The following is a 134,048-nucleotide window of genomic DNA, read 5'->3' as shown; positions in this document are numbered from 1 at the left end:
TTTGTTCTATATTTAGCAAAGCACATCTGTTCTCAACTCAGATGTGGCCTCATGGTGAGGAATGTAATCTCCTGGGATGTTAAATTTCTTTGAATTGCCTTCAGTGATCTCTCAGGAAAATCAGAGTAAAAGTAATGATGCCTCCGAAGTGAGACAAGCCTGTGGACCCTTCCTTTGTTCCCCTCCCCCACCCCCACCCCCACCCCACACATATGCAAAGCGATTCCGTGTGACAACACTGCCCCCTGGTGGAAAACCTGAGGAGGGGAGGCAACTCCATAACTTGCCCAGAAGATTCTTGCAATAAGAAATGGTAATTAGGGCTCAGAAGAAATGAAAGATCTCCAGGGAACTTAAGCCGGTATAGGGAGAAATCCTAATTTTTTTTTACAAAATAGGAAATTCCTTTTGATGGGTTATTCTATGAGATACTGTATTTTCTTGAGGTTGTGAATTCTTATTTTTTTTTCTCCCCTAAATGTCATGAATACAAATGTACATTGTATTAAATATAAATCTAGCATTGCCATGTGGAAGTTGTGGGGTTGATTTTCATAAATCACAGATCAAAAACTACAAGGTGAGACCATAAGAGTTATTTCAATTTTTTTTTTCCATTTTACTTTCCTGTTGATCAAAATTGCAGACCAATTCCAATCTTCCCCCAACCCGGAAGATAGTGGAGGGGATGGCAGGTCGAGGCATCCCTGGGTGGGGAGGGGGTGGCAGCAGGACCTGCCAGGCAGCGACCAAAGGCTGGAAGAGAGTCCAATCTCAGCAGACCCAGGAGGCTTCTGGAAGAGGATCACTGCAATTCCCAAAGTTTTGGTTTCTTGACTCCACAGTTGTTCCCTTGACCACGTTCTTTGGAAGAAATCAAAATTAAGTCAATGCAGACCAAGCATTAAGGCCCAATTAATAGGTCACAGATCAATTTTACATACACATCCAAGTCTCAAAGTTGGAATATAAATCTTTGGAAGCCTGTATAATGTTTCTTAATGTTTTGGTTTTTAATTCAGCAGCCGTACTGATTACAAATATTGGGAGGTTTTTGGGTTGCCATTTTTATGGTCTTCTTATCTGTTTTTAACTGCCCAGAGTTGATTCATACTAAGACTCAAAAAAACTTACTCTCCTACACTTATTCCATGGACTGAGAAACAAAAAGAAATGACTTTTCATTTTTCAAACAATTCAGTTTGTTCTATATTTAGCAAAGCACATCTGTTCTCAACTCAGATGTGGCTTCATGGTGAGGAATGTAATCTCTTGGGATGTTAAATGTCTTTGATTTGCCTTCAGTGGTCTCTTAGGAAAATGAGAGTAAATATAATGATGCCTCCGAAGTGAGGCAAGGCCTGCAGACCCTTCCTTTGGTTCCCTCCCCCACCCCCACCCCATACATATGCAAAGCGATTCCGTGTGGCAACACTGCCCCCTGGTGAAAAACGTGAGGAGGGGAGGCATCTACTTAACTTTCCAAAGAGATTCTTGCGTTAAGAAATGGTAAAATCAAAAACTACAAGGTGAGACCATAAGTGTTATTTCAATATTTTTTCCATTTAACTTTCCTGTTGAGCAAAGAGGCTGAGCAATTCCACTCTTCCCCCCACCCGGAAGTTAGTGGAGGGGATGGCAGGTCGAAGCATCCCTGGGTGGGGAGGGGGAGGCAGCAGGAACTGCCAGGGAGCTTACAGAGGCTGGAAGAGAGTCCAATCTCAACAGACCCAGGAGGCTTCTGGGAGAGGATCACTGCAATTCCCAAAGTTTTGGTTTCTTGACTCTACCCGGCATTATGGAGGGAGTGTCAGGATTAAGGGAATTTCATATATATTAACATAGAAGGAATGGGAAATGAGCATCAGGTAGAAAATAATTTAACTGAGGAGTTAGGGCAGTATTCACAGAAACAAATGGGAATGAACTGAAGTGTTCATCAAGGAAGAAATATAGGTACTGAATCCCTATTTGTTCCTCTCATGAAATTTAAACTTTCTTTTTCTTATTTTTAAACTTCCTAGTATATTATCCTGCCCCAATATTTCCTTTTTTTCTTGTCATGGTTCCATTTAATTTAAACCCAATTTGATTGCCTCAGGCTCAAAAGACCAGCCCAAAGCAGCAGACCCCAAGACAACTGGAGTTTTCATATCTCCCTAGGAGGGTTGGGGAGATGTTTTCTTTTAAACAAAGAAAATATATATATCTACAGTAGAAATGTGAAAGTGCCCCAGACAGTTGCTCCTCATGGGAAGGCCACAACACAGTGGTCACCACCAGGTTGAGCCCTCTGGGAGACGAGGGAGTAGCCATCTTTTTGTTCACGCCACAGATGGCACCTTTGAAAGGACACCCAGTGCCCCCTCGTGTAACATTGGTGATCGTCACAGGTGGTCTAAGGGTCCAGATGCTTCTGAAATAAGAGTTTGGAATTAATTATCAGAACCCTCCCCATCAGAAAATGTTATTAATCTATTTATATAGTTATTTGTTTGTCTATCAAATTATCATTTCAACTTTATCAAGTGACTCTGGGCAGCATAGAACACAGCGTAAGAATACTTAATAAATGCTAAGGAATTATTTTAATTATTAGAAACATTTAAAACTCTAGAAAACTAAAAAAAAAGGAATATTAGGCAAAAATATATTAATAAGATTGGAGCCATAAAATGCCTTTGTTTTGAATTCTTCTTAAAAATGACAGGATGAGTCTTTGAAGGTTGAGCACTAGAGGGAACTCGGAGGAACTCAGGATTACAACGAAGGAATATGAAGTGTAGGTGTGTGGAAGCAAAGGAATGAACTTACCGATTCAACACAAATGCAGTACATTAAAAGAGACATCAGGAGATACCTGCGAAATTTACATTTTCAGAAATTTTCAGGAAAAAAAATGGCAGATTGAAATCCAAAAGAGGGGAGGGACTGTCCTCCCTCAAGATCTTGGCACCCCTCCTTGGAGCTCACTGCAACTTCGAAATGTGGAACAAGTGATTAATCCTTATGAATGACCAAAGGTGCCTTTTCTTCAGGTCAAATAAAGCTGTGCACGGCAGGTCTCTGCCAATTCAGAACACTGTTTCTAGACAAAACCTCACTTTTGTTAATTGACAGGAAATACCTTTCGATGGGTTATTCTATGAGATACTATATTTTCCTGAGGTCGTGTATTCTTATTTTTTCTCCGAAATATCATGAAATCCTATAAAAATGAGTTGGGAAGGACCATCTCGGTCATCTAGTACAAACCATCCCTAGCTGGTGGGGAGCCAGACCCCCTCTGCAGACTTCCAACCAAAAGAGACTGTTCCAGCCAGATTGAAGCAGCTCCCCCTTGTTCTTCCCTCGCCCTCATTTTACTCTAGGCAGACCGGGTTGGAACGGCTTATCATTGGTCAAAATCTTCTCTATACCAGTTTTGTAATTGTATAGAAAAATTTGTATAGCAAAATTGTATAGAAAAATTGGAGCCTGCACAGATGGTGAAATTAACAATTTTAATAAAAGAAAAACATATTATGAGATTTAAAGAAATATGGCAAACAATATTAGATTACCTGTATACAATTGAAAAAAGTGAAGAGACTGATAATGGGATTTATATATTAAAGAAGTAAAGAAATAGAAATAATAGTAACTTAAGGGAAAATAACAATAAGAGAGTTACAAAGATAGCTATTTGTATATCTATAGCTACGAAAGTCGGAAACCATGTTTTAGTCTGTTGTAATTGTTATTGTCTTACTTGTTTATACGTGTATACGTGGTGTTAGGTGTATTCTAGAATGTTACGTCTGTCGACAATGTTTTATGATTTTGTATTCTATTTTAACGAACAAAAAGTTTACTCCCAAAAAAAAAGAGATTAAAGGTCAAGATTGTTAAATATAAAGGGAAGGAATATAAAGTTGGTTTATTTGATCAATGTCAAAGTATGTATGTGGTTATTTCTGCTAACTCTTAATGGACTTTTGCTAATTAGGACTGAATGATGAGGCTTTAAGAATTTGTTTATAGATAAGAGATGAGATATGGGAAGAAGAGACCTTCTGTGGAAGTATCAGAGACGGTGAAAAGTTACTGCAATTGTTCAAATGTGCGATGAAGGGGGAGGTCATTTCTTCATATACCTCTTTTCTTGTTTCATATATATATATATATATAATTCTATTTTTTCTCTCCACTTTTTATTTTTTATTCTTTTTTTTTTTCTTAGTTTGTGTTAGTTTTTTTATGTTTGAACTTTGATAAAAATTATTGGCATTAGTTATTCCCAAACCTCTTTCAACAGTAAATACTTTCATTTCTGCAGTGCTTTCGGACTAAGATACCAACGTTCTTTTAAAAAGAGTGAACACACGTGTAGGTGGTGTTAGAAAGGGAGTGGAAAAGGAGAGTCATTTGTGAAAGCCAATGCAGACTGAGACAGTAGAGATTCTCTGGAATTGTGGTGTGCTCCATCTACTACACTTCACTCTTCTGGCACTGGTCCTCATAGATTCGTATCCACTGACCTGATTTCACAGATAGCGACAATACTTGAGTTGCATATTTGGCTTGCATTTCAGCCTCAGCACAACAGCATTTGATCAGATTCAGAAAGTGATAGGCCTGTTGTATGTCATGGAGAGAATATTGGCCATGGCGTAGGAGGCTGCAATGAAGAACAGAAGTACCTGTCAAGCAATCAAACTTGGGCTCATGACCAAAGGCAAATAGAGGTTCAAACAGGGGTTGTGTGAGCGAATTTAACCTGGAGATGAAAAAGCTAAGCAAATCCATGACCATGAGGGTCCCGCCCATAAGCAAAATAGTCAAGCAAGCGGACTCTTGCAAGGCTGTAAAGAGGACCTTGAGTGGAGAGGAACACTTACAGAGGTTTTATCTCCTGAATGAGTGGGTAGGGAGAAGTTAGAGACTGATTTGTATTATTCAGAAGACATCAGGTGGTTCCTCAACTATGTTAAGGTAATTTAATATATCATAAACTATAGGGGTTATTTTTTGTATCATGTATTTTTTACAATTTTGATTTTCATTCCTATTGCATACTGCATACTAGTTGTTGCCTGAATAATTATTCATACTGTAACAGCATGTATTTAGAGACTGAGGCTTCTGAAATAAGCAAGGCTCTCGGCTGAAAAAACAACAACAAATAATTAGGGCTGTGAAGGCTGTTCTTGGTCGGAGGTTGGGAGGAAATATTCCTAATCCTTTTAGAACTTGACTTTCCCTGGAATTGACTTGAGAACCCTGATCTACATTCCTTTGCTATTAGAAGTAGCAACTTATGATAAGTAGAACGCGGCGGACGCTTGGGGCGGCTGTTCTCTGGCCTTGACGCCTGCAGCCGGCATTGGAGGCAGCGGGAGCAACCCTGAGTTCTCAGCTCAGATGTGGCTGCATGCTGAGGAATGTAATCTCCTGGGATGTTAAATTTCTCTGAATTGCCTTCAGTGGTCTCTCAGGAAAATGAGAGTAAAAGTAATGATGCCTCCGAAGTTAGACAAGGCCTGCAGACCCTTCCTTTGCCCCCCTCCCCCTGCCCCACCCCACACATATGCAAAGCCATTCCGTGTGGCAACACTGCCCCCTGGTGGAAAACCTGAGGAGGTCAGGCATCTACTTAACTTTCCTTGGAGATTCTTGCATTAAGAAATGGTAATTAGGGCTCAAAAGAAATGAAAGAGCTCCAGGAAAGTTAAGCTGGTCTAGGGAGTAATCAAAAAACTCACTTTTGTTATATGACAGGAAATTCCTTTTGATGGGTTTTTCTATGAGATACTGTATTTTCTTTAGGTCATGTATTCTTATTTTTTCTCCTAAATATCATGAAATCATGTAAAAATGAGTTGGGAAGGACCATATCGGTCATCTACTACAAACCATCCCTCACTGGTGGGGAGCCAGACCCTCCCTGCAGACCTCAAACAAAAAGAGGCTGTTCTAGCCAGGTTGAAGCAGGTCCCCCTCGTTCTTCCCTCGGCCTCGTTTTACTCCAGGCAGACCGGGTTGGAAGGGCGTATCATTGGTCAAAATCTGCTCTATACCAGTTCTGTATCCTCTCTGAGAGGAGAATAATTCTTAGCACCTCTTGTCCTTCTTCTACCATTCATTTGCAAAAGATTTTGCTAAATATGAGACTTAGAGGCAAACATAATTCTATCCTCTTTTTAGTTTTCTTCATTTCTTCAAACTGTATCCCACTTTTTTTTACATAAACTCCATCTCTACATTCACAGGACCCCTTTTGGCCATTTCCTATCCTTCAATTAAAGCAGAAGCTGTCACTGAATATACAGTCCTCAGGATAAAAGAGGCACTCAGTGCATTGACCATCCACCTTTCCTTGAAGGTATATTACAGAGAGGAGAGGAGAGCAGAGGAGAATATTCCCTTAATTTACAAATGTCCTCAGAGAAAGTACTCGCTCTCTCCATTCACATGAGTTATTTCTTTGAAACTGTTTTCAGATTATGGGCCAGTTCTTATAGGAGCCAGGACATTGGAGGAAATAAAACGCATATTTTTTTTTATATGTCAAATCATATCAATAAGATTGCCTAGCACTGACCCAGAATTATTTAGTAGCTACTTAAGAGACAGAGTGGGAAGTCATAGGTGATTTCAAAAGAAAAAAGTAGGAGGGATTTTTCTATAAATATGGAGTGTCAATGAAACTAGACATTTTATTCATTTATATTTCAGTTTTCATCATCACCCATCTCACTTGAATTGCATCTCTGGACATTTTGCCAGAAAGATCATATGATGTAGACTAAGCTATTGAGAATGATATGCGTAGCACATTCATTGAAGGTCCGCACGTCGCAAACTCAAGAAATCTGTTTATAAGAAACCTTTTCCCAAATGGCTGAGAAAGATAATCAATCACTTTGCCTTCTCCCAGTTGGAATGTAAGAAATGCATGAAAACTAAGGGACAATCTTCTATCATCCCTAAATTTATATATAATTTTGGATAAAGGAGATACACTATCCATAAAAATAATATGCATTTTTTAATAGAATTTTGAGATTTTGGGCAAGTTCTTATAGGAGCCAAGACAGGCCTACTGAATAATTCGTAACTAGGATAAAGAGCAGAGCTACATTCCATTAAATAAAAACTTAGCATTGCCATGTGGAAGTTGTGATTTTCATTTTCAAAAATCACAGATCAAAAACTTCAAGGTGAGACCATAGGAGTTTTTATTATTATTATTATTATTATTTATTTAGTTTTCCTGTTGTGTAAAGAGGCTAAGCGATTCCAATCTTCCCCACACCCAGAAGTTAGTGGAGGGGATGGCAGGTCGAGGCATCCCTGGGTGGGGATTGGGTGGCAGCAGGAACTGCCAGGCAGCGACCAAGCAGGAAGAGAGTCCAATCTCAACAGACCCAGGAGTCCTCTGGAAAAAAAGAGGCACTCAGTGCATTGACCTTCCATTTTCCTTGAAGATATATCCCACTGAGGAGAGGAGATGAGAATTGTCATCTCCTCATTTAATGTAGGGGTTTTAAGGCGACAGAAAGTAATCAGGCATTGAAATTTCCTCAAATAGCCATTTTACAGTCCGCAAATAAAGAGGATGGCACATCGGAGTTCAAAATGGTTGCTCCACAGTTGTTCCCTTGACCACGTTCTTTGGAAGAAACCAAAATTAAGTCAATGCAGACCAAGCCATAAGGCCCAATTAATAGGCCACAGATCGGTTTTACATACACATCCAAGTCTCAAAGTTGGAATATAAATCAATGGAAGCCTGTATAATGTTTCTTAATGGTTTGGTTTTTAACTCAGCAGCCATACTGATTACAAATATTGCGACGTTTTTGGGTTGCCATTTGTATGGTCTTCTTATCTGTTTTGAACTGCCCAGAGTTAATTCATACTAAGACTCAAAAACTCGCTCTCCTACACTTATTCCATGGACTGAGAAACAGAAATAAATCTCTTTTCATTTTCCAAACAATTCAGTCTGTTCTATATTTAGCAAAGCACATCTGTTCTCAACTCGGATGTGGCTTCATGGTGAGGAATGTAATCTCTTGGGATGTTAAATTTCTCTGAATTGCCTTAAGTGGTCTCTCAGGAAAATGGGAGTAAAAGTAATGATGGCTCCGAAGTGAGACAAGGCCTGTAGACCCTTCCTTTGTTCCCCTCCCCTCCCCTCCCCCCCCCACCCCACACAGATGCAAAGCCATTCCGTGTGGCAACACTGCCCCCTGGTGGAAAACCTGAGGAGGGGAGGCATCTCCATAACTTTCCAGAGAGATTCTTGCATTCAGAAATGGTAATTAGGGCTCAAAAGAAATGAAAGAGCTCCAGGAAAGTTAAGCTGGTATAGGGAATAATCAAAAATCGCACTTATGTTATATGACAGGAAATTCCTTTTGATGGGTTATTCTATGAGATACTGTATTTTCTTTAGGTCATGTATTCTTATTTTTTCTCCTAAATATCATGAAATCATGTAAAAATGAGTTGGGAAGGACCATCTCGATCGTCTTTAACAAACCATCCCTCACTGGTGAGGAGCCAGACCCTCTCTGAAGAACTCCAACCAAAAGAGGCTGTTCCAGCCAGATTAAAGCATCTCCCCCTCGTTCTTCCCTCAACCTCGTTTTACGCCAGGCAGACCGGGTCGGAAGGGCTTATCATTGGTCCAAATCTTCTCTATACCAGTTCTGTATCCTCTCTGAGAGGAAAATCATTCTTAGCACCTATTGTGCTTCTTCTACCATTCATTTGCAAAAGATTTTGCTAAAGATGAGACTTAGAGGAAAATATATTTTTATCCTCTTTTTATTTTTATTTTTTTCTTCAAACTGTATCCCACTTTTTTTTACATAAACTCCGTCTCTACATTCACCGGACCCCTTTTGGCCATTTTCTATCCTTCAATTAAAGCAGAAGCTGTCACTGAATATACAGTCCTCAGGATAAAAGAGGCACTCAGTGCATTGACCATCCACCTTTCCTTGAAGGTATATTTCACACAAGAGAGAGGGGAGAGGTGGGGAGGGCAGGGGAGGGGAGGGGAGGGGAGAAATATCCCTTAATTTACAAATGTATTCATGGAAAATACTCACTCTCTCCATTCACATGAGAGATTTCTTTGAAACTGTTTTGAAATTATGGGCCAGTTGTTCTAGCAGTCAGGACGTTGGAAGAAATAAAACACATTTTTTTTTATATGTCAAATCATGTCACTAAGATTGGCTAGTACTGACCAAGAATTATTTAGTAGCTACTGAAGAGACAGAGTGGGAAGTCATAGGTGATTTCAAAAGAAAAAAGTATGAGGGATTTTTTCTATAAATATGGAGTGTCTATGAAAATAGACATTTTAATCATTTATATTTCAGTTTTCATCATCACCGATCTCACTTGAAGAGCATCTCTGGACATTTTACAATAAAAGATCATATGATGTAGACTAAGCTATTGAGAATTTTATGCGTAGCACAATCATTGAAGGTCCGCTCGTCGCAAAGTCAAGAAATCTGTTTATAACAAACCTTTTCCCAAATGGCTGAGAAAGATAATCAATCACTTTGCCTTCTCCCAGTTGAAATGAAAGAAATGCATGAAAACTAAGGGACAATCTTCTATCATCCCTAAATTTATATATAATTTTGGATAAAGGAGATACACTATCCATTCACATAATATGGATTTTCTTAAAATAATTTTGAAATTTTGAGCAATTTCTTATAGGAATCAAGACAGGCCTGTTGAATAATTAATAGCTAGGAAAAAGAGCAGGGCCACATTTGATTAAATATAATCCTAGCATTGCCATGTGGAAGTTGAGGGGGTGATTTTCCTTCATCACAGAACGAAAACTACAAGGTGAGACCATAGGAGTTATTTCAATATTTATTTTCCATTTAATTTTCCTGTTGAGCAAAGAGGCTGAGCAATTCCAATCTTTCTCCCACCCGGAAGTTACTGGGAAAAACGGCAGCTGGGAAGGAAATTTTCCTGAACCGCCTAGAACATGACTTTCCCTGGAACTGACTTGAAACCACCGATCTACGTTCCTTTGCGATTCTAAGTATTATAACACGACCGCAATTAGACTACCTTTGGCCTGATGTTCTTAGGCCTTATTTTCTGACTTCTGCCCCCTTCCTTGGTGTCAGACCACACCACACTCTGGCAGGCCTTGCAGCATCCTGAATTTATTACTACATTTTGACTGCTAGCAGAGGGAAATGATTGTAAATGCATTTAAACTTTGAAAAGCCTATATGGGTGTGCATGTGTTCATGTGTGTGTGTCTTTTTGTGTGTACATATATGTAGTACATCTATGGATAGAGGGAGAGAGGATATATAGACACAGAAACAAATGCACATAAAGAGGGAGAGGGGAAGATCTGCGTCTCAAGAAAGAGGAAATGAGGGTTGAACTTCAAGACCAATAAAAGAATGAAGAGTTCTAATTACTGAATCAATTCTGTATTTCCTGATACTTTTTGAGAGCAGAACTTGAGAGCAATTTCCCTTTGCTGTCTTTCAGGAGGGTACTGAGATTTGCCATTTTCTTCCTATCCAAAAGGAGAACAGATCCCTGAATGCCCAGGCCAAGATCAGCTCTTCCTTCCTCTTGGCACTCAGGCAGCTTTCTCAGGTCCCTCTCAAGTCTCCTGGGAAAATCCAGCCTTCTGGGGCTGAGCTGACTTGCAGAGCAGCTGTGACCAAGGGAAGGTTTCTGCCTGGCTTCAGACTCACTTCCTCCCACTGTGTCTCCCGCACAGTAATAGACTGCCGAGTCCTCCAGTTTCAGGCTGTTCATTTGCAGGTAGAGTTGGCTTTTGGAGTTGTCCCTGGAGATGGTGAAGCGTCCCTTGACTTTGACCGAGTAGTAAGTGTCAGATGTACCCATTGTTGCAACCCATTCCAGCCCTTTTCCAGGGGCCTGTCTCACCCAGCTCATCCAATAACCCCCGAAGTTGAAACCAGAGGCTTGACAGGAGAGACGGAGGGACTCTCCAGGCCTTCTCAAGTCCCCTCCAGACTCCACCAACTGGGCCTCTGACAGGACACCTAAAATAAAAGTTGTTTTAATGAGCTCTCCTTTATGCAAGAATTAAAATGGAAAGAACCTGAATAGGAGGGAAACAATTACCTCTGAGGACTGCTAGGAAGGAAACCAAATTCAGCCACAGGATCATTTTTGCTCCCGTTAAAGAATAGAGGGGACTTGACAGGAAAGGATTCAGGGGAGGGCACAAACTTTGTGTTGGTGGGAGTAGCCTGAAAAGAGAAACCCACCTTTAAAGGGGAAATTGTGGCCCAATTTGCATATTGCTCTGCATAAAGGAGCCCCTCGGGGCTTTGGGGTATAGATTTAGTTCAACACACCTTTCACACATGGGACATAGAAGAAAGGGCAGCTTTACACTGGAATAATTAAAGCTTCTGACAGAAGGTCCTCATTTTAGGAAGGGTTTTAAGGTGACAGAAAGAAATCAGGCATTGAAATATCCTCAAATAGCCATGCTACAGTCTGAAAACAAAGAGGATGTCACATCTGAGTTCAAAATGGTTGCTCCACAGTTGTTCCCTTGACCACGTTCTTTGGAAGAAACCAAAATTAAGTCAATGCAGACCGAGCCATAAGGGCCAATTAATAGGCCACAGATCAATTTTACATACACAACCAAGTCTCAAAGTTGGAATAGAAATCATTGGAAGCCTGTATAATGTTTCTTAATGGTTTGGTTTTTAACTCAGCAGCCGTACTGATTACAAATATTGGGGGGGGGGGGGTTGGGTTGCCATTTTTAGGGTCTTCTTATCTGTTTTTAACTGCCCAGAGTTAATTCATAGTAAGACTCAAAAAACGCGCTCTCCTACACTTATTCCATGGACTGAGAAACAAAAAGAAATGACTTTTCATTTTCCAAACAATTCAGTTTGTTCTATATTTAGATAAGCACATCTGTTCTCAACTCAGATATGGCCTCATGGTGAGGAATGTAATCTCTTGGGATGTTAAATTTCCCTGAATTGCCTTCAGTGGTCTCTCAGGAAAATGAGAGTAAATGTAATGAAGCCTCCGAAGTGAGACAAGGCCTGTAGACCCTTCTTTTATTCCCCTCCCCCACGTCACCCCACCCATATGCAAAGCGATTCCATATGGCAACACTGCCCTCTGGTGTATAACCTGAGGAGGGGAGGCATCTCCATAACTTTCCCAGGAGATTATTGCATTTAGAAATGGTAATTAGGGCTCTGAAGTAATGAAAGAGCTCCACGGAACTTAAGCCAGTCTAGGGAGAAATCCAAAGCTGCTCTTTTGTTTATATGATAGGATATTCCTTTTGATGGGTTATTCTATGATATATTGTATTTTCTGGAGATGTTGTATTCTTATTTTTTCTCCTAAGTATCATGAAATCGTGTAAAAATGAGTTGGGAAGGACCATCTCGGTCATCTGGTACAAACCATACCTAACTGGTGGGGAGCCAGACCCCCTCTGCAGACCCCCAACCAGAAGAGTCTGTTCCAGCCAGATTGAAGCAGGTCCCCCTCGTTCTTCCCTCGGCCTCATTTTACTCCAGGCAGACTGGGTTGGAAGGGCTTAGCATTGGTCAAAATCTGCTCTATACCAGTTCTGTATTCTCTCTGAGAGGAGAATAATTCTTAGCACCTCTTGTCCTTCTTCTACCATTCATTTGCAAAAGATTTTGCTAAATATGAGTCTTAGAGGGAAGCATAATTTTATCCTCTTTTTATTTTTCTTTATTTCTTCAAACCTTTTTCCACTTTTTTTACATAAATTCCATTCCCAGGACCCCTTTTGGCCATATCGTATGGTTCAATTAAAGCAGAAGCAGTAACTCATTATACAGTCCTCTAGAAAAAAATGAGGCACTCAGTGCAAATCCAACCTTCTTTCCTCAACGTGGAGAGCTGTTCTGAGTAGCAGAAGGTATCTGCTTGGCTTCAACCTGCATTCTTGGCACTGTGTCATGCACAGTAATAGGCTGCCGTGTCCTCTGGCTTCAGGCCGTTCATTTCCATATACAGTTGGCTTTTGGAGTAGTCCCTGGAGATGGTGAAGCATCCATTCACTTTCTCCAGATTATACCTGGGAGTTGAGGAGGTACCTATGTAGGCAACCCATTCAAGTCTTAGGCAACCCGAGGAGGAGGAGGAGGAGGAGGAGGAGGAGGAGGAGGAGGAGGAGGAGGAGGAGGAGGCAACATAATCTTCCTGTGTTGAGAAAGTACACTTGAGAAAGGGATCCTCAGATTAGCATCGCTAGCTCTTATTCTCTGAGGTTCAAACCCTCTTCCAATAATTGAACTCACAGATGCTTGCACTTCACCTTTGTTATTTCTACAAATACTTCTCTACAGATTAGCAACTCTGAAAAGTGTATTTCTGCAATTAAGGCTGCGTAGGCAGATATGCAGGATTGTAAGAGGAGAAACAACGGAAGGATCAAAGGAGGGTCAGAGAAATGGGAGCAATGAATTAGACTCCTTCTCTCATCCTTAAAACTGAGGACTTGAGCTCTGAGCCCTATTTTCTATGGGCTGATCTTGATGAACATGGAGCAAAACAAACTGCCTGGTTTGCAGTGGCTTCAAGGCAGATCTGAAAGCAGATGTGGGCAATTCAATTGATTTTATTACGGTCACTGACCAGTACAAGATACAATTCTATAAAAATATGCGCATTAGCATTTAGCCATAAAATATGAGCCATCTAAGTTAAAATAATTTTAAATTTGAGTTTACAAGTTCATCCTCCTCTTTCTTCTATGAACTTGAACATCCTGATTGTAGCTTGCAAAAAAGGCTAATCTTTCTGTGCTCCTTGTTGCTTTCCATCTGTTGTATCTATGACATTACATTATGTATTTATTGTTATTATTTTTTACGATTATCAATCCACCAAAGAGGACCGAGCATGTTTTCGCCAGTGAGGCAAGGCTGCCCCATTTCTCATCCATCCTGGCTTTCCTCATAGAAAACAGGATTCACAGTCCTTTCCTCTCCTCTCCTCTCCTTTTGATGTTTGTGGTGTGTTGCAGGGGAATATTTTTTTTTACCTTGTCTTCTTTATCATCTCCCTTCAACTTCACTGACTAAGTATGGTTTTTACTGGTATGAGTTGCTGTTTGTTCGTTTAGTCGCTTCCGACTCTTCGTGACTTCATGGACCAGCCCACGCCAGAGCTTCCTGTCGGTCGTCAACACCCCCAGCTCCCCCAGGGACGAGTCCGTCACCTCTAGAATATCATCCATCCATCTTGCCCTTGCTTGGCCCCTCTTCTCTTTGCCCTCCACTCTCCCCAGCATCAGCATCTTCTCCAGGGTGTCCTGTCTTCAAATTATGTGGCCAAAGTACTTGAGTTTTAATATCATTCCCTCAAGTGAGCAGTCTGGCTTTATTTCCTGGAGGATGGACTGGTTGGATCTTCTTGCAGTCCAAGGCACTCTCAAGATTTTCCTCCAGCACCACAGTTCCAAAGGATCTATCTTCCTTCGCTCACATAGCATAAAATATTATCCATTTTTATAATGCTATATATTAAATTACTATTTAGATAACTGTTTCTATGTTTTTAAGATCCTCTTTATCATGTCCAGCCTTATGCCCTTTTCTCATTTTCTACCCCCCAAATTCTTTCACTGAGTTGAAGCCACACAAGTGTAGGACAAAAAGAAACAAAGAAACAAAAACAATATATATCCATTTATTTAACAAATGCAAAATTCCTATTTGTGACAAAAAAAAAAGGGGGGGGGAGGAACACTATTTCATCCTTTCCAATTCTTCTTCTATTCCCTTCCTTGATTTTCTTTGAGAATACAGGAAAAGAAAAGAAAAGGTAAAATATTGAGAATAACCTTTTCGTTTTGTTTTCTTTATAACTAAAATTTATCTATTCATTTTTATTAAGCATTCTAAACATGCAGAATGAAAAAGGAACTCTTCAAATGTTAAAAAAAAACAACTTTAAAGTGTTTAGAAAAGGGACCATACAAGCAGACTAGAAAACAAACTAAGAAAGAAAAAGGAAAGAGAATAAAATCTACCTTTCAGCTTATACCGATCAATAGTTAACTCTCTGCTAATAAATACACGGCTGTAATATAGTCAGGACAATATATTATTATCGGACATCATGAAATTGCCAATATGTGTGACTGACACAATCTACAAAACAGCTCCGAGCAACAGAATCTTTGCTCGGATATCAGATTGGCCTCCTCTCAGCTCGTTCTGCTCATGGAAAACACCTGGGGAAGTCAAGCAAGGGTTTCCCTCTTCTGTTGCCTCCATGACCAGCACTATTTAATCTCTGCTTTAGCCTCATGGAAGCAGCAGGAGGAGGCGGCAAGTTCACACAGTCGCAGGCCTTATTTCAGCCATTGGCAGACCTCACAGTGGGCTCTCTCTGGACCATTCCTGCCTCCTTCTGACTGCAGATGGAGAGGGTCCTACACCTTCAGTTCAAGGAGGGAGCATCTCTCGGGGGCTCTAATTTCCCTCAGGAATATTTTGGATAACATTCATCCCTGACTCATTCTCCTCTTCCCCTGCTCTATTTTTGATTCAGGATTTCTTGGTGTGTCCTATGACTGATCTTGGGTCATGAGTTGTGACATTCGCAGAAGGAATGGGTCATGCTTTACCCTCCCTTACCCCCAAACAGTTTCTTCATGTCCCAAAGCCCCACAAACCTTTGAAAAGCCCAGGGAGACCAGTGAAATCGCATAGAAGGATTGAGCCTCCCTCCCAGTCTTTCTGCCCAGAGGGAAAACTCATACCGACACAGGGTGCCCGCACAAACAGAGACTGGGTCAGCGCTGATCACTGCCTTTCCACAGGTTGAATATTAGTGGCTTTTCCACTTCATCAGTGGGGGAAATGAAAGGGCTTTGGATCTACTCATCTGCACGAAGAGCTAAATTCCATTGTTTTTAATTCAGGGCAGGGAAGCCAACTCAGTGTGGACAGCAGCCACTCTCCAGTCCTGATTCTGTCAGGATTCAGCATAACTTCCTCTCACTGTGAGCCTCAAGCACAGCAATACACGGTGGTGTCCTCTGGTTTCAAGCTGTTCATTTGAAGGTAACGCATACTGGAGGCATCTTGCTGGGAGACGGTGAAAGGGCCTTTCACTGAATTGGCATAGGGTTGGCTGCTCCCATCTCTGTCCTCATTAATCCATGCAACCCATTCAAGTCCCTTCTTGGAGCCTGTCTCACCCAGCTCATCTCATCGCGGCTGGAGGTGAAACCCGAAGCTTGGCAGGAGAGACGGAGGGATTCTCCAGGCCTTTTTATACCCCCTCCAGATTCCACCACCTGGACCTCCATTTGGACAGCTGGAAAGGAAATATTGATATGTAGAATTGAACTATTCAGCTTACTCCATTCCATTAACCTCAAATATGTAAAAGCCTTTTAGCTTCCATCTTTGGTTGGAAAAAACATTACCTTGGAAGGCTGCTGAAATGGACATGGTTTGGAGCGAAAGCATCATTTTTCTTTCTCAATGTGTCATGGCTCCAGTCCTGAACCCAACGAATCAGCACTCTTGACACAAGCCGTTTAGGAATGGGAAAGAGTCTTTATTGGACTAGTGATTAAAGATTCGAATAACTCAGTGATCCTCAAGTGACAGTATAAGTACATTTGTCCCCCCTCCCACCAAAAGTCTGGCACCCTGCTTCCTTCTCCATCTTGCACCTCTTTGTGCAAATCTATTGACAACATGATCGTGTGCTTTCGTCTGTCCCAGGTGCTGAATCAACATGTCTGAGTGCTGGTGAACTCACAAAGGCTGGTCTGCCGTGTTCTGCACATCTGCCCCTTCCTGCTGTTGCTTCCTGTCAGTGGGCTGACTGGTGCCTCTCTTTCAGTGCCATGCTGGGGTGGCCTGGCAGCAGGCACTTTATGTCAGGATGGCCCCCTGAGGTGGGGGGCATCCGGACACAGTGCGTCAGAGAAGAAGTTCCAGGCAGTCTGGCTTTGGACCTCCAGATAAAGTCTGAGGAGGGCAGGAGATGGTGTCATATAAAGAGGAAGGGTGTCTCTGCGTTTACATACACTTCAGGATAAAAGAGAGACAGAGCTGCTTGGTAGCTGGCCTTCCGAATCTGGACACTTCGATGAATCCCTGCCTTTCAGGCAGATATTTCCTCCATATATCGAATGTGTATTTCACGGTATAGATGTTCAGATGATTATACAAAAAGATTGATTTCCTACCTGCTGTCATGATATTGAATGATGATATCCCATTCCAGGATTTTATCTGAGTCCAGGCTCACCCACATCACACTGCAAACAGTGAAGGTGAAATTGGAACCTTCAGGCCATATTAATATTTTTTTGTTTGTTTCCTTCCAGCAAACTCTCTCATTGGATACCTGAAAGAGAAGAATCCCACAGTACTCAAGAGATGGGTGATTTCTTCTTCTCAAGTATTTATACAGAAGTCCCTCTGTGTTCTGGTTAGACTCAGACAACCAGTGGAATTCAATTAGAAAGCTTTATTTACAAGGAACTATTTATAGTAGTATTTATAGTAGCAATGTCCTTTATTAATTGTTAGTTCAAACCCAAGTGGGCAGTGGTGGAGCTCTGGGCAAGACAATGTTGCCGGGATCAACTTGAGACTGTGGCTCTCTTGGCTCTGCCTGGCTGAGGGGAGAGCGGTTCAGGATTAAGGAGACTGAACATATATCAATGTGGAAGGAAGGAGAAGGGAGCAACATGTAGTAAAGAGTTAGACTGGGGAGACTTGGCAATACTGACAACCAACGGGGACTGAACTGTAAAATAGATCAGGGAAGAATTGGAGGTAATCATCTCTCTACCTCAAATTAAATTTTAACTTTTTAAAAACTGTCCAGTTTATTCTACTGCCCTGAATTTTCCTTGGTCTCCCCTACAAAATAGTTAACCAGGTTCCACACTGATAACTCCAGGTTACTTATTCCCATTGGCCATGATGGACAGGAATATGCTGCTTCTCAGTCCTAATACACACATTCAACCTTGTGTGGCTGAATCAACATGCAGAGTGGCTCTGAGGAATAGAAGGTTTTTGCCAGGCTTCAGACTCACTTCCTCTCACTGTGTCTCGCACAGTAATAGACCGCCGTGTCCAGGGGCTCACTTCCATACTAGTGGTGGTGGAACTTTTCACTAAAATGGCACATTTTATTCCTTGCAAGGACCTCGATCTGCACAAGCCACAGCACAGTTGTTTATGGATCATGTTTTTAGGTATAGAGGCATGGTGAATCACTTGGTGTGTGACAGAGGCCCTCAGTTGACTTCCAGTTTCTGGAGGGCCCTTTTCCAGTCATTACAGGTCCATATCCACCTATCATCATTGCATCATCCAGCTAGTAACGGGCAAGCTGAGAAAATTAAGCAATGGTTACAGCAGTATCGCAGGTGTTACACCACTTATCAGCAAGACAATTGGCCAGCCCTGTTCCCCATGGCAGAATTTACTTATAACAGCTCTGTGCCATCCTCTACCAAGATGTCTCCTTTCCAAGCACTCTACGGGGTTAACCCTCGGGTCTTGCCCACCTCCTCCCAGCAGGGAACTGTTCCAGCCACAGCAGATTTTCTTAAAGAGCAACAAGCCGCACAGGAGTTGTTAAAGGAGCAGCTGAACAGGGCAAAGAGTGCTTACAAGAGAGCTGAAGATGCTCACAGACAAGAGGGGCCAGTGATTGCGGTAGGAGTCAAAGTGTGGCTCTCTACCAAGTTTCTGACCTCTACCAGGCCCTCCTTGAAGTTGGACACTAAGTTTGTGGGCCCTTTCACTGTGGTACAGCAGATAAATACAGTGGCTTATTGCTTAAAGCTGCCAGCATCCATGAAAATCCATTGAGGCTTTCACAGAGCCTTGCTAGCCAAGGACCCTCCCCCAAGTACCTTACAATCGCAAATGCCCCCCCCACTCCAGTAATTGTGGAGGGGAAGGAGGGATATGATGTCGAGGAAATTCTGGACTCTAGCAGGAGTGGAAGGGACATCCATTATTTAATACACTGGAAAGGGTACCCTGAGGAAGAGCGCACATGGGAAAATGCCAGAGTTGTGTATGCACCAGCGCTGGTTCAACGATTCCATCAGCTTTTCCCTCACAAAACCAACCCTCACACTCTACCAGAGATTCCTCACTCGTCTGGGCAAGCAGAGGAATCCCAAGCAGAGGAGTTCCTAAGTTGGCAACCTCCACCCCCGCCAGAGGCTCTGAGGCCAGGGAGAGAGGAGGAGGGGGAGCTGCAGCCCTCCACCTCCGGCTTGCATTTCCCAAGGGGGAGGGGGGAAGAATCTTCTAATTATCTAGCTATTTTCCAGCAGCAGCCACCTGGGCCAGAAGCGTTATCAGACCTGGAGAGCAGCACTGATTCGTCCTTGGAGGAGTTTTCCTTTGAGGAACTTCCATCGTTGCCCAGTTCCCATGGGAGCTTGGAGGGGGAGATGGACTCTCATGAGACCCTGGAGGGAGGAAGGAACTCTGGAAGGGAGGGGCTGAAATGGAATGTGAGTCTGGAGGGGAGGGTGATGTCATGAGGACTGATGGCGAGCAGGAGGGGGCCCCTATCCAGGGGGGGAAACGCATGCGTAGTACTGAGGAATTAAGCAGCCATTCAAAGAGACACAGATCAGACCCGCCTTAACTTCTGGGGGTTTTCTGTCTGGGTTTTTCCCACGCTTCTTCAGTTTGTTAGGATTTTCTGTCTAATGTAGCAGTAATAAAACACTAGAGACCTATTCCTTGTCTAAGCGTGGTTCGTGACTCTTACGACAGGAATTGGCAGGAAAGGATTCAGGAAAGTGCACAAACTTTGTGTTGGTGGGTGTAGCCTGACAAGGGAAACCATGGCGCTCCTTTAAAGGGGAAATTGTGTGTTGATTTGCATATCTGTTGGGGTAAAAGAGCCCCTCATGGCACTGATCTCATAGATCTCTATGCACACACCTTACAGGGGTGATTTTCACATAGTTTTCTAGTACTAGGAAAAGTTCAGGAAAACTGTTGTTCTTCTTCTTTTACTGTGAGGACGTAGGAGAAAGGGGAGGTTTACCTCAGAGTAATTGAAACAAAGACTTGAAAGATTTCACCACTTTTCAAAGCGATTCAAGGTAAGAGAGAATGAACATGCACCAAGAATTTTTGATAGAGAAATGAACAGAGACGCAATTCGGAGTTCAGGAAACTTTTTACATTTCGCCTTAACAATACTGTTTTGTAGAAACCCAAAAGGACTGAACAGAGACCAAGCCACAAGGCACAATTTGTATGTCAGAGTTTAATCAGAGAAATCAGAGGAAGAAAAGAACCAGATCGAGCCAATGGGGTGTTCTTTCTTTATTAGATCGCTTGCAACCTTCCCTGCCAGCTTCCCCATTGACTTTCTGGGGATCCGAGAAGATTGCGGAAGGTGATCACGTGATTGCAGCACCCTAGCAACAATATGTAAATGCGAGCTGGTTGCCAAGAGCCAAAAATGTGGTCACATGATCATGGGGGGTGGGGGGGCGTTCCTGCAACGTTTCACGATGGCCAGAAGTACTTTACTGGCCATAAAGTACCCATTCGAAGGCCGTCATTTCTTTCAAAAGTCATTAAGCAACTAGTCGTTAAGTGAGGACTTCCTGTATATTAATGTGGAGGGAACAAGAAAAGAGCAACAAGTAGAAAAGAACTAAACTTGGGAGCGGTGGCGATATTGAGAACCAAAGGGGACTGAACTGCAAAATATCTCAAGGAACAATTGTCGGTAAGGAATCCATATTCCTACCTCAGCTTAAATTTTAGCTTTTTAAAAACAGCCCAGTTTATTCCACTGCCCTGAGATTCCCTTCATCTCCCCTTCCGAAGTTCTAACCACTGTTGGAAGGAAATCTCGTCATCTTCATTCAGAGCTGGGAATAAAAAATGCTCAGGCCGTTGTGTGAACAGGTTGAAAGTTGATTTTCGAAGAGCTGGTACAACAACGGCAGTGGCCACAGTCTGGAATTTCCTACCAGCCCTTTATGTGGACAAGCTTTGCGAGTGTTATGGGAAAGTGTTTCCGCCCTCTAGCAATGTCCGTGCAAGCGCACTTAGCCGGTGGATGGAAAGGGGGCGCTCTCTAGGAACTCTGGGAAGGAGCAATTCCCCGGGGTTCAGAGGGGGGGCACTCTGTGGTGGGGCCCCTGCTGGGTCGGGGTTCCCTTTGCTTGGGGTAGTTTGGCTTCCTGCCGAGCTGGGACCTCTTCATGTTTGGCGCTGCTAGATCGGAAGGTTAACGTTCGGGAGAAGGAATCTTTTGTGGAGATCTCTTCAGCCTAGGAAAAATGTTGACCTGAATGGGTCATTTTATTTGAAAGATATCTGGCTAAATCTGAAAGGGATCTTTTGTCAAAACAGCTGGGTGCTTCCTGTTCCCTTTTCACCTTTTGCCTTGCTTGAGGAGGGAAATCTGTATGGCGGGAAAAGCAGCATTTGGGGAAGAAAGTAAGGAGGAAGACAGAGATCTTGACTCCTTCTGACACCGCATTACCCACAGCGTCTTCAAAGATCAGCTATGGGCTCTCACTTCATACTGTGGAGATTTATTTGCTGCTTCTCACTCCAATTACACAAACTCAACCTTCTGTGACTTAATCAACTTGGAGAGCTGCTCTGAGGAAGGGAAGGTTTTTGCCAGGCTTCAGACTCACTTCCTCCCACTGTGTCTCTTGCACAGTAATAGACTGCCGAGTCCTCCAGCTTCAGGCTGTTCATTTGCAGATACACTTGGCTTTTGGCGTTGTCCCTGGAGATGGTGAAGCGTCCCTTGACTTTGTCTGAGTAGAATTTTCCACTGGAATCGGTATATATTAATGCAACCCATTCCAGGCCTTTCCCAGGGGCCTGTCTCACCCAGCCCATGTGGTAGCCCCCAAAGTTGAACCCAGAGGCTTGGCAGGAGAGGCGGAGGGACTCTCCAGGCCTTCTCACATCCCCTCCGGACTCTACCAACTGGGCTGCAGATTGGACACCTACAAAGAAAGGTGTTTTGGTGAAATCTCCTGTATACATTATTTAAGATGGAAAGGACCTGAATAGGGAGGAAACAATTACCTCTGAGGACTGCTAGGAAGGACACCAAGTTCAGCCACAGGATCATTTTTGCTCCCGTTAAAGGATAGAGGGGACTTGACAGGAAAGGATTGAGGAAAGGGCACAAACTTTGTGTTGGTGGCTGTAGCCTGAAAAGAGACACCCTGGGGCTCCTTTAAAGGGGAAATTGTGGCCTGATTTACATATTGCTCAGCATAAAAGATCCCTTCCTGGCATTGAGGTATAGATGTCTTTCAACACAAATTTCACATACAGGACATAGGAGAAAGGGCAGTTTAGACTGGAATAATCAACGCAAATCTGAGAGAACCTCCTCAATTCAGCTAAGGGTTTGAAGGTGACAGGAAGAAATCATGCCCTGAAATTTCCTTAAATAGCCACGTTAGAGCCCAGACATGGAAAGGATGGCAGATCGGAGATCAGGATGGTTGCTCCACAGTTGTTCCCTTGACCACGTTCTTTGGAAGACACCCAAAATAAGTGAATGCAGACCAAGCCGTAAGGCCCAATTTGTAAGCCACATTTGAATTTTACATAAACATCGAAGTCTGAAAGTTGGAATTAAAAAAAAAATGTATTGGAAGCCTGTTGGGTGTTCCTGATTAGTTTGGTTTTTTACTCAGCAACTCTATAGATTACATACTGGTTTTTTTTTTGGTGGGGGGGAGTTGGTTCCCATTTTGTATGTTCTTTTTATGGGTTATTAGCTGCCCAGAGTTGATTCATACAAATAATAATAAAAATGCCTCTCCTACACTTAGTCTGTTGACTGAGAGACACAAATAATTGACTTAGCATTTTCCAAACAATTCAGTTTGTTCAATATTAACCAAAGCACATCTGTTCTCAACTCAGATGTGGCTTCATGGTGAGGAATGTAATCTCCTGGGATGTCAAATTTCTCTGAATTGCCTTCTGTGGTCTCTCAGGAAAATGAGAGTAAATGTAATGATGCCTCCGAAATGAGACAAGACCTGTAGACCCTTCCTTTGTTCCCCTCCCTGACCCCCACCCCCACCCCACACACATGCAAAGCGATTCCATGTGGCAACACTGCCCCCTGGTGTGCAACCTGAGGAGGGGAGGCATCTAATTTACTTTCCCAGGAGATTCTTGCATTAAGAAATGGTAATTAGGGCTCTGAAGAAATGAAAGAGCTCGAGGGAACTGAAGCCGGTCTAGGGAGTAACCCAAAGCTGCTCTTTTGTTATGTGATAGGAAATTCCTTTTGATGGGTATTCTATGAGATACTGTATTTTCATGAGGTCCTGTATTCTTATTTTTTCTCCTATATATCATGAAATCGTGTAAAAATGAGTTGAGAAGGACCATCTCGGTCGTCTAGTACAAACCATCCCTAACTGGTTGGGAGCCAGACCCTCTCTGCAGACCTCCAACAAAAAGAGGCTGTTCCAACCAGATTAAAGCAGGTCCCCCTCGTTCTTCCCTCGCCCTCCTTTTACCCCAGGCAGACCGGGTTGGAAGGGCTTAGCATTGGTCAAAATCTGCTCTATACCAGTTCTGTATTCTCTCTGAGAGGAGAATAATTCTTAGAACCCCTTTTCCTTTTCTACCATTCATTTGCAAAAGATTTTGCTAAATATGAGACTCAGAGGAAAACATAATTTTATCCTCTTTTTAGTTTTCTTTATTTCTTCAAAATTTATTCCATTTTTCCTAGGTAAATTCCATCTCTACATACACTGGACCATTTCTGGCCATTTTGTATGGTTCACTTAAAGCAGAAGCAGTAACCGAATATAGAGTCCTCCGGAAAAAAAAGAGGCACTCAGTGCTTTGACCTTCCACTTTTCCTTGAAGGTGTATTCCAGAGAGGAGAGGAGAGGAGAGGAGAGGAGAGGGGAATTGTTCCTTAGTTTGCAAATGTCTTTGGATAAAGAGTCTCTTTCTCCATTCACATGACAGATTTCTTTGAAACTATTTTGAAATTATGTGAGCGCTCTCTAGGGGTATTAATTAATATCCTATCTTATATCCTATATTACTAAAGAGACAATGTCATAGAGTATTACCTATTATTATTTTGCTATACTCTATAATATTACTTTTACGCTATACTATTGACTGAATGAATTTGGAGAGTGGCTCTACAGAAGGGACGGTTTTTGCCAGGCTTCCGATTCACTTCCTTTCACTTTGTCTCCTGCAAAGTAATAGACCGCCGAGTCCTCTGGCTTCAGGCTGCTCATTTGCAGATACAGCTGGCTGCGGGAATCATCCCTGGAGGTGGTGAGCCGTCACTTGACTTTGTCTAAATAGGAAGTGGTAGAGCCAAGCATCTCTGGAAATATGCTGGCCAACCTTTCCAGCCCTTTTCCAGGAGCCTGTCTCACCCTGTTCATTTCATAGCTGCTGAAGGAGAATCCGGAGGCTTGGCAGGAGAGACAGAGGGACTCTCCAGGCCTCCTCACGTCCCCACCAGACTCCACCAACTGGCCCTCAGACTGGACCCCTACAAAGAAAGGTCTTTCAGTGAAATCTCCTGTATACAAGCAGAAGACATGGAAAGAACCTGAATAGGCAGGAAACAATTACCTCTGAGGACTGCTAGTAAGGACACCAAGTTCAGCCACAGGATCATGTTTGCTCCCGTTAATGAAAGGAGGGGAATTGATAAGGAAGGATTTGGGAAAGTGCACAAACTTTGGGTTGATGGGTGCGGCCTCAAAAAGGGAAACTGTGGGGCTCCTTTAAAGAGGAAATGGTGCCCTGATTTACATCATGCTTGGGATAAAAGAGCCCCTCAGGGCATCAACTTGCCGGTTTCTTTGCATACATCTTACAGAGGAGATAGATAGGTAGGTAGCTAGATTTATTTGTTTTTTTTCTATTTTTATGATGGTTTTATAATTCTCATTTCTGAGCTGCCCAAAGTCACTTTTACAGTGAGATGGGTGGTATATAAATCTAATACATTTATGTACCACCCGTCTCACTGTGAAAGTGACTCTGGGCAGCTCAGAAATAAGAATTATAAGTCCATCATAAAAATAGAAAAAATACAAAAGAGAGAAGAAGAGAAAAGAGGGAAAATAAAAAGTGGAGAGAGCATTTAAGCCAGCAAGCGTCCCCAGGGCTGCCTATCCCTTTTGGACCCCTGAGGTAGTTGGCACAGCCATGTCTTGACGCTCCTCCCGAAGGCCAGAAAGGTGGGGGCCAGCCTCATCTCGGGTGGGGGGGGCAAGAGGTTCTACTGGGCGGGGCAACAGCAGTGAAGGCGGTCCTCTTCCACCCCACCAGTTGGCATTCGTTAGGCAAGGAGGTCCCCAGCGTGCCCTTTCTGCCAGACCAATTATAGATCATTTATATATACAATTGTTATTATATTTATTTATTAATGTTTATTATATATTAATTACATTGATAAATATGAATTATATTTATTTATTATTTGTTGATAATATTTACTAATATTATGTATGCTAATAATTTTATATTGCTATTAAATTAATATTATGTATGTTAATTCTCATGAAGAATTTTGTTTATAATAGTAAAATCTTATACAGCGTAAACTTAGAGAAAGAAAGGAGGATAGGGAGAAGGAGTAAACAGTGGAAGGAGAAAAAAAGAAATAAAAGAGAAGAAAAAGAGAGGAACCTTATAAAGAAAGAGAAATATATAAAGAAGTGACTTCCAACCTTCATCTCAACGAATCAACAAGTTTAGTGACTCTTCACCCTCACTAAAGTAAACCAATGTTCCTTCTTCATCCCACATCCCATCCCTTATGGATAAACCAATCCATAAAGCACCATCTTTTCAGTCCTGGTGTCAGCAAAAAGTCCACAGAGGGTAGCCAGAAGTCACAAGATACCTTCTTTTAACCTGGATCCAATAAATCAATTTTATATCCCTTCTTTTTATGTCTACCAGTCTTAAGCTTTAGTTCATACAAGTATTGTTGTAAGGTTTGATTTCTCTTCATTTCTTCTTTGTCCCATCACATAGAGTTCTTCAAGGCTTTAAGAAGCCTCTTTTGTAGATCCAGTGAAACATCCTTTTCTAAATCATTCTCTTGGCCTGTCAGTTGTAAATCCACTTTTGATACCATCTCTATCTTGTCCGATCTAATTTGTTCTACATCTGACATTTCTTTTGGACATAGTCGATCCATAGAAGCAGACATCATTACTGACATTGTTGATATAATGGCTATTATTTTCTGATTCCATTCTTCAAAAGTCTCCTTCAGTATTCTTATTGGTAGAACATTTTGCACCATCTTGCAGGCCTGTATATTTAATTTTATCTATCTATCTGTCTGTCTGTCTGTCTGTCCGTCCGTCTGTCTGTCTGTCTCTCTGTCTGTCTATCATCTATCTATCATATTTTGTCACTGCCCTTCTCCCCCCAAAGGGGATAGTCCGGGTGGTTTACAACCAGGATAAAACATTAAAATACCATAAAAAGTATAAATACAAATATAATATTAAAATATCTTTCCTCTGCCTAAAAACTTTAGTCCCCTCTAGTGTCCAGTTTTTGAAATCATGAAGTTGTTTTTCTATGCTCTGTCTTGGAAAAAAACAAAACAGGATCTATTTTCCACGAAAAGCTGTTTGTACTTTATGACTAATTCACAAATCATAATGTGGAAGTTTCAACATTTCCATTTTATCTCTCCGTTTATAACTTTCTAGAATAAAAATCATGTTTAGCTTTTTTTCCCCCAAGATTTTTTATGCTTTTATCATTTTAGGAATAATTCAGAGCCGTGAACATACCTAATAGTCCTTCCTCCTCCCCGTTTGCCGAGAACAGCGACCCTGTGGGCTGAGTTGGGCTGAGAGAGGTTACTGCCCAGAGTTACTGGCCCAGAGTTACCCAGCGGGCTTTAATTCCTAACTCACAGCTTTCTCTTCCTTAGTTCAGATTCTTTAAATCCTGAAGTTTATGATTAACAGTTTCTTTTGTTCAGGATTAAAGGCAGACTGACCTGGCATTTTCAAGCTTGTCATTCTGAAGGTCTCTAACATGGCTGTTGAAATTAACAGATAATAAGTAATATCCAGAAGTGACGAGAAAGTGAGGTTTCCACACTGTAAAAGTCTCCGCTGTGGTTGAGAGGAACACGGCCAATCCCGTCGTTTGCCAGGGTTCAGGCCAGCAGAAACCCCCCCGTCCAGTGGTCTCCACATGGGGAGCAGCCATCTGGAGCACATCTGGGAAATGTTCCATCCTCTCCTTATCTGGAGGGGTTCCCAGGGACCGGTCTGCTTGCTGGTTCCTTGGTCCTTGGTTCCTTGGTCCTCAGATCTGCTTTCTCAAAGCCATCTGCAGTTCACTCTCCCTATCCTGGAAGTACCTTACGGGTGTGATTTTCAAATAACATTCCGGGACAAACAAAAGGGAGGGCAGGTGTGTTTTTGTCTGTTTCTCTGTTGACTGTGAGTTTTTAGGAGACAGAGCAGGTCAACTTTAGAACAAGTAAAACAAACACATCCAAATTTTCATCACTTCCCAAAACTGATTCAAGGTAACAGAGAATAAAGCAAATTGCTTATAGAAACCCGTTAGAGACAGGATATAAAAAAGGCAGGCACATCTTACTCAGGAAATTTGGTACACTACGGATTATTTTACCTTTCTTGTTTGTTTACTTATCTATTGGAAAACCCCAAATATATTAAGAGGCAACAAGCCTTGAGGGAACGATGTGTAGATTTCTTGGAAACAATTTTGATATTATGACCAAATCCTTGTAAGAGTCAAGATGGGAATTTTTAATTCTTACTAGAGAGGACAAAAGATAGTGTTACATTTGAGAAAATAAAAATCTTGCTTTGCCATGTACGATTGACCGGTTTGATTTTCCTTAGTAATGTAACGACAACTACAGGTCTAGAAGATGAGAACATAGGATTTATTTATTTATGTACCTTTAATTCTATGGTTTAGCAAAGAGGATGTGGGATCCCAGTCCATCCCACACCCCGAGGTCTTCGGTTTGTTTGACTGAACTCCTAAAAAAAAGGTGTTTCAATAAAATCTCCTGTATAAAACAAAACAAAACATGGAAGGAAATTCTGGAGAATGGGAAGAATTACCTGGGAGGACTACAGATGAGGATACCAAGGTCAGCCACAGGATCATTCTTGGACCCTCTAATGAATGGAGGGGAATTGACAGGAAAGGATTCAGGAATGCGCACAAACTTTCTGTTGGTGGCTCTGGCCTGACAAGGGAAACCATGGGGCTCCTTTCAAGGGGAAACTGTGCCCTGATTTTCATATCACCTGAGATAAAAGGGCCCCTCAGGGCATTGATCTCATGCATTTCCTTGCACACACCTTACAAGGGTGATTTTCACATAACTTTCCAGTCCCAACAATAGACAAGTCAGGCTTTCCTTTCCTTTCCTTTCCTTTCCTTTCCTTTCCTTTCCTTTCCTTTCCTTTCCTTTCCTTTCCTTTCCTTTCCTTTCCTTCAGTGAGTTTATAGGAGAAAGGGTTAGTAATTCAAAAAAAGGCTTGCAAAAAATCACCACCTCTCAAAAATGGTTCAAGGATGAACTTGCCCTCAGAATTTTTGAAAGAGACATGTTGGAGATAGAACATGAGAAGAACAGGACATGTCAGTTCAGGAAAAAAAAATTCCCCCTTTCCCTACTAAATATGCCCTTTGGAAGACACCCAAAAGATCTGACGCCATGAGATGGAATTTGTCAGTCAGTCTGAATCAGAGACATCAGAGGGAGAGAAGAAATACATTGAGCCCACAGGGTGTTCTTGGCCTATTAGATTGGCTTTAACTGGGCAGTTGTATGGATTTAATATATTGCTTGTTTCAGGTTGGCATTTTGTGTGGTGTTTTTATCAGTTGTTAATTACCCAGAGTTGATTCAGCAAGATGGGCAGCCATACAAATTGAAAAACTAATGATGGTGACCATAATACTAATGCCAATACTAATAAAATTGCCACCAAATTCTGTCTCTGAGATTGGAACTTAGATTTTTCAGTTTCCTTACATCCAAATGGAAAACAGATCCCACAATGCCCAGGCCTAGATCAGCAATTTGTCCCTCTTGGCACTCAGGCAGCTTTCTCAGGTCCCCCTCAAGTCTCCTGGGAAAATCCATCCTTCTGGGGCTGATGTGAATTTCAGAGCGGCTCTGAGCAATGGCAGGATATTGCCAGGCTTCAGACTCACTTCCTCTCACTGTGTTTCCCGCACAGTAATAGACTGCCGAGTCCTCTGGCTTCAGGCTGTTCATTTGCAGATAGAGTTGGCTTTTCGAGTTGTCCTTGGAGATGGTGAAGCGTCCCTTGACTTTGTCCGAGTAGGAAGTACCGGAACCAGAGGTTATGTAAGCCACCCATTCCAGCCCTTTGCCAGGGGCCTGCCTCACCCAGCTCATCCAGGAGCTCCCGAAGTCGAAACCAGAGGCTTGGCAGGAGAGACTGAGGGACTCTCCAGGCCTCCTCAAGTCCCCTCCAGACTCCACCAGCTGGGCCTCTGACAGGACACCTAAAATAAAAGTTGTTTTAATGAGCTCTCCTTTATGCAAGAATTAAAATGGAAAGAACCAGAATAGGAGGGAACCAATTACCTCTGAGGACTGCTAGTAAGGAAACCAAATTCAGCCACAGGATCATTTTTGCTCCCGTTCGAGAATAGAGGGGACTTGACAGGAAAGGATTCAGGAAGGGGCACAAACTTTGTTTTGGTGGGGGTAGCCTGAAGAGAGACACCCTTTGGCTCCTTTAAAGGGGAAATGGTGGCCCAATTTACATATCGCTCAGCATAAAGGAGCCCCTCGGGGCTTTGAGGTATAGATTTAGTTCAACACACCTTCCGCACATGGGACATAGAAGAAAGGGCAGCTTTACACTGGAATAATTAAAGCTTCTGACAGAAGCTCCTCTTTTCAAGTAAGGGTTTTAAGGTGACAGAAAGAAATCAGGCATTGAAATTTCCTTAAATAGCGACGTTAGAGCCGGACATGGCAAGGATGGCAGATCGGAGATCAGGATGGTGGATCCACAGTGGTTCCCTTGACTACGTTCTTTGGAAGACACCAAAATAAGTGAATGCAGACCAAGCCATAAGGCCCAATTTGTAAGCCACATTTGACTTTTACATAAACATCCAAGTCTCAAAGGTAGAATATAAATAACTGGAAGCCTGTAGAATGTTTCTTCTTCGTTTGGTTTTTAACTCAGCAGCCGTACTGATTACAAATACTGGGGTTTTTTTGGGTTGCCATTTTTATGTTCTTCTTATGTGTTATTAGCTGCCCAGAGTTAATTCATACTAAGACTCATAAAACTCCCTGTCCTACACTTATTCCATGGACTGAGAAACACAAATAAATGACATTGCATTTTCCAAACCATTCAGTTTGTTCTATATTAAGCGAAGCACATCGGTTCTCAACTCAGATGTGGCTTCATGGTGAGGGATGTAGTCTCTTGGGATATTAAACTTTCTGGAGGTCTTTTCAGTGAACTCTTAGGAAAATAAGAGTAAATGTAATGATGCCTCCGAAGTGAGACAAGGCCTGCAGACCCTTCCTTGGTTCCCCTCCCCCACTCCCACCTCACACATAGAGAAAGCCATTCAGTGTGACAACACTGCCCCCTGGTGTACAATGTGAGGAGGGGAGACAACCACTTAATTTTCCCAGGAGATTCTTGCCTTCAAAAATAGGAATTATGGCGAAGAGGAAATAAAGGATCTCCAGGAGATCTAAGCAGGTTTAGGGAGAAATCCAAAGCTGATCTTCCATTATATTATAGGAAATTGCTTTCGATGGGTTTCCTTCTGCGAGATTGTATTTTCTGGAGATCGGGGGGGGGGTCTTTTCTTTTCTCTTAAATCTCATAAATTTATAGAATGAATTAGTTAGGAAAAACCGTTTCGCTCATCTCATAGAAACCGTCCTTAAGGGGTGGCCATCCAGGTCCTGCCTGCAGACCTGCCACCAAAAGAGACTGCTCTACCTCCTCACGGCCCCTCCAGACTCCACCAATTGGACCTCGGACCGAACTCCTAAAAAAAAATAAAGGTGTTTCAATAAAGGTGTTTCAATAAATGTGAGCCTCTTTCATATTTCACAAAGAGGTTGCTGCTATGTGGGCAAGAGAGAAGTCATGGAGAGGCTGAGCAATTTAGCCTGCTGGAGAAAAAGGAACAACGGACCAGCACTCTTTTCATCTCAGATGTTTATTATAATTTCTATTTTATCCTCATGGAAGCTGCTGGAGAAGTATGGAAGTTCAAAGGCACAACCACAGGTATTATTTCAGTGATCGTCAGATACGGTATTGTGTGCAAGGGCTCCCAATACCAGGTACCATTACTAGTCTTTTCTAATTGTAGAGGCAGAGGTTCCCTTCATCTTCAATTCAAGAAGAGAATATCTTGTCAGGCTTCAAATTTCTTCCAGCAATCCAGAGGCTTGGCAGGGAGACTCTCCAGGCCTCCTCACGGCCCCTCCAGACTCCACCAACTGGACCTCTGCCTGGACACCTACAAAGAAAGGTGTTTCGGTAAAATCTCCTTTATACAAGAACAGCAAATTGAAGCAAATTCTATAGAGAGGTCAGAATTACCTCTGAGGACTACTAGTAAGGACACCAGGTTTAGCCACAGGATCATTTTTGCTCCTCCTAATGAACAAAGGGAAAATACAGGAAAGGATTCAGGAAAGTGCACAAACTTTGTGTTGGTGGGGGTAGCATGAAGGGGAAACCGTGGATCTCTTTTAAAGAGGAAATTGTGTCCTGATTTACATATTGCTAGGGATAAAAGAGCCCCTCAGGGCATTGGGGTATAGATTTCTTTGCACACAGCTTTCACATATGAATTTGAATTGATGGAAACATCTCAGAACAATCAAGCAAGACTTTTTTATTGTTATTATCAGTAGATAAGAAAAAGGAGAGGTTTAGATGAGAATAAGTAAAGCAAGATCTGATTAAATCTCATCTGTTGGGGAAAGCGTTTAAAGATAAGAAAAATAAAGCATGTGCCGAAAATAATTTAAACAGCCCAGTTAGAGACTGAACAGGAAAAGAAGGTCATATCTGAGTCCAGGATCTTTGCTCCACAGTTCCTCCCTTGACCATGTTCTTTGAAGAACCCTAAAACAACAGAATGTAGACCAAGCCATAAGGAATAATTTGCAAGGCAGAGTGGAAGTGCACTTATATGTCCAAGTCACAAAATCAGAATCAAAGAAATCACAGGCAAATTAGAAATAGCTGGACCCTGTCGAGTCTTTTTTGTCTTCGTCCAGCAATCCAGAGGCTGGGCAGGAGAGGTGGAGGGACTCTCCAGGCCTTGTCACATCCGCTCCAGACTTTACCAATTGGACCTCGGACTGAACTCCTAAAAAAAATAAAGGTGTTTCAATAAACTCTCCTGTATTAAAGAATTAAACCGGAAAGAAACTCTGTATAGAGTGAAGAATTACCTCTGCGGACTTCCAAAAAGGACACCAAGTTTAGCTACAGGCTCATTTCACGTCCCTTGAATGAATGGAGGGAAATTGACAGGAAGGGATTCAGGAGAGTGCAAGAACTTTGTGTTGGTGGGTGTAGCCTGGAATGGAAACCAGGGGGCTCCTTTAAAGAGGGAATTGAGTCTTGATTTCATATCGCTTCTGAGAAAAGAGCCCCTCAGTGCATCCACATAAAGATTTCTTTGCAAACACCTTTCACACATGATTTTGAATTGATGCAAATATCTAGGAGCAATCAAGCCAGACTTTAGTATTACTATTGTTGTTATTGTTGTTGTTGCTGTTGTTGTCAGTACATACAGAAAAGGTTTTCATGTGAGTAAGTAAAGCAGGATCTCATAAAACCACAGTCTTTCAGTGAAGCATTTTAAGTTAAGAGAAGGTTCAATTAAAGCAGAAGCTGTCACTGAATATACAGTCCTCAGGATAAAAGGCACTCAGTGCATTGACCTTCCACTTTTCCTTGAAGGTATATTACAGAGAGGAGAGGAGAGGAGAGGAGAGGAGAGGAGAGGAGAGGAGGGGAGGGGAGGGGAGAGGAGAGGAGAGGAGAGGAGAGGAGAGGAGAGGAGAGGAGAATTGTCCCTTAATTTACAAATGTCTTTGGATAAAAGAATTATTATTTCTGTTAACTTTAGAGATTTCTTTGAAACTATTTTGAGATCATGAGGAAGTCCTTATAAGAGTCAGACAGTAGAGGAAATAAAGCAAGTACCTGTTTTTGTGCTATTTCAAATGTTGAAAGTTCAATCGTCAAACACCCACCCAGAATTATTTAACAGTTACATTAGAGACAGGAGGGGATGGCGTAGATTATTTAAAAAAAACTCTGTGTGTTTGTGTGCTGTGTATGTTGTGTCCGTGTGTTTGAGTGGTTTTTCGTTATGTGTGGTAAATCAGTTTCTTCTGTATGTAAGAAATCACCTCTGCTTTAAACTCAGACATGGCTTCATGTCTGATGATTTAGTCTCTTGAGAAGTTAAATTATCCTGAGATTCTCTGAGGGAACCCTCGAAGCAACTATCAGAAGATACAATCAACCTCAGAAATGCGATTATATTTGTGCCCACTATTCTTATTTCCCTGCCCAAACCATCCCTCATGGCCACCCGGACTAAGTGTGCAAGTGCTACTCCCTTGTGGAAGTGATGAGGAAGAGAAGGAGTCATCAAACTCCCCAGGAAGATTCTTCTGTTCCAGGAGGGGAAGTGAAACTCAGAAAAGATGAAGGATCTCTCGGGGATTTAGAAGGTCTAGTAAGAAATCCAAAGCTGTTCTTCTCCTTCCTGATAGGAAATCCCTTTTGAAAAGTTACTCTATGACCGGTTGTATATTCTTTGGATGGGGGAATTCTTAGATTTTCTCCTAAACTCAGGACAAGCCACGTGTGCCATGGTCACCTCATGACTTGACAACTGCAACAGGATGTAGATGGGGCTGCCCTTGAACATTACCCAGAAGCTTCAAATGGTCCGGAATGCAGCAGCACAGGCAGTGATAGGCTTGCGTCTGTATGGACATATGTACTATCTCTGCTTTGCCAGGTGCTCTGGCTGCCCGTTGGATTCTGCCAGCGATTCAAGGTGCTGTTCACTATCTGATGATCTGGTGATCTGATCTGGCAGGACTACCGTGTTCAGGGTTCCTTTGATGAAACAATGCCATTGATTGGGATCCCAGCAGTGCACTTCTTGATCACCACAGCTGCCCTCTGGAACGCGGTTTCCCCTGAGATTTGAATGCCCCCCATCCTACTGGTGTTTGAATGGTCCCTGAAGAACTGGCTTTTCACCCAGGTCCTTGGCAACTGTGATTGAAGCCCCTTGTTCTTCTATTTCTTTGTTCCCATCTAGGAACAAGGCTCAGAACTGTCACCTCCTCTGAAGACACCCTTTCTACTTGCTCCATATTCAGAGGGATTATTCAGACCCTCAGTGCCCCCTAGTGTAAAACTATTGAAGATGAGGCAGATCGCTTAATTACTTTCCCTGGAATTGACATGAGAACCCCTGATCTACATGCCTTTGCTATTATAATAACATGACCTCATTTAGGCTACCCTGGGCCTGATGTTTTTATGCCTTATTTTTGAAGCCAATTAGTGGACACCTAGGACCACTGAATTGGAGCAGAGCTTACACAGGGGAGGAGCTGTGCACAGAAAAAGAATATTATCTATGATAGCTTTAATGAGCATGGCAGAGGAACACAGGTTATTGATCTTACACACTCAGCCCTCCCAAGCATAATGAAATACATGCTTAGATAGAGTAAATTCAAAGAAAAGTAAAAGCATATCTTACTCATTTCATTCATTGTCCAGTTACATTTCCATTCAGAAAGGATGACATCTTTGTTCTTCTTTTGTCTTCCCTAAATTAATTCACATTTAGCCCTATAGCTGTAAGACCTGCCTGTAGAAAGGGGAATTCCAAGCCTACCACATGGCCCCTAGAACGATGGAGCAGCACACAGCCATGCACATAGCTCCCAGTCTTGAAGAAGGACGAAGAGAGATAAGAGGAAGTGGGAGTGGAACAATCAGCTTCCTCAGAAACATGAAGAGTTGCATCATGGGATGAACTCAATTTACATGGTAATGCACGTGCTAATGAGGCATGCTGGATTGGCCAGTACCTCAAACAATTTTCTGGCTTTGGCCCCCTTCCTCGGTGTTACACCCCACCAAACTATTTGGGGTCCTAGGGCATCCTAGTCTTATTACCTGGCTACGTTGCTATGGCTAGCAGGGGGATATGATTTTACACATATTTAAACTTTGAAATACCTATATATATGTTCGTGCATATGTCTGTGTGTTAGTGTGTGGGTATGTGTATACAATTTTGTGTGTGTATGTCTCTCTCTCTCTCTCTCTATATATATATATATATAGAGAGAGAGAGAGAGAGAGAGAGATTGGGAGGGAGACATAAAAATATATACACAGACACAGAAACAACTGTAAAGAAAGAGCGGCAGGGTGGATCTGGGTCTCAAGAGTGAATAAATGAAGGTTGAACTGCAAAATCAATAAAAGAATTAAGATTTCTAATTAATGAATCCAATTTTGTATTTCTAGAGATTTTTTGAGAGCAAAACTAGTGAGCGCTTTTCCTTTGACATCTTTCAGGAGTTTTTCTTTTCTTTTCTTTTATTTTAACTATTCTTTTTTTTTTGCTGATATTTTCCGCTTTCCTCCCATTCAAATGGAAAACAGCTCCCACAATGCCCAGGCCAAGATCTGTTCTTAGTTTCTCTTCGCACTCAGGCAGCTTTCTCAGGTTCCTCTCAATTCTGTGTCTTAATCAACTTGGAGAGCTGCTCTGAGGAAGGGAAGGTTTTTGCCAGGCTCCAGACTCACTTCCTCTCACTGTGTCTCCTGTACAGTAATAGACTGCCGGGTCCTCCAGTTTCAGGCTGCTCATTTGCAGATAGAGTTGGCTTTTGGAGTTGTCCCTGGAGACGGTGAAGTGTCCCTTGACTTTGTCCTAATAGTATGTACTAGAAGATATACTTAGGAGGGCCACCCATTCCAGCCCTTTTCCTGGGGCCTGTCTCACCCAGTCCATGTGATAGCTGCTGAAGGTGAATCCAGAGGCCTGGCATGAGACACGAAGGCCTCCAGGCCTTCTCAGGTCCCCTCCAGACTCCACCAACTGGCCCTCTGACTGAACACCTACAAAGAAAAGTGTTTTGGTGAAATCTCCTGTATACCAGCAGAACACATAGAAAGAACCTGAATAGGGAGGAAACAATTACCTCTGAGGACTGCTAGGAAGGACACCAAGTTCAGCCATGTGATCATTTTTATTCCCTTGAATGAATGGAGGAGAATTGACAGGAAGGGATTCAGGAAACGGCACAACCTTTGTGTTGGTTGGTGTAGCCTGAACAGGGAAACCGTGGGGCTCCTTTAAAGGTGAAATTGTCCCTTGATTTACATATCGCTTGGGATAAAAGAGCCCCTCAGGGCATTGATGTAAACATGTCTTTGCACACACCATTTCAAATAATGTTCCAGACCAAAAAATAATCAAGGCACTGATGCATTCTTCTTATTACTGTTATTGTTATTGTTGTTGTTTAGGAAAAAGGGATGTACTAGAACAATATCGGATATAACCTTTGCACTTTAAGAAAGTGTTTAAATCTAAGAGAAGGAAAACATGCACTGAGATTAATTCAAACAGTATTGTTAGAGACCGAACATGAAAAAAGACACATCTGAGTTCAGGATGGTTGCTCCACAGCTGTTCCCTTGACCACGTTCTTTGAAGAAAGCCAAAATAACTGAATGCAGATGAAGTCTTAAGGAACCATGTTAAGCCACAGCTGAATTGAACTTTCATGGCTAAGTTGCAAAATGAGAATCAAGGAAATCACAGCCAAAGGAGAAATAGCTGGACATGGTGGGGTCTGTTTTGTTTATTAGATTGATTTAACTCCGCAGTTGGACAGATTTTATTGACTGGCTAGTCTTGGTGGCTATTTTGTGTGGTGATTTTGTTGCTTATTATCTGCCCAGAGTTGATTCAACAAGATGGGCAGCCGTACAAATTGAAACAATAACACTAATATTCTAATACTACTACTATCAATTATTACTCTACCATGTTCACTCTCTCTTTGGACAGAGAAATACAAATACGGCACTTTGTATTCTCCACGACATTCAGTTTCCTCAAGATTTAGCAGAGCACATCTGTTATCAGTTCAGAGATGGCTTCTTTGTGAGGGCTGTAGCCTCTTCAGACGTTAAATTTTCTTGAGATCTATTCAGTAAACTTTTAAGATCATAATAGAAAAAAATAATAATTCTGCCTCCAAAATGAGACAGAATGGGACCCTTGATTTATTTCCCTATCCCAACCCAGCCCAGCATACAGCCATGCAATCAGGGTGGAAACACTGCCCCCTGCTGCAAATGGTGAGGAGGACAGGCATCTCACCTTAAAAGTCAAGTCAAGGAAACCACATTAGCATGAGCGTGTCCTTCTGTGGGGCTGAGAAAGGGGAAGGAATCATACTGTTTCTTCAAGACAATTTACTTTACCCTAAAATAAGAAAGAAAGACCGGTGTTAACATCTTGTCTTGTAGAGGGAGCTATAATTGCAGTGAGTTTTCATCCAACAATGGTAAATTGATCAGTCCCAGAATTGTCATCTCCTCTGAATGCTCCCTTTCCACTTTGTCCATAGTCAGTGGGATTTTGCAGAACTAAACTGCCCCCTAGTGTAAAACTGGTGAAGGTGAGGAAGAAGTCTCAACCCTCCAAGGAGATGCCTGTATTCTAATCAGAGAAGGGAGGTAGGAAGAAGTTACTGAGCTCCAGAAGACCTCGGGAGGTCCAGTGAGAGAGGTGGGGAGGGATGCAAAGTGCTCTTGACTTGGCTCTCAAGATTTAGGGCTGTGAAAGACATTCTTCTGGGGAGGCAATTTTCCTGAAAGTTTCGGAATATGACATTCTCTAGACTTCACTTGAGAACCACTTTTCAACATTCCTTCAAAAGTGATTCAAGGGAAGAGAGAATGAACATGCACTAAGACTTTTTGAAAGAGAAATGAACAGAGCCACACATCGTTGTTCAGAACACTTTTTACATTTCGCCTTAACGACTCCCTTCTGTAGAAACCAAAAAGGACTGAACACCGACCAAGCCACGAGGCACAATCAGTAAGTCAGAGTTTAATCAGAGAAATTGGAGGAAGAGAAGAAACAGATCGAGCCAACGGGGTGTTCTTTCTTAATTAGATCACTTGCAACCTTCCCTGCCGGCTTCCCCATTGACTTTCTGGGGAACCAAGCAGAGAGGATTGCAGATGGTGATCACGTGATCGCAGCCCCCTAGCAATGATATGTAAAAATGACCTGGTTGCCAAGAGCCCAAAATGTGGTCACATGATCATGGGGGGGGGGGGATGTTGCTGCAACATTTCACAATGGCCAGAATTGCTTTAGTGGCATAAAGAACCTGTCATGAGTAAGGATGGCGAGCAGAGGGCTCCCATCCAGACTGTCAAGCGCATGCGTAGCACTGAGGAACTGTTCAGCCATTCAAAGAGACACAGATCGGGACCGCCTTAATCCTTGGGGGTTATATGTCTGGGTTTTTCCCACGCTTCTTCAGTTTGTTAGGATTCTTGTTAAGTACTAGTAATAAATATTAGAGACCAGTTCATTGTCTCTGTGTGTTTCCTGGTTGTTAGGACAGAACCCTTTCCAAGGCCGACATTGCTTTGAATGGTCATTAAGCAATCAGTTCTTAAGTGAGGACTTCCTGTATATTAATGTGGAAGGAAGGAGAAAAGAGCAACAAGTAGAAAAGCACTAAACTGGGGAGGGGTGGCGATATTGAGAACCAAAGGGGACTGAACTGCAAAATATCTCAAGGATAAATTGGAGGTAAGGAATCCATATTGCTACCTCAGCTTACATTTTAACTTTTTCAGAACTGCCCAGTTTATTCCACTGCCCTGAGATTTCTTTCATCTCCTCTTCTGAAGTTCTAACCACTGTTGGAAGGAAATCTCAACCGCTGAAAGTTTATTTTCCAAGCTGCTTGGAGGTGGAAACACTTAGGAATTTCCTGCCAGCCCTTTATGTGGACAAGCTTTGCGATTCTTATGTGAAAATATTTCCGCCCTCTAGCAATGTCCGTGCAAGCGCACTTAGCCAGTGGTTGGAAAGGGGGTGCTCTCTAGGACAACTGGGAAGGAGCAATTCCCTGGTGTTCAGAGGGGGGGCGCTCTGTGGTGGGGCCCCTGCTGGGTCGGGGTTCCCTTTGCTTGGGGCAGTTTGCCTTCCGACCGAGCTGGGACCTCTTCGTGTTTGGCGCTGCTAGATCGGGAGGTTAACTTTCGGGAGAAGGAATATTTTGTGGAGGTCCCTTCAGCCTGGGAAGAATGTTCACCTGAATGGGTCCTTTTGTGTGAAAGATCTCTGGCGAAGTCTGAAAGGGATCTTTTGTCAAAACAGCTGGGTGCTTCCTGTTCCATTTCTACCTCTTGCCTTGCTTGAGGAGGGAAATCTGCATGGCGGGAAAAGGAGCATTTGGGGCAGAAAGTAAGGAGGAAGAGAGAGATCTTGATTCCTTATGAAACCACATTACCCACCAGGTCTTCCAAGATCAGCTGTGGGCTCTCACTTCATACTGTGGAGATTTGCTGCTGCTCATTCTAACTACACAAACTCAACCTTCTGTGACTGAATCAACTTGGAGAGTTCTTCTGAGGAAGAGAAAGTTTTGCCAGGGTTCAGATTCACTTCCTTTCACTTTGTCTCCTGCACAGTAATAGACTGCCGTGTCCTCTGGCCTCAGGCTGTTCATTCGCAGATACAGCTGGCTGTGGGAATCGTCCCTGGAGATGCTGAACTGCCCCTTGACTTTATCCAAATAATAAATTGGAGATGAGGATCTACCAATCACTGCAACCCATTCCAGGCCTTTTCCAGAGGCCTGTCTCACCCAGTCCATGCCAGAGCTGCTGAAGTCGAACCCAGAGGCTTAACAGGAGAGACGGAGGGACTCTCCAGGCCTTCTCACGTCCCCTCCAGACTCCACCAACTGGTCCTCAGACTGGACACCTACAAAGAAAGATATTTTGGTGAAATCCCCTGTATACAAGAATTAAGCTGGAAGGGACCTGACTATGATTGAAACCATGACCTCTGAGGACCACTAGGAAGGACACCAAGTTGAGCCACAAGATCATTTTTGCTCCCTTCAATGAGTGGAGGGAAATTGACAAGAAAGGATTCAGGAAACTGCACAAACACATGGAAAGAACCTGAATAGGGAGGAAACAATTACCTCTGAGGATTGCTAGTAAGGAAACCAAGTTCAGCCACTGGATCACTTTTATTCCCTTGAATGACTGATGGAGAATTGACAGGAGAGGATTCAGGAAAGGGCACAAACTTTGAGTTGGTGGGTGTAGCCTGCAAAGGGAATGCATGGGCCTCCTTTAAAGGGCAAATTGTGACTCAATTTACATATTTCTTCTGATAAAAGAGCCCCTCGGAGCACTGACCTCATAGCTTTCCTTGCACACATCTGACACTGGTGACTTTCATCATAACTTTCCAATCCTACAAAAAGTGATGGCAAGGTTTTTTGTTTTTGTTTTTTACTGTGAGTACATAGGAGAAAGGCAGGTTTACTTTATAGTATTAAAAGACAGACATGCAAAATCTCAGCTCAGGAATTTTTTTCCCACCTTCTTTCCTTAACCAGGCCCTCCTGAAGAAACCCCAAAGATCTGAATTCAGAACAAGCCAGGAGGAACAATTTATAAGTCAGAGTTTCATGAGAGAAATCACAGGGAGAAACAGAATAGATGGAGCCCGTGGGTTGGTCTTTGCCTATTTGAATGGTTTCTAAGTCGGTAGTTGTATGAATTTAATATATTGCTTAAATTGAGTCGGTATTTTGTGTGGTGTTTTTATCAGTTGCCACTTGCCCAGAGTTGATTCAGCCAGATGGGCAGTCATACAATTTGAAAGAATAATAATAGTAATAATAATAATAATACCAATACCAATAATAATAATAATAGCAATAGCAGTAGCATTAGTAATACCAGTGCCATATACCCATAAAAATGCCAGGAAATACACTCTCTCTCTGGACTGGGAAATACTAATAAGTCTATTTCTATTCCCCAAAGGGCTCCGTTGCTCTCTATTTAGCAGAGCGCATCTGTTGTCAAGTCTGACATGGCTTCCCAGTGAGGATTGGAGCCTCCTGAGATGTGAAATTTTCTTGAGACCATTTTGGTGAACTAATATGGAAATAAAACAGAAAAACAGAAAACACAAGGATGCCTCCAAAGTGAGACAATATCTAATGACACTTCTCTTATTTCCCTACCCCACCCCACCACCACCACCACCCCACACACGGGCAATGGGACTCAGGGTGACCCCACTGCCCCCCGCTGCAGAAGTTGAGGACGAGGGGCATCTGCCTGATTCTCCAAGGAGATTCTGACATTCCAGGAGGGGAAGTGAGGCTGAGAAGAAATGAAGGTTCTCCAGGAGGTCTAAGCAGGTCTAGGAAGACATCTAAATATGCCCTTTTGGTACCTGATAGAAGATACCTTTTGAAGGCTTAGTCTATGACTGATTGCATTTTCTGTACATGGAGGATACTTATTTCTTTTCCCCGGTGTCACATCAAATCATGGAGGAAATGAATTGGGAAGGACCATCTACCTAATCAATTGCAAACCATCCCTATCAGGTGGACAGCCAGATCCACTCTGTAGAAGGCCAACCATGAGAGATTATTTGAAGCAGACTGAGGCAAGTCTGCCCTCTTCACCCCTCCTCCTCATTTTACTCGAGGTAAACAAACCTGAAAAGATGCAACATTTGTCACAATCGGCTCTTTACTAGTTCTGTGTTCTTTTTGATGGGAGAATAATTCTTAGTGTTGCTTCTGCATCTCCTGTCATTAACTGTTATTGGATCACTGTGGTTATCATTCAGATGAGACATGGAGTAAAACATTATTTTATCTTTTGCTCCATTCCTTTATTTCTCCAAATTATCTTCCCATTTCCGTAAATGAAACTCCCCTTCATTTTCTCAGACAAGAAAAAAAGGAGTATTGCTCACAGAGACAAAACCAACCAAAGTCACTGAAGACTTGCAATGGCCCTATAGTGGGCCTTCTAAGGGAAGTGTGGCAATGTATCTGGTCAGAAAACCACAGATGTTCCATCCTCTCTTGAAGGCATGCATCTAACCTCCAACATTCCTCCACTGGTTAACATGGAAACAGAGAGCACATCACAGTGCTCCTCCCCCCTTTGAAAATACTGTGTGTCATCCTTCCTCCTTTCCTTAGCAAGGATTAAACCTGATTTGACCCCCTTGAGGCCAAAGGAACCCCCCAGCGAGTCAGACCCTTGGAATTTCCCACTCCGCAGGCAACACCCCTCACCTTTCCTTCATCCCTCTTCCTTCTATGAACTGGAACATGATGATTGTTGCTTGAAATAAAGGGTGATCTTTCTCCTTATCATTGCTTTCCATCCGTTGCATCTATGACAGTAAGTTAACTTTTTGTCCTTGATTTCTTTTCAGAATTATCAATCGGTCAAAAGAAGACCAAGATTGTTTCATCCAGTGACGTGTCTCTCATCCATCCTGGCTTTCCTCAAAGAAAAAAGGATTGGCAGTTAGCTCTTCTCCTTCTCTCTCCTCGCCTCTCCTTTCTGAAGTTTGTGGCATATTGCAGGGGAATAATTTTTTACATTGACTACTTTATCATCTTTATCAAATGATCCTTTGCTGAAGAGCATGAGACATAGCATAGAATATTACCCTTTCTGAATTGATATGTATTAAATTACTATTGAGACAACTGTTTCTATCCTTTTAAGAGCCTCTTTATCCCTCCTTCATTGCATCTAGGACCAGTGCTGTTTAATCTCTGCTTTAGCCTATTTAAGCAGCAGAAGAAGGAGGCAAGTCACAGTTACAACCGCAGGTCTTATTTCAGCCATTGTCAGACCTTGTAGTGTGCTCTCTTTGTGCCATTGCTCCCTCCTTCTGACTGTAGATGGACAGGTTCCCCACTCCTTGAATTTAATTCATCCTCTATCCTCCCAACCCATTCCAGTCCTTTCCTGGAGACTGTCTCACACAGCTCATCTCATCGCTGCTGAAGGTGAAGCCCGAAGCTTGGCAGGAGAGACCGAGGGATTCTCCAGGCCTTTTTATATCCCCTCCAGATTCCACCTGCCTCAGCTCCATTTGGACATCTGGAAAGGAAATATTGATATGCAGACTTTATCCATCTTGCTCCAGTCCATTAATTTCTACCATATAAGAGCCCTTTAGCTTCCATCTCTGGATGGAAGAACCATTAACTTGGAAGGCTGCTAAAAGGGAAATGAGTTGGAGCAAAAGGCTCATGTTCCTTTCTCAGTGTGTCAGAGAAGAAGTTCCAGGCAGTCTGGCTCTGGACCTCTAGCTACAGCTTGAGGAGGGAGGAGAAGGAGGCATATAAAGAGGAAGGGTGTCTCTGCATTAACATACACTTCAGGATAAAAGAGAAGCAGAGCTTCTTGGTAGATGGCCTTGGTAGTCTGGACACTTTGATGAATCCCTGCCTCTCAGGCAGATAATTCCTGAATATATGGAATGTGTATTGCACAGTTTAGATCTTTAGAACAATTAATTAACAGTTTGATTTCCTACCTGCTTTCAGGATATTGAATGATGATATCCCATTCCAGGATTTTATCAGAGTCCAGGCTCACCCCGATCACATTGCAAAGAGTGAAGTTGAAATTTAATCTTCAGGCCATATTAAATAATTTTCCATTTCCCTGCAGCAAACTTTCTGATTTGACACCTATAACAAAAGAGTCCTAAAGTTCTTACTAGAGGGCTGATTTCTTCTTCTCAGGTAGCATATACACAAAATAAATCCCTCTGTTATGGAAGTAGAGGTAACAAAGGATTGCATTTATCTTTGTCCTTTCATTCCACCTGCTATGCTCTATTGTAGATGGCTGGAAAATGGACACAGAATCACAAAGGTTAATTTTATAATGAATTAGATCTTGGTGAAATACATTGTATCCCCCAGTCAGATATACATTAGGTTTTCAAAAGGACTTTTTCCTATCTGGGGACACTTATTGTTTTCTCTTAACAGGCAAGGCAGATTGGGAGATTATGGGAGGTAAAAGTGTGTGGGAACTTCCAGGGAAGAGATGGTGAAGTGAGGACCACAATGGAGTGAATAGTGGGCGTGTAGACCGACTCTTCATAATTCCTCTCTGGATAAGGAGACGACTTGAGATCACCCACATGTCCTCCAGACAGTGGCTCCTCATGAGGAGGCCACAACACAGCAGTCTCCAGGAGGTTTAGCCCTCTTGCAGAAAAGGGTATAGCCATCATTTTGCTGAAGCCACAGATGGCACCTTTGAAAGGACACCCAGTGTTCCCTAGTGTAAAATTGGTGATCGTTACAGATGGTCTAAGGGTACAGATGGATCTGAAATAAGAGTTTGGAATTAATTATCAGAACCTTCCCCATAGGAAAATTTTATAATTATTGTAAAATTTTCTCTTGTAGAGGGAGCTGTAATTGCCGTGAGTTTTGATCCAAAAATGGTGGAAATGATCAGCCTCAGAAGTGTCATCCCCTCTGAATACACCCTTTCTACTGGCTCCATATTCAGGGGGATTTTGCAGACCATCAGTGCCCCCTAGTGGAAAACTGGAGAAGATGAGGCAGAAGGCTTAACCCTCCAAGGAGATGGCTTTATTCTAATCGGGGAAGGGAGGTAGGAAGAAGTAACTGAGCTCCGGAAGACCAAAACAGGTCCAGTGAGAGAGGTGGGGAAAGAATCAGGGCGGGTAAGAATTAGGGCTCTGTAATAATTAAATTATTACAGCAACAAATTCGCTGCTGACAACAAAGGACATAGAAATGAAATTAAGGTATGTAAAACAAAGACACTTTGAATTTGCTAATAAACCAGGAAAATGGCTGGCTTATAATATATGGAAAGATAGGGAGAATAAAATTATTATTAAAATCAGGGACAATAATGAAGACTTAGTTGATAATAAAAGAATCAAAAAAGTATATTATATATTTTTTCCACACTTATATGAAAGACATGAAATTTCATGAGATAAAATTGAGGAATATTTTAATAAGCAAAATCTCCCCAAACTCTCACAAACTCAAGGAGTGGCAATTAACAGTCCAATATCAAATCAGGAAAGAATAGAAGCTGTAAAGAAGCTCAAAATAGGAAAAACACCAGGACCTGATGGTATATCGGCAGGATACTACAAACACTATATAGAACAAATTATAAACCCATTTAGAGATTTATTGAATTGGATTATATATGGATCAAAAATCCCAGAGAGATGGATTGAAGATATTATAACACTTATGCCAAAGGAAGGACAAGACACAACTCTAACCAAAAATTATAGACCAGTTTCAGTGTTAAATAATGACTAGAAAAATGTTACTTCGATATTTGCAGAAAGATTAAAAACAATTCTACAAGAAATTATTGATCAAGATCATTGTGTTTTTTTGCGAAAAAGACATTTGAAAGTTAATCTATGAACTGTCATCGACATTTTGGAATATGGACAACATCATAACGAATGCCAAATAGTTTCAATATTTTAAGATGCTGAAAAAGCATTTGACAATCTGACTTGGTGTTTTATGATTAAAGTTTTAGAGAAAATGAAATTTGGGAAATCATTTGTGAAAGGGATTGAAGCAACATACACAACACAAAGAGCTAAGATTATACTGAATGACGAATTGAAAGATAATTGCAAAATAGAAAAAGGAACGAGACAGGGATGCCCCCTATCACCTCTCTTATTTATTCTAGTCCTAGAAGTCCTGAGTAGAGATATAAGAGGGGATGGTCAAATAAAAGGAGTAAAAATTTTAAAAAAAAAAAGATTTATAAATTAAAAGCAATTGAAGATGACCTAGTATACATATTACAAATCCCCTAGGTTCTATAGAACATTTGTTTAAGAAATTAGAGGAATTTGGAGAGTGGCAGGATTTAAGGTAAATAAACAAAAAATGAAAATATTAGGTAAAACATGACTCAAAAACAACAAGAAACTTTAATAACTAATTCACGTTTTACAATAGAAAAAAAAGATTAGATATTTAGGAGTAATATTATCAACAAATAATATAAATAGTATTTCAAAACAATTATGGGAAAATTTGGAAGGAAATAAAAATTGATATGGAAAGGTGGCGAAAATTACAACGATCTTTGCTCGGAAAGACATCCATAATCAAAATGAATGTATTACCGAAGATGCTATTTCTTTTCAAAACATTACCAACTCTAATTAATGAAATAAATTTAAAGTATGGCAAAAAGATATCTCAATTTTTATTTGGCAAGGAAAAAGAAGGGCATTGAATTTAAATTATTACAAGATGCTAAAGAAAGAGGAGGGTTGGGGTTACCAGATCTTAAATTGTACTTTGAAGCCTGTTGCTTTCTGTGGATAAGAGAATGGTTAATGTCAGAAAATCCAAACCTTCTACAGTGAGAGGGACATGAACTCAGATGTGGGTGGCTGCATCTATTTGGAATGAAAAAAGCAAAAATGAACAAGGAATTGAGAAATCATACTATTAGAAAAGTATTATTGAGGGTTTGGGATAAATATAACAGTAGATTATTACCAAACATACCAGTGTGGATATCGCCACAAGAAGCTTTTGCAAGGAGGGAAAGTTTAGATGATAAGATAAAATGGTTAAGATATAAAGATCTGATCAAATATGAACGAGATACACCTAGGCTAAAAACAAGAGAAGAAATAGGAGGAGAAGGACACCGGTGTCATTGGTTCGCATATATGCAGTTATGTGAACAATTTAAATGAGATTAAAAATATATATAAATTTAAAAGAGAAAAAAAACATAGATCGAAAAACAGTTATATATAAATAATGAGCATATTATGACAAAGATGTAGAAAATATTATTACAATTAAATCAAGAAGTTGAACAGGTCAAAGAGTGTATGATTAATTGGGCAAGAAATTTTGGTTATAACATTTTATTAGATAACTGGAAAACAATGTGGACAAAGCCATTAAAATTTACATTGTGTTATCATTTATTGGAAAACTTGTATAAAATGATGTTCAGATGGAACCCAACTCCACAAAAAGATGCAAAATTGCATAAAAACGTTTCTAATGTATGTTGTAAATGTTCACAAAGGGAAGGAACATTTTACAAATCACTTTGCCTTCTCCCAGTTGGAATGCAAGAAATGCCTGAAAACTAAGGCACAATCTTCTATCATTCCTAAATTTATATATAATTTTGGATAAAGGAGATACACTATCCATTCACATAATATGGATTTTCTTAAAAGGATTTTGAAATTTTGGGCAAGTCTTTATAGGAGTCAAGACAGGCGTGTTGAATAATTCTTACCTAAGATATAGAGCAAGGTTACATTTTATACATAAAAACCTAGCATTACCATGCAGAGGTTCTGGTGTTGATTTTCATAAATCACAGATCAAAATCTACAAGGTGAGACCATAGGAGTTATTTCAGTATTTTCTTCCATTTAATTTTCCTATTGTAAGAAAAGAGGCTGAGCGATTCCAACCTGAATTCCTGATTCTTTCAGGAGGGTACTGAGATTTCCCATTTTCTTCCTATCCAAAAGGAGAACAGATCCCACAATGCCCAGGCCAAGATCAGCTCTTCCTTCCTCTTGGCACTCAGGCAGCTTTCTCAGGTCCCTCTCAAGTCCCCTGGGAAAATCCAGCCTTCTGGGGCTGAGCTGACTTGCAGAGCGGCTCAGAGGAAGGGAAGGTTTTTGACAGGCTTCAGACTCACTTCCTCTCAGTGTGTATCTTGCACAGTAATAGACTGCCGAGTCCTCCGGCTTCAGGCTGTTCATTTGCAGATAGACTTGGCTTTTGGAGTTGTCCCTGGAGATGGTGAAGCGTCCCTTCACAGACTCTGCATAGTACTGCTTACTGGAATCGGACCATATGCGTGCCACCCATTCCAGCCCTTTGCCAGGGGCCTGCCTCATCCAGTTCATCGAATAGCCCCCGAAGTTGAAACCAGAGCCTTGGCAGGAGAGGCGGAGGGACTCTCCAGGCCTCCTCACATCCCCTCCGGACTCCACCAGCTGGGCCTCTGACAGGACACCTAAAATAAGAGTTGTTTTAATGAGCTCTCCTTTATGCGAGAATTAAAATGGAATGAACCTGAATAGGAGGGAACGAATTACCTCTGGGGACTGCTAATAAGGAAACCAAATTCAGCCACAGAATCATTTTTGCTCCCGTTAAAGAAAGAGGAGAATTGACAGGAAAGGATTCAGGAAGGGGCACAAAGTTTGTGTTGGTGGGAGTAGCCTGAAAAGAGACACCCTGGGGCTCCTTTAAAGGGGAAATTGTGGCCTGATTTACATATAGATCAGCATAAGAGAGCCCCTCGGGACATTGTGGTATAGATTTATTTCAGCACTGCAATAATTAAAGCTTCTGACAGATGCTCCTCATTTCAAATAAGGGTTTTAAGGTGACAGGAAGAAATAATCTCCTGAAATTTCCTTAAATAGCCACGTTACAGTCTGGAAATAAAGAGGAAGGCACATTGGAATTCAAAATGGTCGCTCCACAGTTGTTCCCTTGACCGCGTTCTTTGGAAGAAACCAAAATTAAGTCAATGCAGACCAAGCCATAAGGCCCAATTTATAAGCCACAGATCAATTTTACATACACATCCAAATCTCAAAGTTGGAATATAAATCATTGGAAGCCTATAAAATGTTTCTTAATGGTTTGGTTTTTAACTCAGCAGCCATAGTGATTACAAATATTGGCGGGGTTTTGGGTGGCCATTTTTAGGGTTGTCTTATATTTTTTTAACTGCCCAGAGTTAATTCAAACTAAGACTCAAAAAACTCACTCTCGTACACTTATTCCATGGACTGAGAAACAGAAATAAATGACTTTTCATTTTGCAAACAATTCAGTTTGTTCTATATTTAGCAAAGCGCATCTGTTCTCAACTCAGTTGTGGCTTCATGGTGAGGAATGTAATCTCTTGGGATGTTAAATTTCTTTGAATTGCCTTCAATGGTCTCTCAGGAAAATGAGAGTAAAAGTAATGATGCCTCCGAAGTGAGACAAGGCCTGTAGACCCTTCCTTTGTTCTCCTCCCCCACCCCACACATATGCAAAGCCATTCCGTGTGGCAACACTGCCCCCTGGTGGAAAACGTGAGGAGGGGAGGCATCTACTTAACTTTCCAGAGAGATTCTTGCATTAAGAAATGGGAATTAGGGCTCAAAAGAAATGAAAGAGCTCAAGGAAAGTTAAGCTGGTCTAGGGAGTAAACAAAAACCGCACTTATGTTATATGACAGGAAATTCCTTTTGATGAGTTGGGAAGGACCATCTCAGTCGTCTAGTACAAACCATCCCTGACTGGTGGGGAGCCAGACCCTCTCTGCAGACCTCCACCCAAAAGAGGCTTTTCCAGCCAGACTGAAGCAGGTCCCCCTCGTTCTTCCCTCGCCCTTGTTTTACTCCAGGCAGACCGGGTTGGAAGGGCTTATCATTGGTCAAAATCTGCTCTATACCAGTTCTGTATTCTCTCTGAAAGGAGAATAATTCTTAGCACCTCTTGTGCTTCTTCTACCATTCATTTGCAAAAGATTTTGCGAAATATGAGACTTAGAGGAAAACATAATTTTATCCTCTTTTTAGTTTTCTTTATTTCTTCAAACTGTATCCCTTTTTTTACATAAACTCCATCTCTACATTCACAGAACCCCTTTTTGCCATATCGTATGGTTCAATTAAAGCAGAAGCTGTCACTGAATCTACAGTCCTCAGGATAAAAGAGGCACTCAGTGCATTGACCGTCCACCTTTCCTTGAAGGTATATTTTACACAAGAGAGAGGGGAGGGGAGAGCAGAGGAGAGTTGAGGAGAGGAGAGGAGAGGAGAGGAGAGGAGAGGAGAGGAGAGGAGAGGAGAGGAGAGGAGAGGAGAGGGGAAATGTCCCTTAATTTACATATGTCCTCAGAGAAAATACTCGCTCTCTCCATTCACATGAGTTATTTCTTTGAAACAGTTTTCAGATTATGGGCCAGTTGTTCTAGGAGTCAGGACGTTGGAAGAAATAAAACGCATAATTTTTTTATATGTCAAATCTTATCAATAAGATTGGCTAGCACCGACCAAGAATTATTTAGTATCTACTTCAGAGACAGAGTGGAAAGTCATAGGTGATTTCAAAAGAAAAAATATGAGGGATATTTCTATAAATATGGTGTGTCAATGAAACTAGACATTTTATCCATTTATATTTCATTTTTCATCATCACCCATCTCACTTGAAGAGCATCTCTGGACATTTTGCCAGAAAAGATCATATGATGTAGACTAAGCTATTGAGAATGATATTGATAGCACATTCGTTGAAGGTCCGCACGTCGCAAACTCAAGAAATCTGTTTCTAACAAACCTTTTCCCAAATGGCTGAGAAAGATAATCAATCACTTTGCCTTCTCTCAGTTGGAATGCAAGAAAGACATGAAAACTAAGGGACAATCTTCTATCATCCCTAAATTTATGTATAATTTTGGATAAAGGAGATACACTATCCATTCACATAATATGGATTTTTTAAAAAGAATTTTGAGATTTTGGTCAAGTCTTATAGGCGTCAAGACAGGCGTATTGAATAATTCGTACCTAGGATAAAGAGGGGAGGGAGACGCATGTCAATTTCATCGCAATTGCAACAGCAGTTCGTACAAGCCTTAAAAATGGATACATGGTTGCAAGCAAATAAACACAATGTTTCTTTTGCAAATGATTTGGCTTGGAAACAAAATAGCTTGTACGTGCTGGAGCAATTGTGAGCAGAGGTTCTGAGCCGTTCTCATGATGACAAAACGGCAGGGCACTTTGGTTTTGTGAAAACGCTGCATCTGGTAAGGCGACAATTCTGGTGGCCTACACTTAGGAGGGATGTAAAAGAATATGGCGCTGCTTGCCCTACATGTGCTATGGCCAAGCGAAAAGTAGGGAAGCCCCAGGGACTATTGCAGCTGGTGGCAAGCCCCTCCCACCCTTGGAAGGAAATCTCAATGGACTTTATCGTAGACTTACCACCCAGCCAGATAAAAACGGTCATCTGGGTGTTTAAAGACTACTTCTCGAAACAGGCACATTTTATCCCATGCAACTCCATTCCCTCCGCTCAACAGCTGGCATGCCTCTTTTTAAATCACATTTACAAATTATACGGTACCCCCTCCCGCTTGGTCACAGATAAGGGTACACAATTTACTTCTCAATTCTGGAAGGCATTTTTGAAGTTAATTGGCACCAAGCAGGCATTGTCCACTGCTTGGCACCCCCACACGGATGGCTCTACGGAGATCCTTAACTCCACCCTGGAGCAATTCTTGCGCTCCTTCATAAGCTACCAGCAAGATGACTGGGTAGACTTACTCCCCTTTGCTGAGGTGGCATATAACAATGCAGTGCACCAGAGCACGGGTCACACCCCCTTCCGGGTAGTCTATGGTCGAGACTTTGTTCTGATGCCGGAGTTGCCACAGCCAGAGACCCCACCTTGTTCCCCAGATGACTGGGCGGTGCAGCTAGTCAACATTTGGCCAATCATTCAGCTGGCTCTCTCCGAAGCCCAAGCAACCTACAAGCGGTATGCGGACAACCACAGGGCTGCGCAGCCAGACTACAAAGTGGGAGATAAGATCTACCTCTCCACTAAGTTCATTAAGTCTCCACAGCCCTTGAAGAAGTTAGCCCCCAAGTTAATTGGCCTGTTTCCAATAGGGGACATAATCAACCCAGTAACTTTCAAGTTAGAATTGCCACACAACTTGAAACGAATATACCCGGTGTTCCATTGTGCCTTACTGAAACCGGTTACCTCTTCAAAGTGGCACAACAACCCCCCCCCCCGCCTCCTCCCATCATGATAGATGGACAACAGCATTTTGAAATCAAGGAGGTTCTCGATTCCTGAACGCTATGGAGCACCCTCCAGTACCTGGTCTGCTGGAAACATTTCCCCCACTCTGAGTGGGTGCAGGCTCGGGATGTCTCAGTGCAGCGGCTTGTAAAATGCTTCCATGAAGCGTATCCTGGCAAACTGATGCCTTGAAGTTCTTTTGGGGGAGGCAGTATGTCATGTCCCCTGTTGCGATGCATACATGCATCACAACGGGGAACATGCCTTTCCGGAGAAGGGAAGGAAAGAGGAAGGAATTAGTGATAATTATTTAAGCACTAAAAACCAGATACCAATAAAGGACAAAGGAGCCATACCTTTGCCCTGACCTGAGAAGCCATCCTCCTATCTCCCTGACATCTCTGCATTACCCTGGGGGACACACCTGACCAATGATAAGCCCTTCTGACCAGGTCTGCCTGGAATAAAATGAAGGCGAGGGAAGAACGAGGGGGACCTGCTTGAATTTGGCTAGAACAGCCTCTTTTGGTTGGAGGTCTGCAGAGAGTGTCTTGCTTCCCACCAGTTAGGGATGGTTTGTACTAGACGACTGAGATTGTCCTTCTCAACTCGTTTTTACATGATTTCATGATATTTAGGAGGAAAAATAAGAATACACGACCTCAAGAAAATACAATATATCATAGAATAACCTATCAAAAGGAATTTCCTATATTATAACAAAAGAGAAGCTTTGGATTGTTGGCAGAGTGCTGGAAAGCCTTTGGCCCAGGAGAGATCAGAAAAGTCACACACCAGACATTTCTATAAAAACACTTTTTTTTACAGAAAAACAAACATATTTAAAAGCTGTTTGCTGAGAGGAGAGATTTCTCTCAGCTGCATATTCTCTGCAAGCCTACACAGAAGGTAAACTGAAACTGAAACAAGTCCAGGAAAGTTCTTCTCCTTAGGCCGTGCAACCATTAACACATGAAAAGGGGACAATTAAATTCAGCCTCTTCACCTGGCCAAAATGATTAGTTACCATAGTAACCTTAATCTGTAGTAGAAAACACATTAACATGGATTTCTCCCAAGACCAGCTTAAGTGTCCTGGAGATGTTTCATTTCATGGGAGCCCTAATTACCATTTCTTAATGCAAGAATCTGCTGGGAAAGTTATGTAGATGCCTCCCCTCCTCAGGTTTTACACCAGGGGGCAGTGTTGCCACACAAAATCGCTTTGGATATGTGTGGGGTGGGGGTGGGTGAGGGGAGCAAAGGAAGGGTCTACAGGCCTTGTCTCATTTCAGAGGCATCATTATATTTACTCTCATCTTCCTAAGAGACCAGTGAAGGCAATTCAGAGAAATTTAACATCCCAGGAGATTACATTCCTCACTGTCATGAGTCCTGATGGTGAGCAGGAGGGGGACCCTATGCAGGGTTTGAAAACGCATTCGTAATACTGATGAATTAAGCAGACATTCAAAGAGACCCACTTCAGACCCACCTTAACTTTTGGGGTTTATCTGTCTGGGTTTTTCCCAGGCTTCTTCAGTTTGTTACGATTTTCGGTCTAATGTAGCAGTAATAAATCACTAGAGACCGATTCCTTGTCTCAGCCTGGTTCCTCACTGTTAGGACACTCACCATGAAGCCACATCCAAGTTGAGAACAGTTGTGCTTTGTTAAATATAGAAAAAACTGAATTGTTTGGTAAATGCAAAGTGATTTATTTCTGTTTCTCAGTCCACGGACTAAGTGTAGGAGAGGCGTTTTTATTAGTATTTGTATGAATCAACTCTGGGCAGCTAATAACCCATAAAAAGACCATACAAAATGGCAACCAACCCCAAACCCCCCAGCCCCAATATTCAGTATGTAATCCATAGAGTTGCTGAGTAAAAAACCAAACTAATCAGGAACACTCTACAGGCTTCCAATACATTTTTTTAAAAAAATCAACTTTCAGACTCGGATGTGTATGTAAAATTGATTTGTGGCTTAGAAATAGGGCCTTATGGCTTGGTCTGCATTCACTTATTTTGGGTTTCTTCGAAAGGACGTGGTCAAGGGAACAACAGTGGAGCATACATCCGGAACTCCGATGTGCCATCCTATCTATATCTGGCTATTTATAACGTGGCTATTTACTGAAATTTCATGGCATGATTTCTTCCTGACACCTTAAAACCCTTAGTTGAATTGGGGAGGTTCTGTCAGATTTGCTTTAATTATTCCAGTCTAAACTGCCCTTTCTCCTATGTCCTGTATGTGAAAGGTGTGTTGAAATAAATCTATACCTCAAAGTCCCGAGGGGCTCTTTTATGCTGAGTGATATGCAAATCAGGCCACAATTTCCCCTTTAATGGAGCCCCAGGGTGTCTCTTTTCAGGCTACACCCACCAACACAAAGTTTGTGCCCTTTCATGAATCCTTTCCTGTCAAGTCCCCTCTTTCTTTAACGGGAGCAAATATGATCCTGTGGCTGAACTTGGTGTCCTTCCTAGCAGTCCTCAGAGGTAACTGTTTCTATCGTATTCAGGTCCTTTCCATCTTAATACTTGTATACAGGAGAACTCATTAAAATAACTTTAATTTTAGGTGTCCAATCTGCAGCCCAGATGGGGTTGGGGACTGGAGGGGACATGAGGAGGCCTGGAGAGTCTCTCCGTCTCCCCTGCCAAGCCTCTGGATTCACCTTCAGTAGCTTCCACATGAGCTGGGTGAGACAGGCTCCAGGGAAAGGGCTGGAATGGGTGGCATGGATAAGCTACAATTCATGTAGCATTTACTACTTGGACAAAGTGAAGGGATGCTTCACCATCTCCAGGATAAAGAGCAGGGTTATATTGTATTGAATATAAATCTAGCATTGCCAGGTGGAAGTTGTGGGGTTGATTTTTATAAATCACAGATCAAAAATTACAAGGTGAGACCAGAAGAGTTATTTTAAGATTTTTTTTTCCATTTGAACAAAGAGGCTGAGCAATTCCAATCTTCCCCCCACCCGGAAGTTAGTGGAGGGGATGGCAGGTTGGGGCATCCCTGGTTGGGAAGGGGGTGGCAGCAGGAACTACCAGGGAGCTACCAAAGGTTGGAAGAGAGTCCAATCTCAACAGAACCAGAAGGTTTCTGGAAGAGCATCACTGCAATTCCCAAATTTTTGGTTTCTTGACTCTACCCGGCATTAGGGAGGGAGTGTCAGGATTAAGGGAATTGAATATATATTAATATAGAACGAATGGGAAATGAGCATCAGGTAGAAAACAATTTAACTGAGGAGTTAGGGCTGTATCAAAGTACACAATTTTGAATTAGGTGCATGTTCACTCCCTTTGGGGGCTGGAATATCTATTCGTTTCAGTGTTACCCTTGAAAACTTCCTTTACATTCTTATTCTGAAGTGTATATATGGATGGATTCAGCAAAGGTGTCATCACAGTGTGAAAAAGGGCCACACCTTTGTAGAAGCCAGAGGAAAGGATTTTCCCTGGGAGAAGGTACATGAAAAGGGAACATCCATTAAATTAACTCTGGATGGTTTTTATGGTGTATAGTTGTATTTTGTTTTTTTTTTACTTCTTTTTCCTTGGATTATAGTTTTTACCTTCAGCAAAGGATTGTTACCTTGTCGTGGTGCTGGAGCTTGAGCACCTCAATGATGCCATGAGCTAAACCGTGAAGGGCCACCCAAGACGGGGAGGTCATGACAGAGAGGTCAGACTAAATGCGATCCGTGGGGAAGGTAATGGCAACCCACCTCAGTATTCTTGCCATGAAAAGTAAATGGATCAGTATAACCAGAGATATGTCAGTATACCATCGGAAGATGAGACCCCCAGGTCGGAAGATGGTCAAAATGCTACTGAGGAGGAACAGAGGATGAGTTCAACTAGCCCCAGATGTGATGACGCAGCTAGCTCAAAGCCGAAAGGACGGTTAGCGGCCGATGGTGCTGGTGGTGAACGGTGAATCCGATGTTCTAAGGATCAACACGCCATTGGAACCTGGAATGTAAGATCTATGAGCCAGGGCAAATTGGATGTGGTTATTGGTGAGATGTCAAGATTAAAGATAGACATTTTGGGCATCAGCAAACTGAAATGGACTGGAATGGGCCACTTCACATCAAATGACCACCAGATCTACTACTGTGGACAAGAGGACCACAGAAGAAATGGAGTTGCCTTCATAATTAATAGTAAAGTGGCAAAAGCAGTGCTTGGATACAATCCAAAAAATGATAGAATGATCTCAATTCGAATTCAGGGCAAGCCATCTAACATCACAGTGATCCAAATATACGCCCCAACCACAGATGCTGAAGAAGCTGAAGTAGAGCAGTTCTATGAGGATCTGCAGCACCTACTGGACAACACGCCTAAAAGAGATGTTATTTTCATCACGGGAGACTGGAATACTAAGGTGAGCAGTCAAATGACACCTGGAATTACAGGTAAGCATGGCCTGGGAGAAGAAAACAAAGCAGGACATAGGCTGATAGAATTTTGCCAAGACAACTCACTCTGCATAACGAATACTCTCTTCCAACAACCTAAGAGACGGCTTTATACATGGACTTCACCAGATGGACAACACCGAATTCAGATTGACTGCATCCTTTGCAGCCAAAGGTGGCAGTCATCTATACAGTTGGTAAAAACAAGACCTGGAGCTGACTGTAGTTCTGATCACGAACTTCTTCTTGCACAATTTAGGATCAGACTAAAGAGATTAGGGAAGACCAACAGATCAGCTAGATATGAGCTCACTAATATCCCTCAGGAATATGCAATGGAGGCAAAGAATCGATTTAAGGGACTGGACTTAGTAGACAGAGTCCCGGAAGATCTATGGACAGAAGTTCGCAACATTGCTCAGGAGGCAGCAACAAAATACATCACAAAGAAAGAGAAAACCAAGAAGGCAAAATGGCTGTCTGCTGAGACACTAGAAGTAGCCCAAGAAAGAAGGAAAGCAAAAGGCAACAGTGATAGGGGGAGATATGCCCAATTAAATGCAAAATTCCAGAGGTTAGCAAGAAGAGATAAGGAATTATTTTTAAACAAGCAATGCGCGGAAGTGGAAGAAGACAATAGAATAGGAAGGACAAGAGACCTCTTCCAGAAAATTAGAAACATTGGAGGAAAATTCCAGGCAAAAATGGGTATGATCAAAAACAAAGATGGCAAGGACCTAACAGAAGAAGAAGAGATCAAGAAAAGGTGGCAAGAATATACGGAAGATCTGTATAGGAAGGATAAGAATATCGGAGATAGCTTTGACGGTGTGGTCAGTAAGCTAGAGCCAGACATCCTGAAGAGTGAGGTTGAGTGGGCCTTAAGAAGCATTGCTAATAACAAGGCAGCAGGAGACGACGGCATCCCAGCTGAACTGTTCAAAATCTTGCGAGATGATGCTGTCAAGGTTGTTGTTGCTGTTTATTCGTTTAGTCATTTCTGACTCTTTGTGACTTCATGGACCAGCCCACGCCAGAGCTTCCTGTCGGTTGTCGACACCCCCAGCTCCCCAGGAACAGGTCCGTCACCTCTAGAATATCATCCATCCATCTTGACTTTGGTTGGCCCCTCTTCCTTTTGCCTTCCACTCTCCCTAGCTTCAGCATCTTCTCCAGGGTGTCCTGTCTTCTCATTATGTGGCCAAAGTATTTCAGTTTTGCCTTGAATATCATTCCCTCAAGTGAGCAGTCTGGCTTTATTTCCTGGAGGATGGACTGGTTTGATCTTCTGGCAGTCCAAGGCACTCTCAGAATTTTCCGCCAACACCACACTTCAAAAGCATCGATCTTCCTTCTCTCAGCCTTCCTTATGGTCTCACTTCGGAGGCATCATTATATAGACTCTTATTTTACTAAGAGTTCAATGAAAAGACCTCAAGAAAATGTAATGTGTATGTAAAATTGATTTGTGGCTTATTAATTGGGCCTTATGGCTTGGTCTGCATTCACTTGTTTTGGGCGTCTTCCAAAGAACTTGGTCAACGGAAAAACTGTGGAGCAATCATTTTGAACTCCGATGTGCCATCCTCTTTATTTCCGGACTCTAACATGGCTATTTGAGGAAATTTCAATGCCTGATTTCTTTCTGTCACATTAAAATCCTGACTTAAAAGGTACAGATGGAACCTAACCCCACAAAAATATGCAAAATTGTATAAAAACTTTTCTAATGTATGTTGCAAATGTTCACAAAGGGAAGGAACATTTTACAAATCACTTTGCCTTCTCCCAGTTAGAATGCGAGAAATCCATGAAAACTAAGGGACAATCTTCTATCATCTCTAAATTTGTATATAATTTTGGATAAAGGAGATACACTATCCATTCACATAATATGGATTTTTTTAAAGAATTTTGAAATTTTGGGCAAGTCCTTATAGGACTCAAGACAGGCATGCTGAATAAATCTTACCTAAGATATAGAGCAAGGTTACATTTTATAAATAAAAACCTAGCATTCCCACGTGGAGGTTCTGGTGTTGATTTTCATAAATCACAGATCAAAAACTACAAGGTGAGACCATAGAAGTAATTTCAATATTTTTTTCCATTTAATTTTCCTGTTGAGCAAAGAGGCTGAGCGATTCCAACCTTTCTCCCATCCAGAAGTTACTGGGAAGGACGGCAGGTGGGAAGGGAATTTTCCTGAACCACCTAGAACTGACTTTCCCTGGAACTGACTTGAACCCCCCGATCTACGTTCCTTTGCTATTCTAAGTATTATAACACGACGGCATTTAAGCTACCCTTGGCCTGATGTTTTTAGGCCTTATTTTCTGACTTCTGCCCCCTTCCTTGGTGTCAAACCACCCCACACTCTGGCAGGCCTTGCAGCATCCTGAATTTATTACTACATTTCGACTGGTGGAAGAGGAAAATGACTTTAAACGTATTTAGACTTTCAATTGCCTGTATGTGTCTGCATGTGTTCATGTGTGTGTGTCTGTGTGTATGTACCTATATGTAGTACATCTATGGATAGAGGGAGAGAGGATATATAGAAACAGAAACAAATGCACATAAAGTGGGAGAGGGGAAAGCCTGCGTCTCAAGAAAGAGGAAATGAGGGTTGAACTTCAAGACCAATAAAGGAATGAAGAGTTCTAATTACTGAATAAATTCTGTATTTCCAGATACTTTTTGAGAGCAGAACTTGAGAACAATTCCCTTTGCCGTCTTTCAGGAGGGTACTGAGATTTGCCATTTTCTTCCTATCCAAATGGAAAACAGATCCCCGAATGCCCAGGCCAAGATCAGCTCTTCCTTCCTCTTGGCACTCAGGCAGCTTTCTCAGCTCCCTCTCAAGTCTCCTGGGAAAATCCAGCCTTCTGGGGCTGAGCTGACTTGCAGAGCGGCTCAGAGGAAGAGAGTTTTTTCCAGGCTTCAGACTCACTTCCTCTCACTGTGTCCCTCGCACAGTAATAGACTGCCGAGTCCTCCAGTTTCAGGCTGTTCATTTGCAGATAGAGTTGGCTTTTGGAGTTGTCCCTGGAGATGGTGAAGCGTCCCTTGACTTTGTCCGAGTAGTAAGTACTGGAACCAGAGGTTATCAATGCCACCCATTCCAGTCCTTTTCCAGGGGCCTGCCTCACCCAGTGCATCTCATAGCTGCTGAAGCTGAACCCAGAGCCTTGGCAGGTGAGGCGGAGGGATTCTCCAGGCCTTCTCACGTCCCCTCCGGACTCCACCAACTGGGCCTCTGACAGGACACCTAAAATAAAAGTTCTTTTAATGAGCTCTCCTTTATGCAAGAATTAAAATGGAAAGAACCTGAATAGGAGGGAACCAATTACCTCTGAGGACTGCTAGGAAGGAAACCAAATTCAGCCACAGGATCATTTTTGCTCCCGTTAGAGAATAGAGGGGACTTGACAGGAAAGGATTCAGGAAGGGGCACAAACTTTGTGTTATGTGTGTAGCCTGAAAAGAGACACCCCGGGGCTCCTTTAAAGGGGAAATTGTGGCCCAATTTACATATCGCTCAGCATAAAAGAGCCCCTCGGGGCATTGAGGTATAGATTTAGTTCAACACATCTTTCACTCATGGGACATCGATGAAAGGGCAGCTTTACACTGGAATATTTAAAGCTTCTGACAGATGCTCCTCACTTAATGTAAGGGTTTTAAGGTGACAGAAAGTAATCAGGCATTGAAATTTCCTCCAATAGCCATGTTACAGTCCGGAAATAAAGAGGATGGCACATCGGAGTTCAAATTGGTTGCTCCACAGTTGTTGCCTTGACCACGTTCTTTGGAAGAAACCAAAATTAAGTCAATGCAGACCAAGCCATAAGGCCCAATTAATAGGCCACAGATCAATTTTACAAACACATCCACGTCTCAAAGTTGGAATATAAATCATTGGAAGCCTGTATGATGTTTCTTATTCGTTTGGTTTTTAACTCAGCAGCCGTACTGATTACAAATATTGGGAGGTTTTTGGGTTGCCATTTTTATGGTCTTCTTATCTGTTTTTGACTGCCCAGAGTTAATTCGTACTAAGATTCAAAAAAACTTACTCTCCTACACTTATTCCATGGACTGAGAAACAGAAATAAATGACTTTTCATATTCCAAACAATTCAGTTTGTTCTATATTTAGCAAAGCACATCTGTTCTCAACTCAGATGTGGCTTCATGGTGAGAAATGTAATCTCTTGGGATGTTAAATTTCTTTGAAATGCCTTCAGTGATCTCTCAGGAAAATGAGGGTAAAAGTAATGATGCCTCCGAAGTGAGACAAGGCCTGCAGACCCTTCCTTTGTCCCGCTCCCCCTCCCCCTCCCCCACCCCACCCATATGCAAAGCCATTCCGTGTGGCAACACTGCCCCCTGGTGGAAAACCTGAGGAGGGGAGGCATCTACTTAACTTTCCAGAGTGATTCTTGCATTAAGAAATGGTAATTAGGGCTCCGATGAAATGAAATAGCTCCAGGGAACATAAGCCAGTCTATGGAGTAACCGAAAGCTGCTCTTTTGTTATATGACAGGAAATTCCTTTTGATGGGTTATTCTATGAGATACTGTATTTTCCTGAGGTCGTGTATTCTTATTTTTTCTCCTAAATATTATGAAATCATGTAAAAACAAGTTGGGAAGGACCATCTTGGTCGTCTAGTACAAAGCATCCTTGACTGGTGGGGAGCCAGACCCTCTCTGCAGACCTCCAACCAAAAGAGGCTGTTCCAGCCAAATTAAAGCAGGTCCCCCTCGTTCTTCCCTCAACCTCGTTTTAGTCACGGCAGACCGGGTTGGACGGGCTTATCATTGGTCCAAATCTGCTCTATCCTAGTTTTGTACTCTCTCTGATAGGAGAATAATTCTGAACATCCCTTGTTCATCTTCTACCATTCATTCACATTGGATGACTGTGGGTTTTACGAGATATGGGACTTAGAGGAAAACATAATTTTATCCTTTTTTAATTTTTCTTTATTTCTTCAAACTGTATTCCACTTTTTTTACATAAATTCCACCTGTACATTCACAGGACCCCTTTTGGCCATTTTGTATGGTTCAGTTTAAGCAGAAGCAGTAACTGATTATACAGTCCTCCGGAAAAAAAGAGGCGCTCAGTGCATTGACCTTCCACCTGTCCTTGAAGACATATTCCACAGTAATAGACTGCCGTGTCCTCTGGCTTCAGGCTGTTCATTTGGAGATACAGCTGGCTGTGGGAATCATCCCTGGAGATGGTGAAGCACCCCTTGACATTTTCCGAGTAGTTAATATCACTTGAACCAGAGCTTATGTATGCCACCCATTCCAGCCCTTTCCCTGCAGCCTGTCTGACCCAGTCCATGCCGTAGCTGCTGAACGTGAATCCGGAGGCTTGGCAGGAGAGATGGACAGACTCTCCAGGCCTTCTCATGTCCCCTCCGGACTCCACCAGCTGGGACTCTGACTGGACACTTAAAAAAAAAAAGGTGTTTCTATAAGCTCTCCTGTATAGAAAATTTATAATAGAAAGAAACTCTGTATAGAGGGAAAAATTACCTCTGAGTACTGCTAGCAGGGACAACAAGTTTAGCCACAGGATCATTTTTGCTCCCTCAAATGAATGGAGGGAAATTGATAAAAAAATGTTCAGGAAAGTGCAGAAACTTTGTGTTGGTGGGTGTAGCCTGAAAAGGGAAACCATGGGCCTCCTTTAAAGGGGAAATGGTGCCCTGATTTACATTTCGCTCAGGATAAAAGAGCCCCTCATTTTGTTGACTGAGAGATTTCTTTGCACACACCTTTCACACATGATTTTGAAATGATGGGAATATCTTCAGAAAAATCAAGGGAGACTATCTTGTTTTTCATTGTGAGTACATTGGAGAAATGACAAATTTTCACTGGAGTAAGTAAAGCAGGATCTGGAAAAAACTCCACAGTTCAGGAAAGCTTTTCAAAGTAAGAGAAATAAAATTTGCACTAAGAATATTTTAAATTGCCATGTTAGAGACCATACATGAAAAAGATGCCACATGTGAGTTCAGAATGTTGGCTCCACTGCTGTTTCCTTCTTTGAAGGAAAGTTCAAAGCCTCTAAACTATGCACGGGTTTTCGTGCCAGATAGGGGTCCCCTCCTGCTCACCATCTGTATTCATGACTTCACTCAATATTAAGCAGAGGGCATTTGTTGTCAACTCAGACATGGCCTGGGTGAGGGTTGTGCCCACTTGTGATGTTACATTTCCTTGAGATCCTTCCAGAGATCCCTTAGGAAAATGAGAATTAAAAAAAAAAAAAATGCCTCCAAAATGAGACAATTTCTATAGACAATTGCTTTATTCCCCTTCCCCACCCCCAGCCCATACATAGGGAAAGTGATTCAGAATGACAGCACAGCTCCCTGGTGTAAAATGTGAGAAAAGAAGACAGCTACTTATCTTTCCCACAAAGTTCTTGCATTCAAACATGGTAATTAGGGCTGAGAAGAAATGAAGGGTTTCATATCTCAAAGGAGATAGGAAATCAGTAATCACTAGCAATCATCACCCAGATATACAACGATTAACACCAGGATTAACACCAGATGAACAATCAAACAGTACATTATATCTTACTCAAGGAACTATTAACTCAATCAATCAACGAAGTAGCAAACAACAGCCCAATCATGGAGCTCCCAAGGAGAGAACAACACCTCCTCCAGCACAAGCTGGACAAGCCATGGTATATAAACAGAGAGCAAGTCCCACTCCCTTTCCACACCAAAGATTTTTCCTAGGCTGGCAATGAAATGTCTGAAAGAAAATAACAAGGCTCAGGGAGCACCAAAGTCTCCACAATAGGAAATCAATTTTGAAGGGTTAGTCTATGATTGTTTGCATTTTCTGTGAGTGGTGGAGGCTTAATTTTTCTCCTAAAAAAGGACAAGTCACTCATGCCCATACTACAACACAGTCATTGTGGGGCTTCACTTGAAGACCACACCAAAGCTTCACTTGGTTCAGAATGCAGTGGTGCAGGAAGTGACGGGCTTGCACCCATATGCCTATCTGATGTCTCTGCTTCGCAAGCTGCCCAGGTTTCCTTTGACTCAGGTTGCAATTCAAGGTGCTGGTCACTTCCTATAAAGCTGTATGTGGCATAGAGCCTGGTTACTTGAGGGACTGCCTGCAATATGGAAGTTTTGGGGCTAATTTTCTTTAATCACCTACCAAAAACTACAAGTCTCACAAGATGAAACTACAGGATTTATTTTGTTATATTTTCCTTTCACTTTCCCTGTTAAGGAAAGAGGCTGAGGGATTCTAAACGGTTAGTGTGCAGGATGCCAGGTAAAGGCACCCCCTGTTTGAGAGAAGGTGGTACCAGTAACTATCAAGAAGCTACACAGTCCAAAATTTACAGACCCAGAGGGCTCCTGAGAGAGGTGGTTCTTATGTAGCAACATTTTGCTTTTCTGCTTCTTCCCAGCTGAGGGGAACAAGCTTTAGGAAGAAACAGATTGAGTGTATATTAAGGAAGAAGAAATGAGAAATGAACAACACATAGAAAAGAATTAATCTGATGAGTGTTGGTGATTTCTGTCTACTATAATAAAAATCAAACTAAAAAGCCCATAAATTCTCTGCCATTATACTTAATAATACAACAATTTTAATGATCGTAATCTTAATAAACCCAAAACCCTCCAAGGAGACATTTTTATACCTTATTCATCCTAATCCAAATCATTAAAAATAAATGAAATCAGCCAAACAGTAAAAGCAATCCAGGTTAATATTCATTAACCCTTATCCCACTTCAAAATAAACCAGAGCATTTACATATCCCCACAATGTGCACAGAGCTTTTTTTCTTAAAAAGATCAAACAACCAAACGCACCCCCTCAGAAACTCTGACTTCTCGTCACAAACCCTCCCATACATAATAACACCTTCTTTCTCATAGCATTCCTTCAGAAGATCAATTTCACTTGTGGCTTCACACTTAGAAGAAACATTTCTGTCACTATTAAATTCCTCATTTCCACAGCAGCCCCAGCCAGATGACAGACCTCACATTTTCCACAATGTCCTGAATGCCTTGCATAAAAACTTGGTAGGAGTCAGAAAGAATCTGTTTAAAATCTTGGTGGAAGTCAGAGAAAGTCCATTTAAGGTCCTCCATGTCAAGCAGTAGATTATGGCGCCCCCAGGAGCTTAACCAGAAACAGTCGAGGATATGAAAGAATTCCATAATGTGTTTACACAAGAAAAAGTGAGATATGCAGACAGTACCCCAGGGAAAGTAGAAGCAGAAAAGTGAAAGTTCAAAACAGCCAGTTCAATGTGTAGGAAAATGCGAATATCTTCAAATTTAGTACAAAAATAAGAACAGGAGAGAATTATTTACTCTCAATCCTCCTTACTCTCTGGAGGAAAACAAAGTCTAAAACTTAAAAAGATTTTTTTTAAAGATTAATCCCAAAAATAATAAGCATCAAGAGAGCCCTCTTGTCCTTGCTGTAGAACGCCCATATGAGGGTACACATACTTAAAATAAATATAAATAGAGTGATTTAGAAATGGGGTGGACAGTCTTAGTGTCCCTTTAAGAATACAAAGCAGCTCAGAAAACGGTGACATCCCAGCCTCCTGGCTAGCTCTTACCAGTTGAGTGCAAACATTGTTTGTGATCTTTTGGCTGCAAGCAGCTGTCCAAAGGACAGAATGGGTCTATTCCATGCATTTTCCTTTTTTCTGGAGAAGACTCCCAGGCTTCAGAAAAATCTGCCTGAGCCTGAAAAAACTGCCACGTTTTCTTCTCTGCCCATTGAGCCCACCGGCACAGCTACTCAGTCTGCCATGTCCCCATTGGAAGTCCCAAGACCACCTCTCCTTTTGAATCTTGTAAAAAATATATATATTGCACTCTAGGTCTTTTCCCACTGCATAGAAATTGACAGACAGTTTCTTGCCATTCATGTAAGATTTGGGTTAGAATTGGCACCATTAGCTTTTTCCTAAACAAAGGACAATTCACTCATGCCCTAGTCAACCCATAGCTTGACTATTACAACACACTCTATGTGGGGCTGTCCTTGAAGACTACACTGAAGCTTCACTTGGTTCAGAATGCAGTGGTGCAGGAAGTGATGGGCTTCCCTCCATATGCCTATCTAATATCTCTGCTTCGCAAGCTGCTTTCCAGCTAGATTCTGGTTGTATTTCAAGGTGCTGGTCACTCCATATCAAGCTCTACATGGCATAAAACCTGGTTACTTGAGGGACTGCCTGTAATGTGGATGTTTTGGGTTAATATTTTTTAATCACATACCAAAAACTACAAGTCTCACAAGATGAGACCACAGGATTTTTTTTTTTAATTTATTTTCTTTTCAATTTCCCTGTTAAGGAGAGAGGCTGAGGGATTCTAACTTTTTAGGGTGCAGGATGCCAGGTAAAGGCACCCCCGTTTGATACAAGTTGGTGCCAGTAACTCAGGCCTGCAACTAGGGTCTGTGTCACCTGGGGCAAATATGGATTCTGTGCGCATTTTGGTGCCCCCCAGTGCTCATTTTGGTGGCCCCCCAGTGCTCATTTTAGCACTGCCCCAGTACAGCAACCAAGGCATTTGCCCTGCTTGCCCCCCCCACTTAGTTGCAGCCCTGCAGTAACCAGCAAGAAGCTACACAGTCCAAAGTTTGCAGACCCAGAGGGCTCCTGGGAGAGGAGGTTCATAATTTGCAACATTTCTCTCTCCTGCCTTTGCCCAGCTGAGGAGAAAGAGCTTCAGGAAGAAAGAGATTGAGTGTCTATTAAGGCAGAAGGAATGAGAAATTACCAACACATAAAAAAAAAAAAAAGCTAATGAGTGTTTGTGATATTTAGACTATGAAAGGGGACTTCATTGCAAAGTAGTAAAAGAACGAAGAATGAATCCATGTTTCTCCCTCTAATTAAATTTTAATTCATCTTACATAATGAATCCATGTTTCTCCCTCTAATTAAATTTTAACTATTTTTTAAACTACCCAGTTTATTCTATTGACCTGAGATTTCCTTCTTGTCCCCCTACCAAACTGCCAACCAGGTTCCAAGATCAGCATTGGACTCCCACTTGCTATGATGGAGATTCAGTTGCTGCTTTTAAGTCGCAATATGCACATTCGAACTCCTGTGACTGAATGAACCTGGAGAGCTGAACTGAGGAAGGGACCGTTTTTGCCAGGCTTCAGACTCACTTCCTCCCACTGTGTGTCTTGCACAATAATAGACAGCCGAGTCCTCTGGCTTCAGGCTGCTCATTTGCAGATACAGCTGGCTGCGGGAATCGTCCCTGGAGACGGTGAAGCGTCCCTTGACTTTGTCTGAGTAGTAAGTGGTAGAGTCAAGCATCTCTGGATCTATGCTGGACACCCATTCCAGGCCTTTCCCTGGAGCCTGTCTGACCCAGCTCATAGGGAGAACACTGAAGTCAGATCCAGAGGCTTGGCAGGAGAGACGGAGGGACTCTCCGGGCCTTCTCACATCCCCGCCGGACTCCACCAACTGGATCTCAGACTGAACTCCTAAAGAAAACAAAGGTGTTTCAATGAGATCTCCTGAATACAAAAGCAGAAAATTGAGGAAAATTCTATAGAGAGGGAAGAATTACCTTGGAGGACTACTAATAAGGAGAAGACGTTTAGCCATGGGATCATTTTTGCTCCCTTTAATGAACGGAGGGGAATTGGCAGGAAAGGATTCAGGAAAGTGCAAACTTTGTGTTGGTGGGTGTAGCCTGAAAAGGTGAAACCATGGGGCGCTTTTAAAGAGGAAATTGTCTGTCAATTTGCATATCACTTGGCATAAAAGAGCCCCTCAGGGCATTGATGTCATAGATTTCCTTGCACAAATCTGACACTGGGGATTTTCAACATAAATTTCCAGTCCTGCAAAAATTGAACACATTTTTTTTTTCTGTGACGACATAGGAGAAAGGCAGGTTTACATTAGAGTAATTAAAAGAGGGAGAAGCCAAATTTCCCCACCTCTCCAAAGGGATTCAAGGCAACAGAGAATGAACATCCCCTAAGAACTTTTGGGAGAGACATTTTAGAGCTAGAACATGAAACCAACAGTGCATCTGAGTTTGGGAGTATTTCCCACCTTGCTTGCCTTTTTGAAGACACCCAAAACAATGCCAACCTAGCTATGAGGCACAATCTGTGTGTTGGAGTTGAATCAGAGAAATCACGGGGAAATAAAGACTAGACAGAGCCAATAGTGTGTCCTTTGCTTCTCAGATTGGTTTTTAACTCAGCAGTTGTTTGGATTTTATATACTGCTTGTTTTAGTTTACTATTTTGTGTTCTGTTCTTAACAGTTGCTGGTTGCCCAGAGTGAATTCAAATAGATAGGCAGCCATATTAATTGAAATAATAACAATAACAATAATAATGATTAATAATAATAATAATAATAGCAACAATAGTAAGTCATGACTTCATGGTAAGGATTGTAGCCTCCTGAGATGTGGAATATTCTTGAGACTTTTTCAGTGAACGATTATGGAAGTACGAAAAAAAAGGAATGGTGCCCCCCAAATGAGGCCGTCTCCAATGGCACTTGCTTTATCTCCCTACCCCACCCCCACCCCAGACACAGACCATGGGATTCAGTGTGGCAACACTGCCCCCTGGTGTGGGAAGTGAAGAGAGCAGCCCTCGGCCCAATTCCACACAGACATTTGTTCCAGGCAAAATTCTCCTCAGTATGCCTATGGCTCTTTGGATGTTTGGAAGGATTATTCCACATTGGCATTTCCTGCCTCCAGCCATGACACTATATTGTATCCCATTCCAGTATCCTGTCTGAAGCCAGTCTCATCCAGATCAGACTGCAAGCAGTGAAGTTGCAATTGGAAGCTTCAGGCCATATTAATAATTATGTCTTTCCTTCCAGCAAACTCTCTGGTTGGATACCTGGAAAAAAAGAGTCCTAAAGATCTCACTAGAGGGCTGATTTCTTCTTCTGTTGTATACGGACAGAAGACATCCCCCTGTAATGGGAACAGAGGAAACAAATTGGGGCAAAAGTATTGCATTTGTCCTTCTCCTCTCATTCCACCTCCTACGCCCTATAGGAGTTGGCCGGAAAATTGACAGAGAAACCCAAGTTATTTTTATAATAAATTACTTCTTGATGAAATAAATTAGAACCTATATTTAGATATACATTGGAATTCAAAGAGCATCTTCTCAGAATTTTCAGGGGGAAAAAGGTGGAGAGAAGTCCAAGAGAAGGGAGGGGCAGTGCTCCATCAACATCTTGCCACCCCTCCTTGGAGCTCACTGCAATGTGTCACTGACTACAATCACAATTTGGAAATGAGGAACAAGTGATTGATCTCTGTGAATGACCAAAGGAGCATTTCTTTCAGGGTAAGTAAAACTCTGCATTGCAGCTCTTCACCAATTCAGAACAGAGTTTCAAGAATCAATTCTTCAACCCAATATGGACAAGAATTGTTTGAACACCACTGGAGTAGACACAAAATTTGGTCCTGAAATTGTGGTAAACCACTGTTCTTATCTATGGCTTGTGAAATAAATTAGAATTAATTAGATTCCAGCATAACACTAGAGAAAGAAACAAAAAATTTGCAATGTGAAATTTCTAGGTCCACTCAACTCCCAACGTTAAAGTGAAGGAAACCACATTACCATCAGCTTGTCCTTCTGTAAAAAGTCTTTCTTTTTTAAAGTATTTTTTTCCTGTTTTTTTTCCCATCCTAATGGAAAAAAGCTCCCACAATGCCCATGCCAAGATCCGCTCATCATTCCTCTTGGCAATCAGAAAGCTTTCTCGGGTTTCCCTCAAGTCTCTCAAGTCTCTCTGGCAAATCCAGCCTTCTGGGGCTCAGTTGAATTGCAGAGCTGCTCGGACGAATGGCAGGTTTGACCTTTTCATTGAACTTTTAAGATCATTACAGAAATGAAAAAAATGTGACTCCAAAATGAGACAAATGAAACACTGGATTTATTTCCCCACCCTGCTGCACCCTGTGCATAGCCAATGCAATAATGTGACCACACTGCCCCCTGCTGTAAACGTTCAGGAGGACAGGCATCTACCTTTTTTTCCAGGATTGTAACTGAGGCAGAGAAGGCATGAAGGTTGTCCAGGAGATCTAGGCAGGTCTGTTGTCCATGGTGCCAGGCTTTCACAGGCCATATGAACACCATAGACACAGACATTGGGTTTGTCAGGGAAGACACCAAGGACAACAGACTGGCATTTCTAGACTGTGAGGTTCTTACTGGGACCTGTGGCAAGGTAGAAATACAGATGTACAGGAAACCCCCACACACAGACCAGTACCTGATGTTTGACTCCCACCATCCATGGCAGCACAAAATAGGAGGCATCAGGACACTACGTCACAGGGCAGAAACCATCCCCACCTCCATGGATGCCAAAAAGAAAGGAAACCAGCACCTGAGGTCCTGTGGGTATCCTAATTGGGCCTTCATTAAATCTAAGTCTACCCCTAGACCTAAAACAATGGCAGACAGGGCTGAGACTCAGAGTCAACGGAAGAACCTGGTCCTTACTTACAGGCCGGCGTGTCGGAATGGATAAAATCAATATTTGGAAAATACCCCATACCTGTATTTTTCAAACCCACTAACACACTGAGACATAGGCTTGTACACCCTAATGATCCAACACCGAAACATAAGAGGAGCAACGTAGTAAATGCAATCCAGTGCAGGGAGGAGTGTTCTGAGCTGTACTTTGGGGAAACCAAATAGCCTTTACACAAGAGGATGGCCCAACACAGGAGGAGCAACAGCACAGGACCAGAATCAGCAGTTTACCTTCATCTAAAAGAAAAAAGACACTCATTTGAGGACAACAATGTTCACCTTTTGGACAGAGAAGAAAGGTGGTTAGAGAGGGATTAAGGAATCCATTCTTGCCAAAGTGGAAAATCCTTCCCTCAATAGAAGCGGAGGCCTCAGACACAAGTTCTCCCCCATTTTTCATGCTGCTCTTTCCTCAGTCCCCAGGAAGATTAAGACCACCAGGAAGGCCACTCTTAACGATCCACTTGGGGATGAACACAGGATCTAGGAGTAAGACATCCCAAACACAATCCACACCTCCATGGCACAATTAACAGCCATTCAGGTGCAGGGACAATGCAGCCACCCTGGGAAACATATATGGGGTCCCCTCACCAACCTTGGCCCAGACTGAAGTAGCTACCAAAAAGAAAGAAATCCAGTTGCCATGACTCAACCTACAGACAGTTTCCTGTAATAGGTCATTTGGATACTCAATCCTTGTTGACCACTTGAGGCCTGACCTTTGACTCTGCCAAACACTGAAAAAAATGATTTGTTACCATTGATACCTGGCTACCTGGCATCTCTGTGACTTGCTCCTTGAACAAGAACAAAATACCAACAAGGACTTCTGGGAAGGAGGTTCATAATTGACATAGTTTGAATCTCTTGGCTTTGCCCAGCTGAGGGGAGAGAGGCTGGATTAAGGGAATTGAATATACATATATGAATGTGGAAAGAATGAGAAAAGAGCAACACGTAGAAAAGAATTGAATGGGGGAGAGTTGGCGATATGGAGGACCAACGGAGACTGAACTGCAAAATTTGTCCAGGTAGAATTGTAGGTAAAGTTTTTAAACTTTTTTAAAAACAGCCCAGGTTATTCTACTGCCCTGAATTTTCTGCAGTCTCCCCTACCATACTGCTAACCAGGTTCCACAGTGAAAATGCTAAGGTCAGGCCTATATTCCCACTTGCTAAGATGGAGATTCATCTGCTGCTTCTCATTCCAATTACACAAATTCAACCTCCTGAGATGGAAGGAACTTGCAGGGCTGCTCAGAGGAAGGGAAGGTTTTTGCCAGGCTTCAGACTCACTTCCTCTCACTGTGTCTCCCGCACAGTAATAGACTGCCGAGTCCTCCGGCTTCAGGCTGTCCATTTGCAGATAGAGTTGGCTTTTGGAGTTGTCCCTGGAGATGGTGAAGCGTCCCTTGACTTTATCCAAGTAGTAAGTGCTAGATGAGTCTGTAGTTATGTGGGCCACCCATTCCAGGCCTTTTCCTGGAGCCTGCCTCACCCAGTCCATCCAGTAGCTGCTGAATGTGAATCCGGAGGCTTGGCAGGAGAGATGGAGGGATTCTCCAGGCCTTCTCAGGTCCCCTCCAGACTCCACCAACTGGCCCTCTGACTGGACACCTAAAAAAAAAAGTATTTCAAAAAGGTCTCGTATGTACAAGAATTAAAATGGAAACATCCTGAAGAGGGAGGAAACAATTACCTCTGAGCACTGCTAGTAAGGACACAAAGTTTACCCAGAGGATCATTTTGCTCCCTTGAATAAATGGAGGGGAATTGACAAGTGAGCGTTTGGGAGACTGCACAAACTTTGTGTTGGTGGGAGTAGCCTAAAAAGAGAAACCCTGGGGCTCCTTTAAAGGGGAAATTTTGGCCCCATTTACGTATCGCTCAGCATAAAAGAGCCCCTCGGGGCATTGAGGTATGGATTTCTTTCAACACACCTTTCACATGCAGGACATAGGAGTAAGGGCCTCTTTAGACTGGAATAATTAAAGCAAGATATGACTGAAACTCATTTCAAGAAAGTGTTTTTAGGTGACAGAAAGAGATCATGCACTGAAATTTCCTTAAACAGACACGTTAGAGCCGGCACATCGGAGTTCAGAACGGTTGCTCCACAGTTGTTCCGTTGACCACCTTCTTTGGAAGACACCCAAAATAAGTGAATGCAGACCGAGCCATGAGGCCCAATTTGTAAGCCACAGTCGAATTAGGCATACACATCCAAGTCTCAAACTTGGAATCAAAGAAATAATATTGGAAGCCTTAGGGGTGTTCCTTATTTGTTTTGTTTTTTACTCAACAATCTTATGGATTTCATATATTGGTTGCTTTTTGGTTGCCATTTTGTATGGTCTTCTGTGTTATTAACTGCCCAGAATTAATTCATCTTAAGATTCATAAACCTGCCTCTCCTACAATTATTCCATGGACTGAGAAACACAAATAAATGACTTTGCATTTTCCAAACAATTCAATTTGTTCTATATTTAGCAAAGCACATCTGTTGTCAACTCGGATGTGGCTTCATGGTGAGGAATGTAATCTCCTGGGATGTTAAACTTTCTGGAGGTCTTTTCAGTGATCTCTTAGGAAAATAAGAGTATATATAATGATGTCTCTGAAATGAGACAAGGCCTGTAGACCCTCCCTTGATTCGCCTCCCGCACCGCCACCCGAAACATATGCAAAATGATACAGTGTGACAATACTGCCCCCTGCTGTAAAACTTGAGGAGGGGAGGCATCAGCATAACTTCTGAGAAGAGTCTTCCATTAAAAAATTAGGGCTCAAAATAAACGAAAGATCTCCTGGAAACTATATTTACTTATTCATTCATTCATTCATTCATTCATTCATTCATTCATTCATTCATTCAATTTATATTGCCACCCAACTCAATCTAGTGACTCTGGGTGGCTAACAACAATAAAAACAGTGATAATATAAAACAATAAAAACAATAAGAAAACTTCAATATAAATATAAATACAGCCGAGTGATCTTAAAAGCCACCGTAACATAACCATGAAACAGGGCCATTCCTGCACTCCGGGACCCAGGCCCGGGCACAAAGCCAGGTCTTCAAGGCCTTCTGAAAAGCCAAGACAGGCATGTTGAATTATTCCTACCTAGGATAAATATCAGGGTTATATTTGATGAAATAAAAATCTAGCATTGCCATGTGGAAGTTGTGGGGCTGATTTTCCTCAATCATAGATCGAAAACTACAAGGTGAGACCATAGCAGTCATTTCAATATTTTTTTCCATTCAATTTTCCTTTTGAGCAAAGAAGCTGAGCGATTCCAATCTTTATCCCACCTGGAAGTTAGTGGGGCAGAAGGCAGTCGAGGCCTCCCTGGGTGGGGAGGGGGTGGCAGCAGGAACTGCCAGGCAGCTACCAAAGGCAAGAAGAGAGTCCAAACTCAATGGACCCGGGAGGCTTCTGGGAGAGGGTCTCTGCAATTCCCAACTTTTGGGTTTCTTGGCTCTGCCCAGCTGTGTGGAGGGAGTGTCAGGATTAAGGGAATTAAACATATATTAATGCCGAAGGAATGAGAAATGAACAACATGTAGAAACAAGTTTAACTGAGGAGAGATTGTGGTATTCAGAGAACTAAATGGGAATGAACTGAAATATTCATCAAGGAAGAAATGTAGGTCATGAGTCCCTATTTGTTCCTCTCATGAAATTTTAACTTAAAAAAAAAAAAGCTTCCTAGTATATTCTCCTGCCCTATTACTTCCTTCTTGTCCCTCAACCAAGTGCTAAGAAGATTAAACACTGTTTTTTCCAAGATCAGCTCTGGGCTTCCACTTCTTTTCATGGAGGTTTATCTGAACTTTCTTGGTTATAATACATGCATTGAACCTTCTGTGACTGAATCAACTTGCAGAGCGACTCAGAGGAAGGGAAGGTTTTTGCCAGGCTTCAGACTCACTTCCTCTCACTGTGTCTCCTGCACAGTAATAGACTGCTGTGTCCTCTGGCTTCAGGCTGTTCATTTGCAGATAGAGTTGGCTTTGGGAGTTGTCCCTGGAGACGGTGAACCGTCCCTTCACTTTGTCCGAGTAGTAAATAGTACTGGAACCTGGATTTATGTATGCCACCCATTCCAGCCCTTTTCCAGGGGCCTGTCTCACCCAGTACATGTAGTAGCTGCCGAAGTCAAATCCAGACCCTTGGCAGGAGAGACGGAGGGACTCTCCAGGCCTCCTCACGTCCCCTCCAGACTCCACCAACTGGCCCTCAGACTGGACACCTACAAAGAAAGGTGTTTCGGTGAAATCTCATGTATACAAGAATTAAAATAGAAAGAAACTCTGTATAGAGGGAAAAATTACCACTGAGGACTGCCAAAAAGGACACCAGGTTTAGCCACAGGATCATTTTTGCCCCCTTTAATGAATGGAGAGGAGTTGATATGATAGGATACAGGAAGGTGCACAAGTTTTGTGTTGGTGGGTGTAACCTGACAAGGAAAACCGTGTGTCTCCTTTAAATGGGAAATTTTGGGCCCATTTACATATCACTCAGCATAAAAGAGCCCCTCAGGGCATTGAGGTATAGATGTCTTTCAACACACCTTTCACATACAGGACATAGGAGAAAGGGCAGCTTAGACTGAAATAATTAAAGCAAGATCTGACAGAACCTCCTCAATCCAACTAGGGGTTTTAAGGTGACAGGAAGAAATCATGCCCTGAAATTTCCTTAAACAGCCACGTTAGAGCCCAGACATGGAAAGGATGGCACATCGGAGTTCAGGATGTTTCCTTCGCAGTTGTTCCCTTGGCCACGTTCTTTGGAAGACACCCAAAATAAGTGAATGCAGACCGAGCCGTAAGGCCCAGTTTGTAAGCCACAGTTGAATTTTACATACACATCCAAGTGTCAAAGGTGGAATTAAAAAAAATCATATTGGAAGCCTGAAGGGTGTTCCATATTAGTTTGGTTTTTAACTCGCAGTTGTATGGATTTCATATCTTGGTTTTTATTTTTTTTTGCTTGCCATTTTTTATGGTCTTCTTATGTGTTATTCGCTGCCCAGAGTTAATTCATACAAATACTAATAAAAATGCCTTTCCTACACTTACCCCATGGACTGAGAAATACAAATAAATGACTTTGCACTTTCCAAACAATTCAGTCGGTTCTTTATTTAGCAAAGTACATCTGTTGTCAACTCAGATAGGACTTTGTTGTGAGGAATGTAATCTCTTGGGATGTCAAACTGTCTTGAGCTCTTTTCAGTGAACTGTTAGGAAAATGAGAGTAAATATAATGATGCCTCCGAAGTGAGACAAGGCCTGTAGACCCTTCCTTGGTTCCCCTCCCCTACCCCCTCCCCCTCCCCCTCCCCACACATATGCAAAGCGATTCCGAGTGGCAACACTGCCCCCTGGTGGAAAATATGAGGATCAGAGGCATCTCCATAACTTTCCCAGGAGATTCTTGGATTAAAAAAATAGGGCTCAGAAGAAAGGAAAGATCTCCAGGAAACTTAAGCAGGTCTAGGGAGAAATCCAAAGTTGCTGTTTTGTTATATGATTGGAAATTACTTTTGATTGGTTACACTAGGAGATAATATATTTTCTGGAGGTCATTTATTCTTTTGCTTTTTCCTCCTAAATGTCATGAAACCATGTAAAAATGAGTTGGGAAGGACCATCTAGGTATAAAGTTCGATTCTGCCCCTGCCTCTAAAAATGAAACTTATGCAGAGCCAGAAGGAGAGAACAAAACTTAAGGGAGAATTGAGGAATGGGAAACCAGGAGTGACTCAGCAGAGCGGGAAAATGTGGAGATGCTGATTGGGCAGAAACTGGAGGGAGATTTAAACCCCCCAATCAGTGCTTGTGAAAGGAGAGCTGAGAAGTGAGCAAAGCGAAAGGCAACACAATTGGTGTGATGATTGCCTTAATCCCAATAAAACGCTCAGACTTCAAATCAAAGTTTAGGTTCTGATTTTATTTAGAATAGAGTGCAAACAGGAAGAAAGCTGAGAATGAGAAAAGCAAGCCTAAAGTCAAACTAAATAGCCCCACTTCAAACAGTATCCCACCCACCCCCTTCATTCATTACAATCCCCCATTCCCAGGTGCTCCTAACGAGCTCTGCTGATCAACGGGCAAAAAGACCTTGACATTAAAAAGATAACCCAAACACATTCCTACACGGCACAGGCAGACAGAGCTCTCCATACAAGGTTTACCAGCAGCACCCTCCCAGCCAGGAGCACGCATCAACACTCTGGCATGCGAACCATTATGATGCACAGGAACATTGAAATGGGGAACATGACAATTGGCTACTGAGGAGAAATGGCATTAAAAGGATCAGATAAAAAGGCTTCCATGCCAAGAGCAAGCTGCCAGAGACAACCGATCCACAGAGCTCACCGCTTCCTTAGGAGAGTCCTTACCAGAATGCGGAGCCTCGCCTGTAGCTGACACGGAATCAGAGCCAGCTCCTTCTACTCATGGACTTACTACCTCCTCCTCGCACTGTCCCAGCCAAGTCCTGTATTCCCTCTGCAGTCAAGCCTTGTTCAAGCAACCTAGCCAAGCAGCATCGTGCCTTCCGATCCCAGCTATGCCTCGCTGAGTCCAGCCATGCCTTTCGATTTAAGCCAAGTCTTACCAAGTCCAGCTTTGCTTTCTGATCCAAGGCATATTTTGCAAAGTCCAACCTTACTCCCAGACTCAAGTCTTGTCTTGTCGATTCCAGTTGTACTTCAAGATTCAAGCCTTCTCTTGCCAAGTTCATCTGTGTTTCCAGATTTGAGCCTCATTCTGCCCAGTCCAGCCATGCTTCCAGATCTAAGCCTTGCCTTGCCAAGTCCAGCCTTGTCTCCAGATTCAAGCCTCGTCTTGCTGGTCCAGCCGAATCCAGTCCTGTCTCCAGCTCCCAGCTCTCTCTTGCCATTCCAGCCAAGTCAAGCCCTGCCTCCAGTTCCAAACCTCATCTAGTCAGTCCACCCAAGCCTTGTCTCGCCTCCAGTTTGAAGCCTAGTCTAGTCTTGCTGCTCCAGCAGAGCCCTATCTTGCTGCCACGGTCAAGCCTAGCCTCACCTCCTTGCTGGTCGCTGCAACTTTGACTTGTCTTCCTCCACTACCTGGATGGACTTGAGTGAATAGTGCTATTTAAAATATGAACTCTTTTCTGATGCAAATAGTTAATTGTAAATAAGGAACTCCCTTTTGTAGTCTGCCTGGCTGTCTCTTAGGCCAAACAGGACACTAGGTCATTGAGTAAAAACCATCCCTGAGAGGTGGGGAGCCGACCCTCTCTCCAGACCTCCAACCAAAAGAGGCCATTCTAGCCAGATCAAAGCAGAGCAGCCCCATTCTTCCCTCACCCTTGTTTTACTCCTGGCAGTCAAGGTTGGAAGTGTTTATCATTTATCAAAATCTGCTCTATACTAGTTTTGTATTCTGTCTGATAGGAGAATAATTCTGAACATCCCTTGTCCATCTCCTACCATTCATTGAGGGTGGATGACTGTGGTTTTACTAAATATGGGACTTAGAGGAAAATATAATTTTATCCTCTTTTTATTTTTCTTTATTTCTTCAAACAATATTCCACTTTTTTACATAAATCCCATCTCTACATTCACAGGACCCCTTTTGGCCATATTGCATGGTTCAATTAAAGCAGAAGCTATAGCTGAATATACAACATCCTCAGAATAAAAGAGGCACTCAGTGCATTGACCTTCCACTTTTCCTTGAAGGTATATTCCACTGAGGAGAGGAAAGGAGAGGAGAGGAGAGGAGAATTGTCCCTTAATTTACAAATGTCTTTGGATATAAAAGTCTCTCTCCATTCACATGATAGATTTCTCTGAAACTATTTTGAGATTATTGGCAACTTCTTATAGGAGTCTGTTCTGTGAAGTGTCCAACCAGTGATCAGGTGTCCAGGCAATTGGTTCTTTTAGATCCAGAGACAATAAGCACACCAGTGGATAAAGAAAGGTTAAGCTTTGTTATAAACTTAAGCAAAGAGATCTAAAGAGAAACACAGTTTAACCAGAAACAGTCTAGGCAGATTAAACAGAATATATAAAAAACATAGCATAAAGAAAGAGAAATCATACATACGAAGCAATCTGATCCTATTCCCTCTAGCTGCCTGGAGCTTCCTTAATAAGGACTGCAGGAATACACCTTAGGATGACAATTTTCTGCAGCACCCAGTGTGCAGAACCTGCACACAAGCTCCCAAATTCAAAAGAACATTCCTTTTTTATCAAAGTCTGGACCTCAAAACTCTTGACCAGGTTTCTGTGGTACCAAGGCTGCAGGACACTACCTTGACCTGTTTATCACATCATCTAAGAGCCTGGGAAGCTATACAGATAATCTAGTGCCTAACAAAAACAATCTGGGGGGTTTCTCTTATCTCTCCCCTGCTCATAAAAGAGATATTTTCTGGAGGGCTGTTGGAGGAGTGGACTTATTCTCCACCCCATGCCAAACAGAAATTAAATAACAAGCCTGTTAAATATCTGTAGAACTCAATATAAACTCTAATCTTCTTTGGTGAGGGAGGAAAATCAAAATATGTCACTTAACTTCTCGAAATAACAAAGGTCTTCCACATTTCCTCTACGCTCCACCCCTGGAATATTTTAATTAAGTATGAGAGATTTTTCTATAAATATGGAGTGTCAATAAAACAAGAGGTTTTTTTATTTTACTTATTTACTTATTTATATTTCAAATTTCATCACCAACCATCTCACTTGAAGAGCGACTCTGGGTGGTTCACAATAAAAGGTTATGTGATTTAAATAAGCAATCGAGAATGATAGGCATACCACAGTGGTTGAACTTCCACATGTCAGAAAGTCAAGTAATCCATTTATCACCAAACTTTTCCCAAATGGCTGAGAAAGATAATTAATCATTTTCCCCATATTTATTTCCCATTTAATTTCCATGTTGAGCAAAAAGGCAGAGCAATTCCAATCTTCCCCCCACCCGGAAGTTAGTGGAGGGGATGGCAGGTCGAGGCATCCCTGGGTGGGGAGGGGGTGGCAGCAGGAACTGCCAGGCAGCAAACAAAGGCAGGAAGAGAGTCCAAACTCAATGGACCCAGGAGGCTTCTGGGAGAGGGTCTCTGCAATTCCCAACTTTTGGGTTTCTTGGCTCTGCCCAGCTGTGGGGAGAGAGTGTCAGGATTAAGGGAATTGAATTTATACATTTATATGGAAGGAATGAGAAATGAGCAACAGGTAGAAAAGAATTTAACTGAGGAGAGTTGGTGGTATTCTGAGAATCAAATGGAATGAACTGAAATATTCATCAAGGAAGAAATGTAGGTAATGAATCTGTATTGGTACCTCCCATGATTTTTTATTTTTTAAAAAAAATAACTTCCTAGTATATTCTCCTGCCCTAATTTCTCCTTCTTCTCCCACAACCAAGTGCTAACCAGATATCAAACTGCTTTTTCCAAGATCGGCTCTGGGTTCCCACTTCCTTTCATGGAGGCTTATCTGAACCTTCTCAGTTATAATACACAAACTCAGCTTTCTGTGACTGAATCAACTTGCAGAGCTGCTCTGAGGAAGGGAAGGTTTTTGCTGGGCTTCAGACTCACTTCCTCTCACTGTGTGTCTTGCACAGTAATAGACTGCCGAGTCCTCCGGCTTCAGGCAGTTCATTTGCAGATAGAGTTGGCTTTTGGAGTTGTCCCTGGAGATGGTGAAGCGTCCCTTGACTTTGTCCGAGTAGTAAGTGTCAGATGACCCAGTTCTTGCAGCCCATTCTAGTCCTTTCCCTGGAGCCTGTCTCACCCAGCCCATGTGGTAGCTGCTGAAGGTGAAACCAGCCTGTTTCACCCAGTTCATTCCATAGCTGCTCAAGGGGAAGCCGGAGGCTTGGCAGGAGAGACGGAGGGACTCTCCAGGCCTTCTCACACCCCCTCCGGACTCCACCAACTGGACCTCAGTCTGAGCCCCTAAAAAAAATAAAGATGGTTCAATGAGATCTCATGTATACAAAAACAGAAAATGGAAGTATATTCTGTAGAGAGGGAAGAGTTACCTTGGAGGACTACAAATAAGGGCACCAAGTTTAGCCAGGGGACCATTTTCCTCTCTCTAACAAATGGAGAGGAATTGATAGAGAAGGATTCAGGAAAGTGCACCAACTTTGTGCTGGTGGGTGTAGCCTGAAAAGGGAAACCGTGGGGCTGCTTTAAAGAGGAAATGGTGCCCTGATTTGCATGTCACTTCAGATAAAAGAGCCCTTCAGTGCATCCACATAAAGATTTCTTTGCATAGACCTTACAAACATGGTTTTCAAATAATATTCCAGACCAAAAAAAAAAAAAAAGGAAAGACAGGGATCTATTATCATCATCATCAATATTTTGGCAAGTGCCTTGATTTACATATTTCGTGGCATAAAAGAGCCCCTTATTTCATTGACTAACAGATTTTTTTGCACACATCTTTCACACATGATTTTGAATTGATGGGATATCTTCAGAATAATCTAGGCACACTTTCACGTGTTTTCAGTGTGAGTACATTGGAGAAAGGACAAATTTTCATTTGAATATGTAAAGCAAGAACTGGAGAAAAACATCAGCAGTTCAGAAAAGCATTTCAAAGTGAGAGAAAGAAAATATGCAATAAGAATAATTTAAATAGACATGCTAGAAACCATACATGAAAAGCATGGCACATGTGAGTTCAGAATGTTGGCTCCACAGCTGTTCCCTTAACCATTTTTTTTGAAAGAAACCCAACACCACTCAATGCAGACCAAGCCAGAAGGCACCATTATAAGCCACAGTTGAATTGGACTTGAAATACATGTCCAAGTCGCAAAGTGAGAATCAAAGAAACCCCAGGCAAAGGAGATAGAGCTGGACCCTGTGGGGTCTTTCTCTTTATTCGATTAGTTTTAACTTGGCATTTGTATCAATTTTATATACTGTTTGTTTTCCGGTTTTTATTTGTACAGCGATTTTATTGATTGCCAGCTGCCCAGAGTTGGGTCCACAAGATGGGTTGCTGTACAGTTTGAAATAGTGATAATGGCAAGATGAAAACTGATACAAATGCTGTGAAATGCACTCTCTCTGTGAGTGAGAAATACAAATAAAATTATTTATTCCCCAAAGAATTCAGATTGCTCAATATTTAGCAAAGTACAGCTGTGGTCAATTCAGACATAGCCTGAGTGAGGATAATGGCCTCTTGAGATGCTACATTTCCTTGAATTGTTTCAGTGATCTCTTAGGGACATAACAGTAAAGAAAATGTTGCCCCCAAAATGAGTCAATGTCTGCAGACATTCCTTTATTCCCCTGCCCCACCCACACCCCACACTTAGGGAAAGTGATTCAGTGTGACAGCACTGCCCCCTGGTGTACAATGTGAGAAGAGCAGGCATCTACTTAACTTCCCCAGGAAACTCTTGCATTCAAGAACGGTAAGTGGGGCTGAGAAGAAATGAGGGAGCTCCAGGAGATAGGAAATCAATCATGAAGCTTTAGTCTATGACTGTTTGCATTTTCTGTGGGTGGGGGATTCTTAGTTTTTTCTTCTAAACAAGGGGCAAGTCACTCACGCCCTGGTCAACCCATAGCTTGACTACTATAACACACTCTATGTGGCGCTGTCTTGAAGACCACCCCAAAGCTTGACTTGATTCAGAATTCAGTGGTGCAGGAAGTGATGGGCTTCCCTCCATATGCCTGTCTAATATCTCTGCTTTGCAAAATGCACTGGTTTCCAGTTTGACTCTGGTTGAGATTCAAGGTGCTGGTCACTTTGTAGAAAGCTCTAAGTGGCATAAAGCCTGTTTACTTGAGGGACTGCCTGCAATGGGGCAGATTTTCTTTAATCACATATCAAAACCTACAATTCCTTAGGCTCCTCACCTCTGAGGATCTTGGAAAAAGAAGTGCGAGATTTATTTCAAAAACGAAAGATCAGAAAAGCTCCAGGCCCAGATGGCGTGACTCCTTCCTGGCTGAGAGCTTATGCGGAACAACTGGCCCCTATTTTTACACACATTTCTAATCAATCGTTGGAGATGTGTCATGTTCCTTCTTGTTTTAAAAGCTCTACAATTATTCCAGTTCCTAAGAAATCTTCCATCAGTGAGTTGAATGACTGCAGACCTGTTGCATTGACGTCTGCAGTTATGAAGACCTTTGAGAGGTTAGTGCTGGCTCATCTGAAAGCTATCAGGGATCCTCTGCTGGATCCACTGCAGTCTGCTTATAGAGGAAACAGGTCAGCAGATGATGCTGTCAACATGGCTCTACGTTATATTCTGCAACATCTTGAATCTCTGGAGTCTTATGTACGAATCCTTTTTGTGGACTTTAGCTCAGCATTCAATACTATTATTCCAGGAATTCTTTATAACAAATTGGTCCAGCTTACTGTGCCTGACCTTACCTGTAGGTGGATAATCAGTTTTCTAACAGATAGAAAACAGCATGTGAGGTTAGGCAAAACTACGTCCAGTATTCAGTCAGTTAGAACAGGTGCCCCTCAGGGATGTATGCTCTCCCCGTTGCTTTTCTCCCTCTATACCAATGACTGTATTTCAAAATTTAATTTAATTTAATTTAATTTAATTTAATTTAATTTAATTTAATTTAATTTAATTTAATTTAAATTATTTTCTATCCCGCCTTTATTATTTTTACAAATAACTCAGGGTGGCAAACATACCTAATACTCCTTCCACCTCCTATTTTCCCCACAACAGCAACCCTGTGAGGTGGGTTGGGCTGAGAGGGAGGGACTGGCCCAAGGTCACCCAGCCGGCTTTCACGCCTAAGGCGGGACTAGAACTCACAGACTCCTGGTTTCTAGCCTGGTGCCTTAACCACTAGACCAAACTGGCTCTCCAAAAATTTGGCTGGGATCAAGCTCGGGTCACGGGGAAGGTTTTCAGTTGCAATGCTGCCACCTACCACTCTACCCCACACAACCCGAGTTCTTCTGATAAAAGATTATTCTGTTAAAGTTCTGAAATTTGCAGATGATACAACTATTATTGGTCTCATTCGGAATCGTGATGAGTCAGCATATAGACGGGAGGTACAACAACTGGCCCTGTGGTGGAGTTATAACAACTTGAAACTGAATACGATCAAAATTGTAGAGATGGTTGTGGATTTTAGAAAGAATCCTTCTAACTCCCCTCTTCTTACCATATTCAATAGCCCAGTATTAGTAGTAGAGTCCTTTAAGTTTTTGGGCTCCATAATTTCTCAAGACCTGAAATGGATGCTTAACATCAGAACTATCATCAAAAAGGCACAACAAAGGATGTTCTTCCTGCGTCAACTTCAGAAGTTTAATCTATCTCAGGAGCTTTTGGTACAGTTTTACAGAGGAATTATTGAATCTGTTATCTGTTCTTCTATAACTGTCTGGTTTGGTTCCGCAACCAAGCAGGACAAATACAGACTTCAACGGATAGTTAAGTCTGCAGAAAAAATCATTGCAATCCGCCTGCCTTCTATAGAGGACCTGTATATTGCAAGGGTCAAAAGGAGGGTGGAGAAGATATCTGCAGACCCTTCGCATCCTGGACATAAACTGTTTCAACTTCTACCATCAGGACGGCGCTACAGAGCACCGTATGTCAAAACATCTAGACATCGAAACAGTCTTTTTTCCTCGTGCCATTGCTCTGTTGAACTCCTAATTCATGTAGCATGATATAATGATAGACAATGCATGGTAAGATAGGACTGCTAAGATGTGACCGGTAATGCTCTGTTAAATGTGAACATATGTTGGACAACAGATGCAGTACACTGTCCCTTAATTCTCCTTTTAAATATGAGTGTGTGTTAGTTAATAGTTGTAGTATTATTTTCTTCATTTTTTTTCTTTCTTGATTGTATAGTTTTAGTAGATAACATTATTACTTACTATTGTTTATTTTTGATGTTCTATAAATATATTGAGAGCTCTTCCACAGAAGTCAAATTCCTTGTATGTCTAATCATACTTGGCCAATAAAGTATTCTATTCTATTCTATTCTATTCTATTCTATTCTATTCTATTCTATTCTATTCTATTCTATTCTATTCTATTCTATTCTATTCTATTATTTTCCCCCTACCAAAGTGCTAACCAGGTTCCCCACTGCTTATTCCAAGATCAGCTGTGGGCTCTCACTTCATACTGTGGAGATTTATTTGCTGCTTCTCACTCCAATGACACAAACACAGCCTTCTGTGACTGAATCAACTTGGATAGTACTTCTGAGGAAGGGAAAGTTTTTGCTGGGCTTCAGATTCACTTCCTCTCACTGTGTCTCCCACACAATAATAGACTGCCGAGTCCTCCGGCTTCAGGCTGTTCATTTGCAGGTATACTTGGCTTTTGGAGTTGTCCCTGGAGATGGTGAAGTATCCCTTCACTTTGTCCGAGTGGTAAGTACTGGAACTTGGATTTATGTGGGCTACCCACTCCAGGCCTTTCCCTGGAGCCTGTCTGAACCAGTTCATGCCGTAACTGCTGAAAGTGAATCCGGAGGCTTGGCAGGAGAGGCGGAGGGACTCTCCAGGCCTTCTCACATCCCCTCCAGACTCCACCAACTGGACCTCAGACTGAGCTCCTAAAAAAATAAGCGTGTTTCAATGAGATCTGCTGTATACAAAAATGGAAAATAGAAGGAAATTCTCTATAGAGGGAAGAATTACCTCTGAGGACTGCCAAAAAGGACACCAAGTTTAGCCACAAGACCATTTTTGCTCCGTCCAACAAATGGAGGGAAATTAATAGGGAAGGCTTCAGGGAAGTGCACAAACTTTGGGTTGGTGGGTGTAGCCTGAAAGGGGAAACCATAGGGCTCCTTTAAAGAGGAAATTGTCTGTCAATTTGCATATTGCTTGGGATAAAAAGAGCCCCTCAGGGCATTGATCTCCTAGATTGCCTTGCACACATCTTACACTGGTGGTTTTCCAGTCCTTTGAAAAATGTAGGCAAAGGGTCTTTTTTTATGGTGAGGACATAGGAGAAAGGGGACGTTTACATTAGAGTAATTAAAACAAAGATATGCAAAAATTCACCACTTCTCAAAAGTGATTCAGGGCAACAGAGAATGAAGATGTACTATTTTTTTTTTTTTTGAAAGAGACAGGTTAGAGATAGAAATTGAAAAGAACAGCACATCTGAGTGCTGAGCACATTTGTCTACCTTTTCTCCCTGTTTGAAGACACCCAAAATAATTAAATGCTGACCCAGCCATGAAGCACAGTTTATAAGCTGGAGATGAATCAGGGAAATCACAGGGAGAGAAGAACTCAATTGAGCCTGTGGGGTTTTCCTTGCCTATTAGACTGGTTTTTAACTGGACAGTTGCATGGATTTAATCTATTGCTTGCTTTGGGTTGCTATTTTGTGTGGCGTATTTATCAGTAGCCCAGATTTTATTTGGCAAGGTGAGCAGCCCTACTAATTGAAACAACAACAACAACAACAATAATGGCAATAGTAATATCAATATCATATACTAATTAAAATGTCAGGAAATACACTCTCTCTGTGGACTGGGAAATATTTATAAGTCATTTTGCATTCTCCCAAGATTTGAGTCTGTTGTCAACTCAGACATGGGTTCACAGTCAGGGTTGCGGCCTCCCAAGATGTGGAATTTCCTTGAGACCTTTTCAGTGACCGATTACAGAAATGACAGAGAAACAACTAGACACTTGTTTTGTCTCCCCACCCCACCCCCACCCCACACACAGCCAATGGGATTCAGTGTGGCAGCGCTGCCCCCTGGTGTGGAAAGTGAGGAGGGCAGGCCTCTGCCCAATTCCCCATGGAGATCCTTTCCGGGCAAAGATGTCCTCCATGTGATTATGGCCGTTTGGATAGTTAGAAGGGTTATGCCACAGTTGCATTCCCTGCCTGCTGCCACAGCACTCTATGACACCCCATTCCAGCATTCCGTCTGAAGCCAGTCTCATCCAGAGTGGATTGCAAACAGAGAAGCTGTAATTGGAATCTTCCAGGCCATATTAATAATTTTTAGTTTCCTTCTAGCAAACTCTCTGATTGGATACCTGTAACAAAAGAGTCCTAAAGTTCTCACTAGAGGGCTGATTTCTTCTCCTCTGATATATGTACTAGCTCTTTGTTCCTCTTGGCACTCAGGACCCTCTCAGGTCTCAGGATCCTTTCTCAGGAGCCTCTCAGGTCTCATTGGAAAATCCAGCCAACTGGGGCTGAGCTGACTTGCAGAGCCGCTCTGAGGAAGGGAAGGTTTTTGCCAGGCTTCAGACTCACTTCCTCTCACTGTGTCCCTCGCACAGTAATAGACTGCTGAGTCCTCTGGCTTCAGGGTGTTCATGTGCAGATAGAGTTGGCTCTTGGCGTTGTCCCTGGAGGTGGTGAAGCGTCCCTTGACTTTGTCCGAGTAGTAAGTACCAGAACTTGGATTTATGTGGGCCACCCATTCCAGCCCTTTTCCAGGGGCCTGTCGCACCCAGTCCATGTTGTAGCTGCTGAAGTCGAACCCGGAGGCTTGGCAGGAGAGACGGAGGGACTCTCCAGGGCTCCTCACGTCCCCTCCAGACTCCACCAACTGGGCCTCAGACTGGACACCTAGAAAAATAAAGGTGTTTCAATAAGGTCTCCTATGTACAAGAATTAAAATGGAAAAAAAAAAAAACACTGTATAGAGGGAAGAATTACCTCTGAAGACTGCCAAAAAGGACACCAAGTTTAGCCACAGGATCATTTTTGCTCCTGCTAATGAATGGAGGGAAATTGACAGGAAAGGATTCAGGAAAGTGCACAAACTTGATGTTGGTGGGAGTAGCCTGAAAAGGGAAAGCTTGGGGCTCCTTTAAAGGGGAAATTGTGGCCTAATTTACATACTGCCTGGGATAAAAGAGCCCCACAGAGTATTGACATATAGATTTATTTCACACACCTTACACATATGATTTTGAGTTGTTGGGAAATCATCAGAAAAATCAAGGACAGATTTACATTAGTGTAAGAAGCAAAATCTAATAAATCCTCCACAATTCAGCAAAACATTTAAAGGAAAGAGAAAGAAAACACACACTGAGAATATTTTAAAAAGCCACGTTAGAGACCGAAGATGAAAAGTGCAGCACATTTGCTCCACAGTTGTGCCACTGACCATGTTTTTTTCAGGAAACCCAAAGAAGCTGAAGGCAGACGAAGCCATAAGGCACAATTTTCCATCACAGTTGAATTACATTTCCATTTTCAAGTCACTAAATCAGAATCAAATAATTCACAGGCGAAGCAGAAATAGATGGACCCGGTAGGGCCAGTTTTGTTTATTAGATTGGTTTTAACTCAGCGGTTGTATGGATTTTGTACACTGGTTGTTTTTCGGTTGCTATTTTGTGTGGTGTTTGTTGCCCAGAGTTGATTCCACAAGATGGGCAGCTGTACAAACTGCAATAATACTGGATATACTAATGCTAATAACAATGTCACCAAATAAACTTTCTCTGTGACTGAGAAATTTAGACTGCTTGATATTTAACCAAGCTGGCTTCACAGTGAGGATTGTAGCATCCTGAGAAGCAAAGTTTTCTTGAGACCTTTTCAACAATAGAAAAATGCCTCCAAAATGAGATAATGTTCAATAATTCCACCCCAACCTCACATTTAGCCAATACAATTCAGTATGACAACTGTCCCCCCTGGCGTAAAAGGTGAGGAGGGGAGGCATCTACTTAATTCTCCAAGGAGATTCTACTAGAATAATGCTACTACTGGAATACTACTATCTGTCTCTTCACCCAAGAGGGATGGTTATAGCTACATTGAAGTGAGGCTGCCCTGTTCTCCTTATCTTTCTTTAACTCTAAACAGACCAGATTGGCAAATCTGCTCTATACTAATTTTGTATTCTTTTGAAAGGAGAATCATTGTTATGGTCTCAGAAGAAAGGCTACCAGATAACTTTGGTTGCCATTAGGGTGAGATGTGGAGGAAAACATAATTTTATCTTCTATTTCATTTACTTTCCTTTATTTATCCAAAGTTTTGGCCAGTTCCCATTAATAAAACTCCCTTCCTCCTCTCAAGCCATAAGAAAAGGAGTATTAGAGCCAGTTTGGTCTAGTGGTTAAGGCAATGGGCTAGAAACCAGGAGACTATGAGTTCTAGTCCTGTCTTAGGCCTGAAAGCCGGCTGGGTGACCTTGGGCCAGTCCCTCTCTCTCAGCCCAATCCACTTCACAGGGTTGTTGTTGTGGGGAAACTAGGAGGAAAGAATATTAGGTATGTTTGCCACCTTGAGTTATTTATAAAAATAATAAAGGCTGGATAATAAATAAATAAATAACTCACCAGGATGTAACAACAAAAGACATCAAAGACCTTCAATGGCCCAGCAACAGTCGTACTAAGGGAAGACGAGTAATGTAGCTGGGCAGAAAACTGCTGAAGTTCTTTTCTCAGCGGAGGGCTGTAATGGTTGCCTATTCTAAAACACCATCAGATTCATAAGTAGGAATTCAGAGTTATCTGATTTATTAAAGAATAGTATGCAGGATCACAGAGAAAGCTGAGAATGATGAAATCACTCCGAATTCAAACTAAAAACCCTCGGTGCAAATGAAATCCCTCCCCCTGTAGAATCTTCTCAGATCCACAATCCCAGGCGCTCCTAACAGTTTCTGATGGTCTGCGGGAAAAGGCTTTGAACAGATAACGTGACCCAAACACGTTCCATTGTACTGATTCCACATACAGAGCATGGTACAAGGTCTCACAGCAGCCCCCTCCCAAACAGAAACGCGCGTCAGAGCCATGGCATGTGAAACGCCACGATGTATAAACTACATTGAATCAGCGAACATGACAAGGGCACAGGATTAACCTCTGACATTCCACCACCATAATAGGGGAACAAAGGGTATTTTTCCAGTGTCGCTCCCTCCTTTCAAACTGCTCCATCCTTCTTCCTCTCGTTTACATGGAAAAAACATGGAACCACTCTATGGACAAAGAAACCCGCCAGTGAGTCAGAGCTTTGGAATTTCCCACTCACTAGGACACAATTTCTACGAAAGTCCTCCCTTTTCTTGTCTTCTTGTTTCTCTTTTTTTCTATGAGCATAAATATCAATACTTGCAATAATGGGAGATCTTCCTTCTCACTGTTGCGGAATCTCTCTTCCATCTACAACATTTTTGTTTTTTGGACTTGTTGTCATTTTGTATTTTTCCCAAATTTTTCAGAATTATCAAATGGTCAAAAGAAATCAAAGACTATTTTTCCTGGAGTGAGGCCATCCTGTTCCATTCTTCATCCATCCTAGCTTTGCTCATAGAAAATGGGTTTGTCAGTTACGTCACGTCACGTCACGTCACGTCACTTCACTTCACTTCACTTCACTTCACTTCACTTCACTTCACTGCTGCTTCTCAGTTATGATATAAAAATTCAACCTTCTGTGACGGAATCAGCTTGGAGAGCGGCTCTGAGGAAGATAAAGTTTTTGCCAGGCAACAAATTCACTTCCTCTCACTCTGTCCCTCGCACAGTAATAGACTGCCGTGTCCTCCGGCTTCAGGTTGTTCATTTGCAAGTAGAGTTGGCTTTTGGAATTGTCTCTGGAGATGGTGAAGCGTCCCTTGACTTTGTCCGAGTAGTAAGTGCTAGATGAACTTGGATTTATATATGAAACCCATTCCAGTCCTTTTCCTGGAGCCTGTCTCACCCAGGCTATCCAGGCACTGCTGAAGGTGAATCCAGAGGCTTGGCAGGAGAGACAGAGGGACTCTCCAGGTTTTCTCACATCCCCTCCAGACTCCACCAACTGGACCTCAGACTGGACTCCTAAAATGAAAGTTGTTTTAAAGGGCTCTCCTGAATACGACAAGAAAACATAGGAAAAAACTGTACAGGGAGGAAACAATTACTACCTCTGAGGACTGCTAGTAAGGACTCCAAGTTCAGTCACAGGATCGTTTTTGCTCCCCCTAAAAACAGAGGGAATTGTCAGTAAAAGATATGGGAAACCAAACAAACTTTCTGTTGGTGGGTGGATCCTGAAAAGGGACACTGTGGGGCTCCTTTAAATGGGATATTGTGTGTCGATTTGCATACCGCTTGGGATAAAAGAGCCCCTCAGGGCATTGACTTCCAGATTTCTTTGCACATCAATTTCATGGCTGATTTTCAAATAGTGTTTCAGTCCTAAGAAAAGGGAGGGCCTGCAGTTTTTTCTTTCTTTCTGTGAATTCATAGGAGAAAGGGCCAGTCTTGCAACATTTCACCACATCTCTAAAATAATTCAAAGTAATAGAATAAACTTGTTTAAAGAAACCCTTTTTAAGGACAGGATATAAAAAGGCTAGAACCTCTGAGTTATGAAGATTGCTACACAATTGCTTCTTTAACCTTTGTGTGTTTGTTTTTTTAGAAAACCCCAAGCACATTAACTGGTGACTAAGCCTGGAGGAATGATTTGTAAGCAGCAGTCATTGGGTCTACCCAAGTCACAAAGTCAGGCTTAGATAAATCATTTTATGACCAAATACACTCTCTATATTAAATTTAAAAAAATAAAATAAAATTATATATATATATATATATATACACACACACACATACATATACATATACATATACATATACATATACATATACATATACATATACATATACATATACATATACATATACATATACATATACATATATTGTAAACTCAGACATGGCTTCACAGTGAGGATTATAGTCTCTTTAGAAGTTAAATTGTTTTGAGATCCTTTGAGAGAACTTTGAAGCAAGTAGCAGGAGATATAATCAACCTTGGAAATGAGACCATATTTCTGCAGACTGGTTTGATTTCCCTGTCCACCTCTCCCCCTTTGGCAATACTGCCCCCTGGTGTAAGTGATGGGAGAGTCCCCAAAGAGACTTTTTTGTTCCAGGAGGGGAAGTGAAACTGAGAACAAATGAAGGATCTCTCAGAGATTTAGAAGGTCTAGTGAGAAATCCAAACTGTTCTTGTTTCCTCATAGGAAATTGGTTTTGAAGAATTTATTCATTAATTAATTCATTCATTCATTCATTCATTCATTCATTCATTCAATTTGTGGCCCATCTCAGACCAGTGGGTGGCTAACAACAACAACAACAACAACAACAACAACAACAACAACAACAATGATGATGATGATGATGACGATAATAATAATAATAATAATAATAATAATAATAATAAAAACCATCAAACAATTAAATGTAAATACAGCAAAGAGGCCTTAAACACCATTGGTCTCAGCACAACCATGAAATGGGGTCCTTGGTGCACTTGGGACCCCAGGCCTGGGCATAAAGCCAGGTCTTTTAGGCCTTCCAAAAAGCCAAATTGGTAGGAGCCCTCCTAATCCCAGGTGGGAGGATGATCCAGGGGGCAGGCAACAGAGCAAAAAAGGCACATCTCCTGGTCCCCAACAGTGGACATTCCTTGGCTGAAGGGACCCAGAGCATGCCCATCCTGCCAGACTGGATTGGGTGGGTAGAAACAACTGGGAGGAGATGGTCCCAAGCCATGAAGAGCTTTAAAGGAGACAACCGGCACCTTGAACTGCACCCAGAAACACACCAGCAACCAATGCAGCTCCCGAAGCAGTGGTGTTACATATGCCGAGTCACTGACACTATTTACAACCTGGGCAGCTGCATTCTGTACCAGCTGAAACTTCCTGATGCTCTTCAAGTGCAGCCCCATGTAGAGCGCATTGCAATAGTCCAAATGGGAGGTCACGAGGGCATGAGTGATAGTGAGTAGAGCCTCCCAGTCCAGGAATGGGTGCAAAGGCTCTCTTAGCCACAGCTGCCACCTGCTCTTCCAGCAGGAGCCATGAGTCCAAGAGGACCCCAAATTGTGCACTGGCTCCATCTGGGCGGTTCCACCCAATCCATGACCAAGGATGGAAAAACCTTGGTACTGGGAGGCCCAAACACCCAAAACCACTCAGTCAGAGCCCATTGTGCCCCATCCAGGCCCCTACAGCCTCCAGGCACTGAGATAGGACATCCACGGCATCAATCAGACAGCCTGGGCTGTAGTATAAAGCTGGGTATCAGAATACTGATGAGACCTCACCCCAAACTGTCAGATCACCTCACCGAGCAGCCTCATGTAGATGTTAAACAAGAGGGGTGAGAGAATTGAGCCCTATGGCACCCCACACAGTAGGGGCCATGGGATGGACCTCTCACCTCCTATCAACACCAACTGGAACTGACCCCAGAGGAAGGAGGAGAACCAGCACAACACAGTGTCGCCTACTCCCAACTCCCAAAGCCAGTCCAGAAGGATACCATGATCAATGGTATCAAAGGCTGCCAAGAGGTCTAGAAGAGCCAGGATGGAAGTACTGCCTCCATCCTGATCCCTCCAGAGGTCATCCAAGGGTGCAATCAGTGCTGTTTCAGTCCCATATCCCAGCTTGAATCCTGACTGAAAGGGGTCCAGAGCCCTTTGAAGGTGCCATGCGCGACCACTTTCTCAACAACCTTCCCTAAAAAGGGAAGTCTGGAGACTGGTAGAAAACTATCCAGATTAGTTGGGTCGAGCAATGGCCCCCGTGAGGGGGTCATCTTTAAGAGCCAGTGGAACCACCTCCTCCCTCAAAGAGGAATTAACCACTGCCCAGACCCAATCAGGAGTTGTTTCCCAAGCAGCCTTGACCAGCCAGGAGGGGCACAGATCTAACACAGAAGTGGCCAAACTAACAGCTACGAGAACCCTGTCCACTTCCTCTTGTTCAGTGGGCTTGAACTCTTGCCAGATAACCATGAAAGATTCAGCCCCCATAGCCTCCACTGGCCCTGCATCAAGGCTGGAGTTCAACGCAGAGCGGATGTGAACGACTTTATCTGCCAGATGCTCAGCATATTCCTCACAGTGGCCCTGAAGGTAGACTCCCTCCGAAGGAGGGTCCAGGTCACCTGAAACAGGCCCACTGGGTGGCTCTCTGCAGGCACAACAAGGGTGGAGAAATAATTATGTTGAACTGCCCTTACCGCTATGAGGTAGGCTCCAATTGAGCTCTAGCTTGTGTTCGATTATCTTCACTCTTTGTCATCCATTGCCCTCTTAAGCTACCTCGACTCCTCCGTATGCCACAGGGAGTTATGGGAACCATGGGCATGGAGAGGCTGTTCAGGCATGATCTGGTTCAAAGCCCTGGCCACCCTCCCATTCCAGGTGGCTACCAAGGACTTAGGCCGTGAAGCAGATTTTCAGGACACCACCGCAAGCTCCCTCTGAAACCCAGTTGGGTCCATCCGTATCCTGGGGTGGGCCAATCTAATAGGCCCGCCTCCCTGTGGAGGGGATGGGTCCAGAGAACTGGAGCCTCACCAAGAACTGATCTCAACATGACAGAGGAGAAACCAATACCTCCCTCAATTTCAGAACACTCTGAAATGAAACCAGAGTTAATGCGATGTACACTATTGTAATGGTACTTTGGAAAGACCTTGGGAGACAGGGCGAAGAGATGCTGCCTAAAGAGCAGTCAGATAAGAGACAGCAGAGCCCATAGCTGGATAGTGGGAGAAGCAAAAGGCTCAGAAGGGACCCTTCCTAAGTTCTCAGGCAGTAAATGAGATGGTGGGAGAATTGCACTTCCACACTTACAAGATTATGTTCTGACCTATGACTACTCATTCAGTGACCGATCAAAGTTATAACGGCATTGAACGAATGGTGGTTACGACCGTTCCTTGGAGTTCTGGCTGTTCCAGCACCCCTGTGGTCACATGATCACAATCTGGGCACTTGGCAACTGGTTTGCACTCATGACTCCTGGTTGCAGCACCCCACAGTCATGGGATTTCCAACCTTCCCTGCTGCCTTCCCAAGAAAGTCAGTGGAGAAGCCGGCAGAAGAGGTCACAAGTCACTGGGGTTAGTCTCCCCCACCCACACACGGTCTCCAGCCCCTCTGCCCTTGCACCACACCAGCCATTCACACACCTCTGTACGTCCTTCCTGACCTGCACCATGCCTCTGGTAAACCCCCTCGCACTATAGCGTACCGCTGACCCACACTGCAACAGTTGCATACCCCCTCACACCATATGTACCCCCTCAAACCCTCCCTGACCCTCACTGTGCTCCTCATGCACCCCCTACATCCCTCGCATACCATCCCTGAACAGCATCACCCCTCTTGCGTACTTCTCACACCCTTGTGCATGCTCCCTGACCCTCAACATGCCTGTCACACACCCACTTGCACCCTCGCACACCCTTCCCAACCTTCACCTAAACCCACTCACTCCCCCTCCCCATCCAGCAGTAGCCACTTACCTGCCTGCCAGCCTCGCCCTTGCAACTTCCTGCCAGCTTCCACCCTGACTCTGGTTCTGGGAAAATGGCAGGAAGTTGCCTCGCCTAACAACCAGAGGATTTGGTTAATGTTGACAACCAGAACAACAGGGATTGCCGTCGCTAAATGATGTGGTTGTGCTTTACAACCACATTGCTTAGTGATGGAAATCCCAGTCAAAATTGTTGTTGTAAGTTGATGACTACCTGTATGGGAACGTCAAGTGTCAAAACAGATATTTTTAATTCTTACTACATAGGACGATGGGAAGGGTTACCTTTGATTAAAAAAGAAAATGTAGCTTTGCAAGGTGGAAGTTTTGGAGCTGATTTTCCTTAGTCACATACCAGAAGCTACAGGTCTACAAGGTGAGACCATAAGATATTTTTTTATTTTATTTTTTTCCCCTTTAATGTCCCAAAGATGCTGAGGGATTCCAATCTGTCCACAACCCAGAGTGGGGAGGATGCCAGCTGGAGGCCTCCCTTCATTCAAACGCAGTGGGAGCAATAACCATTGAGCAGCTACCCGAAGGCAGGAAGGCAGTGCAAAATAGAGAGACTCAGAGGGCTTCTGGGAGAGGGGGTTGGCAGTTGGCAACGCTTGGCTCTCCTGGCTCTGCCCGGCTGAAGGGAGAGGGGTTCAGGATTAAGGGAACTTAATCTATATTCCATACAGATTAATGTAGAAGTAATGGAAAAGGAACAAAATTTAGAAAAGTATTAAACTGAGGAGAGTTGGTGATATTCAGAGAATAGAATGGGATTGAATAACACAATAATAAAAGAAGAAAGAAAAGGAGGAAATGAATCCATATTTCTCCCTCTAATGAAAGCTTAATTTCTTAAAACTGTCCAGTTCATTCCACTGCCCTGAGGTTTCCTTCTTGTCCCCCATACAAGGACTAGCTTTCAAAGATTGGATTTGTGCTCCCACTGGCTACGATGGAGATTTATCTGCTGCTTCTCAGTTCAAAGAAACACATTCAGCCTTGCATGACTGAACAAACTTGGAGGAACGCTCAGAGGAAGGGAAGGTTCTTGCTTGGCGTCAGACTCACTTTCTCTCACTGTGTTTACAGTATTGCACAGGAATAGACTGCCGTGTCCTCTGGCTTCAAGCTGTTCATTTGCAGATACCGCTGGTTGCAGAAATCGTTCCTGGAGATGGTGAAGCGTCCCTTGACTTTATCCGAGTAGTAAGTGCTAGATGAGCCTGGACTTACGTGGGCCACCCATTCCAGTCCTTTCCCTGGAGCCTGTCTCAACCAGTCCACATAATCACTCCTGAAGTTGAATCCGAGGCTTGGCAGGTGAGACGGAGGGACTCTCCAGGCCTTCTCAGGTCCCCTCCAGACTCCACCAACTGGACCTCTGAACAGACACCTAAAAAAAAAAAAAGTATTTCATTGAGCTCTTCTGCATACAAGAAGTAAGATGGAAAGATCCTGACAAGCAAAGAAAGAATTACCTCTGAGGCCTACTAGTAAAGACACCAAGTTTACCCAGGGGATCATTTTTGCTCCCAAAAGTGAATGGGGGGAATTGACAGGAAAGGATTCAGGAAAGTGCACCGACTTTGTGTTGGTGGGTGTTGCCTAAGAAAGGAAACCATGGGGCTTCTTTAAAGGGGAAATTGTGCCTTGATTTACATATTAGTTCTGATAAAAGAGCCCCTCAGGACATTCATGTAAAGATTTCTGTGCTCACTCCTTATAAACATGATTTTTAAATAACATTCTGAACCAAAAAACAGTCAAGACAGGCACGCATTGGCATTGCTGTTGTTGTTGTTGTTGTTGTTGTTGTTATTTAGGAAAATGGGCAGGTTTACACTGGAGTAAGTAGGGTAAGGTCTGATAAAACCTCCACAGTTCAGGAAAGTGTTTAAAGGTGAGAGAAAGAAAACAGGCACTGAGCTTAATTTAAATAGCCATGTCAGAGACCACAAATGAAAAGCATGGTGCATGTGAGTTCAGGATGTTTGCTCCACAGCTGCTCCCTTGACCACGTTCTTTGGCAGAAACACAACACAGCTGAATGCCGACCAAGCCAAAAGGCAACGTTTATAAGCCACAGTTGAATTGCGGTTACACATCCGATTTGCAAAAGCATAATCAAAGACACCAGAGGCAGAGCCGAAAGAGCTCAACCCTGTGGGGTCTTTTTTTTTTTTTTTTTTGTATATTGGTTTTAACTTGGCAGTTTTATGGATTTTTACACTGGTTGTTCTTGGTGGCTATTTTGTCTGTTGTTTTTATTGGTTGTTAGCTGCCCAGAATTGATTCCACAAAGTGGGAAGGTATAGAAATTGAAATAAGAATACTAAGAATACTAAGATTACTACTATTAATTATAATGCTATCATCTTCACTCTCTCTGTGGACTGAGAAATAAAAAAAATATGGGACTTTGTAGTCTCCAAAAATTCAGTTTGCTGTATACTTAGCAAAGTACATCTGTGGTCAACTCAGACCTGGTTTCCCAGTGAGGGTTATAGCTTCTTGAGATATTACATTTTCTTGAGATCGTTTCAGTGAACTTTAAAGATCATTATAGAAAATAATAATTGTGACTCCAAAATGAGACTCTGTATGCAGACCCTTGATTTATTTCCCCACCCCACCTCCACTCCATGCATGGGCAATGCAGGTAATGCGACAACACTGCCCCCTGCTGTAAAAGGGGAGGAGGACAGGCATCTACCTTTTTTTCTAGGATTCCAACTGAGGCAGAGAGAGAACATGAAGGTTCTCCCGGAGATCTAAGCATGTCTAGTGACACATCCGAAGCAGCTGTTGTCTTACCTGACTGGAAATTCCTTTTCAACTGTTACTCTATGTCAGATTGTATTTTCTGGGGTGGGGGAACTCTTATTTTTATTCATAAATCCAATTAAGTCATGGAAGAATATTTCAGGAAGCACCTAAAATGTCATCTAGTCATCTATGTCACCTCGTACCAACCATCCCTATCAGCCAGATCCTGTCTGCACACCTCCAACCAAAACGAGCTCTTCTAGGAAGATTGAGGCAAGGCTAACCTGTTCTTCCTTCATCCTACAAAGTACAGAGTTTGTAGGGTTGATAATCTGTTAAGATTTAGTCACCGACCATATGTCAACAACAGCTTACTTAGCATTCTGATGGAGTAGGAAGGGATAAGTAAGATGGAGCGGGATGGAGGGAGCGCATCCATCCTGGCTCTTCTTGACCTCTCAGCGGCTTTCGATACCATCGACCATGGTATCCTTTTGGGTCGGCTCAGGGAGTTGGGGGTGGGCAGCGTAGTTCTGCCCTGGTTCACCTCCTTCCTCCAGGGCTGGTCCCAATTGGTGGTGATAGGGGAGGAGAGATCGACCCCATGGCCCCTTCTTTGTGGGCTGCCGCAGGGATCTCCTTTTTAAGATCTACATGAAACCGCTGGGTGAGATCATCTGTATGCAGATGATACTCAATTGTATATCTCCATCCCAGGTAAAGTAAGTGATGCTGTGACCACCCTTTCCAAGTGCCTGGGGGCTGTGGGGGCCTGGATGGGGAACAACAGGCTTCAACTGAACCATAGTAAGATGGAGTGGCTGTGGATTAATGGCACCTTGGGTGCCAGGAACTTGTCATCTTTAGTGCTGGATGGGGTTGCCCTGCCCCATTCAGACCCTGTGCATAACTTGGGGGCCATCTTGGACTCACGCCTTCTGCTTGAAGAGCAGGTGGCAGTCGCGGCCAGAAGGGCCTTTGCACATCTCCGGGTGGTGCACCAGCTATGCCCTTTCCTGGACCGAGAGGCCCTCCGAATGGTCACTCATGCCCTGCTCATTTCCCATACAGATTACTGTAATGCACTCTACATGGGGCTACCCTTGAAGAGTATCCGGAAGCTTCAGCTGGTCCAGAACACAGCCGCGTGGACTATCTTGGGTGTTCCAAGATTTGCACACGTAACACCTTTGTTGCATGAGCTGCACTGGGTCCCAGTTTGCTTCTGGGTCCAATTCAAGGTGTTGGTCATTACTTTTAAAGCCCTACATGGCTTGGGACCAGGGTATCTGAGGGACCATCTCATCCCTATTACATCGACCTGCCCCACCCGGTCATGAAGGGAGGGCATCTTACGGACCCCATCTATAGAAGAATTTCACCTAGCGGGGTCTTGGAAGCGTGCCTTCTCTGCTGTAGCTCCTGCCCTTTGGAACATCCTTCCCCCAGAGGTGAGACAGGCCCCCTTGCTCCTGGACTTCCAAGAAAGATTAAAGACCTGGTTTTGTCAGCAGGCTTGGAATGGGAGGAGGAATAGTTATACCTGGGAATAGCTAGCGCCCTAGGTGATTTTGAGGGGCCAATTACACTCCTGGACTGATTAAAATATTTTGCCATTTAGATTTTATTGTATTTTTATTTTATTGTATTACTGTATTTGGAATGGTTTTAAATTTTAACCTTGTTTTATTGTAATGCCGCCCAGAGTCCCCCCATGAGGGGGAGATGGGTGGTGAATACATTTATAAATAAATAAATACAATAAAAATAAAAGGTCACCAGAGGGTTTTACCAAAGGCATTACAGCATCATGATGTAAATTATATTCGGTCTGCCATTTTTTTGGTGTTCTCTTTGAAATGTAGTAGGGCAAAGTGATATTAGCTGTGGTTCTGCTTTTCCTCAGAGCTGCTCAGCAAGCTGCCAATGCTTTATTGGGATCCTGGTGTATGTTGTATTTGCGTGCATGCTTACTAAATGTCTGTAGTATCTTCATAGTGATTTGGTTGCTCTAGGGTAGCCAGGTTTTGGCCAGAATAGTTTGGTGCCATGACGCATATCAGAAGGATGAAAGGAGAGGCGGAGTCAATCACTTGCAGCTCCTGCCATAAAAATTCCTTCTCACCCCTATGGATGGTATGTGTCTACCTCAATCTTGGGTCTTCTACCAGAGGCCTGGTAGTTTGAGGGTTCTGTGAAGTATCTTAGCTGCTTAAGGTGAAGCCAGAGTCATGGCAGGAGAGACGGGGGGACTCTTCAGGTCTTCTCACATCCCCTCCAGACTCTACCAACTGGATCTCTGACTGAACTCCTAATTGTGGTTGGGATTCAAGGTGCTGGTCACTACCTATAAAGCTCTACAGAGCATAGAGCCTGGTTACTTGAGGGACCGCCCATCCTCCATAGGGTCTGCATGGATTATCTGATCTAGCAGAGTTGTTGTCCCTGGGAATACTTCAAGAGAATAATGACATCTATTGGGACTCTGGAGGTACCCCTTTTCTGTAGAGAGAACTTTATTTCCTCTGCAGAGTAAATAAAACTTCCTTGCAATCTGGAAGTATTGGGGCTGATTTTCTTTAATCCCATACCAAAAACTGCAGGTCTCACAAGATGAGACCACGGGATTTATTTTGTTATATTTTTATTTCAGTTTCCCTGTTAAGAAAAGAGGATGAGGGATTCTAACTGGTTAGTGTGCAGGAGGCCCTGTTTGATAGAAGGTGGTACCAGTAACAAAGAAGAAGCTTCACAGTCCAAAATTTACAGACCCAGAGGGCTCCTGGGAGAGGAAGTACTTAATTTGCAACATTTCTCTCTCCTGCCTCTGCCCAGCTGAGGGGAATGAGCTTCAGGAAGAAAGAGATTAAGTACATATGAAGGAAAAAGAAATGAGCAATGAGCAACATGTAGTAATGAAAGAAACTGGGGAGAGTTGGCAATACTGACAACCAAAGGGGATTAAACTGCAAAATATCTCAAGGAACAATTGTAGGTAAGGAATCCAGGTCTCTACCTCTAATTAAATTTTAACTTTTTTATCAACTACCCAGTTTGTTCTACTGTCCTGAGATTTCCTTCATGTCCCCCTACCAAAGTGCTAACCAGGTTGCAAGATCAGCTCTGGACTCCCACTAGCTACAACGGAGATTCATCTGCTGCTTCTCACTCCAATTACACAAACTCAACCTTCTGTGACTGAATCAACTTGCAGAGCTGCTCTGAGGGAGAGTTTTTGCCAGGCTTCAGACTGACTTCCTCCCACTGTGTGTCTCTCTCGCACAGTAATAGACTGCCGTGTCCTCCGGCTTCAGGCTGTTCATTTGCAGGTAGAGTTGGCTTTTGGAGTTGTCCCTGGAGACGGTGAAGCGTCCCTTGACTTTGTCCGAGTACTTAAGGTCACTTGAGCCAGAGTTTATGTATGCCACCCATTCGAGGCCTTTTCCTGGAGCGTGTCTCACCCAGTGCATGCCATAGCTGCTGAAGTCGAAGCCAGAGGCTTGGCAGGAGAGATGGAGGGACTCTCCGGGCCTTCTCACATCCCCTCCAGACTCCAGAAATTGGACCTCACACTGAACTCCTAAAAAAAATAAAGGTGTTTCGATGAGATCTGTATACAAAAACAGAAAATAGAAAGAAATTCTGTAGAGAGAGAAGAATTACCTTGGAGGACAACTAATAAGGACAACAAGTTTAGCCAGGAGACCATTTTTGCTCCGCCTAAGGAATGGAGGAAAATTGATAGGAAAGAATTTGGGAAAGTTCACAAACTTTGTATTGGTTGCTGTAGCTCGAAATGGGAAACCGTGGGGTTCCTTTAAAGAGGAAATTGTGACCCAATTTACATATCTCTTGGGATAAAAGGGCCCCTCAGGGCATTGATCTCATAGATTTCCTTGCACACGTTTGACACTGGTGATTTTCAACGTAACTTTCCAGTCCTATGAAAAGTGACTGCAAGGTTTTTTTTTTAATTATTTTATTTTATTTTATTTTATTTTATTTTATTTTATTTTATTTATTTATTTATTTATTTATTTATTTATTTATTTATTTATTTATTTATTTATTTTCCTGTGAGGACATAGGGGAAAGGCAGGTTTACATTAGAGAATTAAAACAAAGATATGCAAAATTTCATCACTTCTCAAAATTAATTAAAGGTAAGAGACAATGAACGTGCCCTATGAACTTTTGAAAGAGACATGTAAGAGATAGAACATGAAAAGAACAGCACATCTGAGTTCAGGAAATTTTTCCACCTTCCTTCCCCTTAACTATGCCCTTTTGAAGACACCCAAAAGAACTGAATGTCATGAGGAAAATATATATATATAAGTTAGAGCTGAATCAGAGAAATCAGAACGGGAGAAAAACTAGATTGAGCCTGCGAGGTGTTCTTTGCCTATTAGATTAGTTTTTAACTCATTTGTTGTATGAATTTAATATATTGTTTATTTTGGTTATTATTTTGTGCGGTGTTTTCATCAGTTGCTAGTTGCCCAGAGCTGATCTGACAAGATGGGCAGCCATGCAAAGGACAGAGGAGAAAGGGCAGGTTTCCATTAGAGTAATTAAAAAAAAAAAAAACATTAACATTTCACCACTTCTCAAAAATATTTCAAGGTAAGGGAGAAAGGACTTGCACTAAGAATTTTTGAAAGAGACAGGTTAGAGATAGAACATGAAAAGAGCAGAACATCTGAGTTCAGGAATATTTGTTTCACCTTTCTTCCCCTTTTGAAGACACCCAAAAGAATGGTGACCAAACTATGAGTTGAATTGAAGGGAAAGGTTTGAGGAAAGTGCACCAACTCTGTGTTGGTGGGTGTAGCCTGAAGAGGGAAACCATAAGGCTCCTTTAAAGCGGAAATTGAGCCTTGATTTACATTTCGCTTGGGATAAAAGACCCCTCAGGCTTGGATCTCATAGATTTCCTACCAGGAGTGGTTTTCTCATAGTTTTGCAGTGCTGAGGAAAGTGAAGGCAAGCTTTTTTCTTTTCTTTTATTTTTGCTGTGTGGACATTGGAGAAAGGCAGGTATACTTTGGAATAATTAAAACAAAGACATGCCAATTTTCAGCACTTCTCAAAAATGATTCAGGGTAACAGAGAAGGAACATGCACTAAGAAGTTTCGAAAGATACATGAAAAGAACAGCAGATCTGAGTTCAGGAAACTTTTTACACCTTCCTTCCCCTTAACCATGCTCTTTTGAAGAAACCCAGATGAAATGAACCCAGACCAAGCCAGGAGGGACAATTTATAAGTCAGAGCTGAGGCAGAGAAATCACAGGGAGAGAAGAAACAGATCGAGCCCTTGGGGTGTTTTTGCCTATTAGATTCATTTTTAACTCATTAGCTGTATGTATTTAATATACTGCTTGTTTTGGGTTGTTATTCTGTGTGGTGTTTTCATCAGTTGCTAGTTGCCCAGAGTTGATTTTACAAGATGGGCAGCCATACAAATTTCAAATTTCAAATAATAATAATAATAATAATAATAATAATAATAATAATAGTAGTAGTTATAATACTCGCAATAGTAATACCAATAAGATATGCTAATAAAAATGCTAGCAAATAAAGTCCATGAAGTGAGAAATATCACTTTGTATTCTCCAAAGAATTCAATTACTCTATATTTAGCAGAGTACATCTGTCTTCAACTGAGGCATGGCTTCCCGGTGAGGGTTGCAGCCTCCAGAGCTGTGGAATTTCCTTGAGACTTTTCAGTGAATGGTTATGGAGATAACAGAAAAAGGAAGGAGGCCTCCCAAATGAGGCGGACTCCGGTGACACTTGTTTTATCTCCCACCCCCACCCCACACACAGCCAATGGGATTCAGCGTGGCAGTGCTGCCCCCTGGTGTGGGAAGTGAGGAGGGGAGGCCTCTATGCAATTCCACCCAGAGATTCTTTCGGGCAAAGTTTTCTGCAACATTTTTATGGCCATTTGGAAATTTAGGAGGATTATTCCACAGTTGCATTTCCTGCCTGCAGCCACGACACTACGTGGTATCCCTTCCCTGTATTCTATCTGAAGCCAGTCTCATCCAGAGTGGATTGCAAACAGTAAAGTAGAAGTTGGAAATTTGGGGCCATATTAAGAAGTTTTAGTTACTTTCCAGCAAACTTTCAGATTGGATACCTATAAATGAAGAGTCCTAAAGTTCTATCTAGGGGGCTGATTTCTTTTTCTCTTGAATAAATACACAGCAGAAATCCCTCTGATATGGAAGCAGAGGAAACAAATTGGGGCAAAAGTATTGCATTTGCCTTTCTCCTCTCATTCCAACCCCTACGCTCTGTTGGAGTTGGCTGGAAAATGGACAGAGAAACCCAAAACTGAATTTTATAATACATTCAGTTTTGATGAAACAAATTAGAACCTATAGTTAGATATACATTAGAATTCAAACAGCAGCTTCTCAGAAATATTCAGGAAAAATAATTGTGGATGGAAACCCAAAGGAAGGGAGGGGTCGTGCTCCCTCCACATCATGACACCCCTCCTTGGAGCGCAGTGCAATGTCTCTCTGCACTACAGGCCGAACTTGGCACTGAGGAAGAAGAGATTAATCAGTATGAATGACCAAACGGGCTTTCATTTCAGGTTAAATAAAACCGTCCACAGCAGCTCTCCACCAATTCAGAACAGATTCAATCACTTGTTCCACCCAATATGAACAGCAATTGCTTGAACAGCCACTGGAATGTAACAAAAGTTTGTCTAAAAATTGTGACAAACCTTTGTTTCCTTATCCATGGTTTCTTAAAAAAATTAGAATGGATTAGATGCCAACATGACACTAGGAGAATAAACAATAATTTACACATTGCATTTTCTGGGCCCACTCAACACCAAAGTTAAAGTGAAGGAAACCACATTACTATTAACTTGTCCTTCTGTATTTTTTTTTCCTTTTAAAATATTTTTTTTCAGGTTTCCCCTCCTCCAAATGGAAAACAGATCCCAGAATGCCCAGGCCAAGATCAGCTCTTCCTCCCTCTTGGCACTCAGGCAGCTTTCTCAGCTCCCTCTCAAGTCTCCTGGGAAAATGCAGCCTTCTGGGGCTGAACTCACTTGCAGAGCAGCTCTACAGAAGGGAAGGTTTTTGCCAGGCTTCAGACTCACTTCCTCTCACTGTGTGTCTTGCACAGTAATAGACTGCCGTGTCCTCTGGATTCAGGCTGTCCATTTGCAGATAGACTTGGCTTTTGGAGTTGTCCCTGGAGATGGTGAAGCGTCCCTTCACTTTGTCCGAGTAGTATGTATTAGAAGATGTACTTACGCGGGCCACCCATTCCAGACCTTTCCCTGGAGCCTGTCGCACCCAGTCCATGTGGACGCTGCTGAAGCTGAACCCAGAGGCTTGGCAGGAGAGACGGAGGGACTCTCCAGGCCTTCTCACGTCCCCTCCGGACTCCACCAACTGGACCTCACACTGAGCTCCTAAAAAAAATAAAATGAAGGTGTTTCAATAAGCTCTCCTATAATACAAGAATTAAAATTGGGAAAAAAAAATCTCTGTATAAAGGGAAAAATTACCTCTGAGGACTGCCAGTAAGGACACTAAGTTTAGCCAGAGGATCATTTTTGCTCCGTCTAATAAATGGAGGGAAATTGACAGGAAAGGACTCAGGAAAGTGCTCCAACTTTGCCTTGGTGGGTGTAGCCTGAAAAGGGAAACCGTGGGGCTCCTTTAAAGGGGAAATGGTGCCCTGATTTACATGTTGCTTGAGATAAAATAGCCCCTCATTTCATTGACTAATAGATTTCTTTGCAAACGCCTTTCACACCTGATTTTGAAGTGATGGGGATATCGTCAGAATAATCAGGACAGAATTTTTTTTTTATTTTTTTTTCATTGTGAGTACATTGGAGAAAGGACAGGTTTTCACTGGAGTAAATAAAGCAGGATCTAGCAAAACCTCTGCAGTTCAGGAGTGTGTTTAAAGTTGAGAGAAAGAAAATTTGCACTCAGAATAATTGAAATAGCCATGTTAGAGTCCCTACATGAAAAGCATGGTACAAGTGAGTTCAGTATGTTCCCTTCACAGAGGTTCCCTTGACCACGTTCCTTGGAAGAAACCCAAAACAACTGAATGCCGACCAAGCCAGCAGGCACCATTTGTAAGCCACAGTTGAATGGCACTTACATGTCCAAGTCGCAAAGTTAGAATCAAGGAAACTCCAGACAAAGCAGAAAGAGCTGGAACTTGTAGGGTCTTTTCTGTTTATTAGATTGGTTTTATCTGTCAGAGCTGTGTTTGCACCACAGTCCTTCAGTGGAGCTGGAAGAAATCAGCTTGAGACCAGTTCTGTAAGTATTTACAGTCTTTACTATATACAGCACTTGACAAGCTCTTACACAGCAATTATACAGGGCAAATTCCTACTCACAGTAACACAATAATGCTCAACATCTCTTACACTATCCCCAACACAGAACTGTTCATGCATACTACTTCTAGAACCAAATATTATGCGCTGAATCACTTTGCAGATGTTGGCAATCACATCTGCTGAGCCTTCTTCCCTGATTACTTACTGTTCTCAGCTGTACAACAGCCTTGGCATTAGACCTTGGGTATACCCTGACATTAACTTGACATTTGTATAGATTTTATATATTGCTTGTTTTGGGGTTGTTATTTTGTACAGTGATTTTATTGGTTGCTAGTTGCCCAGAGTTGATTCCATAAGATGGGTTGCTGTACAGATTGAAATAAGGATAATGGCAAGACTAAAACTGATATTTTTGTTGTTTATTCATTTAGTCACTTCTGACTCTTCGTGACTTCATGGACCAGCCCACGCCAGACCTTCCTGTCGGTCGTCAACACCCCCAGCTCCCCCAGGGACGAGTCCGTCACCTCTAGAATATCATCCATCCACCTTGCCCTTGGTCAGCCCCTCTTCCTTTTGCCCTCCACTCTCCCCAGCATCAGCATCTTCTCCAGGGTGTCCTGTCTTCTCATTATGTGGCCAAAGTATTTCAGTTTTGCCTTTAATATCATTCCCTCAAGTGAGCACTCTGTCTTTATTTCCTGGAGGATGGACTGGTTGGATCTTCTTGCAGTCCAAGGCACTCTCAGAATTTTCCTCCAACACCACAGTTCAAAAGCATCGATCTTCCTTCGTTCAGCCTTCCTTATGGTCCAGCTCTCGCAGCCATATGTTACTACAGAGAACACCATTGCTTTAACTATGCGGACCTTTGTTGTCAGTGTGATGTCTCTGCTCTTAACTATTTTATCGAGATTTGTCATTGCTCTTCTCCCAAGGATTAAGCGTCTTCTGATTTCCTGACTGCAGTCAGCACCTGCAGTAATCTTCGCACCTAGGAATACAAAGTCTTTCACTGCTTCTACATTGTTCAATCCTAATCATTAAAGATAAATGAAATCAGCCAAACAGTAAAAGCAATCCAGGTTAATATTCTTTAACCCATATCCCACTTCAAAATAAGCCAGAGCATTTATATGTCCCCACAATGTGCACAGAGCTTTTTTTCTTAAAAAGATCAAACAACCAAACGGCCCACCTCAGAAACTTCGACTTCTCATCACAAACCCTCCCATACATAATAACACTTTCTTTCTCATAGCATTCCATCAGAAGATCAATTTCACTTGTGGCTTCACACTTAGAAGAAACATTTCTGTCACTATTAAGTTCCTCATTTACATGCACAGCAGCCCCAGCCAGATGACAGACCTCACATTTTCCACAATGTCCTGAATGCCTTGCATAAAAACTTGGTAGGAGTCAGAAAGAATCTGTTTAAAATCTTGGTGGAAGTCAGAGAAAGTCTGTTTAAAGTCCTCCATGTCAAGCAGTAGATTATGGCGCCCCCAGGAGCTTAACCAGAAACAGTCGAGGATATGAAAGAATTCCATAATGTCTTTACACAAGCAAAAGTGAGATATGCAGACAGTACCCCAGGGAAAGTAGAAAAGTGAAAGTTCAAAACAGCCAATTCAGGAAAATGCTAATATCTTCAAATTTAATAGAAAAATAATAACAGGAGAGAATTATTTACTCTCAATCCTCCTTACTCTTTGGAGGAAAACAAAGTCTAAAACTTAAAAATATATATTTTTTAAATTAATCCCAAAAATAATAAGCACCAAGAGAGCCCTCTTGTTCTTGCCGTAGAAAGCCTGTATGAAGGTACACATACTTAAAAGAAATATAAATAGAGTGATTTAGAAATGGAGTGGCCAGTCTTAATGTCCCTTTAAGGCTACAATGAGGCTCAGAAAATGGTGACATCAAAGCCTCCTGGCTAGCTCTTACCAGTCAGGGGCAAATGCTGTTTGCCATCTTCTGGCTGCAAGCAGTCATCCAAAGTACAGATGGGGTGATTCCAAGTGTTTTTCTTTTTTTCTGGAGAACACTCCCAGGCTTCAGAAAATCCTGCCTGAGCCCAAAATAACTGCCATGTTTTCATCTCTGCCTGTTGAGCCTGCGGGCACGGCTACTCAGTCTGCCATGTCCCCATTGGAAGTCCCAAGACCACTCTCCTTTTGAATCTGGTAAAAAATCGTATTTAACTCTAGGTCTTTCCCACTCCATAGAAATTGACTGACAGTTTCTTGCCATTCTTGTAAGATTTGGGTTAGAATTGGCACCATTTGAATCACATCATTTATCTCGGGTAATACATTCATTTTGATATTTGCAATTGATCCTAACCAGGAAGACTTGATCCACATTGTTGATTAGCATGAAAAAGGAGAGAAAATTTAACCTTTTTATCAGTTATAAATATTGGAATGGTTTGAAATAAAAATAGCATCTTTGGCAAAATATTCATCTTAATTGCAGAGATTCGTCCCATAAGTGATAAGTTTAGTTTTTCCCACCTCAATAAATCTTGTTTAATTTCCTTCCATATTTTAACATAATTATTTTGAAATAAATCACTAGTTTTGGCTGAAATCTCTATCCCTAGATATCTAACTTTTTAAACACTATTAAACCCTGATTTAATTTCTAATACATTCTGATTATTTAGTGGCATGTTTAAATGTATCATCTTCATTTTTTGATTATTTATTTTAAAACCAGCTAATTCTCCATATTCTTGTAGTGACTTTAATAAGTAATCAATTGATATTAATGTGTTTTGTAAAGTGATAACTAAATCATTTGCAAAGGCTCTTAATTTATATGTATCTTGTTTAATCTTTATCCTTTCAATTTGATGATCCTTTCTGATAGCTTCTGTTAGAACCTCCAATACCAATATAAATAATAAAGGAGATAGCGGACAACCTTGCCTTGTTCCTTTTTCTATTTGACATTCTTGTGTTATCTCTTCATTAATCACAATTCTGGCTTTTTGAAATGTATAAATTGATGTTATTGCTTTTATAAATATATCACCAAAATCCATCAATTCTAAAGTCTTAAGCATAAAATTCCAATTTAGGTTGTCAAAAGCTTTTTCAGCATCTAAAAATCACAACATAATCTGTTTTTCACTATGAAATTGGGCATACTCTTTTATATTTAAAATTGTCCTTATATTGTTTTTTATATATCTTTGGGGTAAAAAACCATTTTGGTCATAATTAATTATTTCTTGAAGTATTGTTTTTAGTCTTTCAGTTAGAATTAAAGTAAATATTTTATAGTCATTGTTTAATAACGAAATAGGTCTATAATTTTTACATAGTGACTGGTCTTGTTTTTCTTTTGGGATTAGTATGATATTTGCCTCTGACCAAGATTTTGGTATTGGATTTCCTAACAGAATCACATTCATTAAATCTTTAAGTGGTAACAAAATTTGATTTTGAAAGTATTTATAATAACCTGCTGAAAATCTGTCTGGACCTGGAATTTTGCCTGTTTTCAATTTTCTAATTGCCTCTATAATTTCCTGGGTTGTGATGGGATTGTTAATTAATGCTTTTTGGTCTTTAGTTAATTTCTTTAAATTTTGTTTTAATAAATAGTTTTCAATTTCATCAATTGAAATTTCTTGTTTCTTATATAGGTTTCTAAAGAAATTATGAAATGCCTTTTTACTTTTTTCATTGTCAACTAATTATTTCCCATTTTTCTCAAAATTTAGTAATGTTTTTTTTCCCTTTTCTTTTCTTAGTTTGTATGCTAACCATTTTCCAGCTTTATTAGCATATTCAAAATTTCTTTGTTTAATATATCTCAATTTTCTTTCAATTTCATCTGTTGTGAGTATTTTTAATTGCTGCTGTTAAATTTTTATTTGATGATTTATACCTTCATCTGATGGTCTTATTTGAAGATATTTTTTTTTCTTTTTTCTTAATGTGATCAAGAACTGTTTGAATTTTTTGTTGTGTTTTCCTCTTTAAGCAACTATTTAAATATATAAAATATCCTCTCATATATGCCTTGTTAGTATCCCATACTGTCCCAATACTCACTTCATTATTTAAATTCCATTCAAAGAATTCTTTTAATTTCTTTTGACAATCTTCTACAAGTTCTTTGTTTCTCAACAATGTTTGATTTAATCTCCACCTATAACTTTTGGGGTGGAGTTTTATAACCAATTGAACTGGATTATGGTCTGAGAAGGATTGGGGGAGAATTGATACATTTAAAATTTTATTTGCCCAATTTTTATATAACCATGTCATATCGATCCTGGAGAACGATTTGAATCTGTCTGAATAAAATATATAATCTCTAGCCATACCATTTTTATGTCTCCAGGCATCTACAATAGCCAAATTTTCTGACATATCAAAAAAAGATTGGGGCAATTTTCCTTGATTTTTTTTAATTGGTTGTTCAGATTTTCTGTCAATAATTGGTAAGGTGACTCCGTTCCAATCTCCCATCATAATCCAATTGTTACAGGATAATTCGGAAAGTTCATTTGATAAATTTTGATAGAATGTATTCTGATTATCATTAGGGGCATATACTCCAATATTGCTTTAGAATTTTGTAGTTCTAATTATATTATTAAACATCTCCCATTTTTATCATCACTTATTAATTTAGGATTTAGATGGGCCTTTACATATATTACAATTCCATTTATTTAATTTTTTCATTTGCTGCTATAAATTCTTTTCCTAATTTGTTATTTACCAGATATTTACTATCTTTTTTCACAATATGAGTTTCTTGAAGACATATAATATCAGGTTTTAATTTGTATAAATAGTGAAAAACTTTTTTCCTTTTAGCTGGGGTATTGGCTCCATTTATATTCCAGGAAAGGCATTTTAGTTCACTCATTGGAGAGGAGTGGCAAAGAGTTTAGAACTTGAAGCTAGTTCCTCTGCACTTTGTTCCTCTGTATTTAAATGTTTCACTTTACTTTCTTTACTTTCTGGCCTTTCCCTTCTAACTGTTTCTGGTTCTAAATCTTCCTTATATTTTCTGAGAAATTCCTGAGCCTTAAAAATAGTATTCAGTTTATATCTTTGTTGTTGGAATGTGATACTAACTCCTTCCAAAACTTCCCACCTAAAGGGGATTTTATTTTGTTTAAGGACTTCATTGAGAAAGAAATAGTCTCTTCTTTTTTTTCATATTCTCAGTGGTATGTCTTTCAATATAGGGATATTGTGGCGCTGCAGGTTAAACCGCTGAGCTGCTGAACTTGCCAATCAGAAGGTCGGAAAGTCGGCGGTTCAAATCCGCGTGACGGGGTGAGCTCCCGTTGCTAGTCCCAGCTCCTGCCAAACCTAGCAGTTTGAAAACATGCAAATGTGAGTATATTAATAGGTACCACTTCAGCAGGCAGGTAACGGCATTCCATGTAGTCATGTCGGCCACATGACCACAGAGGAAGTGTCTTCGGACAAACGCCGGCTCTTTGGCTTTGAAACGGAGATGAGCACCACCCCCTAGAGTCGGACATGACTGGACTTCATGTCAAGGGAAACCTTTACCTTTACTACGTCTTTCAATACCATAATCTCCTCTTCTTCGATATTTTCTTTTTCCCCATAGGAGGCCTGTATTATCAATTCTTTTGTCTTTTTCCTAGCAAATTCAATTATTACAATCTGTTGGTTTCCGGTTAGTTTTTGCATATTTCAAGTTAACTCTGAACATTTTCTCTGTATCTTCTTCTAGCCTTTCTTCCTCCCATTCAATTAAATTTGCAAGCATTTGAACCACTATTTCTCTTATTTCTGCCTCTTTTTTTTCAGGTACACCTCTAAGTCTAACACAATGTTCTTTTTCTTTTAACTCTAACACAGTTAATCGGTCTAATTCTATATCATTCTCTACTTCTAATTTATCCACTCTTTCTCTTACCTCTTGAATGTCTGCTTTTATTCTTTTGTCCACTGTCTCTAACTTATGATCTACCCTTTTTTCAAATCCATCTATTTTCTCCTCTAATAATTGCATTAAATTTTGAGTAATATTTTGGATTGTTTTTTGCATAAAATCTTCAAACATGGCTTTCAGCCATTCTCCTTCCCCAGCTTCTGAGCCTCTCCTATTCTGTCTCCTTGTATTCATTTTGTTCTTACAGAAATCTTTATTTACTTATCTTAATCACTACACCTAATTTATATTTATCTATATAAAGCAATGTATAATATTTATATCAAAACATACAGAGCATACAGTTCAAAATAATCTTATAAACATCTGCAATATAGTCCAATATGGCATTAGAAATTAATTAATTAATTCAGTTCCTTTTAAGTGAGGACTGGCAGTAAAGATTTTTTGTCTCCAAAGTATAGAAAATATATTTTTTTTTCTGCTTAGAAAGTTTCTTCTTTTTCTCTTCTGTAGTCAAAAGTTGTTGTTTCTTTTAATAGAAATGAAGGGGGCTGCAGAATTGCCTAGCTAGCTAGGCTACTCACGTGGGTTCTACAGATGCTTTATTGTTGCGGCAAAAGTGAAATATTGAAATAGAAAGCAAAGCCTTCGCCTGCCACTCCGAAGCCGCTGGAGTCTTTCGCCGGCAGCGCTCCTTTTCTAGCACGGCCTACGAGGTCTGCCCGTCTCTCTCCGACTCTGCAGGACTCTCGACCTCCACTTTGTAGATATTCATTTTTCCGATCTCTTACAGAGCTCGACCTGCCACCGTACTCCTTCACTGGAAACCACCCCAAAAGCTGCCAAAAGTTACAAATTTTTAAAAAAACTATCTTGGTGGGATGAACAAATCTATGCTAATAATGACCACATGATCTCTAAAACATATAAAAAGCTATTACAAATGAGAATATTAAATGTACAAATTAAGCAATGTATGAACAAATGGGAGAAAACATTTGGATACAATATTGAATATCACGTTTGGGAAAGAATGTGGACTAAGGGATTGAAATTCACATTAAATTATAATTTAAAAGATATTTTTTTATATAAAATGATGTACATGTGGTATATTACTCCTGAAAAATTATCGAAAATGTTTTGAAATACGTCAAATGTCTGTTGGAAATGTAAAAAAGAAATTGGAACTTTCTACCATATGTGGTGGACCTGTAAAAAAGCAAAAAAAAATTGGTCATCTATACATAATATAATTTGTAAAATATTGGCAGTAAACATTGATAAATCACCAGAATTCTACTTATTGGGCTTTATGAACAGAGATTTGGAAAAAAAACAAAAACTATGGAAAACTTCTACTGTATTTGATTACTTCGGCCCGAATTACTTATGCCACAAAGTGGAAAGAAGAATTCATCCCATCTGTGGAAGAATGGATACTTAAATCCCTAAACTTGGCACAAATGGCAAAACTAACGGACCAACTAAACGATAAAAATATGGAAGACTTTCAAAAGGACTGGACAACTTTTTAAATATGTGGAATGGACTCAAAAAATATGAACATATAGTATGTAAATAGCAAATTATTTTAGACATATAATATCTTATTAGAATTAATGAAGGCAATTTAGAGAATTAAGGAAAAAAAATAATACACTGGGATATTAAGCTGTACCATCGAGAAAGTTGGAAACCCAAATCTTTCTATTTATTTATTTATTTCTCATTTTATTCTTTTTTATTTTATATATATTGAAGTAAAATTGAACAAAGAATTGAGAAATGGTACTATTAAAAAAGTATTATCGAGGGTTTGGGATAAATATAGCAGTAGGTTATTACCAAACATACCAATGTGGATATCGCCACAAGAAGCTTTTGCAAGGAGGGAAAGTTTAGATGATAAGATAAAATGGTCAAGATATAAAGATCTGATCAAATATGAACAGGATACACCTTGGCTAAAAACAAGAAAAAGAAATAGAAGGAGAAGGACACCGGTGTCATTGGTTCATATATATGCAGTTATGTGAACGATTTAAATGAGATAATATATATATATATATATATATATATTTTCTCTCCACTTTTTATTTTTTATTCTTTTTTATTTTTATTAGTTTTTATTAGTTTCTTCTCTTTGAACTTTGATAAAAATTATTGGCGTTAGTTATTCCCAAACTTCTTTCAAGAGTAAATACTTTGATTTCTGGAGTGCTTTCGGACTAAGATACCAACGTTCTTTTAAAAAGAGCGAACACACGTGTAGGTGGTGTTAGAAAGGAAGTGGGAAAGGAGAGTCATTTGTGAAAGGCGATGCAGACTGAGACACTAGAGAGTCTCTGGAATTGTGGGGTGCTCCATCTACTACACTTCATTCTTCTGGCACTGGTCCTAGTAGATTCGTATCCACTGACCAGATTTGACAAATAGCAAGAATACTTGAGTTGCATATTTGGCTTGCATTTCAGCCTCAGCACAACAGCATTTGATCAGATTCAGAAAGTGATAGGCCTGTTGTATGTAATGGAGAGAATATTGGCCATGTCGTAGGAGGCTTTAATGAAGAACAGAAGTACCTGTCAAGCAATCAGACTTGGGTTCATGACCAAGGCAAATTGAGGTTCAAACAGGGGTTGTGTGAGCGAATTTAATCTGAAGATGAAAAAGCTAAGCAAATCCATGACCATGAGGGTCCCACCCCCGAGCAAAATAGTCAAGCAAGCGGACTCTTGCAAGGCTGTATGGAGGACCTTGAGTGGAGAGGAACACTTACAGAGGTTTTATCTCCTGAATGAGTGGGTAGGGAGAGGTTAGAGACTGATTTGTATTATTCAGAAGGCATCAGGTGGTTCCTCAACAAGGTTAAGGTAATTTAATACATCATAAAGTATAGGGGTTATTTTTTGTATCATGTATTTCTTACAATTTTGATTTTCATTCCTATTGCATACTGCTTACTAGTTGTTGCCTGCATACTTATTCATAATGTAACAGCATGCATTTAGAGACTGAAGCTTCTTAAATAAACAAGGCTCTTGGCTGAAAAAAACAAAGAATTAGGGCTGTGAAGGCTGTTCTTGGTCAGAGGTTGGGAGGAAATATTCCTAAACCTCCTAGAACATGACTTTCCCTGGAATTGACTTGAGAACCCTGATCTACATTCCTTTGCTATTAGAAGTAGCAACTTATGATAAGTCGAACACGGCGGACCCTTGGGGCGGCTGTTCTCTGGCCTTGACTCCTGCAGCCAGCATTGGAGGCAGAGGGAGCAACACTGAGTTCACAACTAAGATGTGGCTTCATGGGGAGGAATGTAATCTCTTGGGATGTCAAATTTCTCTGAATTGCCTTCAGTGACCTCTCAGGAAAATGAGCATAAAAGTAATGATGCCTCCGAAGTGAGACAAGGCCTGCAGACCCTTCCTTGGTTCCCCTCCCCCACCCCCATCCCCACCCCACACATATGCAAAGCGATTCCGTGTGGTGACACTGCCCCCTGGTGGAAAACCTGAGGAGGGGAGGCATCTACTTAACTTTCCAAAGAGATTCTTGCATTAAGAAATGGGAATTAGGGCTCCGATGAAATGAAAGAGCTCCAGGGAACTTAGTCCAGTCTAGGGAGTAAACAAAAACCCCACTTTTGTTATATGAAAGGAAATTCCTTTTGATTGGTTATTCTATGAGATACTGTATTTTCCTGAGGTCGTGTAATCTTATTTTTTCTCCTAAATATCATGAAATCATGTAAAAATGAGTTGGGAAGGGCCATATCGGTCGTCTAGTACAAACCATCCCTAACGGGTGGGAAGCCAGACCCTCTCTGCAGACCTCCAACCAAAAGAGGCTGTTCTAGCCAGATGGAAGCAGGTCCCCCTTGTCCTTCCTTCACCCTCGTTTTACTCTTGGCAGACTGGGTTGGAAGGGCTTATCATTGGGCAAAAACTGCTCTATCCTAGTTCTGTATTCTGTCTGATAAGGCAATAATTCATAAAACCTCTTGTCCTTCTTCTACCATTCATTCATGGTGGATGACTGTGGATTTGCTAAATATGAGACTTAGAGGAAAACATAATTCTATCCTCTTTTTATTTTTCTTTTTTTCTTCAAACTGTATCCCACTTTTTTTTACATAAACACCATCTCTACATTCACCAGACCCCTTTTGGCCATTTTGTATGGTTCAATTAAAGCAGAAGCTGAAACTGAACATACAGTCCTCAGCGTAAAAGAGAATCTCAGTGCATTGACCTTCCACCTTTCCTTGAAGGTATATTTCACCCAAGAGAGAGGGAAGAGGAGAGGAGAGGAGAGGAGAAATGTCCCTTAATTTACAAATGTCCTCAGAGAAAATACTCGCTCTCTCCATTCACATGACTTATTTCTTTGAAACTGTTTTCAGATTATGGGCCAGTTGTTCTAGGAGTCAGGACGTTGGAGGAAATAAAGCACATAATTTTTTTATATGTCAAATCATGTCACTAAGATTGGCTAGCACCGACCCAGAATTATTTACTAGCTACTTCAGAGACAGAGTGGGAAGTCATAGGTGATTTCAAAAGAAAAAAATATGAGGGATTTTTCTATAAATATGGAGTGTCAATGAAACTCAACATTTTATTCATTAATATTTTAGTTTTCATCATCACCCATCTCACTTGAAGAGCATCTCTGGGCATTTTACGATAAAAGATCATATGATGTAGAGTAAGCTATTGAGAATGATATTCGTAGCACAATCGTTGAAGGTCCGCACGTCGCAAAATCAAGAAATCTGTTTATAACAAACCTTTTCCCAAACGGCTGAGAAAGATAAACAATCACTTTGCCTTCTCCCAGTTGGAAAGCAAGAAATGCATGAAAACTAAGGGACAATCTTCTATCATCTATCATACACTATCCATTCACATAATATGGATTTTCTTAAAATAATTTTGAAATTTTGGGCAATTCCTTATAGGAGTCAAGACAGGTGTGTTGAATAATTCTTACCTAAGATAGTGCAAGGATACATTTTATAAATAAAAACCTAGCATTCCCATGTGGAATTTCTGGTGTTGATTTTCATAAATCACAGATCAAAATCTACAAGGTGAGACCACAGGAGTTATTTCAATATTTTTTTCCATTTAATTTTCCTGTTGAGAAAAGAGGCTGAGCGATTCAAACCTTTCTCCCATCCAGAAGTTACCGGGGAGGACAGCAGGTGGGGAGGCAATTTTCCTGAACCACCTAGAACATGACTTTCCCTGGAACTGACTTGAAACCAGCGATCTACATTCCTTTCCTATTCTAAGTATTATAACACGACCGCAATTAAGCTAACCCTTGGCCTGACGTTTTTAGGTGTTATTTTCTGACTTCTGCCCCCTTCCTTGGTGTCAGACCACACCACACTCTGGCAGGCCTTGCAGCATCCTGAATTTATTATTAAATTTCGACTGCTAGCAGAGGAAAATGATTGTAAATGTATTTAAACTTCCAAATGCCTATATGTGTCTGCATACATTCTTGTATGTGTGTCTCTGTGTGTGTACATGTATGTAGTACATCTATGGATAGAGGGAGAGAGGATATATAGACACAGAAACAAATGCACCCAAAGAGGGAGAGGGGCAGATCTGCGTCTCAAGAAAGAGTTAATGAGGGTTGAACTTCAACACCAATAAAAGAATGAAGAGTTCTAATTACTGAATCAATTCTGTATTTCCTGATACTTTTTGAGAGCAGAACTTGAGAACAATTTCCCTTTGCTCTCATTCAGGAGGGTGCTGAGATTTGCCATTTTCTTCCTATCCAAAAGGAGAACAGCTCCCACAATGCCCAGGCCAGGATCAGCTGTTGGTCCCTCTTGGGACTCAGGGAGCTTTCTCAGGTCCCTCTCAAGTCTCCTGGGAAAATCCAGCCTTCTGGGGCTGAGCTGACTTGCAGAGCGGCTCTGAGGAAGAGAGAGTTTTTGCCAGGCTTCAGACTCACTTCCTCCCACTGTGTCTCTCGCACAGTAATAGACTGCCGAGTCCTCCAGTTTCAGGCTGTTCATTTGCAGATAGACTTGGCTTTTGGAGTTGTCCCTGGAGATGGTGAAGCGTCCCTTCACAGACTCTGCATAGTACTGCTTACTGGAATCGTACCAAATAACTGCAACCCATTCCAGCCCCTTTCCATGGGCCTGTCTCACCCAGTTCATGTGGTAGCCCCCGAAGTTGAACCCAGAGCCTTGGCAGGAGAGACGGAGGGACTCTCCAGGCCTCCTCACGTCCCCTCCGGACTCCACCAGCTGGGCCTCTGACAGGACACCTAAAATAAAAGTTGTTTTAATGAGCTCTCCTTTATGCAAGAATTAAAATGGAAAGAACCTGAATAGGAGGGAACCAATTACCTCTGAGGACTGCCAGTAAGGAAACCAAATTCAGCCACAGGATCATTTTTGCTCCCATTAAAGACTAAAGGGGACTTGACAGGAAAGGATTCAAGGAAAGGGCACAAACTTTGTGTTGGTGGGTGTAGCCTGAAGAGAGACACCCTGGGGCTCCTTTAAAGGGGAAATTGTGGCCTGATTTACATATTGCTCAGCATAAAGGAGCCCCTTGGAGCTTTGAGGTATAGATTTATCTCAACACACCTTCCACACATGGGACATAGAAGAAAGGACAGCTTTACCCTGGAATAGTTAAAGCTTCTGACAGATGCTCCTCATTTAATGTAAGGGTTTTAAGGTGACAGCAAGAAATCAGGCATTGAAATTTCCTCCAATAGCCATGTTACACTCCGTAAATAAAGAGGATGGCACATCGGAGTTCAAAATGGTTGCTCCACAGTTGTTCCCTTGACCATGTTCTTTGGAAGAAACCACAATTAAGTCAAGGCAGACCAAGCCATAAGGCCCAATTAATAGGCCACAGATCAATTTTACCTACACATCCAAGTCTCAAAGTTGGAATATAAATCATTGGAAGCCTGTATAATGTTTCTTAATGGTTTGGTTTTTAACTCAGCAGCCGTACTGATTACAAATATTGGGAGGTTTTTGGGTTGCCATTTTTATGGTCGTCTTATCTGTTTTTAACTGCCCAGTGTTAATTCATACTAAGACTCATAAAACTCCCTCTCCTACACTTATTCCATGGACTGAGAAACAGAAATAAATGACTTTGCATTTTCCAAACAATTCAGTTTGTTCTATATTTAGCAAAGCACATCTGTTCTCAACTCAGATGTGGCTTCATGGTGAGGAATGTAATCTCTTGGGATGTTAAATTTCTTTGAATTGCCTTCAGTGATATCTTAGGAAAATGAGAGTAAAAGTAATGATGTCTCCGAAGTGAGACAAGGCCTGCAGACCCTTCCTTGGTTCCCCTCACCCTCCCCCACCCCCACCCCCACCCCACACATATGCAAAGCGATTCCGTGTGGCAACACTGCCCCCTGGTGGAAAACGTGAGGAGGGGAGGCATCTACTTAACTTTCCAAAGAGATTCTTGCATTAAGAAATGGTAATTAGGGCTCAGAAGAAATGGAAGATCTCCAGGGAACTTAAGACAGTCTAGGGAGTAATCAAAAACCGCACTTTTGTTATATGACAGGAAATTCCTTTTGATGGGTTATTCTATGAGATACTGTATCCTCTATGAGAGGCGAGGAGAGGAGAGGAGAGGAGAGGAGAATTGTCCCTTAATTTACAAATATCTTTGGATAAAGAGTCACTCTCTCCATTCACATGACAGATTTCTTTGAAACTCTTTTGAAATTATGGGCAAGTTCTTACAGGAAAGCCTATAATGTCAGGACATGAGAAATAAAACACGTAATGGTTTATGTGTCATTTAAGTTCTTGACACTAAGATTGTCAAGCACCCAACAAGACTGATTTAATGGCTTCTTAAGAGACAGAGAGGGATGGCCTAGGTGATTTCGAAAGAAAAAGGATGGGAGATTTCTCTATAAATATGGAGTGCCAATAAAACTACACTTTTTATTTTTATTCATTTATATTTCAGCTTTCATCATCACCGATCTCACTTGAAGAGCATCTCTGGGCATTTTACGATAAAAGATCATATGATGTAGAGTAAGCTATTGAGAATTATATGCGTAGCACAATCGTTGAAGGTCCACACGTCACAAAATCAAGAAATTTGTTTATAACCAACCTTTTCCCAAATGGCTGAGAAAGATAATCAATCACTTTGCCTTCTCCCAATTGGAATGCAAGAAATGCATGAAAACTGAGGTACAATCTTCTATCATCCCTGAATGTATATATAATTTTGGATAAAGGAGATACACTATCCATTCACATAATATGGATTTTTTTTTAAAGAATTTTGAGATTTTGGGCAAGTCCTTATAGGAGTCAAGACAGGAGTGTTGAATTATTTGTACCTGGGATAAAGAGCAGGGCTACATTTGATCAAACAGAAATCTAAAATTGCCATTTGGAAGTTGAGGGGCTGATTTTCCTTCATCCCAGATTGAAAACTACAGGGTGAAACCATAGGAATTATTTCACTATTTATTTTCCATTTAATTTCCCTGTAGAGCAAAGAGGCTGAGCAATTCTAATCTTTCCCCCACCCAGAGGTTAGTGGAGGGGATGGCAGGTTGGGGCATCCCTGGGTGGGGAGGGGGTGGCAGCAGGAACGGCCAGGCGGCTACCAAAGGCTGGAAGAGAGTCCAATCTCAACGGACCCAGGAGGCTTCTGGAAGAGGATCACTGCAATTCCCAAAGTGTTGGTTTCTTGGCTCTTCCCGGCGGTGGGGAGGGAGTATCAGGATTAAGGGAATTGAATATGTATTAATATAGAATGGATGACAAATGAGCATCATATAGAAACAAATTTAACTGAGGAGAGATGGTGGTATTCAGAGAACCAATTGGGAATGAACTGAAATATTCATCAAGGAAGAAATGTAGGTAATGAGTCCATATTTGTACCTCTCAAGAAATTTTAACGTTTTTGTAAATATATATATAAAAGCTTCCTAGTACATTCTCTTTCCCTAATATTTCCTTCTTGTACCTTTCATGGGTTATTTTTAAACTATTCCCAATTTGATTGCCTCAGGTTCAAAAGATCCCCCCAAAGCAGCAGAACATATGACAAGTGGAGTTTTTAACTTAATTCATTTCATTCATTCACTTTCTGTCCTGCCTTTATTTTTAGTTTTTTTTTTTATTATTATTAATAACTCAAGGCAGTGATCCCTTACTTTAACCTTGTCCCTTAGTTTACAGAAGGGATGGTTTTTTTCCAGGTTTCAGATTCACTTCCTTTCACTGTGTCTCCTGCACAGTACTAGACTCCCGAGTCCTCTGGCTTCAGGCTGCCCATTGGAGATACAGCTGGCTGCGGGAATCGTCCCTGGAGATGGTGAGCCACCCCTTGACTTTATCCGAATAATAAATTGGAGATGAGGATCTACCAATCACTGCAACCCACTCCAGTCCTTTCCCATGGGCCTGTCTCACCCAGCTCATCCAAGAGCTGCTGAAGGGGAAGTCAGAGGCTTGGCAGGAGAGACGGAGGGACTCTCCAGGCCTTCTCACATCCCCTCCAGACTCCTCCAACTGGACCTCAGCCTGGACACCTACAAAGAAAGGTCTTTGGGTGAAATCTCCTGTATACATGCAGAACATGGAAAGAGCCTGAATAGGGAGGAAACGATGACCTCTGAGGACTGCTAGTGAGGAGACCATGTTCCGCCACAGGATCATTTTTGCTCCCTTCAATGAGTGGAGGGAAATTGACAAGAAAGGATTCAGGAAAGTGCATAAAGTTTGTGTTGGTGGGTGTAGCCTGAAAGGGGAAAACATGGCGCTCCTTTAAAGGGGAAATTGTGTGTTGATTTGCATATCTGATGGGATAAAAGAGCCCCTCATGGCGCTGATCTCATAGATTTCCTTGCACACACCTTACAGGGGTGATTTTCACGTAATTTTCTAGTGCTAGCAAAAGTTCAGGAAAACTGTTGTTGTTGTTGTTTTAATGTAAGGACATAGGAGAAAGGGGAGGTTTACCATAGAGTGATTAAAAAAAAGACTTGAAAGATTTCACCACTTTTCAAAAGCGATTCAAGGTAACAGAGAATGAACATGCACTAAGGCTTTTTGAAAGAGAAATGAACAGAGCCACACATCGGAGTTCAGGAAAATTTTTACATTTCGCCTTAATGATGCCCTTTTGTAGAAACCCAAAAGGACTGAATGCCGACCAAGCCACGAGGCACAATCAGTAAGTCAGACTTTAATCAGAGAAATTGAAGGAAGAAAAGAAGCAGATCGAGCCAACGGGGTGTTCTTTCTTTATTAGATCGCTTGCAACCTTCCCTGCCGGCTTCCCCATTGACTTTCTGGGGATCCGAGAAGATTGCAGATGGCGATCACGTGATCGCAGCCCCCTAGCAACAATATGTAAATGCGAGCTGGTTGCCGAGGGCCCAAAATGTGGGCACATGATCATGGGGGGGGGGGATGTTGATGCAATGTTTCACAATGGTCGGAATTGCTTTACTGGCATAAAGAACCCTTTCCAAGGCCGACATTGCTTTGAATGGTCATTAAGCAATCAGTCGTTAAGTGAGGACTTCCTGTATATTAATGTGGAAGGAAGGAGAAAAGAGCAACATGTAGAAAAGAACTAAACTGGGGAGGGGTGGCGATATTGAGAACCAAAGGGGACTTAACTGCAAAATATCTTAAGGAACAATTGTCGATAAGGAATCCATATTCCTACCTCAGCTTAGATTTTAACTTCTTAAAAAGGGCCCAGTTTATTCCACTGCCCTGAGATTTCCTTCATCTCCCCTTCCGAAGATCTAACCACTGTTGGAAGGAAATCTCGTCATTTCATTCAGAGCTGGGAATAAAAATGCTCAGGCCGTTGTGTGAACAGGTGGAAAGCTGATTTTCGAAGAGCTTGTAGAACAATGGCAGTGGCCACAGTCTGGAATTTCCTACCAGCCCTTTATGTGGACAAGCTTTGCGGTTCTTATGTGAAAGTGTTTCCGCCGTCTAGCAATGTCCGTGCAAGCGCACTTAGCCGGTGGATGGAAAGGGGGCGCTCTCTAGGAATTCTGGGAAGGAGCAATTCCCCGGCGTTCAGAGGGGGGGCGCTCTGTGGTGGGGCCCCTGCTGGGTCGGGGTTCCCTTTGCTTGGGGCAGTTTGGCTTCCTGCCGATCTGGGAGCTCTTCCTGTTTGGTGCTGCTAGTTTGGATTGTGAACTTTCTGGAGAAGGAATCTTTTGTGGAGATCTCTTTGGCCTGGGAAGAATCTTAACCTGAATGGGTCATTTTATGTGAAAGATCTCTGGCCAAGTCTGAAAGGGATCTTTTGTCAGAACAGCTGGGTGCTTCCTGTTCCATTTTCACCTTTGGCCTTGCTTGAGGAGGGAAATCTGTATGGCGGGAAAAGCAGCATTTGGGGAAGAAAGTAAGGAGGAAGAGAGTGATCTTGATTCCTTATGAAGCCACAGTACCCACTGGGTCTTCCAAGATCAGCTGTGGGCTCTCACTTCATTCTGTGGAGATTTGCTGCTGCTCATTCTATCTACACAAACTCAACCTTCTGTGACTGAATAAAATTGGAGGGTTGTTCTGAGGAGGAGAAAGTTTTGCCAGGCTTCAGACTCAGTTCCTCTCACTGTGTCTCCTGGAAAGTAATAGACTGCCGTATCCTCTGGCTTCAGGCTGCTCATTTGCAGATACAGCTGGCTGCGGGAATCGTCCCTGGAGATGGTGAGCCACCCCTTGACTTTATCCGAATAATAAATTGGAGATGAGGATCTACCAATCACTGCCACCCATTCCAGTCCTTTTCCAGGGGCCTGTCTCACCCAGCTCATCCAACAGCTGCTGAAGGGGAAGCCGGAGGCTTGGCAGGAGAGACGGAGGGACTCTCCATGACTTATCACGTCCCCTCCAGACTCGACCAACTGGACCTCAGACTTTACACCTAAAAAATAAAAGTATTTCAGTGGGATATCTTGTATTCAAAAACAGCAAATAGAAGGAAACTCTATAGAGTTGGAGGAATTACCTCTGCTCTGAGGAAGAGAGAGTTTTTGCCATGGAGGACTATTAATAAGGAGAGTAGGTTTAGCCACAGAATCATTTTTGCTCCCTCTAATGAATAGAGGAGAATTGATAGGAAATGAGTCAGGAAAGGGCGCAACCTTTGTGTTCGTGGGGGTAGCATGAAGGGGAAACCATGGAGCTCCTTTGAAGGGGAAATGGTGGCCTGATTTACATATCGCTCGGGAAAAAAGAGCCCCTCAGGGCATTGGGGTACAGATTTCTTTGCACACAGCTTTCACATATGAATTTGAATGGATGGAAACATCTCAGAACAATCAAGCAAGACTTTTTTATTGTTATTATCAGTACATACAAAAAAGGAGAGGTTTAGATGAGAATAAGTAAAGCAAGATCTGATTAAATCTCATCCGTTGGGGAAAGTGTTTAAAGGTAAGAAAAATAAAACATGCACTGATAATATTTTAAACAGCCCTGTTAGAGACTGAACATGAAAAAAGGCCACCTCTGAGTCCAGGATCTTTGCTCCACAGTTCTTCCCTTGACCATGTTCTTTGAAGAAACCCAAAACAAAGGAATGTAGACCAAGCCATAAGGCACAATTTGCAAGGCAGAGTGGAATTGCACTTATGAGTCCAAGTTGCAAAATCAGAATCAAAGAACTCACAGGCAAATTAGAAATAGCTGGACCCTGTGGAGTCTTTTTTGTTTTATTAGCTTGGTTTTCACTCAGCAGTTGGATGGATTTTAGATACTGGGGGTGGTGATGGTGGTGACTAGTTTGTATGGTGATTTCATTGGTTGCTAGCTGCCAAGGTTGATTCTGCAAGATGGGCAGCCATAGAAATTGAAATAACAATAATGGCAAGTCTCACGTTAATATTAACCTGACCAAATACCCTCTCTTTGTGAGTGAGAAACAGAAATAAATCACTGTTTTCCAAAGAATTCTGTTTGCTCCTTATTTAGCAGCGCCCATCTCTTGTCAACTCAGACATGGCCAGAGTGAACACTGCGGCTTCTCGAGATGTGGCTTTTCCTTGTGATTTTTCAGTGATCCCTTAGGAAAATAAGAGTAAATATAATCTGGCCTCCAAAATGAGACAAAGTCCGCAGACAATTGCTTTATTCCTCTGCCCCACCCCCACCCCACACATAGGGAAAGTGATTCCGTGTGGCAACACTGCCCCCTGGTGTAAAATGGGAGGAGGGGAGACATCTACTTAATTTTCCCAGGAGATTCTTGCATTCAAAAATAGGAATTATGGCTAAGAAGAAATGAAGGATCTCCAGGAGATATTAGCAGGTTTAGGGAGAAATCCAAAGCTGTTCTTCCATTATATTATAGGACATTCCTTTTGATGGGTTACTTTCTGCGAGATTGTATTTTCTGGAGATGGGGGGGGTCTTCTCTTTTCTCTTAAATCTCATAAATTTATAGAATGAAATAGTTAGAAAAAACCTTCTAGGTCATCTCATAGAAACCGTCCTTCTTAGGTGGCCATCCAGGTCCTGTCTGCAGACCTGCCACCAAAAAAGACTTCTCTTCCCACACTGAGCCAAGGCTGCCCTGTCCCTCCCTCATCCCAGGTTCCCTCTAGGCACACAGGACCGCAGCGTTGATCATCTGTCAAACTCTGGTCTGTCTGTGTTTTGTGTTTTTCTTGAGAGCAGAATAATCCTTATGGTCCCTGCTGTTGAGAAATTCTATATAGCTGAGAAGGATGAAACAGTGAGGGAAGCAGGGATTTCATCCTTAATCTGTATGGAGCAGACAGTGTTGCTTCGTAGAGAGGACCACAAATCATGGCTTCCTGGATAATGAAGTTAGAATGAACCCTCCATAAAAGTTTGTTTGAAACTGTAGGAGTTCTTCTTGGAAAATTCCTTTTCCATGGTTTAAATTCTACATATTTCCTTCGATGGAACCCTTTTAATTCAGGCAGATTTTGTGAGCCTCTTTCATATTTCACCAAGAGGTTGCTACTCTATGGGCAAGAGAGAAGTCATGGAGAGGCTGAGCAATTTAGCCTGCTGGAGAAACAGGAACAAAGGACCAGCACTCTTTTCATCTCAGATGTTTATTATAATTTCGATTTTATCCTCATGGAAGCTGCTGGAGAAGTAGGCAAGTTCAAAGGTACAACCACAGGTATTATTTCAGTGATCGTCAGATACGGTATTGTGTGCAAGGGCTCCCAATACCAGGTACCATTACTAGTCTGTTCTAATTGTAGAGGCAGAGGTTCCCTTCGTCTTCAATTCAAGAAGAGAATATCTTGTCAGGTTTGTGATTTCCTCCAGCAATCCAGAGGCTTGGCAGGAGAGGTGGAAGGACTCTCCAGGTCTTGTCACATCTGCTCCAGACTCCACCCATTGGACCTTGGACTGAACTCCTCAAAAAAATAAAGGTGTTTCAATAAACTCTCCTGTTTTAAGGAATTAAAAAGGAAAGAAACTCTGTATAGGGGGAAGAATTACCTCTGAGGAATGCCAAAAAGGACACCAAGTTTAGCTACAGGCTCATTTCACCTCCCTCGAATGAATGGAGGGAAATTGACAGGAAGGGATTCAGGAGAGTGAAAGAACTTTGTGTTGCTGGGTGTAGCCTGGAATGGAAACCACGGGGCTCCTTTAAAGAGGAAATTAAGCTTTGATTTCACATCGCTTCTGAGAAAAGAGCCCCTCAGGGCCTCCACATAACGATTGCTTTGCAAACACCTTTCACACATGATTTTGAATTGATGGAAATATCTCAGAGCAATCAAACCGGACTTTTTATTATTATTGTTATTGTTATTATCAGTACATACAGAAAAGGACAGGTTTTCATGTGAGTAAGGAAAGCAAGATGTCATAAAACCACAGTCATTCAGGGAAGCATTTAAAGTTAAGAGAAGGTTCATTTAAAGCAGAAGCTGTCACTGAATATACAGTCCTCAGGATAAAAGGCCCTCAGTGCATTGACCTTCCACTTTTCCTTGAAGGTATATTTCACACAAGAGAGAGGGGAGAGGAGAGGAGTGCAGAGGAGAGAGGAGGGGAGTAGAGGAGAGGAGAGGAGAATTGTCCCTTAATTTACAAATGTCTTTGGATAAAAGAATCACTCTTTCTGTTAACTTTAGAGATTTCTCTGAAACTATCTTGAGATCATGAGGAAGTCCTTTTAAGAGTCAGACAGTAGAGGAAATAAAGCAAGTAACTGTTTTTGTGCTATTTCAAATGTTGAAAGTACAATCAACAAACATCCACCAAGAATTATTTAACAGTTACATTAGAGACAGGAGGGGATGGCATAGATTATTTTTAAAGTAACTCTGTGTGTTTCTGTGCTGTTTATGTTGTCTGTGTGTGTTTGAGTGGTTTTTCGTTAACTGTGGTCTGTGGATGAAACCCGTGTTTATGTGATGCAGACCAAGCAATCCAGAATCATACGCATGCCAGATTGGTTGAATGTCCACACATCACAAGGTCAAAAATCGATTTATAACCAACATGCTCCCAAATGGCTGAGAAACATAATCACTTTCCCTTCTCCAAATTGCATTGCAAGAGATATGTGAAAAGTGAGGGACTCGGAAAAAATGAAGGATCTCTAGGGGATTTAGAAGGTCTAGTAAGAAATCCAAAGCTGTTCTTCTCCTTCCTGATAGGAAATCCCTTTTGAAAAGTTACTCTTTCACCGGTTGTCTATTCTTTGGTTGGGGGAATTCTTAGTTTTTCTCCTAAACTCAGGACAAGTCAGTGGTGCCGTGGCCACTTCATGACTTGATTACTGCAACAGTAGATTGGGGCTGCCCTTGAACTTTACCCAGAAGCTTCAAATGGTCAAGTATGCAGCAGCACAGGCAGTGATAGGCTTGCATCTCTATGGCCATATACTGTCTCTGCTTTGCAAGGTGCACTGGTTGCCCGTTGGATTCTGACAGCGATTCAAGGTGCCGTTCACTAACTATAAAGCCCTACGTGAAATAAAGTCTGGTTGCTTGAAGAACTGTCTGTCTCCCAGAGTGTCTGCCTGGGTGATCTGATCTGGCAGGGCTACCGTGCTCAGGTTTGCTTCCATGAAACAATGCCCTTGATTGGGATCCCAGCAGTGCACTTCTTGATCACCACAGTTGCCCACTGGAACGCGGTTTCCCCTGAGATTCTAATGGCCCCCATCCCACTGGTGTTTGAAAGGTCCCTGAAGAACTAGCTTTTCACCCAGGTCCTTGGCAACTGTGATTGAAGCCCTTGTTCTTCTTTTTCTTTGTTCCAATCTAGGATCAAGGCACAGAACTGTCACCTCCTCTGAAGACACCCTTTCTACTTGCTCCATATTCAGAGGGACTATTCAGACCCACAGTGCCCCCTAGTGTAAAACCATGAAAGATGAGGCAGAGGGCTCAATTCTCCAAGGAGATGCCTGTATTCTAAAAGGGGAAGGGAGGTGGGAAGAAGTTAGGGAGCTCCAGAAGAGCAAAAGAGGTCCAGTAAGGGAGATGGAGACAGAATCAGTACTCTCAATAATTAGGGCTGCGAAGGTCACTCTTCTGTTGGAGGTGGGGAGGCACTTTTCCTAAACTTCCTAGAACACGACTTTCCCTGGAATTGACTTGAGAACCGCTGATCTACATCCCTTTGCTATTGTAAGTATTATAACATGACCTCATTTAGGCTACCCTGGGCCTGATGTTTTTATGCCTTATTTTTGAAGCCAATTAGTGGACAGCTAGGACCACTGAATTGGAGCAGAGCTTACACAGCGGAGGAGCTGTGCACAGAAAAAGAATTTTATCTATGATAGCTTTAATGAGCATGTCAGAGGAACACAGGTTATTGATATTAAGCACTCAGCCCTCCCAAGCATAAAGAATTACATGCTTAGACAGAGATGGTTCAAAGTAAAGGAATACCTTACTCATTTTATTCAAGGTCCAGTTACATTTCCATTCAGAAAGGGTGAAATCTTTGTTCGTTTTTGTCTTCCCCAACTTAATTCACCATTAGCCCTATTGCTGCTACGACCTGCGTGTAGAAAGGGGAATTCCAGGCTTACCACATGGCACCCAGAGAGATGGACCAGCACACAGCCGTGCACATAGCGCCCAGTCTTGAAGAAGGACGAAGAGAGAAAAGAGGAAGTGGGAGTGGAACAATCAGCTTCCTCCAAAACATGAAGAGTTGCATTATGGGATGAACTCAATTTACATGCTAATGCACGTGCTAATGAGGAATGCTGGATTTGCTGGTATCTCCAACAATTTTCTAGCTTTGGCCGCCTTCCTCGGTGTCACACCACACCAAACTATTTGGGGTCTTAGAGCATTCCAATTTTATTACCTGGCTACATTGCTACGGCTAGCAGGGGAATATGATTTAAATATATTTAAAATTTCAAATACCTTTATATGTGTTTGTGCATATGTCTCTTTGTGAGTGTGTGGGTATGTGTATACAATGTGTGTGTGTTTCTACATATATGTGTATATATATACAGAGAGAGAGAGATTGAGAGACAGAGAGATACACAGACACAGAAACAAATGTAAAGAAACAGCGACAGGGTGGATCTGGGTCTCAAGAGAGAATCAATGAGGGTTGAAAAGCAAAACCAAAAGAAGCATGAAATATTCTAGTCAATGAATCTGATTTTGTATTTGTACAGATAGTTTGAGAGCAGAATCTGTGAGCACGTTGCCATTGCCGTCTTTGAGGATTTTTTTTTTTTTAATAACTATTCAGTGTACTTTCTTGGCTGAGATTTTCTTTTTTCCTCCATGCAAATGGAAAACACTCCCCCACTGCTGATGCCAAGATGAGCTCTTCATTTCTCTTGACAACCTGAAAGCTTTCTTGGGTTCCTCTGAAGACTCATTGGAAAATCCAGCCTTCTGGGGCTGAGCTGACTTGCAGAGCTGCTCTGAGGAAGGGAAGGTTTTTGCCAGGCTTCAGATTCACTTCCTCTCACTGTGTCTGTTGCACAGTAATAGACTGCCGAGTCCTCTGGCTTCAGGCTGTTCATTTGCAGATAGACTTGGCTTTTGGAGTTGTCCCTGGAGACGGTGAAGCGTCCTTTCACTTTGTCCGAGTAGAAGGTTTCTCCATCATTATCTATACGTTCAAACCCTTTGTCCGAGTACTTAACGTCACTTAAACCATCGTTTATGTATGCCACCCATTCCAGGCCTTCCCCTGGAGCCTGTCTCACCCAGCTCATGCCATAGATGCTGAAGGTGAAGCCGGAGGCTTGGCAGGAGAGACGGAGCGACTCTCCAGGCCTTCTCACGTCCCCTCCGGACTCCACCAGCTGGGCCTCTGATAGGACACCTACAATGAAAGTTGCTTTAATGAGCTCTCCTTTATGCAATAATTAAAATGGAAAGAACCTGAACAGGAGGGAACCAATTACCTCTGAGGACTGCTAAGGAAGGAAACCAAATTCAGCCACAGGATCATTTTTGCTCCCGTTAAAGAATAGAGGGGACTTGACAGGAAAGGATTCAGGAAAGGGCACAAACTTTGTGTTGGTGGGTGTAGCCTGAAAAGAGACACCTGGGGCTATTTTAAAGGGAAAATTGTGGCCCGATTTACATATTGCTCAGCATAAAAGAGCCCCTCGGGGCTTTGAGGTATAGATTTATTTCAACACACCCTTCACACATGGGACATAGAAGAAACGGCAGCTTTACACTGGAATATTTAAAGCTTATGACAGATGCTCCTCACTTAATGTAAGGGTTTTAAGGTGACAGAAAGAAGTCAGGCATTGAAATTTCCTTAAATAGCAACGTTAGAGCCCGGACATGGCAAGGATGTCACATCGCAGTTCAGGATGGTGGCTCCACAGTGGTTCCCTTGACTACGTTCTTTGGAAGACACCGAAATAAGTGAATGCAGACCAAGCAATAAGGCCCAATTTGTAAGCCACATTTGACTTTTACATAAACATCCAAGTCTCAAAGGTGGAATGTAATTCATTAGAACCTTTAGAATGTTTCTTCTTAGTTTGGCTTTTAATTCAGCAGCCGTACTGATTACAAATACTGGGGGTTTTTGGGGTTGCCATTTTTATGTTCTTCTTAAGTGTTATTAGCTGCCCAGAGTTAATTCATACTAAGACTCATAAAACTCTCTTTCCTACACTTATTCCATGGACTGAGAAACACAAATAAATGACATTGCATTTTCCAAACAATTCAGTTTGTTCTATATTAAGCGAAGCACATCGGTTCTCAACTCAGATGTGGCTTCATGGTGAGGAATGTAATCTCTTGGGATATTAGACTAAAATAAGGTATATTTCACACAAGAAGACTTGGCTTTCGTCTAGTACAAACCATGCCTAACTGGTGGGGAGCCAACACTGCCCCCTGGTGGAAAACCTGAGGAGGGGAGGCATCTACTTAACTTTCCAAAGAGATTCTTGCATTCAGAAATGGTAATTAGGGCTCAAAAGAAATGAAAGAGCTCCAGGAAAGTTATGCTGCTCTAGGGAGTAATCAAAAAATGCACTTTTGTTATATGACAGGAAATTCCTTTTGATGGGTTTTTCTATGAGATACTGTATGTTCCAGAGGTCATGTATTCTTATTTTTTCTACTAAATATCATGAAATTGTGTAAAAATGAGTTGGGAAGGACCATCTCATTCGTCTAGTACAAACCATCCCTCACTGGTGGGAAGCCAGACCCTCCCTGCAGACCTCCAACAAAAAGAGGATGTTCCAGCCAGACTGAAGCAGGTCCCCCTCGTTCTTCCCTCGGCCTCGTTTTACTACAGGCAGACCGGGTTGGAAGGGCTTATCATTGGTCAAAATCTGCTCTATATCTGTTCTGAATTCTCTCTGATAGGAGAATAATTATTAGCACCTCTTGTCCTTCTTCTACCATTCATTTGCAAAAGATTTTGCTAAATATGAGACTTAGAGGCAAACATAATTCTATCCTCTTTTTAGTTTTCTTTATTTCTTCAAACTGTATCCCACTTTTTTTTACATAAACTCCATCTCTACATTCACAGGACCCCTTTTGGCCATTTCCTATCCTTCAATTAAAGCAGAAGCTGTCACTGAATATACAGTCCTCAGGATAAAAGAGGCACTCAGTGCATTTACCATCCACCTTTCCTTGAAGGTATATTTCACACAAGAGAGGGGAGAGGAGAGGAGAATTTTATGCTCTTTTTAGTTTTCTTTATTTCTTCAAAATTTAATCCATTTTCAAACCCTGGATAGGGTCCCCCTCCTGCTCACCATCAGGACTCATGACAGTGAGGAATGTAATCTCCTGGGATGTTAAATTTCTCTGAATTGCCTTCCCTGGTCTCTTAGGAAGATGAGAGTAAATATAATGATGCCTCCGAAATGAGAAAAGGGCTGTAGACCTTTCCTTTGTTCCCCTCACCCACCCCCACCCTACACATTCCAAAGCGATTTTGTGTGGCAACACTGCCCCCTGGTGTAAAACCTGAGGAGGGGAGGCATCTACATAACTTTCCCAGCAGATTCTTGCATTAAGAAATGGTAATTAGGGCTCCAAAGAAATGAAACATCTCCAGGAAACTTAAGCTGGTCTAGGGAGAAATCTATGTTAATATGTTTTCTACTACAGATTAAGGTTACTATGGTAAATAATCATTTTGGCCAGGAGAAGAGGTTGAATTTAATTATCCCCTTTTCACATGCTGATGGTTGCATGGCCTAAGGAGAAGAATTTGCCTGGACTTGTTTTAGTTTCTGTTTACCTTCTGTGTAGGCTTGCAGAGAATTTGCAGCTGAGAGAAATCTCTCCTCTCAGCAAACAGCTTTTAAATATGTTTGTTTTTCTGTTAAAAAAAAATGCTTTTATAGAAATGTCTGGTGTGTGACTTTTCTGATCTCTCCTGGGCCAAAGGCTTTCCAGCACTCTGCCAACAATCCAAAGCTTCTCTTTTGTTATAATATAGGAAATTCCTTTTGATAGGTTATTCTATGAGATAGTGTATTTTCTTGAGGTCGTGTATTCTTATTTTTTCTCCTAAATATCATGAAATCATGTAAAAATGAGTTGGGAAGGACCATCTCGGTGGTCTAGTCCAAACCGTCCCTCACTGGTGGGGAGCCAGACCCTCTCTGCAGACCTCCAACAAAAAGAGGCTGTTCCAGCCAGATTGAAGCAGGTCCCCCTCGTTCTTCCCTCGCCCTCGTTTTACTCCAGGCAGACCGGGTTGGAAGGGCTTATCATTGGTCAAAATCTGCTCTATACCAGTTCTGTATTCTCTCTGAAAGGAGAATAATTCTTAGCATCTCTTGTGCTTCTTCTACCATTCATTTGCAAATGATTTTGCTAAATATCAGACTTAGAGGAAATCATAATTCTATCCCCTTTTTATTTTTCTTTATTTCAACAAACTGTATCCCACTTTTTTAACATAAACTCCATCTCTACATTCACCGGACCCCTTTTGGCCATTTCCTATCCTTCAATTAAAGCAGAAGCTGTCACTGAATTTACATTGACCATCCACCTTTCCTTGAAGGTATATTTCACACAAGCGAGAGGAGGAGAGGAGAGCAGAGCAGAGGAGAGGAGAAATGTCCCTTAATTTACAAATGTCCTCAGAGAAAATACTCGCTCTCTCTATTCACATGAGGTATTTCTTTGAAACTGTTTTCAGATTATGGGCCAGTTCTTATAGGAGTCAGGACATTGGAGGAAATAAAACGCGTAATTTTTTTATATGTCAAATCATGTCACTAAGTTTGGCGAGCACCGACCCAGAATTATTTAGTAGCTACTTAAGAGACAGAGTGGGAAATCATAGGTGATTTCAAAAGAAAAAGTAGGAGGGATTTTTCTATAAATATGGAGTGTCAATGAAACTCGACATTTTATTCTTTTATATTTCATTTTTCATCATCACCGATCTCACTTGAAGAGCATCTCTGGACATTTTGCCAGAAAAGTTCATGTGATGTAGACTAAGACATTGAGAATGATATGCGTAGCACATTCATTGAAGGTCCGCACGTCGCAAAATCAAGAAATCTGTTTATAACAAACCTTTTCCCAAACGGCTGAGAAAGATAATCAATCACTTTGTCGTCTCCGAGTTGGAATGCAAGAAATGCATGAAAACTAAGGGACAATCTTCTATCATCCCTAAATTTATATATAATCTTGGATAAAGGAGATACACTGCCCATAAAAATAATATGCATTTTTTAATAGAATTTTGAGATTTTGGGCAAGTCCTTATAGGAGTCAAGATAGGCCTATTGAATAATTCGTACCTAGGATAAAATCTAGCATTGCCATGTGGATGTTGTGGGTTTCATTTTCATAAATCACAGATCAAAAACTACAAGGTGAGACCATAAGAGTTATTTCAATAGTTTTTCCATTTAACTTTCCGGTTGAGCAAAGAGGCTCAAGAAAACTCGA

General features: G+C 41.9%; 2 protein-coding genes, 2 pseudogenes and 4 gene segments (V, D, J or C); all 8 read right to left on the bottom strand.

Moving 5' to 3' along the window:
* Positions 1-21,671: 21,671 nt before the first annotated feature.
* LOC134497143 (Ig heavy chain V region 3-like) lies at positions 21,672-22,176 on the bottom strand. The segment is given in 2 exon segments: positions 21,672-22,048; positions 22,131-22,176. Coding segments are annotated over 2 exon segments (423 nt in total).
* A 25,844-nt stretch (positions 22,177-48,020) lies between these two features.
* On the bottom strand, positions 48,021-48,477 carry LOC134495878 (Ig heavy chain V region 3-like; the record flags this gene model as incomplete). The annotated part of the segment is given in 2 exon segments: positions 48,021-48,349; positions 48,432-48,477. Coding segments are annotated over 2 exon segments (375 nt in total), but the record flags the coding sequence as incomplete, so codon positions are not given.
* Positions 48,478-58,690: 10,213 nt separating this feature from the next.
* Positions 58,691-66,986, bottom strand: LOC134497142 (uncharacterized; annotated as a pseudogene).
* A 4,362-nt stretch (positions 66,987-71,348) lies between these two features.
* Positions 71,349-80,331, bottom strand: LOC134497141 (uncharacterized). The gene is made up of 4 exons (XM_063302839.1): positions 80,286-80,331; positions 79,862-80,199; positions 71,925-72,051; positions 71,349-71,842 (listed from the first exon to the last, which is right to left on the bottom strand). Exons 1-4 carry the CDS (start codon positions 80,329-80,331, stop codon positions 71,349-71,351), a joined length of 1,005 nt encoding a protein of 334 aa, XP_063158909.1.
* Positions 80,332-84,472: 4,141 nt separating this feature from the next.
* LOC134497140 (immunoglobulin heavy variable 3-21-like) lies at positions 84,473-84,977 on the bottom strand. The segment is given in 2 exon segments: positions 84,473-84,846; positions 84,932-84,977. Coding segments are annotated over 2 exon segments (420 nt in total).
* Positions 84,978-86,536: 1,559 nt separating this feature from the next.
* LOC134495874 (immunoglobulin heavy variable 3-21-like) lies at positions 86,537-87,035 on the bottom strand (the record flags this gene model as incomplete). The annotated part of the segment is given in 2 exon segments: positions 86,537-86,841; positions 86,932-87,035. Coding segments are annotated over 2 exon segments (351 nt in total), but the record flags the coding sequence as incomplete, so codon positions are not given.
* Positions 87,036-100,584: 13,549 nt separating this feature from the next.
* LOC134497139 (uncharacterized) lies at positions 100,585-104,940 on the bottom strand (annotated as a pseudogene).
* A 23,090-nt stretch (positions 104,941-128,030) lies between these two features.
* LOC134497138 (uncharacterized) overlaps positions 128,031-134,048 on the bottom strand; it is an 11,270-nt gene continuing 5,252 nt past the window's right edge. The window contains exons 3-5 of the mRNA XM_063302838.1: positions 129,590-129,954; positions 128,684-128,737; positions 128,031-128,057 (exon numbers count right to left, since the gene is read on the bottom strand). Coding sequence (XP_063158908.1) covers positions 128,031-128,057; positions 128,684-128,737; positions 129,590-129,954 — 446 coding nt within the window. The remainder of the gene's footprint in view (positions 128,058-128,683; positions 128,738-129,589; positions 129,955-134,048) is intronic.

This window comes from Candoia aspera, chromosome 4 (assembly GCF_035149785.1).
Source record: "Candoia aspera isolate rCanAsp1 chromosome 4, rCanAsp1.hap2, whole genome shotgun sequence".
In the NCBI taxonomy this organism is placed as follows: Eukaryota; Metazoa; Chordata; class Lepidosauria; order Squamata; family Boidae; genus Candoia; species Candoia aspera.
Note: the sequence above shows the minus strand (reverse complement) of the source record. Positions and strands in the feature narration are given on the sequence as shown.

Bases quoted from the DNA above. Each gene is read 5' to 3' on its own strand.
- LOC134497141 (XM_063302839.1), bottom strand. From the start codon at position 80,331: ATGGTCCCCTGGCTAAACTTGGTGCCCTTATTTGTAGTCCTCCAAG. The intron at 80,200-80,285 runs GTAACTCTTCCC...TATTTTTTTTAG, and splicing joins CTTATTTGTAGTCCTCCAAG to GGGCTCAGACTGAGGTCCAG. The intron at 72,052-79,861 runs GCAAGACACACA...TTCTCTTTTTAG, and splicing joins ACTCGGCAGTCTATTACTGT to GCTACTCCCACCAACACAAA.